General features: G+C 41.1%; 7 protein-coding genes and 2 long non-coding RNA genes across 16 annotated transcripts in view; 5 read left to right on the forward strand and 4 right to left on the reverse strand.

The window, feature by feature from the left end:
• Positions 1-235: 235 nt before the first annotated feature.
• Positions 236-12,655, forward strand: serpine2 (serpin peptidase inhibitor, clade E (nexin, plasminogen activator inhibitor type 1), member 2). 3 transcript variants are annotated; one of them, XM_034701170.1, is made up of 10 exons: positions 236-343; positions 430-487; positions 2,229-2,508; positions 3,265-3,492; positions 3,845-4,042; positions 8,209-8,407; positions 8,781-8,878; positions 10,722-10,808; positions 10,910-10,993; positions 12,071-12,655. In XM_034701170.1, the coding sequence occupies exons 1-10, from the start codon at positions 279-281 to the stop codon at positions 12,106-12,108; spliced, it is 1,335 nt and encodes a 444-aa protein (XP_034557061.1). In that variant the 5' UTR covers positions 236-278; the 3' UTR covers positions 12,109-12,655. The 3 variants fall into 3 exon arrangements, with proteins under 3 accessions (XP_034557061.1, XP_034557062.1, XP_034557063.1); XM_034701172.1 differs by having other exon boundaries at positions 300-343; positions 430-491; XM_034701171.1 differs by having other exon boundaries at positions 275-491.
• Positions 12,656-13,524: 869 nt separating this feature from the next.
• On the forward strand, positions 13,525-37,182 carry wdfy1 (WD repeat and FYVE domain containing 1). Its single transcript, XM_034701154.1, has 12 exons — positions 13,525-13,745; positions 17,410-17,477; positions 19,744-19,817; positions 20,036-20,090; positions 22,407-22,557; positions 23,819-23,931; positions 28,444-28,570; positions 29,437-29,542; positions 29,659-29,760; positions 29,839-29,969; positions 30,080-30,188; positions 32,220-37,182. The coding sequence occupies exons 1-12, from the start codon at positions 13,609-13,611 to the stop codon at positions 32,277-32,279; spliced, it is 1,233 nt and encodes a 410-aa protein (XP_034557045.1). The 5' UTR covers positions 13,525-13,608; the 3' UTR covers positions 32,280-37,182.
• Positions 37,183-38,137: 955 nt separating this feature from the next.
• Positions 38,138-48,369, reverse strand: LOC117825329 (DHRS-12_like_SDR_c-like domain-containing protein). 2 transcript variants are annotated; one of them, XM_034701128.1, is made up of 11 exons: positions 48,238-48,369; positions 47,331-47,439; positions 45,536-45,669; positions 45,341-45,423; positions 45,122-45,217; positions 43,957-44,038; positions 43,818-43,879; positions 43,409-43,513; positions 42,883-42,973; positions 42,608-42,745; positions 38,138-39,784 (listed from the first exon to the last, which is right to left on the reverse strand). In XM_034701128.1, the coding sequence occupies exons 2-11, from the start codon at positions 47,384-47,386 to the stop codon at positions 39,669-39,671; spliced, it is 963 nt and encodes a 320-aa protein (XP_034557019.1). In that variant the 5' UTR covers positions 47,387-47,439; positions 48,238-48,369; the 3' UTR covers positions 38,138-39,668. The 2 variants fall into 2 exon arrangements, with proteins under 2 accessions (XP_034557019.1, XP_034557018.1); XM_034701127.1 differs by lacking the exon at positions 48,238-48,369 and having other exon boundaries at positions 47,331-47,505.
• An 83-nt stretch (positions 48,370-48,452) lies between these two features.
• On the forward strand, positions 48,453-53,479 carry ap1s3a (adaptor related protein complex 1 subunit sigma 3a). Of its 3 annotated transcripts, none has more exons than XM_034700466.1 (5): positions 48,453-48,624; positions 49,516-49,694; positions 50,245-50,353; positions 52,482-52,649; positions 52,841-53,479. In XM_034700466.1, the coding sequence occupies exons 1-4, from the start codon at positions 48,622-48,624 to the stop codon at positions 52,641-52,643; spliced, it is 453 nt and encodes a 150-aa protein (XP_034556357.1). In that variant the 5' UTR covers positions 48,453-48,621; the 3' UTR covers positions 52,644-52,649; positions 52,841-53,479. The 3 variants fall into 3 exon arrangements, with proteins under 3 accessions (XP_034556357.1, XP_034556355.1, XP_034556356.1); XM_034700464.1 differs by having other exon boundaries at positions 48,459-48,624; positions 52,482-52,619; XM_034700465.1 differs by lacking the exon at positions 48,453-48,624 and adding an exon at positions 48,886-48,924 and having other exon boundaries at positions 52,482-52,619.
• A 33-nt stretch (positions 53,480-53,512) lies between these two features.
• On the reverse strand, positions 53,513-57,643 carry scg2a (secretogranin II (chromogranin C) a). Of its 2 annotated transcripts, none has more exons than XM_034700462.1 (2): positions 57,551-57,643; positions 53,513-55,475 (listed from the first exon to the last, which is right to left on the reverse strand). In XM_034700462.1, exon 2 carries the CDS (start codon positions 55,465-55,467, stop codon positions 53,602-53,604), a length of 1,866 nt encoding a protein of 621 aa, XP_034556353.1. In that variant the 5' UTR covers positions 55,468-55,475; positions 57,551-57,643; the 3' UTR covers positions 53,513-53,601. The 2 variants fall into 2 exon arrangements, with proteins under 2 accessions (XP_034556353.1, XP_034556354.1); XM_034700463.1 differs by lacking the exon at positions 57,551-57,643 and adding an exon at positions 57,262-57,357.
• Positions 57,644-68,915: 11,272 nt separating this feature from the next.
• Positions 68,916-115,783, forward strand: LOC117825220. Of its 2 annotated transcripts, none has more exons than XR_004633805.1 (6): positions 68,916-69,021; positions 85,408-85,561; positions 96,928-97,021; positions 97,145-97,255; positions 99,121-99,347; positions 115,284-115,783. It is a non-coding gene; the product is annotated as an uncharacterized LOC117825220 (long non-coding RNA). The 2 variants fall into 2 exon arrangements; XR_004633806.1 differs by lacking the exon at positions 68,916-69,021 and adding an exon at positions 69,051-69,139.
• Positions 102,982-105,161, reverse strand: kcne4 (potassium voltage-gated channel, Isk-related family, member 4). The gene is made up of 2 exons (XM_034700930.1): positions 105,069-105,161; positions 102,982-104,533 (listed from the first exon to the last, which is right to left on the reverse strand). Exon 2 carries the CDS (start codon positions 104,494-104,496, stop codon positions 103,951-103,953), a length of 546 nt encoding a protein of 181 aa, XP_034556821.1. The 5' UTR covers positions 104,497-104,533; positions 105,069-105,161; the 3' UTR covers positions 102,982-103,950.
• The window catches only part of acsl3a (acyl-CoA synthetase long chain family member 3a), a 40,253-nt gene continuing 6,063 nt past the window's right edge, over positions 108,855-143,044 (reverse strand). Inside the window, exons 2-15 of the mRNA XM_034700927.1 lie at positions 139,815-140,341; positions 136,984-137,161; positions 129,644-129,753; positions 128,488-128,626; positions 125,307-125,457; positions 122,780-122,903; positions 121,085-121,156; positions 115,534-115,673; positions 115,258-115,430; positions 113,730-113,804; positions 111,945-112,136; positions 111,441-111,555; positions 110,069-110,226; positions 108,855-109,989 (exon numbers count right to left, since the gene is read on the reverse strand). Coding sequence (XP_034556818.1) covers positions 109,832-109,989; positions 110,069-110,226; positions 111,441-111,555; positions 111,945-112,136; positions 113,730-113,804; positions 115,258-115,430; positions 115,534-115,673; positions 121,085-121,156; positions 122,780-122,903; positions 125,307-125,457; positions 128,488-128,626; positions 129,644-129,753; positions 136,984-137,161; positions 139,815-140,189 — 2,160 coding nt within the window. The 5' untranslated portion in view covers positions 140,190-140,341 and the 3' untranslated portion in view covers positions 108,855-109,831. The remainder of the gene's footprint in view (positions 109,990-110,068; positions 110,227-111,440; positions 111,556-111,944; positions 112,137-113,729; positions 113,805-115,257; positions 115,431-115,533; positions 115,674-121,084; positions 121,157-122,779; positions 122,904-125,306; positions 125,458-128,487; positions 128,627-129,643; positions 129,754-136,983; positions 137,162-139,814; positions 140,342-143,044) is intronic.
• On the forward strand, positions 110,673-112,457 carry LOC117825221. Its single transcript, XR_004633807.1, has 3 exons — positions 110,673-110,803; positions 111,050-111,146; positions 111,428-112,457. It is a non-coding gene; the product is annotated as an uncharacterized LOC117825221 (long non-coding RNA).

Consider the following 143,044-nt stretch of genomic DNA (forward strand, 5'->3'; position numbering starts at 1 on the left):
AAATTAGCAATTAGATTAATTAGATTTTTTTTAAATAAATAAAAACAAAACAATTCAAAACATTTTGGAATCAATAATTATCTATCAAAAAAGGTAAATAAATAAAAACAAACAATTAAAAATAAGCATTAGATTCAATTAGCAAAAATAAGAAGACCAAATTAAAACAAAAACAAAAACTCTTAATTATTACAATTTTGGTTTATTGACTTTTATTTCTAAAGTCTACCGGAAGTGTTTTTCTGTTAGTGTTAAATTGACATGAGGATTCTCGCTTCATGCTTCGCTGTGTGTCTGGAGGCGGAGTTCAGTGTTATAAAGTCCTCTTTGAAACAACAGTGGAGTCAGTAGTAGTTCTCACCTTCACTGGAATACAGAGTTTTCACATACTTTGTTGATTTAACCTCGTTTTTCATTGATTTCTAACAAAAAGCTGAGAAAGGTTCAACTTTCACCTGCAGGAGAAGTTGAACTAACGTCACGCGTGATAGGTGAGTAGATGTTTTTTAAATAGACTCTTTTACAGCAGGTTTACGGAATTAAACCAGGCAGGTTTAGGTGCAAAACCCTTCTTAATAACGTCACGTATCACTATTTTAATGCGAAGTCACTTCTTGCTACCCATTTGAATAACATTTGCATTCACATTTATTCTCGCCTGCACAACATTTCAGTCAGGTGTGTTTTATGTGACGCTTAAATCAGCAGTGAATAAGTACCTTCAATGATGGCTTCAAAGACAGCTTGTTATTTCATCTGAGGTGTTAAAAGTTGCAGCTGCATGAGTGTGCTGCAAACCCCAGTGGTGAGATTGTTTCTTGGAGCCATGCAGGAGACTCAAAATGTGCAGTTTCCATGCATGGAGCATGGTTGTTGTGGTGACTCATCCTGGAGATTTGACATGCATTGCTAAGGGTGGGATAAAATATCGTCAAGGGGATATATTGATGCCCTGATTTAAAATTGATATGGCTCAATAGATTTCCTTTCCATGGTAAAAATGGAATCAAGTTAGTTTTAAGGGGCATTTTGTTTTCCTCAGAAATCAAATGTTGTGTTTTAGCAAATATCGTGCAATTTATAAATTATCGCTGAATCGTTGTATCGTGACTTTATTGTTGTGGCCAATTAACATGGTATCCATCATGATGTGTCACCCCACTATTCCCACTCCTACAAACCATAATAACATCTCTTCCCAGCACACATGACCTGTGTTCTCACACAGTTTCAGAGCTTGTAAATTTCTTCCAAAATCACTTATAGCCAACTTAAAGACACTGTGAGGAGTTTTTAAATAGCTGAGAAACAGAGTGAAACCGATGCCGACGCCTCTTAATGACCTACAAAAGCAAACAAGACCATCAACCTACTACCAATACCTTCTCTGTTGTCCTTTTTAATGCCTGAAACCGCTGTGAGGGGGTAGGTGTCACAACAGATGATTGACATCTCGCTTTAGAAGCAGCCTGTTTTCATGCAAAGTAATCACATTGCTTGATACATTTGACTTATAAAAGACAGCAGGGTGAGGTTTTTGTTTGAACAACAACTTTTGCATGTACAGGACAAGAGATACGAGGTATCAGTTTGTCCACATGAGGCGCTGTGATACAAACCAAAAGATCCTCATAGCAGCTTTAAGAAGGCTTAAAGTTAATGTGTTTTAACCTTCTTTTGAAGTTGCTCCAAGTCACTAAGTCCCCTTTAATAATCAGAGTGAGAGTTTGCCAGGGTTTACGTGTTGTGAGGGATTTAAGTATACATTAGATTTTTGCAACGATAATAACATCTCCTCTCCAAGCCTGCAGGCATTTTGGCTCTCTCCTGGTTTCATGCTCCCTTTCTTCAGTTTCATCAGTGTGGCGTATTTTCTGAATCACTCTCCTGAAACGGTCTGAAAGTTTGACTTTAGTCTTTAAATGACAGAAGAGCCCAGTTTCACTTGACTGCTTGCTTATGGTTAGACTGTAGAATTTAGACAGTGAGTAAGAGTTAGTCAGAGCCTGCAGAGCTGGACGCCTCAGGGTAAAGAGCAAATCTTAATTGTCGTCCACCATACAGTCGTATAAAAACAACTTTCTCTGTTAGAAGTGCTTTCAAGGAATACCTGATGTTTTCCTGTATTTTAATGGTTCAGGTGATCTGTCTCAAATTTCTAAAACAAATCAACCCTTTGCCTATCCTTCCAAAATGCCTCTAACACTCTGTCCTTTGTTTCTCACCAGGTGCTCCTGAGGTTAAAAATGAAGCACCTCTCCTTGTCGCTCCTTTCCACACTGGTGATCTTGTACAGCCATACAGGTGTGCAGTCCCAAGCACCCACCTATGGGGAACGGGGCTCAGATCTTGGCATACAGGTGTTTCAGCAAGTAGTCCGCTCCAAGCCTCTGGAGAACGTGGTTCTGTCACCTCATGGAGTAGCTTCTGTCCTTGGGATGTTACTGCCGGGAGCACATGGGGAGACCCGGAAACAGGTCCTCAACGCTCTGCGCTACAAGAAGAACGGTAAGGAGGCTGGATCCCTACGTTAATGTAACCTTCAAAGATGTAGTTTTACATTTAAACTATAAATTATAACTTAGATGTAATCATAGATGTATAAGAAGTGGACCTCATGGCCTCTTCATTTTAAAAGTGAAGCCAATACAGAACTGCAATTATTTTAATTGAATTATTTTAATGGCCAGCAGGGGGAGACTCAGCTAATTTGATTGTAAGAAAACCAAAAATTCCTAATATCGCCAAGGTGAGCTGGTTACGTCATGCAGGTTACATGAGAAGGGGCAAAGTGCTGTCCCATTCCCAGTTCTACCGTTTGAGCCCTTACAGCCTCCTGCCTTCAATCACTTTCCAGGTGACGTCAGTTAAGTCAAGAAGGGCTCAGGGCTTAGGGAGGACATTGATATTGGCCCAGAGAGGGCAGGTGTGGTCAAGTAATAAAAGGGAAGTAAAGAGAGGGAGTAAGGCTAAAACAGAGTGGTGTAACAAAGAAGTGGCATGTCATTTTTGGCTCACGCCACCTGATTGCAACATTTTCTTTCAGTCCCATTTTGAGCTCTACATCTCTGCACGATGACTGACACACAGAAATGTCACAAACACAACAACATCATCCAATAGATGATGTAGTGTTGCGATGAAGCATATTACGTATCATATTGTGATCCATTGTGATGCTATTCGTACCATGAAGTCCTTGCCAGTACCCAGCTGTATTAATGTTATCAATAGATAATAGCTTTGATCCTTCTTTTATCTCAGGTCCGTACAGGATGCTGAAGAAACTGCACAAAGCCTTGACAGCAAAGTCCAACCAGGACGCCGTGCTGATCGCCAACGCCATGTTCAGCCAGCAGGACTTCCCCATGGAGGCACCATTTGTAGCCACCAACAAAGACAACTTCCAGTGTGAGAGCCGTAGCCTGGACTTCAGCAACCCTGAAGCAGCCGCAGAGGAAATCAATGCATGGGTCAACAACAAGACCAAAGGTAGGAGTCAGGCATGTGGTGTAGAAACAATTTAATATATACTAAACTCTGAGTGTTTTATGGAGATATACTTTAGAATTTGTTACAAAAACAGTCAAATGTCACTGCTGCAGTTAGTTTCAAATCAAAGCATACACATTTTTAAGTTTTGAAAGAAGAAAATAGAAACTACATTTATTCATACACCACACAGCTTTGACTTTTTGATATTGCAAATGTTCTGGCACATAGATCTGTTTACCCTCAGGAGATGTATAATTTTCCCATCCACATCAGTGCTGAAGTGAATATTAAAAGAAGTGGTAATATTCTCCCTGACTGAATAATGTTCCCGTGTTGCATATTTATCCAGGTCACATCCCCAACCTGATCAAAGCCGACATGCTGGACCCAGCTATGACCCGTCTGGTTGCTGTCAACTCGATCTTCTTCAAAGGGTTATGGAAATCCCGCTTCCAGCCCGAGAACACCAAGATGAGGCCCTTCACCGGGGGCGACGGAAACGCATACAAAGTTCCGATGATGTCCCAGCTGTCTGTCTTCAACATCGGTGAGGTGATCGGCCGTCATACTTCAAACAGGAAGAGATAGTTGGATGCTGATCAGGTTGTTTTAGAGGTTGTGGAACAGAGCTTGCAGACAGCTCGGGTTGGAGAGGAAAGTGAAAGAGATGAAGAGGGTCACTTTAAAGAACAGGTCCTCTAATCACAGGGAACATATTTAATTTATTTGCATTAGAACTAAACAAACACTGAAGTAACTAACAACCCTTAGAGGATGACACCAAGCCTGATGATGATCAGGGATGCAACGATACCTTGTGAGACAGTTAGCGCTCATCAGTTAAATAAAGGAGGAGAAAAATGATAATTGATTTATAGAAGGTGCTTTCTACCATTCACTTTTCTTGTCGGATGTCGTCAGGCCTCTTCTATCTGTAGCTGAATCAAGCGGCAACCTCAGCTCTCAAAATATGAAGCCCATGCGGAAGTGTTATACACTGCAATTCATCGACAACCGCTTGAGTCTGGCTGCAGAAACACCGGAAACCACATACACACTGTAGTGGCAACTTTTAGAAAAAACCTTCTTTGCCACTTCTGCAGGACGTGATCTTTCTGACTCGTGCGTTGTAAAATAGGTTTACTAAAAAAGGAAATGAATGCCGTATAAAATTAAACAAACCGAGAATTTATTAAAATTATAGACAAACAAAATCACTTCTCTCGTTGCTATTAACTTATATATTTACAAAAGCGACAAAACTATACAAACCAAACAAAGCTACGGTTAGAAAAATATGGTGCTCCTTGTCCTGCTCAAATGAAAGCACACATTGCCTCGCACATGCTCAGTAGCTCCCACTTGGCAGCACCACTTACATGCAGCATGACAATTAAAGGCACGCACACACTCAAATAACTCTATGGCTCTAACACACACCAATTCAAAAAAGGCTATCTTTGCACACACTGTACATGGGGGTGAATTATTTTGTAACGTAATGGTTCAGAAGATTTTTCAGACAACGAATTTTTGCCAAAATAAGGATGTGACTGACTTGATTGACAGGCGGGAACACATAGCTGTTGGCTAGGAGGCTCAAACCCCGCCTCTTTACGTCCCACTGTTTTGGATGAGTTCAGCATTTCCAATATGGCTCCCGTCAATGATTGGATTCAAAACATCGCTCAGGAACAGATGGGTGACATCACTGATATTACATCCATTATATATACAGTCTATGAGCTGAATAGAGGTGTGCAGACATGGCTGCAGCAGATTTTGCAGTTGTTGCTGGTGTTTCCCAGCAGAGACGATATCAGGGTGACCTGATGAAGGATATTTGTGCTCCATTTTAACATTTTTTTATCCTTATATGATTGCTGTCTGCTGTTGATAACTAGGGGACCATCTCTCTCTCTCTCTCTCTCTCTCTCTCTCTCTCTCTCTCTCTCTCTCTCTCTCTCTCTCTCTCTCTCTCTCTCTCTCTCTCTCTCTCTCTCTCTCTCTCTCTCTCTCTCTCTCTCAGGAGATGTAACTGATGTCATGACAACTGAAAAGCTCATGTCTCTTTCATGGGGGCTAATGAGTCAAACAATGAGGCTGTTTTTATTTACTGCTGATCTAGTTGAAGAACCTTTTTCATACCAGGCTACAAACATTTTGTATATTGCTTTAAATTCAGCCATTAGAGCCGGTCTGAAGTGGCTTCTCCAGGCTTCTCAGTTTAAAACCCGAAAGAAGTGGGGCGCTGTTGGTCGGGAGGTGGAAGTGCGCCCACTGTGGATATAGTTCTCGTCACTTGCTGCATGTCTTCACCCACCTTCTGCACCCCACATTTCCTGTCTCACTTCTGCTGTCCTGTCCACTTAGAATAAAAAAAGGATGTAATCTTGATGTGAGAGATAGTGGATTAATGGGTTGTCCCTTTTAGTCTTATAGAATGAGAACATTAATTATGCTCAGTGAAGTTTTCATCACAAGCCGCCTTTCACTAGATGAAGTAGAGATACTTTATTTCCCTACATGTCGCCTCTTCTTTACCTCTCATATTTGCCAACTTGATTTATGGCGGTTTGATGATTTACAACGTTTCAGATTGTTTTGATGACATAATTACAGCAGCTGCCAGTTTTGTGATTCACGGGTCAACTTGTGAGGAGTTGTACGGAAACGCAGGCTGAGACATGCCACATCCGCATCACATTATTTAGCCCCGTGTGAAATGAAATGGCACACCAGTCAGCCGTCTATATTTAGACGAGCTGTCAGAGATGTGTTGGTGCACCGAGTGCTGCAGATAGATTCTCACACTGTGCTTGAGTTAATCTGAGGTCATGTCGAGCTGTGACGCACTGAGGTTTGTGTCTCTCCTTGGTTTCCTGCTGGGTGTTGACATTAGTCGACATTTTCTCATTTGTTTATTGAATTATGGTCTTCAAATTATCACACACAGGTCATAAAGAGAACATGAGTCTGGAACAGCCCTCACTGGTTCAGTTTTTATACATGTTTTGGTGTCATGACTTGAGAACTCAGTGTGTTGTGATTTCATTTAATGCTCATATAAAGTCAGAGGAGCTGTGTGGTCCCAGTGAAGCGGATGTTTGTGGTATGAGGCTCCTGTTGGGACTTGTGGTGCTTTCTTTGGCCAAAAGTGATTTCAACATCAAAGTTAAACCAATCTTTTTGAAGTGCAAAATCCCATTGGAGAGTGTTGTTTTAGAAAAGTCATAAACAGAGATAGTCCTGGTCATCCAAACACATGTTGAGCATCAAGGAACGTTCGCAATATATTTGAATGGAGAGAAAATCTGCAAAAAACTGCATATTTTAAGAAAACTGCACAAAACCATGGACGACACACCTCCTAATGATGCCAAAAAAACTGCAACATTGGCTGACACCGGGGCGCTGGTGGCCTAGTGGTTTAAGCGCCCCACATTAAGAGGCCACAGTCCTCCATTGCAAAGGTTGCCGGTTCGACTCCCGGCTGCGACCCTACACTCTGCTCCCAGTGTTTCCTGTCTCTCTTCAACTGTACTATCAAATAAAGGCAAAAGCCAAAAAATATAACTTTGACATTGGCTGACATCTTGAACATTTGAAACCAGAGTTTGTACATCAGGGATCAGCTGATAGAGCTGCTGTATTGACATCCAGTTGTTGCCACCATGCAAACATCTACTCCACATCTTCTCTCATCATTCCTCCTTTATTCTGTGAATCCAGTGCACGCAGCTCTGCAGGTAACACATTTGGCAACAGAGCTGTCAATCATGATGTTACACCCTCCTTCAAAGCTGCAGAGAAGAAGGATGTTTTGAACCGTGATCTTAATGAGCTGAAAGTTTAACTTCAATCAATCAATCTTTATTTGTATCGCGCCAAATCACAACAAACGTTATCTCAAGACCCTTTTACAAACATAGAAGGTCTAGACCACTCTATGTCAACTTATGAACAGAGACCCAACACCAAGACAGGATAAGACTCAGTCTTACTCCACCTTAATCCACCATGAGCATTGCACCTTGTAGTATTTAGCTAGTTACAGTGGCGAGGAAAAACTTCCTTTAACAGGCAGAAACCTCGAGCAGAACCAGACTCATGTTAGACAGACATCTGCCTCGACCAAGTTGGGTCTGGAAAGAGAGATAGAGGAGAATAAGAGAGAGAGGGAGCGGTGATAGTGATGAGACAAGTAACTTCAGGTGTTCAGGAAGCTTGTGAGGAAGCATTGAAGCAACGGCTACTTCATTTTGCCGTGTCTTGATGAAAATTGATAAGCATTCAAATTGTACATCAGTTATAGAAAGATATTTTGCTTGTCAGTTTTTTTCATTTTAGTGAGTTTATTCTCAATTAAAAAATGGCGAACATTTGCAGGTTCGAGTTTTGTAAATGTGAGGATGTGCAGCAGTGTTTTCATTTTGTAAACTGGTTGAGAATTTGAAGCTGTACCTTTTGTCTTTTGGAAATAGTTGCAAGCCTTTTTTATATCATTGACATTTTGAAGTTCAAAAGATTCATCATGAAAATAGTTGTCCGGTCAATCCATCACAAAACAATCCTACAGCTGCAGCTCTTTTGTTACGAATTAACATTATTATTCATACCGATGAGAGGAGGTTGAAGCGTCTTGGTTCAGTCAAAAGGTTTAATTGATGATCGTTGTCCCTCTAACCTCTCTTACCTTTACTCCTCTTCCAGGTGTAGCCACCACACCTCAGGGCCTGAAGTACAAGGTGATCGAGCTGCCCTATCACGGCGGCTCCATCAGCATGCTGATCGTTCTGCCGACTGAAGATGAAACCCCTCTGTCCCGTGTCATCCCGCACATCAGCACGGCCACGGTGCACAGCTGGACCTCGCTGATGCACACGAGGAAAATCCGCCTGCTCATCCCCAAGTAAGACGCTCAACCACACACACCAGCATAATAATATGTTGTGAAACGGGATTATTTATAATGAGCACGTTGTTACGGTTAGAACAGCCTGATGATGATTCAGAATGGCTTGCTCTTCATTATGTGTTCCCTTATTTTATTGTTGTATTTTCCCCTTTTTAACCTTTTGAAGCATGGAGGGTGAAATACTCTCCATGTTCAGCTGCAAATGATTAAAATGAATGTTGTTAAAGAAGACCTTTGGAAAAAACAGGCCGCACCCAGGATATCAGCACATTTTATATGCCATGTAAACTTATAAAAAGGTTGTTATGTTAATGAAAAAAACGAATTTGATCATTACATTGTGTTCTCATGTGTTCTCTGTGTGCAGGTTTACTGCTGATGCCGAGGTGGATCTGGAAGCCCCCCTCTCAGCACTGGGAATAACAGACATGTTCAGTGAGGCGAAAGCTGACTTCAGACACATCAGTGAGTAAAAGCGTACCGTCAGTCCGAACACATCAGTGACAAACTAGCCCGAGTATTTACGACAGGTTTCTGTTGGTATGAGGAAGGCGTATATGATAAAATGACTGTTTGCTGTTTACTGACAGAGCCAGAGAGAAGCATGTAAAGCGTGTCTGACTCCTCAGTGTGAAAAACTGAATCACTTGGTTCACACTATTCTCTCTTATCACTGAGTGAAAGCAGCTGGACAAAGCGCTCTGCTGCCATCGTGTGGTGAAATGTACAATTTACATTTTTACATGACGTACTGAGCTCTATAAGACAAATGTCTCCAAAAGAGCACACAAAGGGCACTAAGACTTTGTGTGATCATCTTGTATTTAGGGTCTAGACTTTTTGAATACTAATATTCATTACAAGAGTGGACACTGAACTATTAAGTGAATGCACCGCTCATGACCGGGGCCAGCTGTCACTCACATCTATAGCGCCAGGGGGATGAAAGATGGAGAGACACAGCGATCATTAGGAACAAAGGCTTGCTACATACTACCTACGAATGTAGTATCTAGTATGCACTACATACTGTGTTTGAAGGTAGTGTGTAGTATGAATGTTCTGTTGGATGTGTCATGGCAACACAACCTCGGCACAAGTGTGGTCTAGGGCATCCAAGCTTTAGCTGCCTGTTCCATAATAAAGGAAAGAAACAGGTGGCTGTCGAGCAAAAGGCAATGGAAAGGGCAGACCATACCTGGAGCGACTTCACTTTCCAGGCCACCATGCATGGTTTTGGGATCAGCTCACGCTGCTTACTTCTTACGACCCCTCAGGGTTTCAGATGACCGTTCATAGTGTCACATAGTGTCACAAGACGCTGTGTGTCCTTTGAAGTTTCACTCTACAGCGACTGTGAATCAAAGGAAACCCGGAAGTAAAACCCCGTTTTTTAAACTCTAATAACTAACGAAAAAGAAACTTTTCAGGAAAAAGAGGCCTTGGACACAAAACAGTCAAATATTAACTACATATCACCACAGCATACAGATGTGAGAAACATTTGTACGACCTGTATTTATTTTTTAAAGTTTGACTGCTCTCCCATTCAAATGAATGGGGGAGACAGATTTTTTGACTTATACTGCAGCCAGCCACCAGGGAGCAGACACACTGTTGAAAGCCTCACCACCAGCCGAGGGAACTTCTCCCTTGAGCAAGACCATAGCTTACCCGTCTCATTGGCCAATTGGTTACATACCCAGGAACACGCTCAGGACAGTGTTGCTGTAACGGATGTGTTTGCAGTATGCTCGGTCGGTCAGGCGTTGCTGGAGGCGGTTTCGGAAAGCAGAAGTAAACAAAGGCCAAGCTGATAACGAAACTGCTTCTTTAGCATCACTTGTGATTTAAAAAGTTAAGAAGTGGCTTATATGGAGGGTAATAATTTTCACAGCACCTAAAAACTGAGTGCCCCAAAAATGAAGTGGAATGTTAGCGCTGTGCATTGTGGGAAACAAACTGCACAGAAGACTGGTCCGATGCATACGGAGACATTTCTCCACATCAATACGACATCCTGATAGTTTTGGCATACTACAGATTTTGCTCTTGTTCATACATTATATACTGAATTTTGACCAAATCTTTATGTACTGCTTGTATAGTAGGTGGTTAGAAAGTAGGCCAAGTTGTTCAACATTCGAGGCAGAGTTCTGATGCTGATTACAGATAGTGGTTATCATACAGCTGAGTCATTCAACAACCGTCCAGCAGCAGAGAGATATGGTGACAGAGAGAGTGACGTCCCAAGATGGGGAACTCAAAAAGAGCATCTTAAAATGTTGAAATGTTGCTGTTTCCTCAGGTGCTGAGCCTCTCCATGTATCCAGGGCTCTGCAGAAAGCCAAAATCATTGTGAATGAAGATGGAACAAAAGCAGCAGCTGCCACAGGTGAGTGTTTGTGCAGTTGGAGACATTTTGCAGTTCCATACAGTCACAACAGTAATCCATAATGCTGGAGCTTCTGACATGTTCTGTCTGTTTGTGTTCAGCTGCCATTTTGCAGACTCGGTCCTCCCCACCCTGGGTCACAGTGGACAGACCATTCCTCTTCCTCATCAGACATAACCCCACAGGTACAGTCCTCCATGGGACCCGGTTTACTCACATTAAAGTGTATTTATAAAGCTGAATTTCCGCCAGAAGTTTCAGGAACTTTTAGTCCCAGAGAGAGTTTGAAATAAACACAAGATACTTGTGCTCTAATTCAAAGAAACCACCCACGTCCCTATATTTATGCTCCACTAATAAATTACAAAGCCTTCCACACAGCCCCCAAACATAAAATCCAAACATAAAGATAGATGGGCAGTTAGAGCCATCTCAGGGAGGCTCAACAGAAAAGGGAAAATAAAAGAGAAGAGCAGAGAGAGGATTCTGTAAAGGTCTGTTTTACTAGAGCTCACCCTGCCAGGTTTGGCTGTGTGCTCCGACTTTACCTTCTCTCACCTTTTCATGATGGAAGAAAGTAAAAGAGAGGTATGTTTTTATCAGCTTGGTCCGACATCACCTTTACCACCTGGGGAAATAAGACTCCGTTCATTGTTATGTGGATATTAGCTTGCACATTATGTGTCTAGGCTTACAGTCTTGGTGGTCAGAGACTATTATTGCTGAACATGAGACCTTTTTTGAAGACATCTTAAAAAGCCACACTACATTTTTGTATCCCCTGTGGGTAATACACAAAGCACCTCATACAACCCCACTTCCAAAAACAACTAACTATCCCTTTAAGAATAAACGGTGTTCCTGATTATTTATGTGTTTACTGAAAATAAGTGTCTTTGGTGCAGCGTGTGACTCAGCCACACATCCAGATGGTTCACTGTCTGCTCAGCTGATCTTTTAAATGCTTTGAGTTCTCAACAAATAAGACATTTATGGCCCACTCAAAAACACCCCGTGCTTTCACTGAGAAGTCCCCCATATCATGGACTTTCTGAGGGGCAACACAGAATCCTTGTGAATCCTTCATTTAGACCCCAATCCCTGCAGTGGAAAAACACCAAGGACCTCCAAAGGTCTCTTGCCCTCAGGAAAGTTCCTGTGGTGGAAATGCAGCTTGATGTAGCTTTATATAAATAAACGCATACATTCATAATCTGTTCAATTAAATGTAAATAATTAATTCTCCCTGTGTCCGTCCTCAGGAACCATCCTCTTTATGGGCCAGATCAACCAGCCTTAAGTCCAGATCTCACTGGCCCGCCTCCTGGAGCATCATAGGCCAGTACAGGAAATGCTTCTACACTGCCACGCATGAACACAGACGTCCATATAAACACACACATACACAAACTTTGCTGTAGACTCATGTACAGTGTGGACATACGATGTTATTTGTTTTAAATATTGCTTTTTATGTTACCTGTTTTGTGTAACAAATAACATGCTTTATACAAATGTTCTGCAGACTAAATTTTCCAGCTGTTTTAATTTGTTTTATACTTTTTTGAATTTATTACTTTTTTTAAAAGACTTTGAATGTCGAGTTGTGTATTTCTTCAACTCTGGAGTAGTGTATTAAGTTTGTTTATCATGTCATTGTTTCAGTGTTAATGTTCCTTATTTTAAGTCATGTCACTCCAGTCTGTTAATTTTCACTTCTGAGCTGTGGCAGCATGTTTGTATTGCATCAAGCTTCTTTGCCTTGAGTGTTTCCCTCACCGGGGAAGTCTTCTGTTCTCGTTCTGCCATCATATTTGCTCAAATAAATACACATATTTATAACATCAGTGATTTTGCATTCATTATTTACCGATATAAACCAATGACACCTACCACTGTCAAGTGATGATCCTGGGAGCGCCATCAGGAGAAACTCTGCTATTGTTGGCTTGGATTGTTTATATTTGTTAATAGAATGCAGAAAGTTATTTTCTAATATCAAATTGTGGTCTTAAGAAAAACTACAGTTATTGATTTGTAGCCCAGAGCAAATAAGACAGAAACTTATACTGGGTAATAAAACTATCATCATAGTAAGTCATAATTATTAGCCCAAACCTACTTTTTTAATATCATAATGATAGCTTAACTCAAGTTTTGGCTTTTTGATCACATGATTTCAACTTAACGTTAAAATTGTGATTTTAATCATTATCATTTTGACTTTTTTTTTATCATAATTATGACCCTAAAATTTTTATCACAATTTCATAGTTTTATCTTGTTAATTGTATCCTTTCTTTTTAACTCATGATTGTTAATTTATTGTGCAATTTTATGTTTTGGCCACCTAAATGATCATTATTTTGAATTATTGATTTAAAAAAATATATGATAATTTCTATAATTTTATTTTTAATTTTGAATTGTTTTTAGTATCTCTTTAGCTAATTTTATTACTATTTTTTTGTCCCATTACAAATTTTGACTTGTTATTGTGACTTTTTATCCCATAATACTGCTAATACAAATATTTATTCATTTTGGCTTATTTTTTATTTTATTTTATGATTTAATTTTACTTTATTTTGACCTACTTACTTTGATGTTGATGCTCCCCTATCAGTCATTACGGTGCTCTTACAACAATCATTACGGTAATCCTACAGCAATCATTACGGTGCTCCTACAACAGTCATTACGGTAATCCTGACAGCGGATCCTGGTGTCAGCTGATCCTCCTTTACTGGCGAGTGAGGAGGAAAATCAGCTGAAGGAAACACTGCTGGGTACTTAAACCATGGCTGCGGAGATACACTCGAGGCCCCAAACCGCCAGACCGATCCTCTTGAACAAGATCGAGGGCCACACAGACGCTGTGAACGAGGCCGTGTTGATACCTAAAGAAGATGGAGTGATCACGGTCAGCGAGGACAGGTGAGTCCGCCGAACAGGCTATGGAAGGAGCTAGCGGGATCCGTCTATGTGCTGGTTATTATTCTCATGGTTCCTGCTGTGCTGTGTTTGAGTGGGACAGAACTAAACAGATAAAGGTTTTTAAAGTTTTAATGTGAAACTGCACGGTTTAAATGCTGTTTGTGGAACATTTAATAGCGGAGGAGACAGACAACAGAGTTGTAGCTCTCTCAGTATCCAGACATTATCCATCCACCGTCAGCCTGGTTATAGTTAGCTGTTAGTCGTTAGTTTAAATCACTACCGCAGGGTTTCACCTTCTCTGGTTCTGTAACTATTATCATCCGGGTATGTTATGCTGTTGGTTAAGCTAACCAGCCAGTGTTAATAGTAAACATGAGTTTGTCAAACAGTGACTGCAGCCAAACTGCCCCCCGTCTAGTACCTGATGTTTAACTGATGCAGGTGCTTTGAATGTAGGGGAGACTGGGGACGGTTGCAACACTCTTTGGATCAATCAATTAATCAAGCTTTATTTAAACATCACTTTTCATACAAATCAAATGCAACTGGAAGTGCTTTACATCGATCGAAAACAAGAAAGAAGCAGAAATATAATAATGGCAAGACATTAAAAAACAAAAATGACATTCAAATATAAATAGTTAAAATAAATAAATAAAAAAGGGTAAGGATGAGAGTTTAAGATACAATAAAGTCTGAAAATAGTAATACAATGGAGTAGATAAATACAAAATAGATAGATAGATCTTTATTGTCATTAGCAAGGACATTTGCTGCCAAACCAAGCAACAACCTCAGGTCTAAACTGCAGTTCATGGAAGATCCACTTGAGGCTGGCTCCAAAAGTGCCCGAAACCACATACACACCAATTTAAAAAAAAAGCTGATCTTTACAGCAGAAATAAACATGTTTACAGCCTGGTACAACAGACGAGTGTAGTCTGGATAGCTCATATGTCGATCGGCACACACTGTAGGGGGGGGGGGGGGTGAATTTTTTTCTAATGCGGAAATTTTGAAGATATTGAGATTATGAGTCTTCCAATTAGAGGCACAGCTGACTTGATTGACAGGCAGGAACACTGCAGCTGTTGGCTAGGAGGATCAAAGCCCGCCTCTTTACGTCACAATCGCTTGACAGCAGCAATATGGCTGCCGCTGCCGATTGGCCTAAAAACAGCGCTTCAGAAACAGATGGGTGACGTCACGGATACTATGTCTATATTTTATACAGTCTATGGTACAAACATACATACATGGAGAAACATAAATAATAAACACCCACCCAACCTCAAAACGATGCATCCCAAATCCCATCATCCAAAACATATCACATGAACCCACACAGGACACATATGCACACAGGACACATATGCACACAGGACACATTGGGGTACAGTTACACTTAATAAAACAACATTAAAATAAATATTTAATAATTTAATATTTTCCTCCTCTAGTTTCCCCATGATAACGAGTTAATGAGTCGTTTCTGGATTTGTTGTAAAAGCACAAAACAAACAGTAATAGGCTTAACTCACCTTATTAATGTGGGCAGCATGGCTTGTTATGGTCTTGCCTAACACAGTGAGCAGCCTGTTTGTTTGTTTTCTAGATAAACAACCTGTTATTACAAGAAAACCAGCTTTATTATCTCAAGAGAATGAAATATATTAACACAGTGTTACAGAAATGAAGCTAAAAGCATCCGGATATTACTTTTTAACACGGTAACCTGGGTAAATATAATATATGGATGCTTCTGTTGCATCCTACTTTAAGATATTATATATGACTTGTAGTCCACAATATTAATATGAATGGATGGTGCAAGAGACCTCAACCTTAGGGAGAGTTATTAACCAGATCATAGACTGTTACTACTCAGTGCCTCCATGATTCATTGAAAGACATGTAGAGAAATAACTCTTTGCACCATCACAACAACTGTGTGAATTTAGTACAGATATAAGATTTGTTGCAAGTGTCTCCAGTCTCTTGTATTAAAAATGCTGTCTGCATCCATTTGATTACCCAGAGTGCATTAATAATAATAATAATTATAATAATAATAATAATAATAATAATAATAATTGATAGGACTTATATTGGTACTCAAAGTCGCTTTACAGAAAGTGCAAAAAACAAAACAGAACAAAGACAGAGGGGGGGTGGGAGTAGAGGTCATGTGTTGTATGCTCTTTTGAACAGGAAGGTCTTGAGGTGTTTTTAAAGGAGTGAAGAGAGTCAGAGTTGCGGATGTGTTGAGGGAGAGAGTTCCAGAGATTGGGGGCAGCAATGGCCAAGGCTCTGTCCCCCAAGGTGCAGTGCTTGGTCTCAGTGATAGGGGACAGGAGATTGGCATCTGATGATCTGAGTCGGCGAGATGGGTAGTGGCGTTTGAGGAGGTCGGTCAGGTATGAGGGGGCTAGAAAGTGAGCAGGATCTTGAAGTGGATTTGGTGCTGTATGGGGGGGGGGGGGGGGCAGTGGAGGTGCTGGAGGATGGGTGTGATGTGAGCTCTGGAGCGGGAGAGTAAACGGGCAGCTGAGTTCTGGACATATTGGAGTTTTCGGAGGTCAGTGGAGGGAAGGCCGTAAAGGAAGCTGTTGCAGTAGTCGAGTCTGAAGGTTATAAAGGCTGTTTGACGTATTTATAAGTTGTTAAATCACACGTTGCATCTAAGCTAACACTCAATAAAAATTCACCTTGAAAACTTTGGGATTAAGGGGATTTAAGAGTGTACAATAAAGGTCGGAGTGAAGCCAGGAAAAAGTTCAATTTGACAGATCCCTTCCTCGGATGAATAAAAGAATAATCTGAGCTGTGAAGGTGGAAACGTGGTCTAAAGAGTCCGTCTCACTCACTGGGTTTCTTCTGTAGTGAAGTGAAACTTCAGCTAACATGCTCGGTTACACTTTTCAAGAAGCAGCATTCCTGTTTAAAGACAAAGGACCTTCGTGTCTGTGAAGGTTTCTACAGTTTCAATCATGTATTTAACCCCACCTGATGCTCATCAGGAAGTAAGGAACTGCGAGTTCACTTAGTAGACATTTACAGAAATAGAAGCAAACCTTAAACTTGAGTCTTAGAAGAAGGTTGAGGGAAGCAACTGAAATTAAACTGTGGTTTTCAATGAAAGAAACAAGCGGTCCGTGCAAAGGCGACGAGTCAGAGGAGGAGAAAATCAGTCATTTAAAGTGTTTAGATTCATTAAAGCAAACAGTGATTGACATGAAACTGATCACACTGATATTTAAAGTGTTTTACAGTATGAACAACAAAGTGGTCACAGATGTGAGGTCCAAAAGTACAGGTGAGGAGTGGTTCAGTAGATAAACAGAGTTATCAAACGCTGTTATTAAGATGTCATTGTCTTACTTTAAGCTCCGTCCTGTGAACTGAATCCAGCATTGTGTGTAAACAGAATCAAGGCGGGTTTCCAAGAGGAGGACGAAGCCAAGTCCTAAATGAGGGCTCTCTCTCTCTCTTCAGCGCTTATTTCCACTGAAGAAAGCCAAGTTTCATTTTATCATCAAACACACATTAAAGTGTCTGACTGAAGATGATTCATGTTTCAGAATTCAGCTTAATCAGCAGAAAGAGACCACGAGGAACATTAAAGAGAGATTTGAACGATGTGTTTCTTGTTGTCTTTCAGGACGATCCGGGTTTGGCTGAAGAGGGACAGCGGTCAGTACTGGCCGAGTATCTACCACACGGTGTCCTGTGAGTAACCCCTGTGTGTGTGTGTGTGTGTGTGTGTGTGTGTGTGTGTGTGTGTGTGTGTGTGTGTGTGTGTGTGTGTGTGTGTGTGTGTGTGTGTGTGTGTGTGTGTGTGTGTGTGTGTGTGTGTGTGTGTGTGGTACTGTCATTGTGTTGCTCTTATCGTCTGTTTCAGACCACTGAGAATAACTCTCACCTTTAAACAAGCTGAGATCCTGGAAACAAGCCGGCCTCGCCTGGTGCAGGAATTCAGATGTATAACATAACATTAAAAAATATATTTTTTTCTTATCTTATCATATTAATTATCTTTGTCTCATTTCAATTTAACATACATTTCAATTTTAACATAAGATCTGCCTTTAATGACTGATAATAAAACACAGATTGGCAGTAGTTGATGAAGTACCCAAATGAAAAGCACAGATATCATACCATGAAGTGACTTTGTAGAAGCAAAAGTCAGCTGTTTCATAATATGATATAATATAATATAATATAATATAATATAATATAATATGATATAATATAATATAATATAATATTATATTATATAATATAATATAATATAATAATTTTATTTATAGAGTACTTTTCAAAAACCAAGTTACAATGTGGGCAGGCAAATAATAATAATACATTTTATTTAAGATGAGATAAGATAAGATATTCCTTTATTCGTCCCACAATGGAGAAATTTAAAGTGTTACAGCAGCAAAGTAGACAGTGCAAAACAGTCTAAAGTAAACAAGAGCATATAAAATAGCTATTATTAAAATGTTATTAGCAATTCAGTTTAAAGAAAGTTAAATAAGTATATCTTAAGAACATATATACACAACTAAATAAGTAAATTTACATATGTTTACAAAACCAGTGATGCAGTGAAAAATGTGCACAGACAGGTTAAAAACAATGTACAGAACTGAGAAGATTAGTAGAAAATGTATTGCACATGTTAGGAGAGGGATGAAGTAATTATTGCACTTTAATAAATAGACGGGGGAAATATTGCACTTCAGTCCGTTTTGGTGAGGTTATTGTTGTCTATTTATATAGTTATTTTGAAAAAACTCAGACGCTTGACAAATAACACACAATAAAAGACATAATAAAAGAAAGAAAATAGAAACGCAATTGATAAAAAATAAAACAAGCAGTTCGTAAAATCACACAAGGCAAGAAAGGAATAAAACATTTTAAAAGACATAAAATTCACCTACAAGAACACTAAAGGAAATGTAAGAATATTTATTAAAATGGTTTAACTCAAATTAAATTAAATTAAATTCAGATAAAATCAGGGAAGGCTCTACAATAAAAGTATGTTTTAAGAAGAGATTTAAAAGAGATCACTGACTCAGCAGACCTGATTTTATTATTACTGAAGTAACAGTCTTTAAGTGTTTGATATCTACTGTTCTTACACTGTATTAAAAGTATTTTTCTGAAATTATGACCTTAATTGGAAATAAATTAGTCAGAATTTCAAATTTGATTAACTTTATTTTTAACTGTAAATCACATTAAACAATGAAGTCACTTAAAGAAAAACAATATCTCACAATTTCAAACCTCCTTTAAGGAAATTCATGTTGTTAACCTTCTTGATACGTCCATATGGTGTTTTTAATTTGATACAGGAAGCTGTCGTGTTGGTAACATTCAGCCTCAGTATTTATCTGTTATTGAAAGCCGTATTTTCGCTTATTCAGAAATTCAAAATCAACATACTTCCAGATTTCTCTCAGTTTATTATAGAGTAACAAAGACTCTCAGGGGGAAACGTGTCAGAGTAAAATCACATGTTTTATTTTGGAAATTTAGTGAAGTAAAAGTGAAAGTTGACGGGAATCAGCTAAAGTACAGATAACCAGACATTACTGTAATGAGGTTCTGTTACTTCCTCCTAACATTACATCATGACTGAGTTCTAACGTTTCAGCAGCTTTGACTGACTTACACTCTGTTGTTTCCTGTGAACACATAAGAATAAGATGAGCTCCTCTTTGCTCTAAAAGCAGCAGCCAAAGTGTATAATTGCTGTGTAGACCACAAGTGGATATTTTAGAGTACTAGACTATGACCTCATGTTGTTGTATTGACTGTAATGTTCCCGAGGTTCATATTTCAGGCAGCGTCAGCCATTATCTGTACAGGTCTCAATCAGAACATCTCTACATGTTTGTACCGGTACAGTTTGAAGCCCACCTTCCACATCAACACACGGTTATAGTGATTGTGTGCCGTCTGCTCCTTCCTCCTGCAGCTCCATGCTCTTGCATGTCGTACCACCATGACAGCAGACGTATCTTCATAGGCCAGGACAATGGAGCGGTTGTGGTGAGTGATGCTAACTCAGACGGATGGTTCTGTATTCCTGTTCAAATATATTTTAGTCAAAAGGAAAAAAAACCTGCATGTCTGGTTTTTGTGGGCTACAGTTTGAATATGTAGACACCTTCAAAACCCTCCAAGGGAAGGATTGTTATTTGACCAGGACTCTTTCTCTCTCTGTCTGTTTGTTTGTTTGTTTGTTTGTTTGTTTACTCGCCCTCCAGGAGTTTCTCATCTCTGAAGACTTCAACAAGATGAGCCACGTGAAAACATACCCAGGTAACAGACTGAATCTGAAAACATACATATGACTGTCAGGCCAATGTTACTGATAGTTGAGCTCTTGAAGCTGTATGAGGTTTTGTGGATTTACAAAATAAACCTAGGCTCCTTGGCTTCTAACTGGTTTTAACAGACGGCATCACATCACTCCTGTCCTTGCTTCTCTTCTCTGGCTTCCTCTGCGTTTTAGAATAGATTTTAAGATTTTACTGACCACTTTTAAAGCTTGCCTGCCTCTCGCCTCAAACTACATTGCAAAAATGCTAATGAATTAGGAGCCATCTCATGGAGATGGATCATTAGATCCTCAGGTGGGGCGTTTTTGGACGTTCAAAAGTGGAGGCTCAAATCCAAGGGGGATCGAGCTTTCTCCATTAGAGCCCCTCGACTTTGGAACAACCTCCCTGAGGATATGATGCTCAATGACATCTTTTAAATCTCTTCTTAAAACCCATTTTTACAGACTTGCTTTTATGTGACTTCATCCTTCTAACTGTTTTTACTTCTATTTTTTTAGTTTTTAGTTTTTAATAAGCAGAACAAGATGGTATAGTATGGTATAGTTTTTATCCAACTAATTAATTGTTTTCAATTTTATTTGATTATTTTATTTATGTATTATTTTAATGTTCCTAATTTATCCTTTTCACTTTTTCTAATTTTCTGGATGTGATATCGTCCTCTTATTCTGAAAATCTCTTTTATTGTCTATTATCTATTTTTATTTATTTGTATGTGTTTATTTTATTTATCTTTGAAGTTATTATTATTATTATTATTGTTATTATTATTATTATTATTATTATTATTATTATTATTATTATTATTATTATTATTATTATCCTGGACCATGCATTCATTGTTTTATTATTAAAGTCTCATCATGGCCTACATGCATAAAAAGTTGCTAATTAGTTTAAGGAGTTAGTAGTTCTGATGCCAGCTAGCGAGAGAGACGACATTCTCTCGCCCAGATCCCTGTGAAAAAAGTAAACATTGGTTGTTTTCCTTCATGCCTTGGTTGGCATATCACTTTGTGTGTGTTAATGCGTAGGATCAAATGAGGTTTTTCTGCCTAACTTTGTCATGAATCAGTGAAGTGAAGGAAATATCTTTGGTTATTTGGCTTTTGTTCTGACAAAACTCAAAATCAGAATTTGCCCCCTGGACTCTGAGAAGTTGTAACAAACCCTTCTTTGTCAGCCTCCCAGGAAAACCACCGTTATTGGCAGCCTCGGTCACAGCATCTTAATTTAATCTCCTTTTATATCCTTGTTATTGGTAGATTATGAGCTGAACACTTCCTGGGACTGTGATCAGCATCTATTTAGCCTCGTCAGAGGAAAAAAATAAAGCTGTAAGGGGGAAACAGCCAGCCTGGTGCTTTGGAGAGCAAAACACCACATGTTGCCCCCGGAATGCTCCATCTGCTCCTTCACCTCCTGTATCAGAGCTGGGCCGCACAAACATGACTCAGGATCATATCAGACATTAGGATGTGTGTGTGCACTTCAGACACAGGCGGGGTTTAACATCTCCTCATGCTTCTTGGCTGTCTGAATGACTTCCTCAGAGGTGCAGAAAAAGAAATCCAGACTTTACTCTGATCAACTCTTTAAGCTTTAAAAACGGCTTCTTTTAAAGGTTTCACTCCAGTCTGATGCTTTGCTCTGGGATGAGCCTTTATAACTTGATATATCGTTTACTGCTCTCTTACAGTGCAGATGTGAAATGCAGCTTTACTCTGACTAGAAGTTAAATTGATTTAATAAACACTCAGTTATTAGTTTTAGTGTTATCAGTGTATGTGTTGGCCTAAGCTCTAAGCCTATCCCACAAAGTGTTAAAGCCTGCTCTCTGTTGAACTACAATCCTTAAACACATAGAACGTATGGACCTTGGAGCTGATCCCCAGATGGACTATAAAGACCAGTGGGAGTCCAGATCATCTGAAGGGATTCATTTATGTGAGATTGAGTTACAGTGCCACAGAGCAGAGGCTCTGATGGGATCAGCACACAGAAGGGGAAATTATCCTCTGATGGTTTTTGCTCCATAACGACTCAGATATAAAAGCTCAGTGGAATAGATCAAATCCTGTTTGATGTTTACCCGACATGACTTATGCCTGATCAACCCTTTCTCTCTCTCTTTTCTGTGTGTGTGTGCGTGCGTGTGTGTGTGTGTGTGTGTGTGTGTGTGTGTGTGTGTGTGTGTGTGTGTGTGTGTGTGTGTGTGTGTGTGTGTGTGTGTGTGTGTGTGTGTGTGTGTGTGTGTGTGTGTGTGTGTGTGTGTGTGTGTGTGTGTGTGTAGCTCACCAGAATCGTGTGTCAGATATGGTGTTCTCCCTGGAGAGTGAGTGGGTGGTGAGCACCGGCCATGACAAGAGTGTGAGCTGGATGTGCACCCAGAGCGGCAGCATGCTGGGGAGACACTACTTCACCGCCTGGGCCTCCTGCCTACAGTATCCTTCATTCACTCACTGTATGATGTATTATATACTATATTTACACTATGTACACACTCTTACAAGTCAAAACACATGATTTTTTTTATGGATTAATATCTCTAAAACACATATCAGGGTGTTTCTGGAGTCAACACTTTATGAGGAAACACAATTCAGACAGCTAGGATGAGCACTAACAAGTCTAAAGCATTAAAACTCAGCTCAGCTGTGAGTGTTATCTTCAGACTTTTGCGATTACACACCCACCTCTTCCAGAAAACATGAAGAAACTTTTCAGGAATGCAGATCCTGGCCCGATCCCAGTCTCCACCCCAAAGCCCTAACCACTGAACCCTCATCGACTTTAAAGCTGTCGAATTCAGGGCGCAAGTCTGTGAAGGATTCAGATGGTTTAAAAAGAGGAAGGAGACGCACTGTTGTGATATCAGACATCGTCACCTGGAAAGAAACGGCAGTACTCAATGATAAGATTTAAAATAGATGATCTTCAGGGTGTGTTTTCATTTCTTACATGTACACACTAGTACAGTAAATACAAAAGTGGCTAGTCACGTCTAAGCTACCTTTGTTTGCATTTTGTCTTTTGTTCAAACTGCATTGAACACTATTTTAATATGTAAACAAACATTTACATTCAGTGGGAGCCGGAAGTCTAGTTCTTAACTTCACCACACTTACTCTGGATTCTGAGTCCACAGGAAAGTCTGCAGAAATCTGGACTCACAGAGAGCTTAATTTGGTGTTGACACACTTTATGATTTACAGTTGGACTTTGCACTCATGCACTTAACCCAGAGCATGCCTCAGAGTGTGTGAGTCACTGAGAGTGGGATTGGGCGAGTGTAAAAGTGGCTTTGGAGTGATGTTTTGCCACCTGTCCATTTGATATCAAGGTAAATTTAGGTTTGAAACCTTTGGAGAGTTCATGCTGCAGCAGAGGTCCAAAGATTGATTTAAGGTTGCTCTGTTTCTTTGTAAAGCCCTGAATGACCTGGCCTCCTCCTACTTAACAGACCCCATGAGCCCTTACACAACATCCAGGCCCCTCGGGTCATCTGACATGGGCCTCCTTGCTTAAATCTCGAACTCAGGGGTGACAATGTCCCTCTGTCAACCCTTCAAGTCCTGCCTCAAACATACTTTCATGTCTTTATAAATGTGCTTCATGTATGAGTGTTATTGATAGAAATGTCATTGATTTATATAGTTTCTATGTTTCATGTAAAGTGTGTTCAAGCCTTGACTTCCTGCTCAGGTACGACCACGAAACGCAGCACGCCTTTGTGGGCGATTACTCAGGACAGATCACGCTGCTAAAACTGGAGAAGCAGACATACTCGACCATCACCACGCTGAAGGGTCATGAAGGTAAACACTCACACACACACAAACACTGCAAACACACAAACAGAATCACATTCATCATCCACACACTCGGCTATCTTTTTCTATGAAGCAGGATTTGGGAAGCGCGGTATCTTTGTTTTCTCAGTGCTATGACATCGGTTCACTTTTTCCTGGAACACATAAACACACACACACACACACACACACACACACACACACACACACACACACACACACGCACACGCACTGAGCAATTAATTATCTCGACCCCTGAGCTCAGTAAACAGATCATAAAGAGAAGAAGAGCGTAGGAGTGTGCACAGATGGGCACAGGCGGCTTCCACAGATAGTTTCTCATATGAGAGTGATTCATTCTACTTCTTACTGATATATCCTACTAAAAAAGGCCTGATTAAACTCTTTGTGCTTGTTATAAATATATGATATGAAAGAAAGCCACTTCACACCTTTGAATTAAGCTTCTTTATCTTTCTATATTTGCTCCAAAGTTAAAATCACACCGCCAGGGTTGCACAAGATAGAACAGGATGGCAAAATGACTGAAGAAGCTATCACATAAACACGTTATTTAATGGTGTACGAAGATGAAAGTTAGTTCTACACGTGCCTTAAACATCAAGAGAATCATATTATAATCTGAACATGACTCTTTCAAACACTGTGTGACATTTTCCAGCAGTGACTTTGCTGATTTGTTGCCTGAATTCCATATTTAACCTTTTTATATCTGACATAGACTCAAGCAGTTTGTGTGTTACGCTTCTGCACACAAACACACAGAGGGGCTGTAAGTAAAATTATCTTACTGACATTTTTAAAGCCAAGTATAAGAAAGAAATCAATCCCAGGAAGATTTTATCCATTGCAAATCAGGAGTTTAGACTTTATTTTACAAGAATAAAAGAAAGGTTCCTCCTCTCATCTGTTTTTTTTAATGGATAACACTGAATATTAAATATTTAACTTTCTCGAAATTCAATAAAATAAAACAGCAATGCTAGTCTCTGATGTTCCTCTGCACAGTTGCTCTGCTTGTGCTCAGGTCACGTATGCAGATGTGTCCGTGTTAAAAATAAGACGACCCAGATTCTTCCACATGACTGCAAAACAATTGAAAGACCATTTGAATCACATTTTGTACCCAACATTGTGACACATGAATTTAAATTAAAATGTAATTTCCAATAAAAAGTCTAACTCCTTTAGAAGAAGAAGAGAGTTTCAACTTCTAGAAACTGTTTTAAAGAACACTGAACCATCGAAATTTCCACATGAGTCAAGCTTTGTCGGCAGTAAGGGAGACTTCCTCCCCACAAGAGATCCCAACATTTGGTTTAGATGATGATGATGACAGAAAATACCAAAACTCATACTGCTCTGGAAATTCCCAACTCAGCCAACTGTACTCCAACTGTGGCAGTTTGGTTGTTTTAGTCTCTGATAAAGACGATCAGTTATCAGGAAAGTTTGTATCTTATGAAAACTCCCTTCAGAAACAATGTTTTTTCAAGATATAAGTGTTTCTTAAATGTCTATTCCACAACAAGATTAGCCACTAGAGAGGGCGCCTGTGGTGGAAGCATTCGCCCCATCAATTCCCAACCTCGACCACTCGCTGCACGTCATCCCCCATTCTCTACTCCCCACAGTTCATGTCTCTCTTCAGCTGTCTCATCTAATAAAGGCCAAAATGTCAGGCCCAAAATAGCTTTGAAACAGATCAACTAGATCACGTCATTGTGCCTAACAGACATGTGAAGTTTGAGGAGCAGAAATCCGTCTTACCAAGGCAACTTTTACTTTCTTGCTCCCTCTCATTGATGTGACATTTATTGGACTGATAGTGATGCATATCATAAGGTGAGTTTCTAGGCTCAAGCATCATCGTTGAAACTATGACACATCAAATATGTAAAACTTAAAGGAAATGTCACAACACAACTTAAAGCTACAGAAGGGTTTTCATTTTCAGGATTTATTAGATTTCTTCAGCAGTTGTGTAATCCCTGTTTGATGCTCTACACTGTTGAGAATTTAATATTAAGTCTACCTTGAAGATCAATAAAAATAGCTAATTTAAGCAATTATAAATGACTTTGCAGAAGCAATAACTCAGCAACAACAATAGCTCAGACCTTTTTATTGTTTGCATCTTTAAAGGTAAGCAAGGCGGTGGATGGAAAACACAAGCCAAGCAAAGAAACTGAAATAAATTACTTCTCCTTTCCCAAATTTAAATGCAATACATGAGCAGAGCCCCATGTAAGTTCCTCCAGTGATTTATCACATAGTGCTGTGTGATAGTACTCTGCATATAAGGCACCAAAGAAAGCTTTAAAGCCAGTTTCCATGGCAGTGTGTTGCCCTGTGTCTCATCTAGATACAGTTGCTGCTAGTCAGCCTACCCCCACCTCCCCGCAGGCTATTACTCATCACATGACTCGTCTATCTGTCCCCCTCATGGACTGTATGGTCCCACTATTCTCTTTTTGAAAGCTGGAAAAAATTAAGTCTTTGTTCGCTGAGTCATCTGGAAAATCTGTGATTCAACAAAATCAGAAAAACAGCTGAAAATGTTTAAAACGAGATCTGACTGGACGTTCTTACATCATGTCCTGTCATGTGCTGTTGTAACCAGAGTGCGTTATTAGTGTAAGTTTAAAGCAAGCATTAGTGTTGATCTTGTATAATATACTCTGCCTTCTTGATAAGAATGAGCAGACGATTTTCTAAGAATAGGAACTATAAACTAAGCTGGATCAAAGCCATCAAAACTTATGCTAATGCTGTTTTGGTTTAAACAGCGACCCTGTTAACTGGAGACTCATGCATCCCTCATAAACGTCTTTAGACGATCATTAAATATCTGATGAGGATATTTTGAAATCTTAATAAAAGCTAAACTAGTTTGCATTCCCAGGAACTCCCTCTGTGTTTCAACAGCTGTGTAAACTCCACAAACACTGACACGTTCAGCTGAAGGTCTCCAGTTTACAGGGTCACTTTTAAAACCGTAACACCGGGAGAGACGCATTCACGGTGGGCTGAGAGAAGACTACTGTTACAAGCTGCTAAATCAAGAGAATCACAGCTTCCTCTTTTGAAAAGTACACACACATACAAAAAAGATAGAATGAATAAAAACTAATGAAAGAAAGAGAAATCAAGTGAATCACAGATGTGTGTGATGTTATTGTGGACGACGGGCGGAATAAAAACACTGCGGTTAATCTACCAATCAGACACGCTCAGCACTGCAGGCCCTTCCCCCTGAAATTCCAGGGACCTTTGAAAAGTACTACCCCCCTAGCAGGGGCTTTTTAGGGGGGAGATTATCTACCCATGAACTAAATTTAGACCCTGGGTCCACCGGTTGAAACGCATGTTGTTCAGGAGTAAAGTCCCTCTGGTCAAAAAATGCCTTTGTATGCTAATGGTGTTTTCAGTAAACTCTCACACTGTGCCCCCCTTTGATGACTTGCACCTGTCCCTGGTCTGTTTCATGCATTGGAACTATATGTATGTTTTGCAAACAAATGCCTCATTTTTCCTTTTTAGGTTAATGTTGCTGATACATTTTTTAACCTCTAATCTCTGTCTGAGCTTTGATTTAAGGAGGCTAAATAGCAAGAAGCCTTGCAGCAGGTTTTCATTTTCTATGTTCCTCTAGCTCGGTTCTCGCATCAGTAGTTCAAGTCCTTTGACCTGTATCTAACACAGGTGTCTTATTTGGGTACATTATTGGTTCATCCTTCTTACATCATGTCCATTGTAAACTTTCTCAGTTGGTTAGCTTAAATTTAGCATGAAAGCTGCCTATCAAGAAAGCAAACATGTTATTCTACATCTAATTTTTCTTAAACCAGCTTTTAGCATAAAGGTAGACCTTGATATCTAAAATTAGTTTGATTTTAGGGATATTAAATTAAGCTTTGACCTTTTTAAAGTGTTTTCTGGTTCTTTAGCTTTAATTTAGTGAGTAAAATAAACTAAACATCACTTATTGTTTTGCTTACTTTGGCTGTAAAAGCTTATACTCAAAGATATACCTTCTTTCAAGGTAGTTCAATACATAGTTTCTGTAATATTCATGTGGTTGCATAATCATAATTTTGCAGCAGTGAGTTTTTAGGATTTTTCCACGACCATAATAGCAAACCATAATCTTTCCATGCTGTTTAGAGGGCTGCTCATCTTGTTGGCAAGCAAGGCAGTAATCAGCCTTTTACTGAGGGAATAATGGACTCCAGATCAGTTTACATCAGCAATGACTCAAAAATGAAAACCTGCAGCCTTTTAAATATGATCCTAATTGTAATCTCTTAAACAGATGAGTTCCTTCAGCTCCAGCTGCTGGAAAGTACAGATTTCAAGTGTTTGGTTTGGTTTCCTGTTGTTCTCCCAGTAAACACCAGGTGGAGCCAAAGATCAGATCATGACTCTCTCCTTAAACAGCCTCTTTCAGAACATCATTTTTAAAGGTGTGTTTTTTCCTCCATCTCTCCTCCTCAGGTAGTATAGCAACGCTGTGGTGGGATCCCATCCACAGGCTGCTGTTCTCAGGAGCCGCCGACCACAGCGTCATCATGTGGGACATCGGGGGCCGCAAGGGACGGACACTACTGCTGCAGGGACACCAGTGAGTCCTTGCAGAGATGCTGGTTGTGCATGACCTCCTGTGTTTGTGTCGGGGATGTTTTAGCTTCATAAAGAAATCAAGGAAAAAGGGAGGTGGTGTCAGAAACAGCCGCCCCCAGGCAATCTCCACTTCATAAATTTTTCACCACTTCCTCGCCCCCCCACCCCCGCTTACAGGATTCATCAACAAAGCCGTGTACAGCGATGCGTGTCAGAGCAACCCTCCGTAGATCCTGCTGAACTCCAGCAGGATTTACAGAGGGTTGTCTCTCTCGGAAAACCACAGACATGTTTCTCTGACAGGCTTTACATCCTGTTCAGACTCAGTCTTCATTCGTTTTCAGACCTTTTGTGCATCTTTTAACCGCTTTTTACCCTCTTACTCTTGCCTTCTATTGTATTGTTTAACCTACTATTTGATCTTTAAGTGTGCGCTGCAATGAAATTAACAAACAAAACTTAGACAATGAACAAAGTGGACACTACTAAGAGGTTACACGCAAAAACATGATGGAAATCAACTCTTATTTTGTCGTTTATTAAGACATTTGGTGTTGAGTTTCCACCCCCCCTGACTCATTTGCTGAAACATTGTTTGTAATATTTTGTTTTCAAGCTGTTCCAGTGCAAACCTTTGGTGTTGAGTTGCTCATTTACTATCGGAAGCTCATTGCTGGGCATGTTGAGTATCAGAAGAGCTTTTAAGTCCATGCTATTAATTTGCAGCCTCGATGCCTAAAAAGCTTTAAACCTTTTTGTAGAGCTGCAGAGTTTGATGTTAACTCTCTCTGACAGATGCTGTAAGTTAGAATGAGTTGGTTTGATTTGATTGAACTATTCCCCTGTTTCCTCCTCTTCCTCCTTCAGCGAGCGTGTCCAGGCCTTACGTTACCTACAGCTGACCAGGCAGTTGTTGTCGTGCTCAGCCGACGGAGGCATCGCAGTGTGGAACATGGACGCACAAAGAGAAGAGGTGTGTATCCTAACTGTTAAACCATCTCTTTGTTACTCCTCTCCTGATCCTTGTTTTACAGCACAAGGAGAATTTAGTCTTCTAACAGTCCCCTTTACCTGCATGTCTCTCTTCAGGCGCCGCAGTGGTTAGACAGCGACTCTTGTCAGACATGTGAGCAGCCTTTCTTCTGGAACATCAAGCAGATGTGGGACACGAAGACCCTGGGGCTCAGACAGGTAGGGGAATCTGCCCTCTTTCTGGATTCAGTCCATCCATGCATCAGCTAATATATCGATGTGTTTTTCTTCATCCAGCACCACTGCAGAAAGTGTGGAAAGGCTGTGTGTGGGAAATGTAGTTCTAAACGCTCCTCGTTCCCGATCATGGGCTTTGAGTTCCCGGTGCGAGTGTGTGATTCCTGCTTCGACACCATCAAAGAAGAAGAGTGAGTGAACAGCTTATCTTGGACTCCTCACGTCCTGTTTTTAAACACACACTCGGTCTTTGATCAAACCCTCTCTTTGTGTTTGTGTGTTCTGTTGTGTGTGTGTGCAGTCGAACAGCATTGGCCACGTTCCACGAGGGGAAGCACAACATCGCCCACATGGACATGGACCCGTCCAGAGGCCTGATGGTCACCTGTGGAAGCGACCGCATTGTTAAGGTGAACAAAAGAAATCTTTGAGGGCAGATGATTCATGCATGATGTGAAACTGCGTCTCTCACAGAAGATACAGCAGATCATTTTACAGGCTCAGGAATTTAACCTGCCTTCAAATCAGAGTCTTGAGGAGGTCACCAGAACTTCTGTGTGGAAGTTTCAGTTTTTTATTATCATCTGCTTGTAGCCATAACCAAAACAACAACAGTGACACATTTTTAAAAAATCTCATTTTGGGAGGAAAACAAAGTGGACGAGCTCACATAGAAACTCAAAAAAATCACGACTGTAAAATCTTCAATTCAAAGAAACTCAAATCTAACCGAGTATATTTGTCTAATTCTACCCAGAATATGTCATTACGCTTAATTTAAGCCGCGCTGATCTGGGAAGTCTGAATATAACTCTGCTTTTAAACCCAAAATAAGGACTGAGTAAAAATCCTGCCGAAGCAGCAATCAACATTTTCTAGACATCTTTCTTGAAATAAGTATTACCTTTTGTTTCAAGAAACTGTAAGTGTAATGAGATATTTTGATTAGAAGTTACACCAATACACTCAGTAAGACTTGCATTTTATTACAGTGTACTTTCTCTGTCCATCCATGTGCTCTGTTATGGCCCTTTTCCACCGGCCCATCTTAGCCCTACTCTACTCGGTTTGTTCCGTTTCCACGGGCGCGGTACCCCGTGTCAGATACCAGTTTTTTGTACCTGCTCGTCTCTGGTTCCAAGCGAGCTGAGCCGATACTAAAAGATGACGTCGATGGACTGCCGGCCACTGATTGGTCAGAGAATGTCGTCACCGAAGAGTCATGAGCGCGACACCCACTGGTGTATTTGTGTCACGTTCAAAATGACAGGAACGCAGTTTCGCGCAGCTGTGTTATAACGACCCCGCCCACCGTGAGTCGGTACTCGGGCTGGTGGAAAAGGTACACAAACCGAGCAGAGCTGAGTTGAGTAGGGCTGGAGGTGTGTAGTGGAAAAGGGCCATAAGACCAAGAGAAGGGTTTGGCAGTAGCTTGCTGCTCTGAACTTAAATGGACACCAGAGAAAAAAAGATGTTTTTGAAACCTTTCTTAAGGATATGTTTGTCTTTCTACATTCAAGACTTTTCATAATTAATTCATAAAGACCACAGAATCTATTTAAAAGACAAACTTTTTTTTTTTTTTTACTTTTAACAGCAACTATCTTTAGTTTACAGGGGTGAGAATTTAGTCTTTTCTAATATGAATATAATTTGATTGAATTTTCATGGACATACACTCATAATAATAATCAGAGACACAATGGTGTATATAGACACAGATGTCCATTGTATAGTCAAAGTTAGACTAGAAAGGAACACTTAAGGTGTTGGTGGAACTTACCAAAACACCAAAACACCCTTTAGATCATCAACAGAAACCTCTCAAAAAACATAGAAGAGAATTTAGTCTTTTAAATAGAAAAAATCCACTTCACTGGCTTTCTACTATGCCTTACTTTTTCAACAAACATGCCTTTTTAAAATATTGATTAGAGAACATCTGTATTGATTTAAAATGGTTTTCTTTCTCTGCTTTTAAAAAAAGTAAGACACTACAGTCGTAACTGTGTCCATGCAGCAGTTACACGTTAAACTAGAACAAACTCAGCTCTTATAATTGACATCAAACTGAGTCTTAAACACAGTTAATTCATTGATAATGTACTCAGAAGTTAGTGTAACCTTCAGCTGAGTCAGTTTAAAGGTTGAGTTTAAATCCCGAGTCTCTTGAGGAAATATTTTCATATGATTAATAAAAGATATCACGATGCATACAGATACTTTTTGGGATTGAAGACACTCCTGATTTTGTCTAACAGCGTTCATTCTGAACTCTTGAGACTTACACACGGTCAGCCTGTGTCAGTCTTTACTCAAACTGGCAGCAGATTAATAACCTGAACAATTTGAACCACTTACAGAAACAGTTTGAGTCTGTCTGAGCTCTGTTGCACCTGTGACTCTTGTCCCTGTCACTCATTGGTTGTTTGTCTCCACAGATCTGGGATATGACGCAGGTGATTGGCTGTAGCTTAGCAACAGGCTTCTCTCCGCGCTGATTGGCCCGGGCTCACTACATGGTCCTCCTCCTCCTCCTTCACCTCCTCTGTGCTCCTCCCACTCTTCCAGTGTCATGGAAACCCCTCTGTACAGTATATCTCCCCACTACGCCGGGGACCTTCAGCTACTACCAGGCCTGCTCTCTGTGAATGTGTGAGCGTGTATGTGTGTGTGTGTGTGTGTGTGTTGACGGTGCCGCCCTCCGCATTCATTTCGCTTGTCATGATACATTTGTCTTTAATTTCTCCGTCAGTCTCACCTGAAAGCGTGTGACTGATTTTCGCTTCGATCTAAACTGAACCCTAAGCACAAAGGTGTGTGTGTACGTGTGTGCATGTATTGTGATGACGTCTCCCGTGGGGGGGCTGCTATTGATATTAGTGTTTATATTATACAAATATTTCCAATGCTTTTCTGACAAAGGTCATTTTTTTATTACCCTTGCACTGTAAAGTACACTAAATCGCCGACCTGCCATCCCTGTACAAACACTCGCCTGCTTCTTCCTGTGGCCCATCACCTGCATATTACTCAGTCACTGTATCATGTACAAACCCTCATCACGTGTATATAAACCCCTGCATCATGTGGATTGTAGATAGTTGCTTGAATTAACTCTCACTGATCAGAGTGATCAGCTTTTCTCCTCTTTTTCAGTTTTCTTTTCTTTCACTAGTTGGCCTTAAATCACTCTCAGGAGGTTTGACATCACAGGGCAGGGGCTCTCCATGTCAGTCACGACCATCGTTTATGTGTTATCTCTCACTTAGAAGAACGGCTTCTTTGGAAATCTCTGCACACACATTGAAAAACGATGCTGCTGCAGACATTTGATGGATTTGTTCTCTGTTTGCACGCCAGCTCCCACCCAGGAAATTGGAATTTATCACCAAAGTAAACATGACTCATGAGGCGTCGTCAAACATCCTTCTACAGAAACTGACCACATTTACTCTGCGGCCAATTTCTACTGACGTCATGACCGAGGTGGGAAGCTCAAATTCTGTTAAGGAGTCGTGCTCCTGTGCTTTAGGTTGTTTTTTAATTGATTCTGGGTTTCTAGAAAAGACCCCATAATCACTCCCCAAAGTGAAGCCAAAATGTTTGGAGCTCTCCCTCCTGATTGGCTGCAGTATAGATCTCTTTTGACACATGCAGCTCCTGTTGTGTACTTCAGCAGATTTGCAGAGTAGAGGAGGAACGGGCGAGAAATGTTACAGAGACCAACAGAAGAGTCATTGAACTTTACAAAACTGTGTCTGCTTCAGATCTACACACAAATCTGCTCTAGTTTGGGGAGCACTGACCTGAGCAAAGTGAAATAACTGTGTTCCAGTTAACGGAAGCAGCGTGAAGTCAGTTCCTTGGCTGCACCAGCCAGATCACTTCTGTGCATGCATTGGTTCCTTAACACCTCCAAGGCAATATGTCAGTGATCTTTGCGAGGGTCTTTTGGCTTCATGGAGATGTGTCATCAATATTACAGTCAGCAATTTAGAGCAATTAAGCTGTGGGACAGTGAAAAATGTCCTAATATTAGCACCCAGTAGGAATCTTAGTAAAGATAAAGACTGTAAAGAACGATACATTAAAAATGTACAAGTTGGAACAGAGCACAACAAGGTTATTTAATTATTAAAGCTGCCCACCCTCAGCATGTTGTCAGAGGAAAATGGCCGCTGCGTGAATATGATGAACTGAGGTGAACCAAAATGATAATTCAAGTTTTGATAAGTCACCAAACTACGGAAGCTCTGAAAGACAAGAAGAAAAAATGTGAGACTAAATTTTCTTTTGCATTGATAATATAGAAAGAAACATGGACTACACTGACGTGATACCAAAAAGAATTAACAGTGGTCCCAGCATTATCCTTTAGTTTTACAGGTGGAAAAAAAAAGTCCCTCTATTTTTAATATTCCTAGGTTAAAAAAAAGGAAATGATTTCTCAGAGTTACCTTTTTCAGATGATAAAAATAAAACTTGTCAGGATAATTTTGGTACAAACTTTAAGTCATTTTAAGTTCTTGCAAAAACAGGTTGAAAAAAAATCTGTAAGCCAAAAATACATTCTTCCTGTTCAATCTCGTCATTCTTGAGACAATTCTCTCATCAAATATACAAATAACTTAAAGTACATTCTTTGTGTTAAGAGTACATGATGCGTTCTATCAAGACCATAGGATAGTGACGCCTCTAGTGGATGAACTGAGTAATGCAAAAACAAAAACCTGCCAATATTTATTTTTTTCCTTGAAGTTGAAAATTAAAAGTTTTTTTGATCTTTTCAGACATTTTTCCAAATATGTTTTCTTTTTGCCTCTCAGGGCGACCGTTCACATTTTAAACAGACAGAAGAACACATCTGGAAACAGTCCACCTCCTCCTAAACATTCATCACTGTTATTAAAAACATAAATCATGTAGAGATACCACAGGACATGATTGTAAAAATCTTCTGATGCCTCCTGCATGACTTCTCTTCTGTATTTATTGAATATGAATCTTGAACATTTTTGTGGTATGAAATCAGACTCTGTCCCGGTAGAAAGGCACTTATCAGAAAGGTACTCTAAAGTAAATGTAGCACTAAAAGCCGAATCGCGCTGCCTGTGTTCCTTCGAACGCCTTAAAGAGAGGAGGACACACTCACAGAGCCTTTTTAGTGTTTTTTTCTTCAGTGCTTATGACTGTTCACGCTCGCTCTTTCACTCTAAAGCACCCACCTCTTCATGAAGCTCTCCTTCCCTTTCATCCTGTCTTTTTATTTCAAATCCAGCTCTCCTGCTCCCCCCACACATCTGTGCATCAAGGATGTCTCTCATCAACTCTGCACTGAATTGCACAACTCTTTGTCTTTGACTCTGAATTACAGAACATTTTTGTAAGTTCATATTCGGGAGGGATAATTCCTTGATTTGATGTAGCGTCCTTGTAAATAGCAGCTACTATCTTCTAATGTTAGACTAACGCTTGCCTTACTGTAAGTGGGAAAAAGAGCATTATAATGTCCAGTTTCCAAAATGTAGTCACATTCCAGGTTTTTGATCATGTAGTGTATATTTATATTTGTAGTAAAGTATTTATCTGTTATCATTGTATGTGGTTGTTTACGTTTCTTTGTTCCATCTAGTAGTCCTTCCTTAGTATATCCTAGTGTCAACAAACTAGCCTCCTTAATGAAGCACACGCAGATCATTCAGTATTTACATCCTAACATGGACACTTGCATACTCTCTCCCATCACGCTCACAGCTACACCGTGATTGGCGGTCGATCGCACAATAATACGTCGGGTTTGAGACTAATTCAGTTTGTTTGATGCCAATATTCTGCAGAAATGTTCATTATTTTGTAACTTTATAACTCATGTCTGCTTGTGTTTCCCTTTAAAAATCCTTTATACTCAGACACACCTGCAGTAATTCTCTTTTAGTTGCTTAAGTGCTGCAAAACAACCTGATAACATCACATAGAAATATCACTCTATGCAGCCTGTAAGGTAGGGAGTCGACTTTTTACACTATCGATGTTCACTACCAGTCAAAAGTTTGGACACACCTTCACATTCAATGTTTTTTATTTATTTTAATTATTTTCAACATTGTAGATAAATACTGAGGACATCAGGACTATGAAATAATCTGGTTTTACCATAATCTGGATTACAACAGTAGTCAAATAGGGCTATCCATTGTGTACTAACCCTACCTCTGAACAACACAACTGATGGTCTCAAACACATTAAGAAGGCAAGTCATTCTACAAATGAACTCTAGTCAAGGCTCATGTTCATTAGAAACCATTCCAGGAGACCACTTCATGAAGCAGACTGAGAGAATACCAAGAGTGTGTAAAGCTGTCATGAAGGAAAAAAGGGGGCTACTTTACAGAATCTAAAATATAAAACATATTCTGCTTTGTTTAACACTTTTTTATTCATTAAATAATTCCATATATGTTCTTTCATAGTTTTGATGTCTTCAGTATCAATCTACAGTGTTTACAATAATTACAATAAATACAAACCCTTGAATGAGAAGGTGTTTCCAAACTTTGACTGGTAGTGTACAAGACGAGCTAGATGCAGCATCTTAATAAATGAGGCCAGATTTATTTGCATGAAAGTCGAACAAGCTCCCAGATCTTCTGATGAGTTACCCCCTTCAAACCCTCTGTGGCTGTGATGCATGACATGCAGGTAAATATCTGTGTTGGATTCAACTACTTGTTTGTTCTGTAAAGTTGATGTACGTTAGGAAACAGTGACTATGGATGTTTCTTTCAAAATACAAACACATGGGAAAGTATTCTGGCCAGTTTGCATCACATGACTGCGACATTTAAATCCATCCATGTAAACCTAGTGATTCAAGCTTCATTCATATTTTAGAGTACAGCTGATTCTTATGTCCCTACGTCAAACATCATGACAAACTTTAAGTACCGTGAAAACTCGTGCCACAGAGCCTCACCTGGGATCAACAGGGTAACTGACGAAGCTGCAGTAAAGTCAGGAGTCAAATCTTTTCCAAACATCTCCGCAGACAAACCCAATACTGATTTCCTCACATTATGAATGGTTTATTTACATTTCTCGCCCCAGATGAAGCAGTTTAACGACCCATTCTTTTCATCATCATCATCAACACTTTGTAAAGATTTTCCCCAAAACGCCATGATTTCAACCTCGACAGCTACATGTTTCTGTGGTTTGACTTTGTCTTTTTCCAGATGCTTGTTAAAGACACTTGCTGTTCGAACATGATGTTGTTAATGTATCTGAAAGTAATTGTATTTTTAAACTCTTTTGTTGACAATACAGAACTGAATTTAGTCTCTCTGTGCACTCAGACCGGAGAGGAAATACTCCATGCTTAATAAAGAGAAACTGACATGTTTGTTTGAGGAGTCTTTGTGCATCCATCTTCCTCCGATTATCCGGGTCCGGGTCACGGGGGCAGCAGTCTCAGCAGGTCATCTGGGAGGGTGCCGAGGCATTTCCAGGCCAGCTGAGAGATATAATCTCGCCAGTGTGTCATGGGTCTTCCCCGTGGCCTCCTCCCAGACGGACATGCCCGAAAAACCTCCCCGTCTGTGAGGCATCCTGACCAGATGCCCAAACCATCTCATCTGGCTCCTCTTGATGTGGAGGAGCAGCGGCTCTACTCTGAGCCTCTCCCGGATGTCTGAGCTCTTGACCCTCTCTCTAAGGCCGAGCCCAGACACCCTGCGGAGGAAGCTCATTTCAGCTGCTTGTATCTGCAATCTTGTTCTTTCGGTCACTACCCACAGCTCGTGACCATAGGTGAGGGTTGGAACGTAGATTGACTGGTAAATCGAGAGCTTTGCCTTCTGGCTCAGCTCTCTCTTCACCACCACAGACCGGTACAGCGTCCAGATCCCTGCAGGCGCCCCCATCCATCTGACAATCTCACGCTCCCTCTGCCCCTTACTCGTGAATAAGACCCTGAGATACTTAAACTCCTGGGGTAAAGACTCTCCTCTGACCCAGAGTGGGCAGGCCACCCTTTTACGACTGAGCACCATGGCCTCAGACTAGGAGGTGCTGATCCTCGGCCTCCCCGGTGCTGCAGCAGAGTCTTTGTGCAGTTTTTCACAGACAAGGTTTAAGTTAAGTCAAGGTTTAAGACTCAGGTTTAAGTGTGAAAAAATAGGGAGCACAGTTTGTAGGAGTGCATTAAAAAATTCAATATAATTAACCAAATGTTTGACAGATTTTCACCCCACAGATTCTGCAGAGCGCGGCATCTGGACAGAGCGTCCCAGAGTTTGGGAGCAATGATCTGGAAAGAAGTCTTGAGGTGAAAAATGAGACACAAAGCATTCATTTTTTTCTTTATTAAAACAGACATTTACAAGACAGACTTCAGCCAAAGTCACAGTCAGTACAGAGCTTTTTTTTTTTAAAGGTGCAGTGCAGATATTATTCAGGCATAAACACATGTCAAGTGATGCTGCTGAACACACTAACACAGAGAGCATTCATCTCCAGCCTGAGCTCAATCTGCTGCAGAACATCTCTCACATTTAAGTTTCAGGCAAACATGAATGAATGAATGAATGAATGAATGCTTTCGCACACCACTTCAAAGTTTCTCAATGTAACAGATATTAAACATTAAACAGGATGTTTTTGTGCTTGAATCAGCCGGGTAACTGTTTGATGACTTCAACTAAAAGATTGAATGATTTGACTAAACATCCAAACGCAGTTAAAGAAATTGATGGATGTAAGTTGTAAAAATACTAATCGGATTATATTTAAATGACATCTGACGGACGACAAAGCACATGCAAACAAAGTCCTCGTTAAAGATGTACAACAAGCAAAAAATGAACCACTATCAGGCTCCTTACAGCCCAGCTCTGACATACTGACATGTGAAAGCTGACAAAGAACAGTTACATGCTAACAATGTGTGGATTTAAGCTCCACAAACATAACTTAGTATTGGCTCTAGACCATAACTTCTATGTATGTGTGTTGCACTGATTTAGCAAACAGTTTAACTTGCAGGCGAATACATTCATCATCCACATTTTGGCACTCCACCTCCATCAGGCTGGGTTTGCCGGATGAAGGCGTAGTACAGCTGCCAATAAATGTTTTCTCTTTTGCAAGTTAGCGTGTGTGCGGGAGTTTGATGGCAATTTTTATGGACTCATTCCTCTCCCACTCGCCTGACTTATGACATAGATGTGAGAGGTGTTCTTCTTCTTTACTAAACTTATTTCACCAACACTGTTTCCTCCAGTGTGCATGCATTTACTTGATGTTTTTCAGGTGTTTAGTACTAGATATGGATGTAATGAAGTCATAATAGCATGGAAGTAGAAAGAGAAAATGTGCTTTACACTTGTTAGTCTTAAATTTGACTCTCCTTCTAAAAAACAAGGTATCCTTCGATTGAGCCTGCAGCTGGTGTTAATAATGCAGTGTGTAGTGGTGACTTTGGTCCCATCAGATTCCCATCTGATTGACAACTTCCTTAAAGTCACTATAACAGACTGATGTGTGTGAAGGTGCTCTCTCTACTAGCATCCTGTGAGAGCTCACTGAAAGGCAGCATCACTATCAAACACTCATACAGCGACATGTTTAGTCCTCATAAAGCTGAGCTCTTCTGTTATCAAGCACACAGTTACGCAGCGTTACAAATCTTCCTAATCAGGCATCTTAACTCACAGTGTGTCTCTGTATCAGTCTCATTTTAAGCCTCAGGTTGTGTTAAACTCCAAATACCCAGGATAAAACGGACCCACATCTTTTCATCATCAAGGGGATGATACATTGAGCCCAGCCTCCGTCGGTACCCGGATGTTGTTAGTGTTGTTGGTGTTCTGTTAGAAGTCTTCCTGGAGTCTCAGTGAGGCTGAAATGTCTTGGCGAGGTCTTCCAGCAGAGACATTAACTTCTGCTCCTCCAGAGGGGAGCTGCGGGTCCAGGCTAGCGGCAGGTGAGAGGACACGATCTTCCTGTCTGTTGCAAAAAAAGACAAATGAACTTAAAGGTGTGTGCGAAGAAGACTCTCGTCTTTTACTTTAACTCTAAGCCTGTGTGTTCAAAAGTAGTCTGGTTGGATTGAAGATATTTCCATCCATCGCTGATCCATTATCTTGACCGCTTATCCTGTTTGGGGTCACGGGGGGCTGGAGCCTATCCCAGCTGACTTTGGGCGGAAGGCAGGGTACACCCTGGAAAGGTTGCCAACCTATCACAGGGCTAACACAGAAAGACAGACAACCATTCATGCACACACTCACGGGCAATTCAGAGTGACCAGTTAACCTGGTGAGCATGTTTTTGGACTGTGGAAGGAAGCCGGAGTACCCGGAGAGAACCCACGCATGCATGGGTAGATCTAATTTTGAAATCAAGATGCTCTAAAACTAACATCAGTTTTTTATGTGTCAGATTGCCTCCAGCCTGCTTTTGCTCTCCATACCAACTGTTTTCCCTCCAGTCCAAAGTTTGCTGATTTGTCAGTGGTACTCAGACTACAAACTCCAGACCCCTGAGTACAGATTTAACATTTTCCTGTCAAGTTCAGGCCGTATACAACTACCAGATGTGTAGGATGCAAACAATAGACTTTGCAACCCTTAGGGAGGTTACTCTTGTGTTAATGCTGAGACCAAATCAAACCTGACAGAACAATGGCGAGGATGTGTCGCTCATGCTGCCAGTGCAAGAGAATCTGTAACATCCGTTCTGCCTCTACATCGCCCTTGCTGTTAATATACATACTGAATCTTGCGTCCATGTTTCATAGGCTACATTTTTAGGGTGCACAGCCGACATACCAAACCTAGCTATCTTTCGTAGCTGTAGTTAACAGCAAATATATGTACTGCCTTAAACTGCCAGGCAAACAGCTGCCCCAACAATATTTTATTTATCCATCTTCAATAACAAATAATGTGACATAATACCTGAATCAAAGTATAATAATGTGTTCTTGTTGACAAATTTCAGTTAAAAAAGCCTGACAACCCTGAAATCATTCAGCAAAACTTCAAGTGTCCTCTGACGTCTCCTCCTCGCACTATTCAATCACGTCGTCTCCATGTCTTCACTCCGGTGTTACATAACTACAGTGAAGCAGCAAGGTCGTACAACCTGCTCCAATACACAACAAGGTCGTCAGACATCACATTACATCACAACAACAGCACAGCATGTTGGTGTGTCTGTCGAAGTGAGCTTTTCATATCAACTTCAAGGCCACTCAGCTCTTTGTGTGTGTGTGTGTGTGTGTGTGTGTGTGTGTGTGTGAGTGAATGTGTGTGTGTGTGTGTGTGTGTGTGTGTGTGTGTGTGTGTGTGTGTGTGTGTGTGTGTGTGTGTGTGTGTGTGTGTGTGTGTGTGTTTACACTGGGGTGCGTTAGTGTGTGCACTCACAGAGGCACTGTACTCTCTGGCAGTATCTGGCACCAAAGCAGCCCACTCCAGCTGCAATGGACACAGGCCAAACCCTTCAACACACACACACACACACACACACACACACACACACACACACACACACACACACACACACACACACACACACACACACACACACACACACACACACACAGCACTGTCCCACAAACAGAATTCAGCCCACAGCGTTCACTGCTCTCCTCTTCTTACTTCTTCTGCATTTTTTTAGAATCAAACAGTTTTTCAGTCTTTTGTCAAAGCTTCTTTAACCCTCCAGACCTCTGCGTCAGAGTCTATTATCTGTCTCAAGTTCATATTTGCATTATTGAGCATCTTCTTCTTATAAATCCAAAACCAGTTCCAAAAACAAAACAAAAGTTACGTGACGATGTGTTTTAATTTTATAATATTGAGCACTTCAAACTTTTTTGATTTGAGTTCAAAAACCTTTTAAAAAAAGGATCAAATAGTCGCTCAAACACAAAAGTTATTGAACACATTCTCTGTGTTTTATTTCCAGAGTCTGACACCAAAAAGATCCTTCACTAGATGATGTTACCATGAGGGAGCTGAAGAGAGTCATTTAAGAGAAGAATCTCATAAATTATGAATGAGGGCTTGTTGCTACCTAGTCAGTCATACTAACCCCTGAAATACAGGGTAAGTAAATCCTATAAAACATGGATACAGCCGATCACCGATGTGTTTCTGAAGAAAGGTAATAAAGTCCAAAGATGGCGGTTGCCATGTTGTGAATACTGACTCCAACCAACTTCTCACTAAACTAGAAAACCATTAAAGCCGTGGAGTTGAGGCCACATCCTAGTCGCCTGACAAACATCTGCAGCTCACTTTTCCTTCAAATCAGCCATGCCCTTAATTTTATATAACTATTAGCATCAATTTAAGAAAATCAGGTGCGATATAAAATATGTTCCCTGTACGCAGTTTTCCAATAAAGAAACTAGCTAAAGACACAAAAATTGACATTTTGAAATGGGTTTCCTGGCTTTGGAGCCTGCCTCAAGTGGACACTCAAGGAACCGTAGCTTTTTCAACTGCAGAGGCTGCTAAAATCTTGCAATGTCATCTTTGCTTTTTTTTTTTTAACAGTGAATCAGGATCAATAAGTGCACAAAGAGCTATCTCTAGATTTTCTGGTGAAATCTGAATACAAAAACGTGAAAAATCTCAGATCTTAAAGTTATTGTTCAGTTCAACTCAAATTCATTCATCACTTCTGAAATCAGATCACTCCAAGCCAAATGACCCCAGAGAGGGTGATCATAAAGTCATTGAATTAAGTTGAATTGTACCTAAATCCACGTGTTTAACCATTCAGGTGAGATGTTATGGATTATAGGGGTTTGCATCATACCCTGGAAGAACTGTCCACTGGGGTTTTTGGTTGCAGCCTCAGAAACAGCCAGCCACACCACGGTGTCAGCGCCCTGCTCCGGGGCCCGCAGGCTCTCCTTCATAGAGCTGTGGAAGTCAGGCATGGCGTTGGCCACGGCTGGAACACACAGACAGAGACAAAGAGGGAGAGAAAGAAGATTTAGTGTCATGATGCGTTACATTCTATTTAAAAAGATAATTATTTTATTCAGTTATTTATTTCTCTTTGTAGTGATGCACGTCAGCAGGACATACCTGGAGTGTCGACCCAGCCAGGATGCATGACGGAGAAGTGGATGGTAGAGTGAGTCTTAGCCAGCTGCTCTGTCAACACCACCTGCTGCCTCTGGAAACACAAACACACACACACACAGTCATTAAACTCATGGAATATTCAAGATTCATGGAAAAGATGAAAAGATGAAAAGATGAAAAGGCAAAAATGAGCAAGAATCTGGAAACTAAGATGAGAATACTATCGACTTGTAAATGGCAACAAAGAGGGGTCACAACATGACTTTACAAAATCTGGATGAAGGCCTTCTTTTACTTTTAGTTCCACCTAAAATAAAAATAGCTTTACAACTCCCAATTTAACCTGCCTCAAATAATCCTGTATTTTATGAATTATTTGTGTTAAAAATAGTAAGATAAAGGACATTTCATGGAACAATTGTGCATAAAAATACACCTAAAGTATTTCTACATGTCCTCTAAAAGGGTTGGCTAGTCAGACAGTCCTTCAGTCCTGATCCTTTTCGTGTCTCTGGGAGGTTCCTACCTTGTGCTGGGCGTAGACCATGGTGCCATCAAAGCGACCTCTGTCAGACTGCAGATTTCCCGTCCGCAGTTTCTGCACCAGCATCCCTCCTGATGAAACCGTGATCTGAGCGAGGACGGGTGGAAACACAAGTTAAGAGCAAAACAAGGGAGCAAGAGTTAACACAGGCATCATATAAAAACACATTTCAGATGTACTCCTGACTTATCCATCTCTTTCTCTTATTTAGTAATTTCAGGATGTTTCTCGATGCATGTCTCATTAGTGTGGGCAGCAATCAGCCACAACCCAGAGTCTCACACCCAATCACCGCTCGTTAGAGTGATGGATACTGTTAATAAGTGCTGCAAAATGTGTCTGTTCACAAACATTTAAAAACTTCAACGTGTGTCAGATAGAAGAGACTCACCACTCTGGGATCTGCACTCTTCTCCAGCAGAGGGATGAGACTCTTGGTGAGGATGTAAACACCTGGTGGATGTAAAAAAAATCTCATCATATCGTCCTCAGACATTTCCCTCTTACGCCACCTTTCACCTTTGACTCACCGAGGACGTTCGTGGCGAAACTCTTCTCCAGTCCCTCAGTGTTCACCTCCCTCTGACTCATGATGGCGCCGGCGTTATTGATCTGCACAGATCACAAACATGAGACAATCATTCTTTTAGCTTAAGCTGATCCAAAAGGATCATGAATAAGAGAAATAAAACTCTCAACATGAAGGTTTATTTGTTTTTTAAAGTTACTTTTTGGGTTGTTTTGCAGGAAAGGTCAAGAGAGACAGGAAATAAGTGGAGGAGACATACAGCACAGAGCCAACCAGAACTAAAGCCTCCACATAAGGGATGCACGCTCTAACCGTTGAGCTACACCAGCGCCCTGAAGGTAAATTCTAACTTTAAATATCTCATCCAAGAAAGTGTTGCCCACAACTCAGAACTCTGTTTCTGAAACAAACTTGGCCTTACTGCTGGATTTAGGAAGCAATTTCTTTCCATAATTCTTTAAATTCTTCAGACAATAAGTTCATCGTGGTGCTGAAGTTCCCACCATTTACATGAGGATGTCTCAACCTCTTCTTGTTTTATAAAAGTGAAGCCAAAGTACCCCCTGGTCACGGGAGCTGACTTGTTGCAATGCTGACGTACTTTGGTGCCTTAGTCTGTGAAGTAGAAACTGACCAAAGTAGTGATGTTCCACATCTGAGCTAACCAAAACATACATTTAACTCACTGATAGAATAGTGAAGATCCCTCAGGTCGCCCCTGTTCACCGACTAATAGATTCTTGTGTCCGTTTGAAGCAGACACTCACGGTTACAGAAAGTTCAGTGACTCTTGATAATGTTATCCCTCCCTATATAGCATCAAATAATTAATCAAGATTAAAGTTCTTAGAATAATTTTAATCTGAAATACATCAGAATCATGAAACATAACTATAATGACTGAAACCGTGTTTGTGAGAGATTTCTTTGACATGTGTTTTGATTTCAAAGTTGGTCCCATGTCTCGTCTTAGAATCTATGCTTCAGCCAGTCAATAGAGGGAGCTTAGATGTTTTGGCTTCACTTTTAAGAGCTGCCATGTCATCCATTGTTTAATATAGTTTATGGGGCTAGTACAAACTCAGAGTGATAACACAGAGATACATCATTCTGTATTTGTACACTGTGTCTATCTTTGATATAAAATCACACGTCAGGTCACTCACCAGGACATTGAGGGCCTTGAACTTTCTCTTGAAGCCCTCAGCAAACTCCCAGACCTTCTTAGTCTCCGACAGGTCCAGGATGTGGACGTAGACCTCCTGTAAAGACACCAGACAGGAAGAATAAAAAGAAATGTCAGGTCTGGATTACCAGTCTGACTTTAAATGCCACATGTCTCTGTGTTATTTCAAATGTCTGTTGAGATGGGAGTCATCCTTTACTTTGTTTCCTGACTCCTTGACGATGTCAGCCCTCGCCTCCTCGGCCTTATCCTTGTTCCTGCACACCATGTGGACAGTTCCACCTGAGACAGAGACAGAGTGGATGTCACTTTTAACCAAACAGTATCTGAAACACACCTGAAGAGCAGGATGCTCTGTTGCATTGATGCAACATAACAGAGGTATATTGACTACCTTTCTTTGCGATAGCCATGGCAGTGGCTTTCCCAATGCCACTGTTGGCTCCTGTTATCATGAAGGCACGACCGGCCACGGTCACCTCCAGGTCCTTCTCAACGAACCTCTTGGAGGCCGACAGGAAGGCATTCCTGCAGAATATGAAGACACGCTGCGTTACAAACATGTGGAGAATCTGTTCACCTGCACAGCTTTGGTACATTTATCATGCATGTCAGCCTCGGGGCTCAGGAGAAGCTTTTTATTGAAATTAAAGATGTATTGGATAAAACAGAAGTAGACTTGTCCATGCACGTGTGCATTGGTGAGAGTTAAGGTCAGAGAGGGTGTTTGCGGTCAGTCTAGTCACTGTCTCTTCACAGCGTTACTGTACAGACACAATGACGGCGAGAGTGTGCCTGGCATCATCTGAGGAGAATTGCTTTGGGGTGAGACTATGTGAGGTGACAACAGCATCGGTGTGTGTGTGTTTGTGTGTTTGTGTGTGACCTCGGTGGCACAGAGGTCTTCAATCGCCCCCTTTGTCATAGACGCCATTGTTGAGGGCGGCTGAAGGGGGGGTCAAAGCGATGGCGAGGGGGGTAAAAGCGAGGCTAAATGCCCGCTCTGTTCCATGGTGTCATGCAGAGAGCCATTAGTGCAGGGTCAGAGCGGGCTGCCGGGCAGCTCGACCACAGTAAAGATAACACAGAACAAAGGGATGAAGGGAAACAATCACAAAAGCACCTCTTCACACAACTTGGCGAGCTGCGTTGCGATGAGGAAAGGCGCCTTTGGGCTGCAAGGGATCAGATAGGACTGATGGAGCATGTAAGAGCCGTTGTGTTTGAACAAATGAGTGATGGTGCTGCAGGTCTCGTGCTGAGACATTGAACACTAATATCAATTTATACTTTTATAAATCAGTGACTCTGAGAGATGTGCTGCAGTTCTGTTGTGTTCAATATTGAAAACATCTATGAGCTGGATTATTACTACAGTTCCATTCATGGATTCAACCCTTACATGACCTTTGACCTAATCCAACCTTATAAAGTCCAAGTATTGGCTATCTATCGGTTGAATTTTGGAATTTTCTCTCTAGATTCTTTCATATTAGATCAGAGAGTAAAGAAAACAATGAAAAACGCAAAAGATATTCAGTTTAAAATGGTATTAAATGGAAAAAAGCAGCAAATCATCACATTTTGACTCATTTTAGGTCAGTAAATATTTGTATTTCTGCAAAAAATGTCTGAAATAATTCCTCACATCTTAAAAGTTGCAGATGCATTAAGTGCATTCAACTAGGCTACTTATTTCACTCCCACCTCTCATGACACTTTATTTAAAAACTTTGTAATTAAAGTACCTGAAAGTTGTTTATTTGGGCTCCTTTGTCAATACAATCGCATGCAACTTTATTCAAACTAATTCCGTGCTCATATACATTTTATTTCTGCTTTAAATTTAAGAAAAATTCCATTTATATAATTAGAAATCAAATATACAATATAAGGGTTTAAAAACATGAATAAAAACAGAAGCTGTAACACAAGTTTCAGCCCTGAGGCGTTAATCTTGCAAACATTGAAAGGTATGAATCTGTAATGTTACATTATTTGGGGTTAGATGAGAAAAATATGATAAGACTAGAATAAAATAATCAGACCAAGTAGGTGGATTATATGGGATTAATTAGTAGGGCATGGTAGCAGTTTAACACTGGTGCTGTATAATCATGTATTTTACGTTATAAAATAGGAGTTATCTGAACAGCACACAGGGGCTCATAAAGGTATCATCCTCTTACCTGGTGAACTCGGTCAGTCCCTTCACGAACCAGGCGGAGTTGCGGTACAGAGACATGCTGGCGCTCTGGAAGCCTCTCGGTGAGCTCAGCTCTCTCCTGCGCTTTTAGCCTGAACCAAAAAACCACGTGGAGCTCCGAGGAATTAACATCAGCGGGCCGGTGACAGACAAAACCAGCCACCCAGCGGCAGCGAGGAAGCAGACAGAGTTCAGCTGGGTTAACATGCAAAGGAACACTTTCAGATGAATGCCATTTAAAGCCTTTATGTGGACTGTGGTTAAAGATATGGATTCAAATAACATTAAAATATGACATGATATATGTATATGTATATGTATATGTATAGAAAAAGTGTTTGAAAGAATGACTTAAATAGTTTACTAATTTACATTAATAAAAATAAAAATATTTACAATAATCAAAACAAAATAATAATGATTTACAATATGTAATTATAGGCCTACAAATAATTTGAAGAATCATCTCTTAAATAAGATAATTAAATCGAATTAACTAAGGATAAAATAAATATAAAAAAGCTCTACAGCTATTTGCTGTAAATGCCTCTTATTATCTCATATCTGACTTAATAACTCATAAAAATCATTTTTTTTATTTATATATATTGCTTTATTAGCAGGTTCAAGAAACATGATTTCAAACATGTCAAAGAACAAAATTAAACCAGGAAAATGGACAAAATAGAAATAACAATGCCAAAAAATTATAGTGGCCTATTTAAAAAAATACTTTACAAACTCATAATCAAAACGTCTAAATGTAGGTTATGTGTTATAAAATGTTATAAAAATGATCCATGTCTTATTGGATTTAGCAAAATAAGCTTGAAAGTTTTTAATATCATGCAAATCATATGTCAACCCTTCTATAATAGATTCTATCTCACCATTCTTTTCTCACCATAAAGAAAAAAAAAGATCTGGTTGGGCATTTGCATCTGTTATTATTTTTCAAGGGTGCTGGGATGAAATTTAGGGTCTACAACCACCCTATAAGTCTTGGGAGCATTGCACGACTGACTTGATTCACCTGTCCGTCTGTGTATGTGCCGCTCGCCATGACGCTCCCCATCAGCCAATCAGCAGCCTGAGCGCAGCGGGGCGCGGCTCAGGCTGCAGAAGGTGTGAGCGCACAGATTTCTGGGAAGATCAACAATGTCGGCGCATTTGAAAACGCACGAGAAAGAGTGAGGAAGAACTGAGGCAAAGAAGGATCAGTGAAATTGGAAGAATTTAAATTTGTGTGACTTTTCTTCAACATCCGTGACAAAATGGTGAGTATCTGAGCATGCTGTTGTAGTTTTATCCATGCACAAGGTGGTTATAATATGTGCTTTATTATAAATATGGTTCGGGCAACAGTTACAGTATATGTCCTGTGATTAATCCTGATTAAGAAAAGTGTGAAAACCTTGAAAAAATACATTATTATCTCACTTCTTTACTTCACAAATCTGGTAGCTGATTTTTTGATCAAAGGTCATGCAAACATATTTCAGTTTCATTATCCCATCTTTTCTTCCATGTAGTCTAACACATTTGGAATAACTTATACGGTTTGTCAAACTGTAAAGGTAAATCTATCATTGTTTTCAGAGATGTTGGTGTACTTTTGGTATCAAACTGTTGTGTTACAGGCTAAGGATATAAAATTTGTCACAGTAATATTTCTTTGTTGTATTTGAATCCACATCCTCCTTCAGCTGTGTTACAGGTTCTCTCTTTTCCTTCTTTACTCCACATGTCTGTCTCTATCTTGCTTGCAGAAGTAGTTCTGCTTGCAGCTGCACCTGAGGGCAAAGAGCTCCCATTAATTGCCCTTGCACAACACACACAGACACACACACGTTGTATTTAGCGTGTAATTGCACTCAGAGGTGTCATAAGCGTGTTATGCTTCCTGGGTGATCTTTGTTCTCGGCTGTTAGTTGTGAAATCTGGTGTTAGTTTTGGAATATGAGATATTGTTTCTGTTGCAGGTTTTATTTGCACATCGCTTTATTGCATGCTTGTGTTTGTCTTTTTCTGTTGACAAGCTACAGTACACATGTGACACAAGTAGTTCCTCTTGTCTGAGGTTTTTACACCTGTCCCTGCACTTATCCTTTAAAGCATTCTCATATTTCATGTTTTCTACACTTGTCTCTGTTTTCTGCTCCCTCCAGATGCGCTTCCTGCTGCTGTTCAGTCGTCAGGGGAAGCTGCGGCTGCAGAAATGGTTCACAACATACACAGACAGAGAAAAGAAGAAGGTGATCCGGGACATGATGATGTTAGTACTGGCCCGTGCTCCACGTTCCTGCAACTTTGTCCAGTGGAGGGATCTGAAGATTGTTTACAAAAGGTGCCTGCAGAGATAAACCTGCTGTTTGAATTTATGTTGTGCTTACATTCCCACTTTTTATCTTAGTGTTTCATCATCAATGGTTCTTTTCTGGCAACTGCAGAGACCACCTTTAACTCTTGTGCTTCAAATTACACACAGAAACAGACACACCCATTGTCAACAAAGGGTTAACAAGACCTGGAAACGGTAAAGGGGGGGTTAAACACACAAGGCCCACCTGAATGGCCTATAGCTCTGATGAGACCCTGATAGTGATGGTGCAACACCACTCTTATCATCCTCTGGGGTTTTTTCACCGTCTGCAGCCAGACAAACTAACTTGTAATAAAAGTAGAGAAACAGGGAGTGGACGAATAAGGCCAGGGATGCTTTACATGCAAACAAATCTGTGCAAATACATCTTAAACTCAGAGAAGAAGTGCAACATGTAGACTCTTTATTGAGCTTTAACAGTGGAACATGCAGGAGTATGAGTCTGCTTGTTCCTGGGCGAGGACTTCTTTCTTTTCTCTTGTGTTTAACCCTTCTCTCTCCTCTTTCATTGCAGGTATGCCAGCCTGTATTTCTGTGCAGGTCTGGAGACCCAGGATAATGAGCTCCTGAGTATCGAAGTGCTGCACAGATATGTGGAGCTGCTGGATCGATACTTTGGCAATGTAAGCAAAGTTTAATGTCACAGCTCGTGATTGTTATGGGACGGTTTAAATTTGCTCTGTGTTGTTATCGATCGGAGCGCAGGCTTTCATTACTCTGTCTAACTCGAGATCTGCTCAGAGCAATTCTATTAAAGGTCACAAAACTTTTTGGAAGACTTTACCTGCAAGCTTTTCTTTATTTTCATGAGCGTAGTCGTGCTGCGTTCAGGGTCTTTTAACCGCTGTGACTGGAAATAAAGAGGAAGCTTTTATTCTTTCAATAATAGACACAGGCAGGTTCATCCAGTGTGTGATGCAGCCTTAATGACTGGTTCATAGATAATGGACTGATGGCTAATGTTAATGCCGAGATAGAGGAAACCTTTGTGCGTTTGGATTCTGTTCTTCTTCCTTGGATTTAAGTATTTATTTTGCATCCAGGGATCTCACTAAAGCTGCTTAGAAGTTCTGAAAGAGAAGGAATAGAGGGATATAAACTTTAAATACAAGATGACATCGTCTGCAAAACGTGAAACTCTACTGCCTATAGTTCCTGTGGGCCTTGAGGGGACACCTCTGCTGATAGTTCTTCATGGAATGTTTCAAAACTTTTGTCCAAATCCAAAGAATCAAGAATCAATAAAGCTTTATAGCCAAGTGAGCTCGCACACACAAGGAATGTGACGTGGTGATTAGAACACTGGTACTTAAAGCTCCTGTGAGGAACTTTCCTTTTTGTGTTGACTTTGGCGCCCCCTTTGGACAAAGTCATACCTCTTATCTCTTTTGACGGTCTTCTCTTGTACAAGCGTGAGTAAATGTTTCACTTATTGTGATGATTTGTAGTGGAAAAAGTAAAAAGTCTGTTTCCTCATTGCCCTGTAAATCATCAGGTCTGACACCTCCCCCATCACAGTGACTACAGGCTTTAAAATTAAGGATATAGAAATCATCAGACTTGTCGTTGATGGTCTCTTTTGCTTCTGTAGGTCATAAAAAGACATCACTGTTTATTTCAGTCTGTTTTATAACCGGCTAAAAACTCCTCACAGGAGCTTTAACAACAAGACAAGAAGGACAATAAATATAGAAACCTAAAATCTAATCTCAAATTTCTGAATAAAAATAAAAATACTATCTGTACAAAGAACGTATAGAAGTACTTTTAAAGACTTTTAAAGCGTTCAATAACCCTTAAAAGGTATTTCCATTCAACTCTATCAAAGTATTTTCTGCATCAGTTGATAGGAGTCCTGGATCTGCTGCTCCTCGATTAATGTGTAAGACATTAAGTGCTCTCCTGACGCTGTGGAAGCATCCGTCCCCACTATGCATGGGCGTACAGTCTCTCACCTTCTTGCTATAACTTTTCAAAACATCTTTGTGTCAGGATTAAGTGAGCTTACAGGGCGCCAGTTTCCACATTCAGTCTTGATTAACCTGGCTTAGGTAGCAGAGTTGTTAAAGCTTCTCTCATTGATGATGGGGGACTCTATTGGCATTGGATTCGATGAAGATTTAATGAAAAGGTTTATTAAGTCATCTTTAAATGCTTTATTTATGTCAATCAGAAGCTAGAGACAACAAACAGGTCTCCGTTGGGCTCGTCAGACTCTGTGGATTACATCTCTCTGGCTATAAAACAGCTCTTACTCTGATTGCCTAATTTATGCCCACAGGATTTATGTTGCACTTGTAACAGCCTGCCTCAGAGCTGCAGCTTAAGGGTATCAGAACTGGAGATATTTCAAAATAGTTTTTCCTTAAAATAAACTCTTTATTATAAAGCTGTAAGCACATATATAAAGAGAGACACTTGTATTTTTATTTCTGTCAACCATCATTACTTCTTCTCACACAAAACTTGTCTAAACTTCTCAAGATGTGTTCTCTCTCTCTCTGCTCTTTACCCGTGTGGCGCCCCCTGGTGTTCTTACGGTGTAATTCCCTCATTTTCATAAATTAGATTTTTGAAAAAATATGAAAACTGAGTTTTTACAGCTTATTGCACCTTAAATAGACTGCTTTATTTTCATCTTTAGACTTTGACCTGACTGCTCTTATGTTATTTTTAATAAGTAATGTCCTCTCTCTCATGCTCATTGATCAAAGATGTACATCTAGTCTAATGGATCTTTTTCTGGTGCAGGTTTGTGAGCTGGACATCATTTTTAACTTTGAGAAGGCGTACTTCATCCTGGACGAATTCCTGATGGGAGGAGAAGTTCTAGAAACATCCAAAGCAGCTGTGCTTCGGTCCATGGAGGACGCTGACACACTCCAAGAGGTACTTCAGACCACTGACTTTTAACAAACGGTGAGATGGGAGAGTGCAAAGGATGATGGTCCCTGTCGTTCCCCCTTCACTCTGCTCCACTGCAGCTAAAATGAAACTACACTTTTCCCCCTAGGATCTATCGTTTCATTATCTTGAAATTGATGATATGACATCCCTTCTCGTGAATCATATGCAACCTGTTGTTTTTTGTATCTCTGCTTTTCTCACAGACGATGGAGGAGTACATGAGCAAACCTGCCTACTGAGCCAGAAGTGAAGACGTCCCACGTTTCAAGACTTTTAGGTTTATCTCTGCAACATTTTTATTAAGTGACTAAGGATGAGTCATTCGCATTAAGTCACATTTTAACAAAATGTTTGCATCTCTAAGTGCCTTCAAAGCCTCATCTGTATAATATCAGAGTTTTATGACTGAAAAAGCCTTATTTACTGAAATTTTTAGCTGTTTTTATGCTTGAACTGATGCACTATGTGATGTGAGTAAATGAAGAAACACTACACAGTAAGGAAAAAATAAAGTCAATGCTTTATTAACCTCAGGTATGTCACATATGACCACATTTAAGAAAGAATTACCAAAAAGACACAAGTGAATCAGGGGGTCCAACACTGGTTTTGGTTGTGTGTGTGTGTGTGTGTGTGTGTGTGTGTGTGTGTGTGTGTGTGTGTGTGTGTGTGTGTGTGTGTGCGTGCGAGCGTGCATGTAAATGTGTGTGTTGTTGAAAGGTAAGGCTGGTGAGTCACATGTATTGTTTTTTTTTAGTGTTGTTGAGCAACAAACTCATTAAAAAAAGCATCCACTGAATGTCTGAACACTCATATTTCTGCTAATAAACAAGATCTTTTTGTAAAACTACAGAATAACTAAAGTTGACAGCATGTTTTATTCTTCAAAATACTTTATTTCACCCTCTCCCTCCACCAAACAATATATATATTTATATCTTTATATGTGTATCTACAGCCGTGTTTATATTCCTCGGGCAGTTTTGGCGTCACTTTCTTCTGTTTCTGGGTTCAGGTAGCTCAATAATTTCATCAGCGCGTCATTTTCAAAGCCTTGCATTTGTGTGTCATCTCCCCTCTCATCATCCTCAGTCTGTCTCTTTTCATTCGAGCTCTTCTCTGAGTCCATCTGATCAAAATAATCCTGTATCGCCTGCTCAAAGGAGCCCGTCGTGCTCTGGGCGACCTCGTCCCGCTTTTGGCTCTGCTTGTTGTTGTTGCTCTTACTGTACACAGGGTTCGGATACTGTGCCAGCATCTGAGCTGCCAAATACGCTGCCAGTTCATCCTCGTCCACACTGTCGTCATAGTCGTTCTTCAAAGCGCTGGGGAGAAGGCGTCGCTGCTGCTGCTGCTGCAGCTGCTGCTGCTGCTGCGTAGGAGAGGATTCCCGTGAACGCCCTGCAGGCTGAGTGTGAAGTCGTGACGGAGAGCTTTTGTACTGCTTCCTGACAGGAGTCTGATCCTCCACGCCTCCTAACCCGAGGATGCTTAATATCTCCTCCGTCCTCAGCTCCTCTGGGGTCTTTTGTCTCTCAGGAAAGTGTCTGCTGTAGAATTTAGCTTCAGGGATCTTGTGCGTCTTCTTTAAGGACGTCTGAGGGAACTTGTTTTCTGCTCTGAATAATTCCTCCTTTTGTGCCTTTTCTTTGTTTTCCCCGGTTTTGAGCATGTCCACCAGGTCCTCAGGTGGGATCTGGTATTTCTGTGAGATCTGGATGAGTTGATAAATGGCTCGTGGGTCGATGTTCTCACTAAACTGCATCTCAGCCGCTCTCCTCTTCTCCTCCTCCTCTTCTATCTCCCGTTTCTGCTCCTCCTCCTCTGTTTTCTCCAGCACCTTTAAAAGGTAATAGTCCACCAGGTTTGCTACATCATCGGGATCTTTTGACCTCTTGACTGGGTATCTTTCATCCTCCTCCTCTTCGCCATCATCCACATCTTCGTCGTCCATGTAATCGAGCCCTCTGTTGGCCTCGTGTTTGTTTTCCTCCTCCTCCTCCTCCTCTGCTTCCTCCTCCTGCTCTTGCAGCGGACTCCAGTCTGCAAGATCAACACTCCTCACCTTAAACATATCATCTTCATCATCCTCCTCCTCCTCCTCATCATCTTGACGCTTGTGCATGGGCTTCACGCTTGTGAGCTTGTCCAGTTCGTCGAACACTGACTGCAGGGTTGCCAGATTCTGAGGCGTGTACTTCTCCTCCACATTCTCGTTGGTGCGCTTAAAGGGGCTCTCGTGCTCCAGATCTGACCCCTCTTCATCCTCATCCCCCTCACCCTCCTCGTCATCCTCAAACAGGAGCGGCAACTTCCGGTGAGGCCTGATGACACGTTGATTCTGCTGCACGCTGGGGCGAAGCGAAGCAGGTCTGGAGGCCTTTTCTGTTTGTTGGAGGGTGCTGAGCACAGCCTGGAGCAGCTCTTCACTATTATCCTCCCGCCCTTCCTCCTCCTCCTCTTCCTCCTGCTCTTCATTGTTCCTTGCAGTGTTAGAGGCCAGCCTTAACATGACGCGCAGCTTCTCAGCATCATCCATGCGGCTGGCATCGTAGCCTGCACTGAGAGGTGAGCGCTGCTGGGAGTCGGCGCCTGTTCTTTGACGGAGGTTTTCGATGTACTCCAGAGCTCTGAGCATGTCAGCATTCGGAACCTGGGGGACGTTTCCTCTCTGGGAGTCCGGATCACTTCCTCTTAGTCTGTGCTCTCTGAGGGAGGCTCCCTGAACACCCACGGAGGGGGAACTGAGGTAGAGGTGGATTAAGAGGAGGTTGGCTAGGCAGAGGAGCGAAGGTTTGCCCGTGGTGGAGGTCTTGTGAAGTGATGGCATGGTTACGCCTGCACAGGAAAACAAAGATGCGCTCGTCAACACTGACCTTTAAACATTGAGCTAACAGGTTCGCAACAGTTTCCGCTGTGACATTTCTTAAATGTCTTTAGCTCTTATCACTTTGAATGTCTGATCTGATGATAACATCACAGAGAAGCGAGACATGTAGATTGATCTGAAGGCAGGGTATCGGGATGTGCATGACATTTGCACCTCTATTTATCTCCTTATTTTGACTTTAAAGCTCCTGTGATGAGTTTTAAACTGGTGGGGAAACATATTGAAATTGATTCTGATACTTTAGATGATCTACAAAAACAAACAAGAACATGAGAATCAAGACTGACAACCACTAAATTGTCATTTTTAATGCCTGGAACCGCTGTGAAGGGGTAGGTGTCACATCTGATGATTGACAGCATACAGAAGAGGCGACTTTAGGTACCCATTTAACAGAAAATATTCACATTATGTTGCACATTTGACTACAAAGAGAAAGCATAATGCATGTAAGGGACAAGATCTGCAGAGCAATAACGCCAAAATCAATACAAACTAAGAGTTCCTCCTAGCATCTTTAATTCAATCATTCAATCCCAGCATTAATTAATTAATCATGAGCAACCTAATGAGCATGAAAAACTTCAGATTTGCAGGCTGCAGGATTTTCTGCTTTATAATACAGACTCTAATTGACCACCTTTATCATTCTATATCATGCTGTTACACTTCTATGAAAGCAAACATTATGTATGCATGATCAAATAGATGTAAATTAAAGCTTCAGAGGATTTCAAACAGCCCTATTAGTCAATGCGTTTGTATTAAAAGGCTGATGCGCTTCCTGCTGCTGCTGTTTGAAGATCACTCTGGACTCCTGCTGCCTGTTCGCCAGCAGCAGCAGCAGTAATAGCAGCGGCATGCAGCTCTCGTGCAAATCTCATTAGTCGTCAAATTGCTGCTCTCCGTGAGTCACGGCCCCGTTGTTGTCAAGGTAACTCGGTAAGGCTGATGTTCCCATGGAGCCTGTTTAACTACACCAACCAACACATCTCAAACTAATTAATACTGTTTCATCCACCTTAAACTCACATAACATGTTTACTCTGAGGAGGATTGCAATAATAGTCTTGAGGGATGCTTGCAGGACCTTCACGCAAAATGCGTAAAATGATTATTTAACCCTCCTGTTATGTTTGTTTCTCTGGAACATGGGCATATTCAATTATCCAAAATTGTCAGAACCCCAAAAAATCCAAATATACATTTTTTAAAATCTAATTTTTAACTCCATTACTAACCATTTAAACCAAGATGTGGTCCATTGGTGTTCTTTAACTCTCAAAGATCATGGTTCAATGAGGATAACTCATAAAAATCATGTTAAAACTTGTTTTAATGTACATTGGAAAGCCCTAAATATAAATACAATAGTTTTACATGACATAGATTTTGTTTATTGTATTTTACATTTTAATTTTTTTTATTTTTATGAGGTGATGTTGATAAATTAACACAAGACATCTCTTCTGTCACATGCTGCCCAGACTTTTATGCTGCATTTAGCTGGTTTGGAAGGCATATATCGCCTAAAATAGACTTTACAAAGGGTCAGTTTGACCCGCAACATAACAGGAGGGTTAAAGAAATAGAATTACTCCCAAAGTGATATTCTTAAATGATGAATTCCTTAAAAACATTCATCATGAAAAGAAAAATGCACGACAAAGATTTCAAGCGACGGTTTTATATCGATTTTATGAACACTACTTGTTCCTTATTTTTTAGAATTACTTTTAATTGCCGAACTTCTCTCAGTCGTTCTTTTTTTTAATGAACTCTTAGAAGTAAAGTTGCACTCGAGATCAACACCAAAAGAGCAAATCTGTGTTAATTGAGGCGGAATGAGAACAAAGAAACGGCGCGCAACACAACCTCTTCCCCTCTGCATCTGTGTCGGTGCATCAGGTTGGCAAACGACAAAAGCCTGAGCCAAAGTGTCCAGAAAGAAACCCCAATTGAAAGGAAACCTGTTCAGAGTAGCGCTAAGTGGGTCATTCAATCAATAACAACCAAGTCTTACCTTTGTAATTAGTTTCTATCGAGGCTCGTGAGTGAACTGAGCATCTCTCTCTGTCTGTCTCGCGGTGGGAGTCTGGTTTCAGCACCGCGGACAGCCCCTCGTTCTATTAGAGGAACCACCTGACTCGTGCGTCAGAGAGAGAGAGGGGAGATACGCAACACGGGAGCGCGCAAATACGCACACACCGACACGTTGAGACTCACGCGCTTGTGTTAATTTTGAGTCAGCCAAACAAAAAGTGCTTCGCTCTTTAAAATAATATGGGACTGGAACTAGTTTAGACGCAGCAGCAGTTCTCAGTGTCTGGTTTCTGGTGGAATAAATACATCCATAATGAAGATATTTATGATGAGGGTATTTATAGCAACATAAGCTTACTGAAGGGGAGTACAACATTAGATTAGATTAAAAAATCTTGATTGTCCCCAAGGGGCAATTTGGTTCGCAACAGCAGTCCTACACACATACAATACACACAAGCAATACACACAATAACAAACACAAGTTCACACATTAATTTGAATACATATCCATTCAACATCATCTTTCCTGCACATTAGACCAAAGGTACCACAATCCGATGTAGAATTGCATGGTCCTACAGTTTGTTTAAAAACCCAACAGCTGAGGGCACAAATGATCTTAGATATTGGTTTGATCTGACCCTCCTAGTATATGTGAACCTCCTCCCTGTTGGCAAGAGTCTAAACTCTGAATAAAAGGAGTGGTGAGGGTCTTCAAGGCTGGCCTTTACCTTCTGAGTGGCTCTCACATGTGTTATCTGGGGGATGTGTGCAAAAAAGTGACATGTGACGGAAATCAAAAGTCTATTTATGAAAAGAGACATGCTTAGGTGTGTCAGAAATCCTCCAGACTCCTTTCACTAAATTATTTCACCTGTAAGTGTCTCTCTAAATGCTTCAAACTGAATTAAATGAGTAATAAACACCACACTTTATTTACTTCAGATTCATCCCTGCCCTGACTGTAGGTTATCAGAAGCTGAAGGTGATCTTTAATTGACACCTCGTTCCTGTTAATAGTTAAATGTGTGTTGTCATTGCTATTGTGTGTCTGCTGCAGCAGCACTGAGGGACAGACACAGTTAAAGTCCACCGATGACTCACATACGGATCCGCCAAAGACCCAGACGGGCGGGGTGATAGCGGGACTGCAGAGGGGAGTGTGTGCATGTGATTCTGTGTGTGTAGATGTGTGTGAGAAAGAAAGAGCACTGTCTTCGTCAGCCAGCTCTCACTGTGGTCTCTATTTTTGGCTGCTTGTCAAATCTAGTCTAGTATGGATCTCATTCTGTGTGTGTGCGTGTGTGTATGTGTGCGTGCTCGCCTTTTCATTCATAAATCCCCCTTGTTGCTTTGTTTGATGTGAGCTCAGGCTATCCTGCACTGACCTGCTTGTCTCAGCTATCCTGTTTTCAGCTTTGTCACAGCTGCTGTAGAATAATCCTCTGTATGCAAAATAATTAAAACAACAAAATTAGGTTTTTTAACTCTTCTCGCTCTGATCAGAAAGAGGCTAGCTGTTCAAATATGAATGCAAAACACTAAAACTCACCCCATTAATCCATGTAAAGGGGTTTGGAGCATTGCAGATGATATAAAACATGTCCAGCTTGAAAACCAAACCCAAAGATGTATGAATGTCAATCAAAACACACAAAATCTACAGATTAGAGTTCAGAAACGAAACAATAGAGAATGCAGAGTTTGATTCAAAGACTAAGGGAACAAATAAGGTACAATAGTAAAATCATACGCTGAGCAGGCATAACATTACTCACTGAAAGGTGAAGTTAATCCCATTGATAATAGTTACAGTGGCCCGTGTGAGTTGATGGTTATATTGTGCAGCAAATGAACATTCAGTCCTCAAAGTCGATGTGGGAAGATTAAGGATGTGAGCAACTTTGACAAGGACCAAATTGGGATGATTTGACGAAAAGGTCAGAGCAGACTTCGATCTATGAAGTGTGAAATACCCACTTAGAGTCACAGTGACTCAATAGTTTGTTAGCTGTGAGCACCCAGACGTCTTAATACAATCTGCCTTGATTCATGCTTTGAGTGTTCATGAGTCATGCATTAGGTTAAACTCCACTTAAGTTGTTATTTATACCTTTGATGGGAAGTGTGACTAAAGTTTTAAGGAGCAAGAAAAGGTTTTGTGATATGACTAATCCTTTGTTTTTAGTGTGGAGGAAAACTTTAGAACTTAAAAACATGGACGTAGTATCCATGACTTCACCCATCTGTTTCTAAAGCGCTATTTTGAGGCCAATCATCGGTGGCAGCCATATTGGAAATGCTGAACTCAACAAAACTGCTGTTGAGCTAGTGTGACGTAAAGAGGCGGGCTTTGAGCCTCCTGGCCAACAGCTACAGTGTTCCCGCCTGTCAGTCAAGTCAGTTGTGCCTCTCTTACTGGAAAACTTGTAATCTTAATATCTTGAAATTGTTGTGTTGGAAAAAAATCCCCCCCCCCCCCCCCCCCCTCCCCCGTACAATGTGTGCCGATTGAGAAATGAGCTATCCAGACTACACTCGTTTTTTGAACCAGTCAGTAAACATGTTTATTTCTGCTGTAAAGATCGGCTTCTTTGAATTGGTGTGTATGTGGTTTCCGGTACTTCCAGAGCCAGCCTCAAGCAAATCCTCGATGAACTGCAGTTTTTAACTCTTCCGCATTGGTCTCATATTTTTAGACTGGAGTGTTCATCAAACTACCTTTTGAACAACTAGAAACAGGCAAAAATGTGACAAACAGCTACAACACACCAGACTGTAAATATATTTAACAGTACAGTGCGTAGAAATGGGACTATTTAGTGATATGAAGCAATCAGATGCTAAATTGAAACACTCCCTTGCTCACCCCTCCTTTTGGTTAAGCAACGGTGGCCTTCAAGGACAAGAAGCTGCTGTGATGCATGGTAAGTATAATCCTCTGTTTGTCAAAAATATCTATATTATAACACATTTTTGTGTGCAACCACTCTCCTCTTCTTTGTCCTCCAACTGGTAGATTTTCTGCAGCCAATCACTGACTACAAAGATGCGTATGGTACTAGTTTTTACGTTTAGCGCTACTGCAGAAACATGGCGGCCTCCATAGAAATGGACCTTCTCCTTATGTAGATATCAAAGGCTCATTCTAAGTATAACAGTTTTTATATGAAGGGGATCAAACACTAACTTAAACATACTTATTATAGTCCATTTCTACCAAGTCTTATCTGCTAAATATTACACACTGTGCCTTTAATTCTGCTGTAAAAACAGGAATCTATGGAGCTTCAGTGACTTTTGGAGTCAGCCTCAAGTGGAAACTTGCGGAACTGCAGTCAATTGCACTTTTGCACTGGCTTCACTTTTCAACAAAAGAGGTTGATGCTTTTGAATAACAGAGCAATTACTCATACACCTACAACTCTTTTGGCTAATTAAGAAGCTTAAGACATTTTGTACTGTCACATTCCTAACTTTTGTTCAAGGCTTCGAATGGATCATGAATGATTTTGTCGTATTCCTTCAGTGGAACAAAGTCTCCTTTTCTAATCATGAGAGACCAAAAGAAACCAGGACAAAAGAGCTGATTTTAATCTCATGTCTCCATCAGCCTAATTACATCTCCCTCATGACTAACACACACACACACACACACACACACACACACACACACACACACACACACACACACACAATGTCAGTTTAGTACTGATAAAGCCGGAGCTGTCAGGCTAATTGCTTGTGGTTGTATGTGTGGCAGGATTACTGGTAAACAGAAACCAATTACAGCTCAGCTCCACCTCCATTTCCACTAAAAAAACACAAGGTTCTTCTCAGGTTAAATCACAAGTTTCTCACAGGCAATTAGTCGTTTTATCCATTTCAAACAGCTCTGTGGTGTGACTGTACGGGGTCAAATCTTTCTAAAGATGGCGACTCTAAAAGTTTCCCAGAAAGAGGTACTTTAACTTTCCATGCAGTGGACAGCCTCATTATACAGACTGTGGGCAGCTTACTGAGGGAGTTTGATACACATTTCAAATGAATAATGAAAAAATATTTGAAGGTGTCAACAATTGGAGGGCCAGTTTGGCTTAATGGTTAAGTCTTGCGCCCCGTGTACAGGCTGTAGCACTCAGGCAGGCGGCTCAGACTTGATCCCAACCTGCTGCCTTTTTCTTTTCCCTCCATGGTTCTCTCTATCCTCTCAAAATAAATGCCTTTTAATAAGATTATTTTAATGAATCAGTAGTTTCTAGATATTAAGGTTACTCATTTTGCATAATTGGGGGCGTGGCTAACTTGATTGACAGGTGGGCACACCTGAGACCCACTTCTTTGCCCTTGCTTGGTTGATTGAAAGTTAGGTTGAGTCAGAATTTCCAATATTGCGTCCGCCATTGATACGCTTCAAACTCTTCTTCAGAGACCAATGTATGATGACACAGAGACTACTTTCAAGTCTAGGATTGCCACCTTCAACAAGCCCAGGCTCTGCTTGGATTGGTCACGAAGTCAGTGCATCACTGGAATCATCAAGTGGGCCCCCAGTATGGCCCACAACACCACGGGTAGGCTCAGCAGTTCAGCTCAGATATCTCAGACAGGGATGTGTCCAGAACCTTTTGACCAGGGGGGCCCAACTGAGGCTCTCACATAGGCAGGGGTGGCCAGTGCATTTACAAATAAATAACACTTACCCTTTCTGTCTTCACAACCTACTTTCATTAAAGTATTAGACAGTTATGTTCATTTTGACTTAAAAAAAAAACATGACATGGCATGGTGGCATAAATCTTCTAAGCTTAATTCTTTAAGGTCTTACAAAAGATGTTTTTTCAAAGTCACATTTGAGGGCACTAATAAATAAATCTACTGTCAGCCTTTTAACTCATCCCAAATTATAGATTTTAATAGAAACCCCACCTCTGACAAGGCAAACAGCCAATAATAGTTTGGGATTTTGGGGTGGCCCCTGGGGTGGCCAATTGGATTTCAAGGGGTGCCAGTGCCACCCTTGGCCACCCCTCTGGACACGCCACTGATCTCAGAACCATCCTCACCATGCCAGCACTCATCGCCCATCATACCTACATGCAAAGAGACAAAAGAAATGAGAATAACAGAGAGAAGGCAGATGTGAGAAAGCCTAGGCCACAGCTCACTCTGCTGTACACTCTGCCTCCCCCTACTCCCCCATTTTCATAAGGGAGGAGAGAAGAGAAGAGAGAAACAAAGAGAAGACTCTGTAGTAAGATGTTGTGATCACTCATTCACATTATAAACTCCTTTTGATACAATTGAAAGTTTCAGAAAAGTCAAATAACTAAACTTTCAGTGCTTGAAATGAAAGCCAACAAAGAAAAGCAGCTCAAAAAGTCAGTGAAAGTTTCCAAGCTTGCTTTCCACAACTCACCTCCTCTGATGAAGACCTTGATACAGCTGAAAGCTGGGTAAAACATCTATAAATAGACCTTCAGTTAAGAATGTTAAGTTGGAAGGTTTTCAGTGGTTCTGATTATTTCTAAGGATGTGGTGTTGTGTAGACTTTGACATAGCATGGAGCCATTACACTCAGTTAATTGGAACATAATGCCATCATGGACTGTCTCTGTCTTTTGGCTCTGAAGCAACTTACTCAGCATTTGATTTACAAGTCAGGAGAAAGGCATAATTTACTGACTCTGTCTTTCTCTTGTCATTACGTCATTATTTATCATTTACATAAATGAATATCTCAGCCTGCTTTACATATCTATGCTGATGATACCGTCATTTACTGCTGTGTACTTGCTCCTGCTCCTGCTTTTCCACATGTTCCCCTAGTGTTAGATTGAGTGCAAAATAAGCTTGTCTACTCGTGTTAATCACAGCTTCAAAGCCCGTGAAAACAGCCGTGTTTGCAAGAACTGTCATGATTTTATCCTGGGTTGGGAAATTGTGCAGCAGAACATGTACAAAACATTGACGCCTCAGTGACGTCACCCCTAGGTTTCTGAGGCGGCGTTATGAAACCGAACAATGGAGGTCACCAATGATGACTCAACCTAACTTCCGATCGACCTAGAAAAGGCGTTGAAGAGTTGAAGCGAGCCTCTAACCACTTGGTAAACAGCTACAATGGACCCACCTGTCAGTACAGGTGTACTGTACCCGTACTGTGTTTTGGAATAAATAAATTAGCTGAAACATATTTTGAACCAGGCTGTAAACATGTTTAATTCTGCTGTAAAAATGGGCACTTTAACATGGGACCTGATGAGGATTCATTGACTTTTGGAGCCACACTCTAGTGGACATTCGTAGAACTGCAGTTTTTGCAATTGGTTTCATTTTTCAACTACAGAGGTTGATGCTTGGGTGTAAAGCCTGATTTATACTTTTGCGTTGAATCAGCAGCTACGCCGGAGGTCCTCGTAGCTCCTGTACCTACTCAGAGGCCTACGCACGTAGCTGACGTGCACTTCCTCCAAAATGTAACTACGTGTAGAATCGACGTGGACCGCAAGTCCTGTGATTGGCCGGCTCGGCTGCATTGTATTTCCCGCATTTACAACACTTCCAGGATCCCTGCTCATCGGCCGCACGGTGTATTTCATTTCCTCCTCTCTATTCTTCATGTAATCATGTCTGTATGATAAACAGCAACATGTATCAGCTGTAGATTAACATAACACGCTCTGAATCTTTGTGGAAAAGTAAACAGAGATTGTAACGGAGCCGGGAGCAGGCCACCGGCTATCAGAGAGACCGCACTGCCCTCAAGCATTTCAGCTGAGAATTGCTGCTCGTCACGGACACATCGACGCACAACTATATGGTGCTCATATCCGCGTCAGCCCCTGCTGCGTAGGGGCTGACGCACAAGTATAAATCAGCCTTAACGGATGCATTATGTTTTACTGAGACATTTTCCCCTTTCAACATGAGTCGACAGCCATCCCATTTCAATACAGGTATTGCTAACATGCGATTCGAGCTGGGGCGAAAGTGGTGTCACGTATTTGTAAACTGATCCCAACCACTTCAAGCGATTGAGGAACAGCAGAGGAAACCAAAATCTACAAAAAATTCTTGAATCGAATCTCCTGTAAGTGGTTTTTAGCTGGTTATGAAACAGACCCAAATTAGTATGAATGCCTCTTAAAGACCTCCAGAACCAAACAAGACCATCAGCATAAAGAAGAATGATTTCTATGCAGTTATTCGTCGTGCATTAAAGGTGACATATCATGCAAAATCGACTTTTTAATGGTACTCTACCTGAAATATGTTTCCCTGGCATGTCTACAAACCCCCTGAGAATGAAAAAAATCCATTCTGCCCCTGTTCTGATTTCTCCACCTTTCTGTAAATGTGTGCTAAAACGAGCCGTTTCAGACTTCCGTGTTTTTGTTACGTCACAACAATATCAGGTCTGTCACGGAGTCAGAGCTCGGAGCTTGTTCAGCCCATAGACTGTATAAAATACAACTCAACCCCTCCTCCGTTTTTCATTACCTGCACAAATGTGTGCTAACAAGGAGCTTAGGAGGGAGGCATGCTAGTTGTAGACTGTCTTAATAAACACAAAGGTCAGTTTTACTCCCCACGTCTGCAGATTTGAAGATCTAGTGGATGATTTTTATTTGTCATGGAAAAGTGCTAGCGCTAGTTAGCATAGCTACACAGCTACATGTCGTAGCTGTAGCTGTAGCTGTAGCTGTAGCTGTAGCTGTAGCTGTAGCTGTAGCTGTAGCTGTAGCTGTAGCTGTAGCTGTAGCTGTAGCTGTATTTAGCTGTGTACCAAGAAACACATCTACATACTAACAAATAAAACAACAAGTAACACAGAATCTGTGACCAATCCTTCAGAAAGGTCCTGCTGCCTTTCTGGTAGAGGTCGGTTTTACTCCCCACGTCTGCAGATTTGAAGATCTAGTGGATGATTTTTACTTATCATGGATAAGTGCTAGCGCTAGTTAGCATAGCCACATAAAACGACAAGAAACACTAAATATGTGACCAATGGTTCAGAAAGGTCCTGCTGCAGGCGCCTCTCCGTCAGGATCAGATTCTGGATCAGATTCAGAGGGTTGAAGTAATGCAGGTCTGTGAGCAGCCGTGTATATTCAGCCAACATATAAACATTAGATCAACGTGCTGGAGAGCCGAGGCCACATCCACTTCCTGAGGGGGCGTGGTCAGAGAGAAAACAGAGTGTTCTGAGGAGGGCTGAAGAAGAGGGATTTTCAGGCATGCCAAAATCTGATTTCAAAGTGTTTTTTTGAGCATAAACTTTAAAGACATGTTTTGGGGACCTCTTAGACCAATATATATTGATGAAAAAAGTGTGATATGTCACCTTTAAAATGCTTGAGCAGGGTCGGTGTCACAGAGTGATCAACAGCACCTTGCAAAAACAGTCTGTTTTTTCATTTGCATCTGCAAAGATTCTTCATGACTAGTACATTTGAGATATTAATAGGAAACACTACTTCCACATGTACAGGACGACATCAAAGAAGAGTAAAAGGTCACTGTTTTTGTCCACAGGGGGCGCCAGAATCAACACAGATTGAGAGCTCCCCACAGGAGCTTTAAGAAACCAAAAAAGTTAGGCAATTTGTGACTGTTCATGTTCCCTAATTTGGAAGTAAATATTTATTCAGAGGATTATAAAACACTAGAGGTGCAGTGTGTGTGTGCTCGTGACGGGCTGGGGCTCAAATGTGTGACTATCAGAGCTCCTTTGTTCACTCTGACTCACCTCCTCTGTTTGAGGGTATCGTCTCCCCTCCCCTCTACCTCCTCAGTCTGTGTGTGAGTGTGTGTGTGAGTGTGAGTGTGTGTCCTCTGGTGACTGACCGGCTGCTCCCCATTCATTAAGGCAAGGCCTGACTGCCAATAACTCTCCACCTTAACTCTAGTTGTCAGAAGCCTGGCAGGCTCGACGGTGAAAGAGAGAGAGGAAGGGAGGGAGAGCAAATTGTGAATGGGTCTACAGGGTTTGACGTCAGCCTCTTTTCCCTGGTCGATTATGTGTGTGTGTGTGAGAGTGTGTGTGTGTGTACGTGTGTCTGGAAAAAGGTGTGATGCATCAATTTTTGCTCTTTTGTGAAATGTGAGATGCGGAACCAGATTGTGTCTGAGTCCTTGCAAGGCGTTTATAGCACACCAGGGCCGAAACACAGAATGTGTCATCGCCAATTTATCGCATTTCCCTGAAATGATGAAAACAATAAAATCATTCTGTTCCCAAAACTGTCTTTCTTACAGCTTTTAAATCTGTCTCTGAGGTTTACACACAGATACAGGAGAATAAATGTGTGCTGCTGAGAGAGAGAGAAAGATATGAAGAGGAAAGGAGGGAGAGAAACAGGGGGAGAGATGGATCAAAGGACAAACACAAAGAGCATGACATTTATAAAACGTTGGCTCAGTGTGCAAACCATTAAAACACCCCGGGTGCTAATTTTGAAGTGCAAAAATAATTTATGTAATCATGCTCCAATCCACTTTCATGTCGTGTTTGTCATTTTGATGAAAAGAAAAGGTCTGCTGCAGGTAACAGTGAACAGTGTGTGTCTACAGGAGCATGAGTCACTGGGTGTGCTGACGCTCTGTGAGGAGAATGCAGCAGAAATAATCAGGCCACTTTGGCTGTTTATGAAATCAAAATTAAATGGCAGGACCTTAAGCACGTATAGAAAATTAAAAACAGGAATTAATAGATGTTGAAAGCTTTTTATAAACAGCCAGTTTGTGTTAAACATGAGATTTGTGTTATTACACAGATTATCAAATGCTCAAAGCTCCTTCATGCAAATCACATCACAGCCAGTTTGAAATTAATGATTATACGGCTTTAATGTGCACTAATGATTTACGAAATCTGCAAAACTCAAGCTTAATATCTTAAAATGATGTTCATGTACTTCATTCATGACTTTCTTATGTTGACTGTAAGCTATCAGCAACACATTGGAAAATGAAGCCAGTTTCAGCCTGTTTCAGCAAATGTTTTGGGGTATTTAACTTATTGATTTATTGGTTCACACAATCCAGGGGGTTTATTATCTTATAATGCATCAATTAGAATAATATAACAGCTGGGAGATGCATCAATTTACACAACATAGGGCAAGGTTAAGTTGATGGATAGGTTGGATTTTGTGCCAGGAGCTTAAAACCCCGCCCCGGCTCCACCTCTTTGCCTGTGTCTAGACCATAGACTGTAAAAAATATGGACGTAGTATCCGTGACGTCACCCATCTGTTTCTGAAGAGCTGTTTTGAGACCAATCGGCTGCGGCAGCCATATTGCTTCTGTCAAGCCAGTGTGACGTAAAGAGGCGGGCTTTGAGCCTCCTAGCCAACAGCTGCAGTGTTCCCACAGGCAGCTGTGCCACTCATTGGAAGAATAGTAATCTCAATATCTTCGAAATTGCCGAATTAGAAAAAAATTCACCCCCCTCACAGTGAGAGGACATCGAGAAATTAGCTATTCAGACTACACTCGTCTTTTGTACCAGGCTGTAAACATGTTTATTAATGCTGCAAAGATCGTCTTTTCCCCATTCATGTGTATGTGACTTCCGGTACTTCCGGAGCCAGCCTCAAGCGGATCCTCGATGAACTGCAGCTTTTAACACTTCCGCATTGACTCATATTTTTAGACCGGAGGTTGCCGCTTGGTCTAGACTGACTGACAGCTGGGTGAAGTCAGCATTTCCAATATGGCACCCGCCATATTTGGGCTTCATAAACCAATGGGTAACATCACATAAACTAGGTCCATGTTTTATGAGCCCATGGTATGTGTTTCTTCAGTCTTGTTTTTTTTCATAAGGGCATTTTCCAAAAATAAACTTTTATTTTGGGATGTTGAGTTTTGATAATGTCAAATTTTGTCCTTTAGCATTACTTTTTTTCATAATGTCAACTGTTGTTTCCATCCTCTCTGCACACATTTTCCAGCCAATCCCATGTTCTTAAACCTCAGGGAATCCTTGTTGCTGGAACAGTTACTTAAAAATAGAGCTGCTGCTGCTAAGATTTGCTGTAAAAGTTACCTAGTTGTCAGCAGCATGTCCAGACTTTTTTTGACCGGGGCACTGACTCATGAAGTATGTTTGTATACACACAACTGAATATCTTATAATCACTCTGTGTCCACTATCACATCTACTTCAGCTACAAACATTAATATTTATGAGTATAATGTTTTTACTTTACGTAGTAACACATCAGAATGGCAACATTTACCTCTTCTAACCTTATTTCTTTAAGGACTCAAACAGATGTTTGTCAAAATTTTGGACTTTTATTTTGAAGGCGGGTTTTACCGTCCTTCAACGGAAACGGGCATCAATATGAAACGCATGGTGGCACTTCACGTGACCAAGGTAATGAAGACCAAGTCTCCAGAACTCAACTCAGCATCCAGCTTGAAAAAGGGAGCAAGGTACAGATTTGATGTTCTTTTGGTTTGGTGTTTTCCTGTGATTTATGGTGCTTTCTTCTTTTGTGTGTCAAAAGAGTTGCTTTGCTAATGTGCCATGTCTTGTCTATAATTCTGTTAGGTGAGTCCTGTTGTTTTGCACCATGCTTAATGCCTTTGCTTTGTTATTTGATTATTTACTTTGTTTGTATGCACTGTTTTTTCTTCTTCTATTGATTGCAGCTTTTAACAGCTTCTGAGCTTGACTAACTCACTGAATGGTTTCCTGTATTTATATACTTTTAACTTGCCTCAGGAATTTATGTTGTAAATATTGTAGTTTGTTTTTCAAAGCATTTGCTGCAAAGAAATGCAAGGTTTCTAGTTCTTTTTGTTCACAAAAGAGCTCTTATTTATCTGTTACTGGTGATTCTCAGTTTCATGGTTAAAACAAAGTTAAAAGGAGGCTTCACTCTGGTTTTCTACAGAGGTCTGAAGCTGCAAAACCAAAAGTCTTGCGTTTTCCTTGCAATGAATTGTTAATCTTTTAATTTGTTAAATAATTAGCGGGCTTTTTGCCTTTTATTTTGATTGGACAGCTTGAGAACAGGACAGGATGACGTGCACCAAGTACTGTTAGCAATGGGAATCAACCCTATGACCAGTGCAATGAGTACTAATGTCTCTACATGTGGATGGCATTTGGGTTGTTGTTACAGTAGATCGCATTCCACCTGCTTTTGCTCTCCATTCACCTGCATACACAAAGCCTGCAGATATCTGATTGGTCAATCCTGCTTGGACTACAAACAGGAACCAAAACACTTCTCATGCCTTAGTCCATTTCTGCCTGTACCGATCTATGAAGATAGATTATAAACATAAATCCTCCTCCCTCATCTACTACTTACTTACAATTCCAACCTCCAAACAGCAGCTATCTGTGAAGGAAACTTCTTATAGGCTCGTTGTCTCATTATTTCTCAAAGGCAATGTTCTCTTTTTATCGCCACCTACTCACTTGTGTACTCTCAGTTTCTCTTGTGCAGTGTTGTCACATCAGATCATACCGCAACATGGCTGCACAGCAGTATTGTTACCATGGTGCACCATCTTGAATCCACATTTTGTCATTTGTCACCGTCTTTCTTGCCTCGGGCTGCCGATGATACACGGCAGAGATCAAAATCACAGATCCAGAGAAGCTGTCTGAGGAGATTATAGAGAGGAACACGGTTTCAGTCCTGGGTTAGTTGTCTGCGTGTTAAATTATTAGTTACACTGTTTGGTTCAATGAATTCTGTTTTCAGAAAGAAAGACATCCACACTCTGTTGCCTCAGAAATACAGCCCAGTGTCATATTGCTTTTCATGCTTCTGACTTTGATGTGGCTGCTTTTGAAAAAGGCCACCGCGCCATTCCTGCATCTTAAAGTCACAGAGCAGATGTTGTGCTGTTGTCACATAGGGGAATATTTGTTGTTTACTTCCTCCTGAAAGACAAAAATAAACCCCTCCCTGCTGGCGTCTCTGACAAACAGCATGTTTCTGCTGCGACACATCACAGCGAGGATACTTGTAAAGGAACAGGGGGCTAAATGGGACAGTTTTCGGAAACGAAGCATACTGCGTTACTATTTATAGAGAAGAAAAGGAGGAGATACAGAGGAGAGGCCGAGCCTTGGTTTTAAAGAGGATTTGATATTTTGCTGTTCAGTGAATCTGCACAAAGACCCATCTTGAGGGGGATTATTCACAGGAAACTCACCCTCAATGCTACTGAAAAAAAATCCAAGAAACTGACACGAATCAGTCAAAACTGTGCCATAAATGGACACTTTGGGCTGCAAAGCATGTTCAGAATGAATCACTGTGATGTAGGGCTAACAATGAACATCATACAGGCAGAGGACTGGCAAAGATAACCATATCACCTGTAGAGAATTTGCCTGTCTTACTTGAAAGATGCAGTCAAACATGGATGTCAGATCAATGCGCAATTTCTTTTGCATGGTTGTCCAGGCTGTATTTGCCTGCTCACATCTATGAAAATTGAAGTCCCTGATCTGCTGTAATGTTTTGGGCCTTGGACACTGAATATAAAAGTCATGGTGTCTCTGTTTCAGCTGAAGAGAATACCAATTTTTAAATTAAGTTTTGGCTGGTCTTGATATTCAACAGTAAAAGACCATAATTAACTAAATAGTCAATTTTCAGCTGTGAAACTAGAGCTGTTTTTGCTCCTCACATAGGAATCTGAATAACACCACCCTTCTCTGCTCATTATCATTACCTGATGCACTACTAGCCATCACATTTCTTCACTAATCCACACGTCAGTTTGTACCAGGGGATTATTCTGTATACAGATGATGCAGGATTGTTCTGATCAAAATAGAGGTTTATGTACTTCCTGCTTGGTACTGGATATCTCGTGAAAGAATCCCATCCATCGCCAGCTTTTGCACCATCTACCATCCACCTGTTAGCCTGCACAAGGATGAATTAAAGCTTGTATTTAGTATGAAGTAGAAGTTGGGGCCAAAATACTATTCGATAATCATTGGCACCTATTCAACGATTATTTGAATAATGCTGAACCTGTGGGAATAGATGGTGGGAAAATACTTGAAAGCATGTTGATAATGTATAATACTTTCTGCTCCAGTTATCCAGAGTGTCGATGGCTGGATCAAAAGAAACTGTAATCGTGACCTCAATCTAACCCAACACTTCTATTCAACCTTCAGTTTTGTTGCACTTTTTGCCGTCCAGCTTCAACAACTTTCCCATTTCATGAATTTTCTTAACCTTTGGTATTATCTGTTGCTGCAAGTTATTGATTCTTCTCTGAATACCCGAGATCCCTCTGCCGCCACAGATCTCTTGAATCATTTATTACCAGTCATTTCCTCTGTCAGGTCAGAATACAGACAATCAGCTGCTACTATCTGGATTCTGCTTCTTTTTGCTGATAACCTTGATGTAATGTAATAAATTCACTGACATGAAGGCAGAGTAAGTGTGATAAATGCAAAGGTACGGCGTCTGGTGCTTTATATTGATCTTTTTCTTTAATGCAGTGGATTTTTACTGTAGAAATGATATCTCCCAAAGGCAATGAATACGAGTTTCTGTTGGTATAATGTGTCGGAGAAGTAGGGTATTATTATGTACTGTTAAAAATATGAGGAATAGACTCTCAGGGCTAGGTTTCGAGACATCAGATTACTTATCCTCTCATTGCAGACGATGTGACGCTGTTCCTCAGATCATGACGGGATTTGCTTTCCCAAAAGGTTGATATTTTCCAGTGCAGACAGTGTGCGATTAAAGAGCACTTATAGCGGTTCTTTCAAGGTATGGGATGTGTGCAGAAGCAGTAGGAGGTATTTCTAGGTGACCTTTTCCGATTTCACACAGGGTTTCCAGATCAATGCCTGTGGGTCCAACATAAAGGATACTTCTGCTCGGTGCTGACTCTGTTTGATCATCAAAAGGCCAGATGTAAACGCATATTAACCCAGCCTTAGGTTACATAATATTCAGAAAAGACTACTACATGTGCAGGTATCTGATATGGGGTATTTAGATCACGTAGCCCAAGACATAACTATGGTGCATTATGGGCTGTATGATTAGTATATGCTCCAATAGCCCCAAAGTGCCCAAAACTCCAAGCATGACAGAGTTTAAGTTACGAGTGAATTTGAATTTGCTTTATTGAATTTGTGGATGTTACATAAGAACTCAGATATCCCCCACTCTTGATCTCACCTCTGTCAGGTGCCCTCGCAACAACCCCCCCCCCCCCCATGAAGGTCAAATGTCACTTCCAGTAAGAACAGTTCTTTTCTTTGTACCTCCTGGGCTGACAGTTCTACAAGACCCACAATCTGTCAATATTTCCACCTCCGGCTTCCTGCTTTTCTTCAGCTCTCAACCCCCCAAAGGTGCAAACACTTGCTGTGTTTTACTCTGCTGCAACAACAAAACTGTAACATATCTTCAGCGGGAGATCTCGGAGAATCAAAGCAGACAAAGCGTCCGTGGTGTGAGGGTGGTGTGAGGATGCTGACAGGGCTGGAAGCTTTCTATCTGATCTCTGAGGAGAGGCTGATGGATGTCAGGAGGAACTTTAGGGTAGTGTTGCTACGCCTGTCAGTCTTTTTGTTCTTGCAGAGATCATGGTGGTATAAAAGGAGTGCTAAATATGAGCATGATTTTTGAAATGTATTTTTGGGGCTTCTTGTTTGCCTTTATTTGAAATGACAGCTTGACAGATACAGGAAATGTGGTGGATCGCGTTTACATATGATTTCCTTTTAACATGGTACAGTTTTAACCTGCATTTGTGGAGCAGTTACGAACTCTGTTTGCAGACTATGGTTTGTGGAAGGAATTTTTAGCCCATGCAGTGAGTTCCACTACAGAGTCATGCCTGTTACCACAGTGCTGCCTAAGGACCAAAGGATCACAACCATCCAGCACTGGTATCAGCCTCGACTCATTGGTACAGAGATTTCTCCGGATTCTTTGAATCTTCTCATGATATCATTTAATCCCCAGATTCTTTCCTTATTGAAGCTGAGGAATATTTTGAAATTGTTGAACTATTTGCTCACGCAGTCTCTCACAGAAAAGTTAATATTTTGCCATCTTTGCTTCTGATAAACTCAGCTTCTCTGGAGTGTCCTTCTTATCCTCATTAGCTGGGAGATGTTCCTCCAGGTGATTTGTTTTTAGCACTACACAACTTTTTCAGTGTTTTGATGTCCTGGCCTCAACTTTTTAAAAACATGCATCAAATTCAAAATGAGCAGCATATATATATTTCATATAATGCATATGTTTTGAGTTTCAACATTAGATATGTTGTCTTTCCATGATTTTCAATTAAATACAGAGATATTGTACTTGATAGTACTCACCGAATGACAACTTAAAGCAGATGTAGCTTAGTTTAACACAAACCTGCTAATAAATGAAAGGAATTTCTGCATTTGCTGGTGAAATTGTTCTTTTCTCAGTTTCCAGAGGTAAGTCTTTTTAAGTACAGAAAGTGGCCAAACAGTCTCACCCTTAGGTTAATGCAGGTGCTTTTTTGCGCTTTTTGTCATAAAACTCCTTTACAGACAGGATTGGATTCATGCATAGGATTAAGTCTCAGCAGATTTGCTTGATTTCAATAATAGAAGTCTTAATCCAGGCTGGAAACTTTTTGTAAAGAATGCTTGACATTGTAAAACCTCCAGTGTCCTCCCAGTTCTTCCACTCCATCTCAACAGTCAACTTTACTCTAAAACTGCCCTTAAATAATATTTGTTTCAGGAGTCTAAATATCTGCAGCACTTGTCTGTAACACCTCCTCAAAAAGCCACCCTCAGTTTGTCGGTTTTACAGTCTTCCCTCTGGACTCAGTTAGGACTGTAAACCTGCCAGATCGCATCTCACTCACAGCTGTGACTCTTTCTGTTTAGATCTCAGTGCGTTCAACTCCAAACTGCTGCCATATGGTTGAACGTCAACTTGGCAGCTGTGACACTTTTAAAATGTTCACAGGTTCAGGCTCATTAGCAGCTGATAAGATACAGTCAGACTCAATTGACGTAAAAGACTATGTGTTTGTTCAATCTTACAAGAAACCGCACAACTGGGACAGGATGAGATGAAATCAATGAGAGCTGTTGGGTAACGAGGACACCGACGAGGCCTACAGACTAAACAGGCTCAAAAAATATGAGCATGAGAGGGGACGGGAGTGTTATTTTTTGGCCTCTTGATGTTTTGTATCCAACGATACATTTACCTCTTGGGTTTGTTGTCTCAATTTCATGTTTCAAGTTGTCTTCTGCATAAAAACGTTAAATCTGTACGCCCAAATCTACATGCAATTGAGTCCAAACAAGTACATATGCACTTTCATCAGCTTTTGCTATTTTTGACCGGTTAAAAGAGGCTGCTGTTAATGCACTATTATACTGTTGCACTCATCATTGCTCTGATTTAATTCCTGCACAGAGAGACATGCTCACCTTGCAGCCTATAGGCCGTTTTGTCACACTGTTATTAGCACAACTACTTAGCTAGCCATGCTGGGTATGTGTTGACTAAACCTGGTCAAACATCTCATTCATTCTCTCTCTCTCTCTCTCTGCTCCACCTTTCCTTTTCTTCCTCCCCATTTCACCTAGCAATAATGCTCTCTTATGTCAATTGAGAAGGATTGAGTAGACGGCTGTTTGATGCATTGCGAGGGATGCTTTTGCTGACGACAGCTGGGACGGTACTAGGGGTGTGAATTGATAAGATTTTATCAATGTCAATGCCATTGTCGATTCTGCTTATCAATCCAATTCCTTTTCAACTCTCCTAATGATTCCTGAGTATTTTTTGAGGGGAAAAAAAGTAGTTCTACACAGTCTTCCACACCAAAAGGAACCATTTTATTTTTTCCCAAATTATGTCTGCACAAGACTGAACATGAACATATTGAACTTGAACATACTGAACAATAGGTTGACTTCATTCTCGGCCACGTGAGTCCGGACATGGCCCCTGGAGCCTGAGGGAAAGTGTCCCGACTCTGAAAGGGGAGAGGTAGGCAGGGGTTCGCCTGTGTGACGTAATGCGACGTTCCCATAGACTATATATGGACTAGGGATGTACATTTTAAGTATTTTCCTTGATCGATTTTTGGAAATGTTAACGATCAATTATCGATTAATTGATTAAAAAAAAACATTATTATTCTTACGTCAAAAACAATGCCAAATAGGTTGTTTTCCCCCTGAATTTTATTTTCTACAGCAACAAAATGCATATCACTGACGGGATTGAATACGGGCACACGTTTGACATGCAGGATATCAACGATCAGGCTCATTAAAATATTCTCCGCGGACATAATCTTATAAAGTGAAGGCTCATAATACTAACAGAAAAAGTAGTACAGTTTTCTGTCTACTCGTTCTTATTGAGAAAAATAAACGTGTATTCGTTTAGGTGTCAGCCGGGAGCGCAACCGGGTCATAATCAGTCCCGCTGGAGAAAAGCTCAGACGGCTCTGATGTTGCTGGTCTGTAAACGAAGCGTACCAGAATTTCCCACCTGTCTGTTGCCTTTGTATCCAAAGGTGGGAAATATCCTGTTTAAAGCTGTCAACCTTTGTGTCCGTGTCGTTGTTGGCAGCAGTTTTGTATTGATCCTCTTTTAAAAAGCGCACGTGGAGACCTGACGCACAGCCGCAGCCGCCAGCTGAGCGTATCCGCTGTGCGCAACACCTTTAACAGCTGATTCACATCGAAACATGCTTTAAACTTTAAACACCTCCCTGATAGATGAGTGTAATATGAGACCACATGATGTTTGTTCCACGTGACGGAAAATGTATAACAAAAATGTGTGTTTCGAGTAATTTCTTAACAATCAATTAATCGATAATCAATTAATTGTGGTCATCCCTAATATGGACGTAGTATTCATGACGTCACCCATCTCTTCCTGAGAGCTGTTTTGAAGCCAATCGATGGCAGCAGCCATACTGGAAATGCGGAACTCAACCAGGCAGAGTGTGACGTAGTGTGAGCCTCCTAGCCAACAGCTATGTGTTCCCAACCGGGAGTCACGTCAGTCATGTCCTTATATGGGCAAAAACTCAAAATCTAAATATCTTCTGAACCGTCACGTTAGACAAAAATCCCCCCCCCCGTACAGTGTGTGCCGATAGAGAGATTAGCTTCGTAGGGCCAAGCCGTTTTTTGAACCAGTCTGTAAACATGTTTATTAATGCTGCAAAGATCGTCTTTTCCCCATTCATGTCTATGTGGTTTCTGGTGTTTCTGCGGCCAGCCTCAAGTGGATTCTCAATGAATTGCATTTTATAACACTTCCGCATGGGCTTCATCGTTTGAGACCGGTGGTTGCCGCTTGGACGTACCGCAACGTGATGTGAACAATAAACGAGCCGTGAGAGTCACATTTGCATATGATGATGCATGCATTCAGACAGGTCACACTGACGGCTCACAACAGACCAAGTGACCCTCAGGCAACCAGGAAGTGTCTCAGTGCTCCCGATGCACAACCCATGCCTGCTGCAGACAGTGTCCCAATTAGTCCTGGAGGCATATATCGTCGTCAGATGATAGCTGATGGTTTCTGACATTGACATGATGCACAGCTGTAAATAGAGTTCTGCCATTCTTGAAAAAGGAAGTAGACTAAGCTTTGTCGTCATTTCCCCTTCCACAGGCACTCGTGGTGCAGGATGTGGGGGTGTGTTCGGGTAGGAAAGTGACAGCACTGCATACCCCCAGTAGGACCAGCAGAGCTCACACCAAGCTGATTCATTTGAAGGTGACTCAGAGCTCCAAGTGTTTTTCTCTTCCAACTTGCAGAGAGCAATAACCAGACAGAAAAGATCAATTCAGGAAACAAATTGACCAATTTCAGATTCCCATAAAGCCGTGAGTCACTGGAACAAAGAGTGCTGATTTCACACATTAGTTTCTCCTTTCAGACTCGATATGTGATCAACTCAAATCCACTTTCACATCCAATGTTGGTGGGTGATTTATTCCCAAGCTCTTGATTTGGTCTATCCAGTCCTGCACTTTGCCTGTGATGGTCAGTGATGACGAATTGCCCCGTTAATTGCTGGTTAAACTCGGCCTGGGCTAGCGGTTGCTAAGTGCCCAGAGAGAGACAGGAAGCAGCATTAGGACTGCGGCTGTCTGCAGCATCCATCTGTGACATCCAGTGGGTTAGAGAGGGAGGGGTCTGGAAGTACAGCCAGAATGACTCATAGGTCACATTTGCGTGAGTGAAAGAGAGAGTGTTTGTGTTTGAGTGTGCGTGTGTGTGTGTACCTGGGTGTGCATGTGGAATCACACCTCTGCATTTGAACATTATGCAAAGCTGCGGCTCCTCGGTGTTGATTTGTATCTGAAGGAGAAAAAGGGGGCATTCAGGTTTCTCCTCTCCGTCCTCCTTTCGGTGTTGTCAGTCTGTGAATCATTCTGCAATTTAACAGCACTCAGTTTAAAAAGCACCAAAGTGACATTTCTTTTTGATGGAACATGGACTCTTTCCACCACATTTACTCTTCAAGTGTGAGAGCGGTCCTGTCTTTCACACTCTTGTCAAGACATTAACACACAGAGCAGTTAGCATGCTTCACTTTAATGCTCTTACAATTTATATTCAGTCCATGCTAATGCTCAACACACAACTATTTAAAAAAGACCTTACGAAACAGCCTCTGCTAATATAAGCCGACCTAATTATTCTGAATTACTGCGTGTGCTCTGTATTTTACATGAGTCTAATAGAAAAGGAGCAAAGATCAAATTAGATCCTTGGTTCTGGTGCAAAATGTACGACAAGCTCCAGATTTATTCCTTTGAGCTACAATGTTCTCCCTCCTCCTTTTATTCATGTAAACCTATTTCCTGCTGAAGTGATGGATGCAAAATCAAAAAGAATATTTTGCATGGAGCTCAGTGCCACATGGATTTGGGTATGACGTGTGGCTGAGTATAAGCGAAAAATGTAACTGAGCGACTGCAGCAGGAAATGCATTTTTCGCTTATTGAAGCGTGTTCGGGACTTTTTCATGTTTTTGAATTTGCATCATTTCTAAACTTGCAACTGGATTCTTCTTATGCAAATGTTTGGACGGCTGCAGTGATGGCCCCTGGGCTATATCCATAGACTGTATAATTAATGGACGTAGCATCCGTGACGTCATCCATCTGTTTCTGAAGCGCTGTTTTGAGGCCAATTGTCAGCGGGAGCCATATTAGAAATGCTGAACGTAACCTAACTTCTGTCCAGCGAGTGTGAGTTAAAGAGTAGGGATGGGCATGTCAAGCCAAAATACTGTTTGATAATCATTGGCATCTATTTGACGATTATTCGAATAATCCACCCCCCATACACACACACACATACACACACACCTGTCCGATTAACAGCCTGTTTGTGTGGCATCTGTCTCGATCTTTATGTCGGTGTTTCTGTGGCGTGGCGTGTGTGTTTACATTTTACAGCCATGCTCAGTCTCTGGAAATACGTGTATAGTAGTGTGAGATTCAGAAACTGAGAAAATCGCTGTGCCTGTTGCTAATGTTTTCTTCTTTTGCTATTTAATGCAGTTAGCATTCTTCTTCTGTTACTTCAGCAAACAGCTTTAAGACATTCTATAGCCACCGTCTGGCCAGAATACCGTATTACAACCAGGCACTGGTATAAACGATGAAAAATGGTTCATTCAAAATGAGAAATATTCAAAGTAACTCTTCAATTTTTACGAAGTGAACGAATATTCAAATGTTCGAAAATCAGTGCCTATCCCTATTAAAGAGGCTGGCCTTTAGCCTCCTAGCCAACAGCTACAATGTTCCCGCCTCTCAGTCAAGTCAGTCATGTTATTAAATGGGCCAAACTTGTAATCTTACTACTTCTGAGCTGTCACGTTAAAAAAAAAAAATCACCCACGTACAGTGTGTGCCGAAAGAGAAATTAGCTATGTAGACCCAATCCATTTTGTGAACCAGGCTGTAAACATGTTTATTAATGCTGTAAGGATCGTCTTCCTTGAATCGGTGTGTGTGTGGTTTCTGGTGTTTCTGCAGCCAGCCTCAAGTGGACACCCGAGGAACTGCAGTTTATAACACATCCACATGGGCTTCATATTTTGAGACAGGAAGTTGCCGCTTTGCTATTTCAGATACTGGTGAGGTAATTTGGAAGCACTGCAAGTATTTAGCCACTTGAGACTGTCTTCATTTTGAGAGATCAATAAACCCAGATCTCTTAGGTCTATATTAAACATGTCCACATGGGATGTTTTATTGACTATCAAGAATTGACTTAGGTTTGAAATCGATAATACAAAGCTGATACTGCAGGCTGTGTTACCACCTTAACTAAACTGTCTCTTCTCTGTCTCTCTGAGCGTTGTCCTCACAAACCCTTCCGGAAAGACCAACAAATTAGTTCTTTCTTCACTGTCAGAGTTTGTGCACACATCCCTTTCTCTCTCCCCACACGTAACACGCCTGCAGGGCCTGAATGGTAGAACAACTCTGTTGATATCTCTTTTCATTAGCCGCCTCATCCTGACATTTATTTCTCTTGTTCCTGAAAAAACTACTGCTTCAACATGCAGGCGGTACATTTTAAAGGAAGGATTTTATTTTACAGAAAGTATCAAAACAGCTGCATGTTCAAGGTGTGATGACAGGTTCATTTTTAAACTCCCTCGGCACCAGAGATGAACTGTGAGCTTGGACTCCTGTCATGTCTGTGCCCACACAGGAGTTCAATTAGTGGGAGAGAAAAATGGCTGCAATTAGACCGAGTTTCCAGAGTAAAAGAGAGGGGAAGAGTGCAACAGCAGGGTGTGTGCATGTGCTTTATCTGTAGGAGATTTCTTTGATGCTAATTAAAAGCACTTTGTCAACTGCGTCTAAAATAACACCATCATGTGAAACTCAAGCACACACACCTGTTGATTTCTTTTATCATCTCATCCCTCTCTCTTTCCCTCCCCCCGTGAACATTGTATTCCACTTTCCTCAGGTGCACTGCTGGTATCCATGGAGACAAAAGATGGTGCTTCTCTGGATGACGGCCCTCCCGAGGAGAGGCTAACATGTAGTGTCATTGGACCGGCTGTGAGGCTCATGGGAGGCACAAGACAAACACTGACACACAAAGCAGCAACTACTCACACAGGGGGCTGGATGTCTGCACACTCTTATAGTGGTTCTGTCTCAGTGGTTATTAGAGACGACACAACAAATATTTGTTTTTAGCGCAGACAATGAGAATACTAGAATACAGAGCTAAATCAGTAAAGATAAAAACATACTGCTTTGTCTACAGGAAGCACAAGAATCTACACAAACCAAACGTTCTTCACAGGAGCTTTAAAGAGGTCGAATTATGCTTTTTCATTTTAAGTTAAAATGTTGGATGTCAGTACTAGGGATGGGCAATGTTTTTCGAATATTCGTTCTCTTTGTAAAAAAGTTACTTGGAATATTTTCTCAATTTAAAATAAAAATTTTCATCGTTTTTTACCGGTGCCTGGTTGTAGTACACTATTCCCGCCAGACGGTGGCTATAGAGCGTCTTAAAGCTGTTTGCTGACCCTCATTAAATAGCAAAAGAAGAAGAAAACATTCGCAAAAGGTGCAGCGATTTTCTCAGTTTCTGAATCTTACACTACTTTACATGTATTTCCAGAGACTGAGCATGGCTGTAAAATGTAAACACACAGCATGTCGCGTCACAAAAACACCGACATAAAGATCGAGACAGACACTGTCAGTGCCCGCTTCTAGTTGCAACTCATCCTGCTGCTGGTTAACAGGACTGTCACACAAACGGGCCGTTAACGGGACAGGAGGTGTGTGTGTGTCTCTGTGTGTGTGTGTGTGTGTGTGTGTGTGTGTGTGTGTGTGGGGGGGGGGGGGTATTATTTGAATAATCCTTGAATAGATGCCAATGATTATCAAATAGTATTTTGGCTTGAAATGCCCATCCCTAGCTTGTTGAGCAAGTTACATGAGAATTATGTAACAGCAGCACAGGACTTCATCAATTTGTGATGTCACAGATTGGCGAACCTCCTTAAGAGAGCAAAATGTACGAAACGCTTCTCTGTTTCCGGAGTGTCTCTTGTTGTTCTCTTTCCAAACTTTCTGGGTGAGATTCAGGCTTCAAAACATGTGGCCATACTTCATAATTTGTCATTTTAAACAGACTTATACCTGTTTACTCGATGATGATGACTTTGTAGCATGGCAACAGTGGAGGAGGCTTCCAGAGAGCTGGTTCATCAGAAGAAAGTGGGCTCTTAGGGAGGGTTGGGGTCTTACAGAGACTTGCTGACATGAAATATTTATGACAGAAGCTGAAAAAACAACTGATCATTGTATTTGTTTGTTTTGTGATCAGCCTCTGTACATGGGGCGCACTCTTAAACCGCTCGGCCAACGGTGCCACATTATGTTTGATTTTAATTGTCTGTCTTGCATGCCAAAAAACAGTTAGATCTTGGTGCACTCTTAAAAGTGCAGGTTTATATGAATGTCAACTAAATTATGAATATTATATATCGTGTCTTTGAGAAAAAAAGTCCCAGAGCTTCATTGATCTCCGGCAGCACTTCATGTATGGCGTTTATCAGATAAAGGGCAGATGAAAATAGTGACATATTATAAGAAACTGCATTTTTCCCAGAAGTCTAGGATATCTTACTCCCCCATATGATTCACAATATGTCAAGCGTAGTAACTCCCTGCCAACAGAAAGGCTCATCAAGCTGCTTTGTGTTAACTTCCTCAGTATATCGTATAATGTTGAAAATTCACTTGAAGCAGGATTACATAACTGTCACCTTGATGCTCCGCTTTACGCAAAGGAAGCTTTTTCTGTAAATGCCACGAAGAAATTAAAGGGAAGATCAAGCAGAGAAATATTCAGGGCAGATGTGAGAAAAGACATTTTACAAAAGGTTGATATTGATCTGGATTGCAGAGAGCCACACTCTTAAAACTTAAGCCTAGTTTGCATTGAATCAAACTGTAAAACTTCTGATTGGTGGAGAAACGCTGAATTCACATGGGTATCCTGTTTACCGGTTAAAGGAGAACTTTTAGTTACTTTTAAACTTTTAAGAGGAATAAGATTTAAAAGGTCAAAGCCCCTCTTGATGGCAAGGTCTCTCTGTAATCATCAGACTCCTCTGAGGCTTGATGGTGGAGGTGGATTTGACCGGTCATCAAATTCTCTAAAGTGCCGGGCTCCAGCGAGCATCACATCTGCTTTGTTTTTATTCCTTCAACTATGGCATTTGGGGATTTTGTCCATTGTGACTAAAAATACTTGTCTGCCATCACCTGCATGCTCACAGTTTTAAAGCCATCCTCCGTCCCAAATCTTTTCAAACCCCCTCTCTATTCATAGAAGACTTCAAAGACGTTTTAAAGGACCATTGCACCCAAAAATTATTATTTTGCAACACAGCTGGTAGCATAACCATGCAGAGCCCCTTTACTGAACCCTCTTTGAACATCTCAGTACAATGAGGTGAAAAGTATCAGATTCATGGGGTTTAGCATTTTCCTTTTCTCTGGAAAATCCCCCATCCTCTTCAAGATCTACAGAGTGAGTCTGTAGACCTGACTGAGGAAGAACACAGAAAGATTTGATATCTGATCTAAACAGAAATCTGCATGCGCCATTGTTATTATGGAGGTATGAATTGTTCCATCTTGTCCATACATAATAATGACCAACTTATGCTCAATTATGGTTCTTTAGGTATTAAAATAGATCCGAACGACCACTAGATGGCGCCACTCAGAGTTAATATTTACACCAGAGAAGAAGAGTCAGAAGTTTCAGACAACAAATAAAACTGTTGATGCCAATGAGAGAAACTGAGGAGTAGCTTCACTTGCAGTACCTTTGTTTGTCCACCGGGGCATTTGTCTTAACTCGCATTCTTTCCTCAAAAGACCTTTCAAAGTATTCTTCTTCGTGCTCTTTTTTGGTCTGGTTTGAACTGTTGGTCACACCGCTCAACACTGCCCCCATGGTTACCAGTGGTACTGCAACGTTCAGTTCACATCCACTTCCAGAGAACACGAAGGAATAGACGAATGCAGAGTAAAAGTAGAAGGCTCTGTCTGTATCATAGACTGTATAAATAATGGACATAGTATCCGTGACGTCAACCATCTGTTTCTGAAGCGCTGTTATTGGGTCAATCGGCAGCGGCAGCCATATTGGAAATGTTGAACTCAACATAACTGCTGTTGAGTGACTGTGAAATGTGAAGAGGCGGACTTTGAGCCTCCTCACCAACAGCTACAGTGTACCCGCCATAGACTGTATAAAATATGGACATAGTATCCGTGATGTCACCCATCTGTTCCTAAGAGCTGTTTTGAAGCCAATCGACGGCGGCAGCCATATTGGAAATGTGGAACTCAACCAGGCAGAGTGTGACATAAAGGGGCGGAGTTTGAGCCTCCTAGCCAACAGCTATGTGTTCCCGACCGGGAGTAACGTCAGTCATGTCCTTATTTGGGCAAAAACTTGAAATCTTAATATCTTCTGAACCATCACGTTAGAAAAAAATTTACCCCCCGTACAGTGTGTGCCGATAGAGAGATTAGCTTCGTAAGGCCAAGCCGTTTTTTGAACCAGACTGTAAACATGTTTATTAATGCTGCAAAGATAGTCTTTTTCCCATTCATGTCTATGTAGTTTCCGGTGTTCCTGCAGCCAGCCTCAAGCAGATCCTCGATGAATTGCAGTTTATAACACTTCCGCATGGGCTTCATCGTTTGAGACCGGAGGTTGCCGCTTGGTTCCCGCCTGTCAATCAAGTCAGCTGTGCCTCTTATAATGGAAAACTTGTAGTGTTAATATCTTTGAAATTGCTGGGTTATGAAAAAATGTGCCCCCCTTACAGTGTGTGCCGATCGGGAAAAGAGCTATCCAGACTACACTCGTCTTTTGTACCAGGCTGTAAACATATTTATTTCTGCTGTAAAGGTCTGCTATTTTGAACTTGTGTGTATGATGTTTCCGGTACTTGAGCCAGCCTCAAGCGGACACTTGATCAACTGCAGTTTTTAACACTTTCGCATTGGCCTCAATTCTCACGGCCTGAGGTTGTGGTTTGGTCTGTCTGCAAAATCGGACGTAGAACATAAATACGCTGAAGAGGAGAACTGAAGCCCATTATGGGATTCGGCTCAGACTCAACCATGAGTGGAGACTTGAACACTGGGGACTCAACATCAAGGTTTTGTGACTCAACAACAATGCATGTGCTCTGGAGCCCTGAGTCGAGACTGAAAGGATGATAACAAACACCATATCACATCCTGTCTCCTATCAGCCATCTTTTTGAGCCTCTTTAAGTGAGCCCTTAAACAAGAAAACATTAACATATTTTGGAAGTAACCTGTTTTGTTGTGGCAGATTGGGAGTCTTAGTTCTCTTTGTTTGGCTCTCTTTTGCCTTTTCTTTTTGGTTTAATGAGTTCACACTCTGAAGCAGGGAGATGTGAAGTAAATCTATGTTTCCATGCCAATTATCATATTGTGACATTGGCCTCTAATGACTACGGCTCTGTTTTGTCCCTTTGTCTAAAAATACCCTGAGTGGATGAGTCATAATTCACGTCTTTCATCATAGACTGCATCCATCTCTCTCTCTCTCTTGCTGCAGCATAGACTTAACAGATGAAATCCAGCTGTAAACAAAATCTTTCATGAATCAAACACAAGTGGAAGAAACAAAAATACACTCATAATAATAATTTGTTAGTAATAATTCAGGCTGCTTCTTTGATATTTACACCCTCTCTCCTCTTGTTTAGGTCATTTTACACACAAAGTGAAGCCACTACAGAGATGGAGGGTGCTTTCCTGATCAATTCCCTGATCAGAAAAATTAAATCAGCCGGTTTGTGATCCGCTGAAGATCCATCCAGCTGCAAAGGATGGAGCCTTAACTACTAAACCACATTAAAGGTAAGGATGCTTGGACATTTATGGAAAATAAAACACAAACTCAGTGCGTTTAAAAGGTGATTTGACGTAGATGTACATACAAATACTTTAAAGCTGCTGATACTCTCAACATTGAACACAGTATAGTCACGTGTTTACAGTGAGTTAAGGTAACAAAGATCTAAAAGAGGCAACAACAGCTCCAGAGGAACCACAGAGGAGGGGATGATTACTCTCTGGTGGCTTCTTCACAAGGGGCATTGTTTGTTTCACATGTTTGTTTGGCTCCATGTAAATACTCTTAGATGTTTCTAAGCTGTAAAATAATGTGCATGAATCAGAATGTGTTGGGACCAAGCGGCAACATACGGTCTCAAAATATGAAGCCCATTCAGATGTGGTATAAACTGCAATTCAGCGAGAATCTGCTTGAGGCTGGCTGCAGAAACACTGGAAACCACATACACACCCATTCAAAGAAGACGATTTTTGCAACATTAGTAAACATGTTTGCAGCCTAGTTCACGTAGCTAATTTTTCTATCGGCACACTCTATGTGGGGTGATTTTTTTTCTAACGTGACAGTTCAGAAGATATTAAGATTACCAGTTTTTGCACAAATAAGGACATGACTGACTCGACTCACATGCGGGAAAACAGCTGTTGGCTAGGAGGCTCAAACCCCGCCTCTTTACCTCACACTATGCCTTGTTGAGTCTTTGCCCCACGTGAGGGAGTTTAGATCCAGGTTTGTGAGATTGACAGGTGGATTGGTGAAGCGTCGGCGTCGATGCACGCGTTGTGCAGGACTGTCGTGGGGAAGACAGAGCTGAGTTGGAAGGAGGAGCTTTCTATTTACTGGTCGATCTATGTTACAACCCTCATTTATGGTCACAAGCTTTGGGTAGTGACTGAGAGATTTGGATCTGAGATTGCAGATACAAGCGGACCAAATGAGTGTCCTCTGGCTGGGCTCAGTCTAAGAAGTGGGGTCAGGAGCTTGAATATCTGTAAGGAGCTGGGAGTAGAGTAGTTCAGGCATTTCGTAAGGATGCCTCCCTTTGGAGGTTTTCCCACCGCCTCCACCTGAGCGGAGGCCTCGGTGTAGACCCAGAGCTTGCTGGAGGGATTATATATCCAATCTATATATCCCCCAGGAGGAAGTGGAGAACATTGATGGATAGAAGGATGCCTGGGTCAACTTGTTTGGATAAGCTGATGAAAATGGATGGATTATGTTTTCTATAACCAGAAGGGAGTTATCAAACAATTACCATCCTGGGAGGTATCAGCTACATCGTATCTGATAATCTGCTCATAAACTCGTTTTAAGACACCCTGCACACACATCTCAGTCACACGGAGTGCAGACGACAGGAAGGATTGACGGGATGTTCTTCTCACCGCTTGTGTTTATTGACAACAGTAACTCGGTTCAGCTTTCACACGGGTAATTATGCAGACTCCTGCATTGGTGTATGGTTGTTATGGTAACAAGCCTATAGGGGACAGGTCTTTGAGTGTGTAATTAACCAGTGTAGCTCAATTTGTTATTCATTAGACAGTTGTGTAAAACAGGCAGCAGGAAGCATCGTCCTCTGTTGTTTTTCACCGTCAGCCGCTAAAGAGAGGGATTATATTTTGTGAAGTTCCAGGGAGAAATAAATACATGGACTTTGACTGTGAGCTGCTCATTAGATGTGATGCAGGCAAAACTGTCAGGAAGCAACACCACCCACTGTATGAAAGCTTCACATACATGCCGTATTAACAAAGCTGCAACAGGTTATTGTCACCTAAGACTTGAGACGTTGAGGTTCATGTCGCAGGTGTTTCTCCACCAGACACCCTCAAGTGTCACCCTGCTGTGAGCTGAGGAGACAGAGAGGTAATGTTGAACAGTCTGACAAGAAGCGAAGAGATGTGTTAACTATTTTCAAAACCATAAAAAAGGAGGGTGGAGGATGCACTCAAGTTGGTACCAAGCGGCAACCTCCAGTCTAAAAATATGAGTCCAATGTGGAAGTGTTAAAAGCTGCAGTTCATCGAGGATCCGCTTGAGGTTGGCTCCAGAAGTACCTGAAGTCACATACACATGAATGGAAAAAAGCCGATCTTTACAGCAAGTGTAGTCTGGGTAGCTCATTTCTCGATGTGCTCTCACTGTGAGGGGTGTGAATTTTTTCTCATGCAGCAATTTCGAAGATATTGAGATTACGAGTCTTCCAATGAGAGGCACAGCTGCCTGCGGGAACGCTGTAGCTGAGGCTCAGACTCCCTTTTTCTCAACAAGAACGAGTAGACAGAAAACTGGTCACTGTGAGTCTGAAATATGTTTCTGCTCAGTTCCCTTGTTTAAATCTGAGCCTTCACTTTTATGGCTGTATGTCCGCAGAGATTATTTTTATGAGCCTGCTCCACACGTTGATATTCAGCATGTTTAACGTTTGATCCGTAGATATTCTCACCAGTACTCTCAGCTGAACTGACCCTCACTCCACTCTCGCAGGCAAACACACTGGTTTCTATTCATTTACAAATCCCTCATCGGTAAAACCCTGTTATATCTACAGTCACTAATCAAAATTCACAGCACAAACTGTAGCCTGCGCTCAAGTAGCTTCATTAAACTCATCACACCCAAAGCCCGGACCTCCTTTAATCGCACCTCCTTCCAGTTTTCCACTGCAAATGACTGGAATCACCTGCAAAAATCCCTAAAGCTGACCGCTTTCATTCCACTCGCCACTTTCGAAAACTTATTACATCCCATAACTCAGCGTCACTGTACTTGCTTTTAAGTTGTTCACTGCTGTCATATTCTTGTATTGTATTGTTCTGTCTCTAGGTTTCTCTGTATGTCATCTCAGTTGTTTTTTTGAATTTATATCATGCTACATGTGTTGCCTCTTCCCCCAGGTTGATATTGTAAATGCAGTGGCGGTTTTAGACCAATTTTACTAGGGGGGGCCAGGCTGGGGCCAAGGGTGTTGTCAGAGGGACGCATTCAACCATGAAAAAAAGAGACTGAGGGCAGGTGACTTTACCTTTGTAATGACTTAAGCCTGATTTAGGCTTCCGCGTCGAATCGACGGCGTAGCCTACACTGGGGGTCAGTGTAGCTCCCGTACCTACACAGAGGCCTGCGCACGTAGCTGTGCACCTCCTCCAAAATGTAACTACGCGTAGAGTCAACGCGGACCGCAAGCCCTGTGATTGGTCTGCTCGGCGGCATTGTGTTCCCCACATTTATATCACTTCCGGGTCGTGTGTTTCGTCTCCTCCTCTCTATTCTTCATGTAATCATGTCTGTATGATAAACAGCAACATGTATCAGCTGTAGATTAACTTAACATGCTCTGAATCTCTGTGGGAAAGTAAACAGAGATCGTAGCCGGGCCAGAAGCAGGCGACCGGCTGTCAGAGAGACCACACTGCCCTCAAGCGTTTCGGCAGAGAATTGCTGCTCGTCACGGACACAACGACACACAAGTATGTGGTGCTCATGTTCGCGTCAGCCCCTGCTGCGTAGGGGAAAGGCAGAAGTATAAATCAGCCTTTAGAACTAGGTAACGCTACACAGACATAATGTAGCGTTGTTTTATTAGCTATTGAAAATACATAGTATTTTCTCAGTTAACAGTGCATATTCAATCTGTTCATTACTACATGGATAGAGCTGTCACAATAACAACATTTCAGAAAAAAATCTAACAATAATAACTCCTGCTTTGATATCACTTCATCAGAGATGTATCTCTTGCACACTCAAAATGAGTGCTTGTACAGAAAAAGTCATTGAAAGTCTCAAAATGAGCATTCCACATCCAGGTGAGGTGTGAGAGTCGGTGCTCTCTGTCTGTCTATTTTCATTTTCATACTTATTTCGGACTTATCATTGTGCGCTGTTGTTAAGCTCCCTGTCAGCAGTCTGCAGGCCAGGACTAATAAAAATCATACGTGGACCAGGTTACATTGCGGTCTGTCTCCTCTGCTCTCTGTCTGTATGAAGCAGACATAAATGTAACATGTGCAACTTATGAGAGACTAAAGACTTAACAAAAAAGCAATATTTGCTGACCTGGGTTTGGGGAGAGATAGTAGTGTAATAAAATGTTAGCACCTTTCTACACATTCCTGCACATTTACACAAAAGCGATACCAAAGCTTTTTTTATTGTATAATATTTGTTTGGTGTGGAGGGGGGCCACAGGGGGGGTCCAGGTTCAGTTTTACAGGGGCACTGGCCCCTGTTGGCCCCTCTCCAGAACCGCCACAGTGTAAATGAGAATTGGTTCTAAATTGACTTACCTGGTTAAATAAAGGTAAAATAAATAAAAACTATTATCTATACTGTCAGTTATATACATTGTATCGTGAAGGAAAATTTGATTCAGGGGAAAAACGCATTTGGCACCATTTTTCATATGGAAAATGTTTACGTTATTTTAAATGATTAATTGATAATTGATCGTTAACATTTCCAAAGATCAAATCCATCCATCCATTTTCTTCCGCTTATCCGGGGTCGGGTCGCGGAGGTAGCAGTCCAAGCAAATTGACCCAGACATCCCTCTCCCCAGCAACACTTTCCAGCTCCTCCTGGGGAATCCTGAGGCGATCCCAGACCAGGCGGGAGATATAATCCCTTCACCGAGTTCTGGGTCTACCCCGGGGCCTTCTCCCAGTTGGACGTGCCCGGAACACCTCTAATGGGAGGCGTCTGGGAGGCATCCTTATCAGATGCCCGAACCACCTCAGCTGACTCCTTTTGACGCGGAGGAGCAGTGGCTCTACTCTGAGCTCCCTCCGGATGTCTGAGCTCCTGACCCTATCTCTAAGGCTGAGCTCAGACACCCTTCAAAACTCATTTCAGCCGCTTGTATCCACGATCTTATCCTTTCAGTCATGACCCACAGCTCATGACCACAGGTGAGGGTTGAACGTAGACCAAAAATACTTGAAATTTGCATCGCTACAGGATTCTGACATATTATGACATCACAGTACAGACCCCCAACTGTGATGTCATAGTGATTTTTTGGGTGTGGCCTTGTGATGTCATATGTCAAAGGCCACACCCAAAAAATCACTATGACATCACAGTTGGAGGTATATACAGACCCCGAGGACTCTTGAAAACACTTCTAAGTTTCCAGCTTACAGAAAGGTGCCCATCAGAGCAGCCCTGCGATCCAAAGACAAAGACTTTTAAAAACACACACAAGATTTTAACAATATCGAGATGGAAAACAACGCGATAATGATCACGTCAGAATCTCTCTGTCCCCTTGTGGACAAACACTTCGAGAGGATTACTTCAGCACAATGGAGTATGTTAGCAGCAGGAGCATGGGATTCAGCCACAGAAGACACCCTGACTGACCTGCTGACAGAAATAGTGCAGACTCTTTCCGCAGAGGTCCTGAACATAGTGATACCAATGTTTCAGGAGCGTCTGTTCGGGAATGAGTCTGAGAAGAACATTGTTCAAGCCATGAAGGAGGTGAACTTGACACCATGCCTGGATGACTCCATCCAAGAAAGCTTTGCAGAAGCTCTTCAGGTACCAGTAGAGAAATGTGAGAGTGCAGAAAAGCTGACAGATTTGGTAGAGGATGAAGTTTCACAGAACGTAGCTTCTGTTCTTTCAGTGGCCATCAACAACAAGAGTTGGCCCGAAGATCCTGCAGTTTTTGTTCCAGGATCCTTATCAAAGATTTCAAAACTGCGTCAAATGTTAACTTACACCACAGAGTATTTAGAGAAGCTTGTTAGCAAGCTCTTTTTTGGAAAGTGTGCAAGTGGTGGGATTTCTTCCTACAACAGTAGCAGATCCCCATCACTGAATGAGGAAGAAGAAAAGAGATGTGTATCAGCTTACAGCAGAACATCAAGGATCTCTGTCCTCTCAGCGACCAAAGCTGTGAGTGAGATCTTAGAAAAATGGTCCGATGAGAAGCAGGAAGTCACTGAAGACGTAGAAAAGGCTACCACGCCCCCAGACACCTCTCGTGATGCTGAGATAGCAGCAAATGAAATAGTCTATCAACTTATGGAGGACAACGGAGACATGGACTTTGAAGCTGCATGCAGTGAAGTCGGTAGCCCTGTTAAAAGACAATTGAACATGATGTCGATCCATGACATCGTGAAGGACTTCTTTTCATCAAGAGATAAACATCCACAAGAGGAGAAGAAAGAGGATGTTAAAGAACAATTTCATAGAGTTGTCACAAAGAAGTTGAGAAGATGAGAACAGAGCTGTGGAGCACACTCGGGAAAAAGGACAGCAGCTATGTGGTGAGTCTTAAACAGGTTTCAAAGTCCCCAGAGGAGGCTGTTGGAATCATTCTTCCCGGAGAAATACCAGACCCAAAGACCCCCAAGCCCAAACGTAAGGTTAGATTTCAGATGGACAATATCGAAATGATCAGTGTGAGAAAGCAGAACTTTTCTCCAATAGATTATGAAAGCATTAAAAGTGATGTTGACCGCTTATTTCACCAAGTCAACTCCCAAAACAAAGTAGCCAGTGAAACTGTGCAACTAATCATGAAAGGCAACGAGATCAAGAAGTTTTCAAAGGAACTGACTGACAAGATGTACGATCATGTGGTTTGGTCTCAAACTTATCGGCTTCCCATGGCTACACCAGGAAAATGTCTGTCTGACTCGGTCATCTCTCAGTCCCGTGGGAAATTCGATTTCCAAACTTCTCCTGAGGTCCTATACGCCATTACAGAGGATGCAGTCAGAAAGTTTATGCAGAAGGTCGCACTGTGGATGGAGATGGATCCAGCAGAGAAAACAAAATTAAACGAGGATGTGTCCGGTGCATTTACTGACATTGAAAATGCAATCACAATATTGCAGCATGCACCAGAAGAAAGCAGCTACAGGCAGTCTGTCGTACTCTCAGATGCTAGCCAGCGATCAGCATACAGTGTTGCCTCATCAAAATCATCCATGTGCCATAACTACTCACATGTCAGGCATCACCTTGACAGTAATATATTGACCACACGCTGTGAATGGGTTTCCTCAGAGACAACATCCCCTCAGATACCCTCTGAGCCTTCAACTGATTCTTGCATATGTCCCTCAACACCGGCCAACACTCCACTCCCCCCTACTCCATCAACTGGACACGTCACCCCAGCACAGATCAACATCCAATCTTCTGTTGCTGCAAGAATGACCGAAAGGCTGGTCTGTGCTATGATCACTGAGCTCCACTCAAAAGCCTTGTTGGCTTACAGACTGCACGTGAAAACAGAGGATGTCAACGACCTCATGGAGCGACTGTCAAACAAAGTCCTGAATGACAGTGACGTCCCTCCCGTCAGCCGAATTAAAAGCAGAGAGAAATTCATCAAGGGCATGTTGAAGGACCTGAACAAGGAGTTTGGCTCTCCAGGAGAGACACTGTTGGCAGCGATACACCAAACAACATCTTTTGACGAGGCTGTCCTGAAGTATATGAAGATCCGACTGAGTGCCCTCCAAGATGTCCCAAAGCAGAGTATAGTTGTTCGGTTCTTTAGAGCACTGGGGAGAGCTCTGACCAGGCCCTTTGCAGAATGCTTGACTGAGAGCAACTATGAGGACTCACTGCCCCCCCACCCCATACACAAAGACACACACACACAACTCAGACAGCACCCACGATCTTGATCGCTACTAAATGTCATCCCCCATGTTGGGTTTCCTCTGGGAGTCTCCAGTTTCCCCAACTAAAACTAAAAAAACCCAACTCTTCTCTCTTCAACTGTCCTGCATATATAAAGCTTTAAAAATAAATAAATAAATTTAAAAAATTAGTTTACTGCTGTTTTTTCTCTGCTGTAAGAAGTTAACAAATGTTTCCCAAATTGATTTTGTCTTTAAAATATTACAGTGAGTATAAAAATTGGATCCTGAAAAAAACTTTATATTTTGTCTGTTGTAAAAAGTTAGTTAAGTTAAAATCAAATCAAGCTACTTTTCTCTGGTTTAAGCAGTTAGGTTAAAGAGCAAATACAAATATAAATAAGGTTTGAATACCCCCCATCCCCCCATCACTATCCTAACCTCAGCCTGACCCCGAACCCACCCCATAATCCATATGTAAGGTTCAGAACATGACATGCAAAAAAATTTGCTTTAATCGGAAAATATGCATTGGTGATAGCTGTAGTGATATGTTTATATTAACAGTATTTCGAGAGAAGTTTGCGCTTTAATTATAATACAAATCCTTTATTCAGAGGCTGTTTTAAAGTTGAAATCCAAGGAGAAGGGAACGTCCTGTGAAGCCTATAAAGTCCAGACATGAAACATCCTAAATTTTAGGCCTCTCCTTAATTTCTTTGTCCCTTGTGGCAATTCAAATTTTTTGGAAACCTTTTCCCGCTGTGAAACCAATCTCAGCGTTGATCATTTTTACCGTAACCAAAGTAACTTCTTTAAGTTTATCTTTTATTCGACTAAAGACTATTTTTCGTTTTAAGAACGTTTTTCTATTTTCAATCTTATACACTAAAGCCATGCAAAGCAAAGCAAAGCAAAGCTTGTTGTTGTCATCACTCCCACATCTGGAGCAGCAGTCTGTGGACGAGACAATGTGACCACGCAACAGAACCAAGACGTCTACGCCAGCTGATTCAAATCTCCACTTCACGGCGCAACCTCTCGGTTCTTTGGATGAAAATCCGGCGGACACAAAGACAACACGCCTAAATTGGAGAACTCCTCTGGAACCATCAGAGACTCGCTGACGGTTCTGAATGACAGTAATACTGTTCCTGAATTTCTGTGGTCGTAGTTGATTTAGGCTTCGTTCTGAAAGTCCCATAGTTTTACTATATTTCCAAATCAGAGATTTAAATTAGTGTCTAAACTGCGTGTGTCTTTGTGTCAGTCAGCACTGATGAGGTCATCTGAATCACCTGTGTCTCCAACTGTCATCAACTGTTGCCATGGTGATGGGACCAGCTGTGTAACTGCTGTGTGACAGTTGATTTAGAATGGGATTCATGAGGAAAAGTTGGGTCTACATATGCCGACACTGCGATAACCGTAATAGCTATCAGAAAAAGGATCAAACCGTGAGCATCACAAGACTCTGAGTTTGTTTTTCATGTCTGTACAGTCAGAAATGTAGTCAGGGCAGCGAGTTAAGAAAAGTGAAACGTGTGCTGCCCTCCAGAAATATTTAACATTACGGCAGATGGTCGAGCAGAGAGACTTTCTCTGACAGTTGGTGACCTGGTGGCTCAACAGTACAATCTTTAGCTTTGGTTACCTCTTTGACAGAAGCAGGAGAAGACAGGGGACGTTTTGATGTCTTATTTGTGTATGTGGAGTGAATTGTTTGGATTTTCTGGCAGTTTGTTTGGAGAATTTCAAAGATCTCATCAGTAGGCCTCACCCTCTGTCTGATGACATCACGTGCTCTGCTGCCATGAACAGTCCGCCATACACACCAATGTTAAAGTTAGAAAAGCAGCAAAAAACTTTGTGTCATTTAAGCTGTAAAATATCAAAAACTGTAAAAGATACAGAAAAATGTTGAATACAACATTAACAGCTGAAAGACCTGTGAACATTTTAATGCAAAAATGAAGGCTGTAAGTTGAAGTATACTGAAGCTGTAGAATCTCAAATTTGAATGAGTGAAAGGCAAATTTGCTGAATTCTCCCATCTGTTTCAATGTTAAAAAAAAGTTAAATAAAGTTGAATAATTCAAAAAGTATAAGGGTTGAATATGTGAAAAGTAATAGCCTGAAAGAGGTTAAGAAGCTGAATAGTTGAAAAGTTGAATGGTCAAAATCGGACAAAATTTGAAGGCTGTGAAAGCCGGCACGGAAGTGGAAAAAAACTAGAAAGGTTGCATTTCCTGAAAGCAAATGCGTTGAAATGTTGAAGCTGAAGGCTGAAAGCTGTGAAACACAGCTGAACATGTGGAAGAGTAGTAGAAGTAGTTGAATTAGTGGAAGGAGAAGAAGTGGAAGAAATGGAAAAAGTGGAAAAAGGAGAAGAAGTTGAAGGAGTGGAAAAAGAAGTAAAAGAAGTGGAAAAAGGAGTAGAAGTGGAAAAAGTTGAAGAGGTGGAAGAAGTGGAAAAAGGAGAAGAAGTTGAAGGAGTGGAAAAAGGAGAAGAAGTGGAAAAACTGGAAAAACTGGAAAAATAATAAGTTTAAAGTAGAAGAACAATATGTTGAAATGCTGACTCAGCATTTCAACATAATAATGAAATAAATTAAAAATTAAAAATAAGTTTCTGAGAAGTAGATATATAGGGGGGAACGGGGTTGGTTGTCACACTTTGTACTGTTTTGATGATTGCACATCATCAAAACATCTATCAATAGTCATTCCTACATTAAATTGAAGCTTAAGGTGTTGGCTTGAAATGTGTATCCCTCTCATTTTCCAACTATTTGTTACAAAGAGGCAATTAACTATCAAAGACCCTCTGACACATTGTGAAAACCAACCCCATCACAGGGATCGTTGTCACACACTATGGGGTTGGTTGTCACACACTATGGGGTTGGTTGTCACACACTATGGGGTTGGTTGTCACACACTATGGGGTTGGTTGTCACAATGGTATCTCAATGGGAAAAATCTTTTAAAAAAGGCAAGAAGGCAGAACTAAATTTGAAAGTTTAATTGCACTGACAAGTGATAGGCCTACATAACTTAATGCATTTTAACATAAAATGAGCAAGGAGCATGTACAGGAAACACATCTTTTGGCCAGCCTATATAAAACAACATAAAGAACAAAACAAATAGGCCTAACAATAATGGCCGACTCAACTAGGCTACATGCAGTCACTGTCTGAGTTAAAGTGATGGCAAAGTTTGGGCCTGCGCACTCCAACTCATTTCACCATGCATGATTTTGCGAACATAGGGGTTGGTTGTTACATGTGACGACCAACCCCAACTGGAATTTTTGCTAGCATCAAGGCTAACAACCATCTAACAACTGTTTACCTAGCTAATAAAAGGGTAAGGGTAACACTTGTTTTGTTATAAACCCATCGTTTAAAAGCCTAGAAGTAAAATACTGAGGAGCTGAATATTTACAATTTGACATGAAAACACAAAAAGTCCTCTCACCTCAAGTTCAGCTGTCTTACTTCAGAGAAGACTATGTAGGTGAGCTCTGATCCTAATTCTGGAAATGTCCAAACCCCGATTTGAGAGACAGTGCCTTCCGGTGGCGAGATATGAGTGTGCCAACCAACCCGTGTGACAACCACCCCCGTTCTCCCCTACCCTGCAGCTCAGATTGATTGTACAGTCAACATAAGATAAAATATGCTGCATCTCCCTCTGTACATTCATTTGCATTATCTTTAGGTTATTTATTCTCTGTTTCATTTATTCAGTATTTTGGAGCATCTCCTGTATCAGGGTGTGAAGCAGTGATCCCTGCGGACCGGCAACACAGATGCAAATGAGTCTTTGGCTGACGTTTCCATGGTAACTCTCATTGGGGTAGAAGGTTGACGGCTGTTTGTGTTCAGGAAAAGCAAGGCCGGCCACATGCTACCAGCATCACAGGCAAACATTAGAGCCCATTTGTTTTCTCTTTTGTGTTCACAGGCGTCTGATCCTATGGAAATGACGTGCTCCTGCTGCTGCTGCTGATGGAAAAGTGGCAGATTGAAAGTTTACCTCACACACCAAGAAGAAATGAAACATCTCTCGCTCTGGGTAGAAATCTCATTAATTCAGCGGAGGTTAAGAGTCTCCGGCAGACGCCTGTGATCGTCTGAGACAGTTATTAAGATCTGCCGAGGGGGACGCCACATAAGAAACAAACAGAATAATAAGGAGAAGCTTTCTAAGATTAGACTCTAGTGTTCACTGAGATACAGATGAAAAGGTCAGAGACGAAATGAGAAATCCAGAGAAAGTAGTGGTTGTTATGAGAAGCTCGTCAGCGGTGTCTGTATGTATCCGAGTGTATCAAAATGCTGCAGGACTTCTGCTTCTAAAGGCCACAGTATTGTTTGCATCGAGGGGTAGAGTCGGTTTATACACACGCATCATAAAGTTCGACAACAGTGCCCAGCAGCCTGTTGCACCAGCTGTGCGTAAGTTCAAACGTAGCCTAGTTTGAACGTAAGTTCTCATTTAGGATGGAGTTTACACTCTACTAACGTTTTGGGCGTTGCACCAGCTGAGATAGTTCCTAAGTTGCAACTTAATTCTTACACTTGGGTCCTAGTAGGTGTAAAGTCCCCCATACAGTATATCAGCTGCCATGGCACGTCGTTTTGAAAAGTGGGATGATGAGGAGATACAGAGGGTCCTCCCAGCTATATGATGCCTTCAACGTGATATCCACGAGAGATTAAATCCTTTAGAAAAATATGATGACCAGATTTGCCCTCCTGAGCATTAACATATGTTGTAGTTGATAATTGTACCACTCGATGTCACTTTTATTATAGACACCGTAGATTAAGCATTTAGACTGTAGTTATCATTACTTAAGTTTGTTTCAGCTGTTGGTCAGTTCTGAGACGATTAGGCACGAGAGATTACAATGCATCAGAATTGGTGCTTTCCTCTGATTGGCTGCTGGAAGTGTATACGTCATATCTGCGACAATGTTTTGGTTAGTTTGGACATTACGGTCTACTAGTTAAGATGAACCTTATGTCTCCGTGTTGCAACCAAACAATGACACAACTTAAGTTACAAACTAACTAGTTTCAACGTATGGTTTAGTGAGGACTTTACACCCTAACTTAAGACACAACTTATGCACAGCTGGTGCAACAGGCTGCAGATGTTTAACGTAATCTGATCAGACTTCAGCTAAAGTTTTAAAACATGTTGTTAAAAAGCAACAAGTGTGTGTTGTTCCTCTGATACAATATATCCAGATTACCTGATCCTATGGGAAGGCTTTAAGATACATTTTGAGCACAAAATACCATAAAACTTTAAATTAGGCAAGTCATTCTACAATGAACTCTTGACAAGGCTCATGTTAATTAGAAACCATTCCAGGAGACCACTTCATGAAGCAGACTGAGAGAATACCAAGAGCATGCAAAGCTGTCATGAAGGAAAAAGGAGGCTACTTTACAGAATCTGAAATATAAAACATATTCTGCTTTGTTTAACACTTTTTTTTTCATTTAATAATTCCATATATGTTCTTTCATAGTTTTGATGTCTTCAGTATTAATCTACAATGTTTACAATAATTAAAATAAATACAAACCCTTCAATGAGAAGGTGTTTCCAAACTTTTTACTGGTAGTGTAGTCAAGCAATACCTTGAATTGAATTTCTAAACTAGTGGTCAATTTTAATCAAAAATAATTATGTTTAACTTTATTCATTAATATGATAATGAGGATGAAGTTGTTTTTGACAAATGCGAACCCTCAAGGTGAAGCTCTCGCTACCCAGAGATCCAAAATGGTGTTTGTTAAGCTCAGTAAGGTCTCGGTCAAGTCCTCTTCTATAAGAGGGCACCCTGGGTCTAATCATCATTTTATATCATGTTTTATTTTTATTCATAAGACTCAGTGGACTGCTCTATCTCGTTTTCGTTGCAGCTAGCAGCCTACAAACATTACAACAGTGGAAACATGAACATCCTGAGGTACCTGTGAATCTACGCCTTCAGCCACCTGACGTGGACATCTAACATCTTGCACCTTAAGTCAAAAAAGCCGAACAGAGACTCTTCAATCCTGAGGACGCAGAAACAGGCTCAGCACCTGCAGCAACACTCCAGAAAATACTCATCAGAGGAGGACACAAACAACTAAACTTCTTAAAGGTAATTAATGTTACATGATTAATTACAGACAGTACTGCTTGGAGATCTGGGCGTCGGGCGGAAAATTATCCTCGAGTTGTTGATAAACTTGAGTCTATGAGGAAGGCTGACTGTGGTCCAAAATACCTAACTTCTTACACAGATGTTCACATTGTTCCTCATTAATAACCAGTCTTTGTAAGAGCCTGAGTCACACGGACCTGTAATTACTTTGATGTCATATTAAGATTTATCCACTGTCTCCATGACCCAGAAAAGATGAAGGAATCTATCACAGCCAAGAGCCAGAGCAGGCCTGCGTATCAGCTGACGACCTGTTCGGTTTTTATCAGGTGGAGTCATTTAGACATCCAGGTCAACACTGGCTCAAGTTGGAGGAGGAATATCGGGTAGATCAGGGGTGACAATTTCCTTCAGTAGAGGCGATGAAAAAAACAAAATCTAGTTGACATTTTATATTTTTATTACTCAGCTGCGTTGAAAACGTCATTATGATTGGTCTGAACGCCTTGGCGGCAATGTTTATATCTTTGCAGCAAAGTGTTGAAGCAAAGATCGTCTTCTTTTGAATAGGTGTGTATGTGGTTTCCGGTGTTCCTGCAGCCAGCCTCAAGCGGAGGCTTGATGAACTGCAGTTTATAACACTTCCGCATGGCATTCATATTTTGAGACCGGAAGTTGCTGCTTGGTCGAATCAAATCAATCCAGGGAAAGTATTCCGGCATGTTTCACCTCTGCCTGTTGCTCTGCTATCTGTCTCATCACTATCATCTCTCTCTCTCTCCTCTATCCCTCTTTCTAACCCTAACTTAATCGAGGCAGATGTGTGTCTAACATGAGTCTGGTCCTGCTGGAGGTTTCTGCCTGTTAAAGGAAGTTTGTCCTCGCTGCTGTAACTTGCTAAATGCTGCAAAGTGCTCTGCTCATGGTTGATTAAGATGAGACCAGACTGAGTCCTGTCTGTAAGATGGGACTGGATCGTATCCTGTCTTGATGTTGGGTCTTTGTCAGTTATAGAACATAGAGTACGGCCTAGACCTGCTGTTTGGAAAGAGTCTGAGGATAATGTCTATTGTGATTTAGCGCTATATTAATAAAGATTGATTGATTGATTAGCTCTTGCTCTAAACTGAATGAATGATCAGAGCTGATGAAGAGCAATAAAACAGTCTTCATCAAAGAGTCAGAGTCCTATTGCAGTCAAAGTTCAAGTCACAGCCCCAAAGAACAGGACTCCAGTTGGACATCAGCCCGAGCACTACAACACAACTAACTGCAAACCTTCTTTGTCATGATTTCTCCACTTAATGAAAAGAAGTTTAATAAGGAGGAGGAAAGAAGGGAGGGATGGAGGGAGGGAGGGAGGGAGGGAGGGAGGAGAGGGAGTAAGACTCGGAAACAGGGGGAGGGAGGATTGGTTTGACATGACTCATTCCCAAACTCATTTGTCCTGAGGCCGGACTCGGGGCCCCACAGGGAGACACTAATGACAAACATCCGGTTTGACAGTGAAGGAGACACTAAATGCATCACATCTGCTTCCTTTTCTCACCCTGCTAATACTCTCACTCCTTCTTTCGCCTGAGAAAAAATGTCCTTTCTCCCCGTCTGCTCTTTATCTCTCTCACACACTCACACAGCTGCCAGCGCACCAATAAAACAGGACAAAGCAGCGTGTGCTCTTTCTGTGCTCTTCTCCAGATGCCATAGTGCTTTCCCTTCAACTTCCTCGTTGATAATGAATGAATTCTTCACTGTGCGGCTCGGTTTGTGTATGAATTATTTAGTGGGATGTTTATGTTCTGTGGGAAATACCATTTTAAATGCTGTTCAACAAGTCTGTATGTGTGTCATGCTGCAGGGAGAAGACACAGAAATGCTTTTGTCTCTCTCTTCTTCTTTCTTATTTACAGCAATAAAGAGAGACGATTCAGACTCTATGCTATAATGGTTTTTGGTTTTCAAGAGACCCAAGATTTTACCCACAATGCTTATAAAGCACGATATTTACTTGTTGGATATTTACCGGGGGACTCTCAGGGAAAAGTCAGGATGAAAAAAGTAATCACATGTGCAAAATTTCAGTTAATTTTCCAGGGTTTTGTGTACATGTCAACACGGCATATGTGTTTGTTTTGTCTGTGGCTGTTATTTTTGGTTGGTCTTGCTGTTGCAGTAAGCTGCAGGATAGGAGCCTGCAGCACTGCTGATAGCCCTGTTTGTGTGTGTGAGTGTGCGTGTGTGAATGTGATTGAGTGATGACGCAGAGAAAACAAGGAACAGCATTGCCTTGAAAGAAAACAAAAACCTGAAGCCTCCTTTCTTGTCCTTCTCCATCTTTGTATCTTCACACAGAGATAGACGTCTGTCCTGTTTGACCTTTAACCTCTGTGCAAATACAATACAACTGAGAGATTACACAAAGAAATATAGTGTGTTTCAGGCTTCTCATTGCCACCTTAAGTCTCCACTTTGACAGTTTGTACCTTAAGTTATAAACGGATGATTGATTTGATTTGAGTCCGTCATGTGTCTGTGTATCAAACAGAGGAGTGGACTGGCTTTATTTAGTGCTTCTGATTCATTTATTATCTCTGCTACTCTTCAGTACTCTCAAATTTGAATTCTCTAAAAATAACCTGATGTTATAGTCTGTTTCTCTTTTCATCTCTCTCCCATCTTTATTTTTTTGTAATTTAAAGTAGGGAGTTAGAAAGAGTTACAAGAGCGCCCTCAGGTGGTGAAATATCATGACAGCAAAAATGGTTGCATCAATCCTCTCTGACTACAAAGTCTCCTCACAGCTTCAAACATGCACACTGCTTTGCTATATTCAAATTTAATCAGTTAATTTGAACCATTTTGTGCAGTTATACCTCAAAGTTACTTTATACTGTGCTTTTTATTTTATGTTAAAAAAATACACAGGAGGGGTGTATATTTATAGGAAAAATAAACCAACCTTACAAAGTCATAACTAAGAAGTGTTTGTAGCATACGGATTGTTTTTTATGTATTTATATGAGTTCATTAAAGCAACTGTAGTACCATTATTTCATTAACGTGTTTAGTTTTAATTAAGTAAATATTATTTTCTTTGCAATTGTTTTTTCCTTCAAAATGTTAAACAAATGATGAAAAGTATTTTAATCGAAGAATCTGAAAGAAAACACATAAGGACTTTGCTCTAAACAGAAACAAGGTGTATTTCCTCGGTTTCTATCCAAACAGAAAAAAAGTGCCGTCTGTGCGACCTTCATTCGAGTGAAATAACACCCTAAATTGAGCAAAAATTAAATGAGATTTGTGTTGCAGGCCTTCATTGTCCCCAAAACTCAATGAGTTGATTGCTTTGAACCACAGGAACGATATTGAGATGGTTTGGACTAAGTTAGGTTGAACTGAGGACATAAACCTCAGTAAAAATATGAGTTATGGAGCTTTGATGATTTTGATTCTGTTTTAAATCTCCTCTTCTTCTAATGACTGTGCAGAAATAACATGATTATAATAGAGTCACCATTTTCCTTCATGCATCCTTCTTATGTCATTTATTTTCAAAAGGTAAGAACAGTCAGAAGTTCTTTAACATCGCCCTCTACTGGTGAAACATCAGAAAACAAAACAGAAGAAATTCTTTCATCAACTCATTTATTATTTCAGACAAACTACAAAGACTCCCTCTTAAATTAAACCTAACAAAGTGAAAATACAAACAGTATTTACAGTGCATGGCTTTCTTCAAGTAAACCTACATCACTGAAGAAGTGTCGATCGTGAAGCCACGACAAACACATCCGAGTTCAGACAATCATTCAAGTGGGTTCCAGGTACGTTTCAGTGCTCCACACCGTGTGACGGAGAGAGCGAGTCAAGTTCAAACAAATGGCCTCTCAGGCTTTATCAGCACACACCGTGGGTCAGTTCTCAGAGCAGAGAGAGGAGGGGGCTCAGGCAGGGAGGGGTCACTGTCAAATGAGGTGAGGTCACAACAATGAAGTAACATTTCATTATACTTTAAGGCTCGGAAAGTTGTTTGTTTGGAATAGATTTGGATATTCGTACTTGCTTTATCTCAGTGATTAGCAGCGTTTTTTGTTTCCTCACATATTCATTATCATCATTATTAACCTGCCTGCATTGATCGGGGCCTGAGCTGTTGCAATACTACTTTTATACAGGTAAATAAAGATGTCGGCCATGGAAGTGGCTTTTCTGGATTGCACTGAGTCAAAAATGTGTTCTTATTGGTGCAAGTATGACGAGATAAGTTAAAGAAATGTGTTTGCAAACAGTTTAAAATGCAAAAAAAGAAAGAAATTTGTGCCAATCTCCCCTCCAAACTGTGAATCATAAGTGTCATGTTGGCTCTTGAGCTTTTGAGGGGTGATCACACCATGGCTGAGAGTGTTCTGAGAAGTTTTTTGATGGCAAACAGATGTTTGAGGTTGATGTTTGGACAGTCTGGTCATCTGTGTAAGGAGGACTCCCCCTGAGCCTCCCTCCAGGTGCTCCTCCTCCCCTCCTCTTCCATTACTTTGAACCTTTTTCAGGATAAATTCAGTTTGTCTGGCCGGTGTTCAGCCTGAATCATCCCCGCTGTTCAGCCTGAATCATCCCCGCTGTTCTCCGAGCCTCCCTTCATGCCCTCCTCCGGCTCCTCCGCCGTCCCGCTGTCCGATTCTTCCTCTATGGCGAAGCGCGTGTCTGCGGACGAGCACAAGGAGCTGATGCTGCTCTGCTCCGTGCACAGCGCGCACGCGAGCGGAGAGGGCAGCACCCCCTGGTAGTAGAGGTTTCCTAAGTGGTTGCTGTGGTTCCCGCAGAAAGGCAGGGACACCTGCACCGAGTGTAGTCCCGTGCCCGCAGCGGGAAAGGTGAGGCTGTGTTTCTTGGGCAGCGCGCCCCACTCCCTCTGCTCCTCCTCGTGCACAAGGCGCGTGAAGATGTTGGTCCTCCTCTTCTCCCTTCTTTTGGAGCGAAAGTAACCCAGCATTATGCCACAGAGGAAGACTCCGTAGAAAGACATGACTGTTAATATGTACAGGTATGCGTTCCCGCCGGTTTTGTCTGCCTGGGAGCTCGCGCTGCTCTGTGTGATTTGGGAGAGGCGTTTAGGTGAAGCTGTGGAGATTTCATGGTGATCCATTTTCGGTGTAGTCTACAGGGAGGACCGAAAAAGTGTGCTGTAACAAAAACACAGGTACATCCGTTAACGTCTGACTTTTTTTTTTAACTTTTAAGCGCACTTTACGCACAAGGATAACTTCCCAAAGAGAGGAGTTTTCCCCTACATGTGATCACAAAGAGTTGTTAAACTATGAAAAAGCACTTGCAGAGTCTTTGTGAGACATTTTACAACTTATTCACTGTAGTACAAATGCATTCAACCACTTGTAAATGATGATAAATCTTCGTTTAGATGCAAAGCTTGACTTAAAACTCAAGAAAACATGGACATTGCAATAGAAAACAATCCTAAACGCGAAATAGTTTAAATAAATAAATATTCTTGGCATGTTTATTCCAGCATGCATTTACTGCACATACAGTGAACAGACTCTGAAGTTAATTTGTTTGTTATAAAAATAGTCTTTGGTAAAAACAAAACAAACCAAAAAAAAAGACCTCTAAAAAAAGTTACAGAAAGTTTTCAGAAACTATTTTTCAAATAAAAGTGAAGACTATTCCTCACAATAAAGTCATTAATTGAACACTCACCAAATTGGAGACAGAAGTCTCGTGAACCTTTCCCCTTGTGTCTCTTCTCTGCTTTTCACGACTTCAGCAGCTCTGTCGAGGAAGAAGTTTCTTATATAGAGATGCAGGGAGTGTCATCACGTGTCATGTGAAGGAGGCTGATTGTAAGATGAATCCTGTGGGTATGGAAGCCCTGGAGGGACGAAGAGTTAAAAAATGTGGGGAGTATGTTTTAACACTACTCAGGCCTCTTTGGGAGGAAAACTAATGAAATTATGAAATGCCCAAAAGTGCACTTAAATGACTCGACTGCTTCATGATCTCTAGAGTCCAACAGAAAGACTCCCAAAGGTGCTGTGATGGAAAAATACTGTAAAGAGAGAACTATAGCTGTTTACAAAGTGGTGATACAAGTAAATGTTCTAGAGTTCTTTGGTCTTTTTATCTTTTTTGAAATGCATAAAGATGGAGGACCAGTTCCACAAAGATACTAAAATTGTATTTTCTATTATGCCTCTGCACAAACAATATCTACCGGTTTAGCATTCCTATTTCAGCATGCAAGGTTTTCAATTCCCATGCAAATGCTTCCAAAACCAATTAATACAATTATGCAAAACCTTCAAACTAAGTTTCACCAAAGCACCACCAGCATGTGAGTTATTCAGAGAGAGGAAGAATAACAAATAAAGGTATTTTAGTCCAACATCTTTGAATACAGGACTTATAAAACTTTTCTATGTAAGTGAAAGTGACTGAAATGTACTCACACAGTTTAGAAATCAAGCCGCAACCTTGGCTTTAGAAAAACAAAGCCAATGAAGAAGCACAAAAACCTGCATCACCTTGACTGTTATTTGAGGCTGATTCTCAAAGCTAGGACTCCACAAACACTTATGTTCCAATGCACATTTTAACAGCAGTATCATGTTCTGTGTAACCTATTTCACATTGGATTAATCAAGTTAAGGATGTTGTCCTTAATATGTAATAACTAAAACACCACAGAAGACTGTTTACCGTTTCAACAAGTAACTTCCTTTCACCGATTGGAAACTAACAGCACTCACTAATGTATTCATAAATCTGACATATTAAGCATAAAAGCGTCTTATCTAAACTTATGTAAAGTTCAGTGATTCTTGTGTTAGTGTCCATGATGTTTTCTATTGCTGTTCTTCTTCTACTCTGCTAATTCGGTGCACACAGCAGAGCAGGAGCCACACTCGTCAATAGATTTGTCAATCATGGCACTAAACTTTGTATTTAGCATAAAATAAGTAAGTAAAACTAAACTTCTCTGAAAAATAAATAACACGTTGATGAGCAAAATAATGACAGAAACCATGTTTCATAAAGACGTATTTTATTAAGCTTTATAGTGTGACTAATGCCCGTTCTTTTAACATGCAGGGGGTGGAGTTAGTGACCTATACTGCCGCAGCCACTAGAGGGAGCCCTAAATCTTTCAGCTTCACCTCTGTGGAGCTGTCATGTAGTCCATCTTGTTGAATCGTTGCTGTCTATTTCAGTTCAACTGTTCCAGAAGTTCACAGGGTTTTTTGGGGTCACTCCTCGGGAGGCCAACATTTCTTTCAAGCATGCGCTCTCTACGTGACTGACTTAATTTGATAGTCTGACTGATCTCCTCTTCTTTCACCAAACACACAGCTCACCATCAGTCCGTCAATGATGGGAAATTACACCCTGATACTGTAATGAGTGATGGTGAGCACTAAATGCAGAATTGGATTATGCTCCTCTTAATGATGACAATTATTAAATCAGTGAAGGCTGATTTCATTCGGTTCCTTTGTTGGAGCTGTAGAGACATAAATAAATGTCATCATCTATCTGTCTTTTGGTCTCATACATGTCTTCATCACACCCAAGAAAAAGGGCTTCATACTTAATTTGATTAATTCAAGAGAGTAGTTTGTGGTGTAGTGACCTCTGCTTTTTGCAGATGATGTGGTTCTGTCTGCATCTGGGGCAGGAACTGAGGCATTCTGCAACTGAGTGAAAGGATGTCAGCACCTCTAAGTCTGAGCATGGAGGTCAAGTATCTCTGGTTCTTGTTGACGTGTGAGGCGGACATGCAGGTTGTGAAGGTGTTAGTGTAGCAACCATAAATTATAAATAATGGACATAATATCTGTGATGTCAGCAATCAGCACTGTTTTGAAGCCAATCGTCAGTGGGAGCCATATTGGAAATGCTGAACTCATACAAAAGAGTGTGAGGTAAAGAGGCGGGGTTTCAGCCTCCTAGCCAAGAGGTATGTGTTCCCGCCAAGCGGCAACCTCCGGTCTAAAAATATGAGTCCAATGCGGAAGTGTTAAAAGCTGCAGTTTATCAAGGATCCGCTTGAGGCTGGCTCCGGAAGTACCGGAAGTCACATACACATGAATGGAAAAAAGATGATCTTTACAGCAGAAATAAACATGTTTACAGCCTGGTACAAAAGACGAGGGTAGTCTGGATAACTCATTTCTCGATCGGCACACACTGTACGGGGGATGATTTTTTTTCTAACGCGGCAGTTTCGAAGATATTGAGATTATGAGTCTTCCAATGAGAGGCACAGCTGACTGAAGGAACACTGTAGCTGTTGGTTAGGAGGCTCAAACTCCACCTCTGTACGTCACAATCGCTCGACAGCAGCAATATGGCTGCCGCCGACGATTGGCCTCAAAACAGCTCTTCAGAAACAGATGGGTGACGGATACTACGTCCATATTTTATACAGTCTATGGTTCCTGCCTGTCAGTCATGTCCTTATTTGGGCAAAAACTTGTAATCTTAATATCTTCTGAACCATCGTGTGGAAAAAAATTCACCCCCCCCCCCCCCCCCCGTACAGTGTGGGCCGATAGAGAAATTACCTGCGAAGAGCCAAGCCGTTTTTTGAACTTCTGTAAACCAGTGAACCAGGCTGTAAACATGTTTATTTCTGCTGTAAAGATCGTATCTTTTGAATGGGTGTCTATGTGGTTCCCGGTGTTTCTGCAGCCAGCCTCAAGCAGATTCTCAATGAGTTGCAGTTTATAACACTTCTGCATGGGCTTCATATTTTGAGACTGGAGGTTGCCGCTTGGTAGCAACGTAACCATTGAAGTGAGGTAGAGAGGAAGTGAATCTCATAATCTCCAGGAACCGAGAGATTCAGATAGCAGATGCATGTACAGTGCAGGGTGGATTGGCGGAGCATTGTAGTGCATATTTCTTGCAGGAGCTAGGCCACCGGCGCCCCGTCCTCAATGCTTTCTGATTGCATCTGTACTTTTTGTTAAGGCTCTCCACCTGTGATCTGATTACTAAAACCACATATAGGAGGTGTAAATGAGTCAGATTTGGCTTTCTAGATTTGTGGTGTTTCGACCTGAACGAGTAAATTCAATTTGGTGGATCGATGGATGATTGGCCTTCATGACTTTGGCTCAAAAAATGATAGAGCACACCTGTTTGTAGACCAAGCACAATCTTTATTTACTTATTTTAACCATTTTCCAAAGGTAAATTACAAATAAATAGCTGGAGACTTTTATGTTACAAGGCAGACGGTGGGCACAGAGAGGGAGTGGAGCTCCTAAAACATGTCTCATTTCAACAAGTTAAAACAGAGACCACACATGTACTTCCTCTGCTGATCACAGCTCCACATACAGTACACTCAGGATTCAGAAGCGTGCCACTCAGAATCACACGAGAAGGCAGCAGGTGAGGGATGCTGGGGTCATGTTTGTGCCGTTTCAGGACTTGTTCATTCACACGTGCAAAATAAAAAGTGACAAGGCTTTAAGCTGGTAAATCAGTCCTGCTGAATCAATAAGTCACCAAAACACAAAGAAGTTGCACTTGTAGCACTCTTATTTTTCAACCAGCGCACCAAAGCACGTTGAGAAAGTTTTATTTTTGTCCTCTCTGTAATCAACAACCTTATTTGGACATAAATGATAGATATTGCACTATGATTTACAAAAGAAGACACGTTTACACAGTCTGTAATACAAGCAGTGTTTGTACAGCACATAAAAAAGTACAACACTTTAGGAAAATACAGCAGACTAAACAGTGCATACTCATTTCTTTTCAATACAACAATTGGTGCAATTTTTTAAATTTCTTTAAAAAATGGGTACAAATTTTCTCTCGTTTGCCCTCAAATAACTGTGTGCTTTTGGTCTCAAAGTGCTGACGGAGGAGAGACGTCCAAGAAACCACAGGAGTCAAAGTCAGACTGCAGGTGGGAAACAAAATAAATCACTGACAGAACTAAAAACACGCAAACAAAAACCCTCTCCTGACCGGCAGGAGGAGGAGGAAATAAGGAAGCTTAAAGTTAAAAAAAAGTTAATTCTGGGACAAACATGAGCTTTTTCATTTTTTCCTTTTGAGGCAACAAACCTGTCCACACAACCTGAGCTTCTGCTAAGACGGAGCTCAACAGAAGACGTCAGACAATCTGTTTCATAACTCACATCTGTGAAAACAAAGATCCCTCGTAAGAGGTCATACACCTGGGCACAGGGACAGGACAAGGCATCAGTGGACGGAGAGTTTTTGTGTTTTCTTCGAGCGTTTTTCAGCTTCTCTTGAGTTAAAAATTAAACCTGGAACCACTACCGCCCTCCTTTCCTTCATTCTGAGAGATCTTATGTGTTAAGATTCACGTCATGGTGGCTCCTGTGTTCACGGGGAGGGATTTAGAGGTGCTGAGAGAGTTCAGGGTCAGGCGTTGGTCTGTTTTTTGAGAGTGAACCATGCCGTGCTGGTACTCGCTTTTACTTCCCGCCGTACATTCTCTCAATGTCGTCCAGGTATCGCCTTTTCAGCTCCTTGCGTTTGAGCTTGAATGCATCAGTCACCAATCCTGTCTCTGGAGTCCACGGTTCGGGGCTCAGACGGATCTTGCGGGGGATCTCAAAGCGCTCTAGCTGGTCTATAAAGAGAAATGTTAGTTAGAAGCTTCTACTTTGGAAAAACCCTGTACCTGAATCTGTAAGTGACTGACCCCTCACCTGTCAGAGCAGCTTCAGTGAGGACTTTGAGGACCAGCTCCTCCATGGCCTTACTATTGCACATATCCTCCAACGAGCCCCTGATACTGTACTGCTCAGCCAGAGCTTGTAGCTGCTTCTGATTGGGCACCACAAAGCCGATCACGTACGTCTCATCACTGCAGAGAAAGAGTGGAAAAAAGTGAAGTCCAAACCGGCTGTAAAATCCTCTGGAAATTTGGCTTGGAGAAGTAAACATGCACTAATAATTCAAAAGTTAAGAGTCCTCAGAGTCCAAAAGAAAACATTTGCTGGCTTTGAATTGATAACTTCCTGATTTTGAATATCAGCCTGATTGCACGTCTCAGGAGGGCACGAGGGCGAGATCACAGACTATCTCACGACTGGTTGGACGAATTTCTAGCACGTACGAAATGTCTACCAGAAATTCTACTTTTACAAACTTCTACATTTCCAGTTTTTGGAAAGGTAGGGGGTCTGGGGGGTATGTGGGGACAACGCTAGTTAACGGGGAAAGGCCTTGAGGAAAAGGTGCGTTTTGACTTCTTTTTTAAAACTGTCCAGGATAGGGGCGCTGCGGATGTCAGGAGGGAGAGAGTTCCACAGAGTAGGGGCTGCCACACTGAAGGCCCTGTCTCCAAAACTCTGCAGCTTGGTCCGGGGGATGGAGAGGAGACCAAGGTCCCAAGACCGTGGGTTCTGGGATGGAGTGTGTTGGTGGAGGAGGTCAGCCAGGTATTGGGGGGCAAGGGCATGCAGGGATTTGTAAGTGAGTCTCCAATTCGCTGACTTCAGCTTCTTAGTCTGGAAGTTTTCAACTTAATTGATAATTGTCGAAGCTCCATCCTGATTTGAGACGCACAGTGTGGGTGTTGACGGTCGTAAACGAGTCACTCCTACAGGTTGAATTCAATTTCCACAATAACTTAATTACTAAACAAAGAACATGCTATATTTTAAATGTTATTCATCTTTTTACAGAACTAATATTCGAAAAATAAGAAGATTAAGTTACTGGAAGTCACGTCAACAGACATTTAGTCGCACAAGTGCAGTCGTCCCCTGCTGGCCATCAGAGGTAAGACAGGTTAGAGGCACTTCTTTCATATTACTTGTAGTCATTTACATAATTTAATATGCAAACTGCAGACAAGTTCAGATTATATATGATGTAAGTGAGGTTAAACTAGGCTAAGACAATTTTAATGTTTCCTCTGACAGCTCTAAGTATGTGAGCAAGTTTGGACTGAATAGATTCAAAATATTAAATCATTTCTGACTGTATTTCTGTATGTAGTTTCACATTTCTATGCACCATTGATTCACATTAAAGCCTTTTCTATTCATGAACCTACACAGAGCGAACACACACCTGTTAGCGTAGGCACAGATGTTATCAACCAGAGAGCAGTTCTTCAACACGGCCTCCACCTTCCCCAGGGACACGTACTCTCCGGCCTGCAGCTTCACCAAGTCTTTCTTACGATCTGGAAACACAGCAGAGACAAAAACATTTCCACGTGCACATCTCCAAGTGTGGGTTTGTAATCTTTCGAAAGGAGGGAAGAGGGGAGGAGGACAGAACCTACTTTCCACTGAACTGTGCTTATCTGAGCGGCCTCATCTAGATAAGAGAGGAGATTCAGGGGCTCTGGCTGACAGACGTAAACACCACTGTGGGGTCATTCTGGGAAGTGATGTGAAATCTTATTTGTTAAAAGGTTTCCTGTCAGGTTGATGGATGGAACTGGAGCGGGGAGGCTTGTCTGGTAAGAATCCAGGAATCTGGGGCACAGTGTTGATAACCTGTGCTTTTGATCCAGCAGCACCAGACCCACGTGATAATCTGAGCCACCGTTACTCTAATCCTCCTCACCAATTATTTTAAGGCAGCCGTCTTTGTGGAACTCTCCGATGTCTCCCGTGCAGAACCACCGCTGACCATTTTCATCCACAAAGAAGTCCTCCTGGGCCTTGGCCTCGCTCTTGTAGTATCCTTGCGTTACATTGGGTCCGCCGACCAGGATCTCTCCTCTCGGATGTGGCTTGTCAGTGCTGCGATAACCACCTGGAGGCAGAGTTTAAATTGAAAACGGTTTCAATCCTCTTGATACTGCTTCATAATCATTTCACAGAGCTAAAAAAACTTGTTTACTTTCTCCTGTCTTTCTGCTTTGGGAGCCAAAGCAATAAACTTAGCCTGATAAATATCAAGATTTAACAGATTGCAATAAAAATGAGCTACGATCCCTTACATAAAGAGGATGGAGGCTTCACAGGAGTGAAAGAGAAGAAGTATGTTTTCCTTACAAGGTCACGGCTCAGCAAAATAATCAGCCTGACCTGAGAAAAATTTTCATGCAGGATTTAATACAGACACAGGGAGAGAGTGACGCTTAACTAAACTATCATACTTTATATGTGATGATGATGATACAAATAAAATGTAAAATAAATAAATAATAATAATAATAATAATAATAATAATAATGATAATGATGATATTAATAATAATAATAATCATCATAATAATGATAATAAAAATAAATAAATAAATAATGATAATAATAATAGTTATAATAATTATTGTTATTAATAACAATAATAAATATATATATAAATAAAGAATAATAATAATAAATGATGATAATAATAAATATATAAATAAATAAATAAGTTAAATAAATAAATAAAAAATATAATAATATTAAACTACAAAGCACTTTAAAAACCTTTTTAAAAAGCAGTAAGCATGAATTAAGAACATGTCAAAATCCAGCAGTAGTATTAAAACAAGCCTCAAAGCAATAAACCATAAAATCAATAAAAAGAATGTCTAAAATAGTGAGTTTTTAAAAGTGACGTTAAAGACAACAGTGTGTTAGCTTCCCTGATTTCCTCCGGCACTCCACAGCTTACACGCCCGGACAGAAAACGCTCCATCGCCTTTGTGTTTGTGTTTGAGCGTGGAATAGTTAGTAATGACCTACCGGAGGATCTGAGGTTACAGGAAGGTTCGTTGGGAGTCAAGAGCAATGTAGTCTGGAGCTGACCCCTATACAAGCTTTAAAAGTCAACGCCATCATTCTAAAATCAATTCTAAAATGGACTGGGGGCCAGTGAAGCGATTTTAAAATGGGTGTGATGTGATCTCTCCTGCTGGACCTGGTTATGAGTCTGGCTGCTGCATGTGTTCTGGATCAGTTGAAGTTTATTGATGTTATTTTGTGAGAGACGGGAGTAAAGTGAGTTGCAGTAATCTAACCAGGATGAAATTAAAGCATAAATTACTGTTTCTAGGTTTTTGATTAATAAAAACAACTTAATTTAAAAAAGCATGATTGGACAACGGAATCTAATTGTTTATCAAAACTGATAATGCTCCAGTAACCTCAGTGAGGGTGACTTTGCAGCTTGTTGTGTTATTTGAGCCTTAATTCGCACTATGAGACAAAAAGCATCATCACCCGCTGTAAACAAACCACTCCTCTGTGGCTCCCCCAATCACAATCACCAGGCACCACTGCTGCACCAGAGAGTGTAGACCAACTGATGCGTGTCCTTGTGAGTCCATGTTACACGCTGGATCATGAAGCTGTGTGTTGGTGTGTGTGTGTGTGTTTGTGGGTGTGTGTGTGCATCCTCTCTCGGTCTCACTCACCCTCCACCCAGTCTTTGAGCTTGATCTCAGAGCACACCAGTGGCCCTCCCACTCTCCCAGTGCTGTAATCCCACACTGGAACAGACAACACACACACGCGATTAGAAAGCACATACACTTCAAGACAAGACATTTATTACCATAGCAACACGACCTCATTTGTTCCCTCGCCATGGAAACTCCATCCCAAAGGAATGTCCACAGAACTGTTTTCCTGGCTCGAATGACCACAGAGGAGAATGACGGGAGTTTTATCGGCCTGGGAAAGGCTGCGAGTATTTCCATTATTTCAAAAGTGAGCCAATAGATGAGCTTTAAAGTTAAAATGTCAGGATCACTGCCACGGATAGGACGGTCACATCTGCAGAAATAACAACCTACACAGTCATCTATCATATCCTTCTATATTGTATTGAATCCTATTGGATCGTTTCCTACCCTAACAAAGCAAACTCAAGACGTACCTCTTTAGTCTCGCTTTAAATGAGTCTAATTCTATCTTAATTTAATCAAATATTATCTAGTTCAAATTTGAGTCTATCTTAAAAGTCATATACCATCTTATTTTTAATTTTTTAATTTTATTTATTTATTTATGTATTCATTTATTTAATTATTCTAGAGTATTTCATTATTTATTTAGTTATTAGATCTCACCATTTTAATCCAGGGATTTTTTTGGGTTTACCTCTCAGCATTTAATATTTCATTGTGTTTTAATTTGCCGTATTTAATTGTAGTGTAGCATCTTATTTTTTTTTTCTACTGGTTTAATATTTTTTTGTTTTATTCTCTTAGTAATGTATTTTATTTTGGTGAGATTAATTTTCCTATCTTGAGTTTTAACATCTTATTTTTCCTCCAGTGTTTCCTCATTAAGATGTCATGATGGCGTTTTTGGTATCATATTCCTAATCTTGTATATGGATTGTGGGATGGGTTTGGTGTGGGGGGAGGAGGTCCTCTTTTTTTGTATATTCAATTTATTCTATTTCATTAATACTATTTCCTTTTTTTTTTTTACAGCACTTTTTATTATAGTATTGTTGTCATATCATACCCTATTGTATTGTTGGTATCATATTATATCATCTTGTTTATTCTAAGAGTTCAGACATAGAAAGCACCCAAAATAAAGTTCCCATGTTTTGATTTCAGTCACTTTGAACTCTCCGGTCTCAGTCTGGCTCTGTAGCTGCCTTTTTCCAGATGTTGCCTTACATCCTGGTCAGCTACAACTAGTGTTATGATGCCTTAGCTATCATCACAGATCAAAAGAGTACACATCAAACTTATATCATTCATTCTGACGTCATGAAATGTTGAAAAACAGACACTTTAGACTTATTATTCATAATTCACAGGAGTACAGTTACACAAACTGTAGTTTGAAGCTGTCTCTTTTGCAGTGCACATTGAAGGTTTTAAGACCAGGTTCATTCAGTCTTCATATTTCCAAATGTTTCAGTAATTACTCTAATCAATTAGCTCTTCTCAGTGTCCTTGTATGACTTTCATCAGTTCTTACATTCACTAATAGTTCCGGCCCCGCAGGTCTCCGTCAGGCCGTATCCCTGACCCACCGGGCAGCAGAAACACACGTTCATGAAGCGTTGCGTGGCGGCGGAGAGCGGCGCTCCACCTGAAAGTAAGACTCTTATATGACCTCCCAGGAGAGCGCGGATTTTCCTGAACACCAGCCTGGACAGAGGGCAGAGGGTTTACAGAGGATACAGGATGGACATGAGAATACAACTTTGGAGGGAATTCTTTAGAACTCTGGTGTAAAAAGTCATGCACACACTTGTCACACAGAGGTGTGCTGTATCCTTTGCAAAGCTGCTCCAGTTTGTAGTTATATGCAAGAATGAAGAGCGTTCGCTGGACACAGTTCATCTCCTCCACCTTCATCATCACGTTTTTATAGATTCGATCCATGATCTCCTGCAGCCAGGAAGAAAAAAGGGAAAAGGTCATGAGATCTAAAGTACGAATAGAAAATCATCAAAGGAAAACTTAGACAATATACTGCAATGAAAGCTTTGGACACAATAAAATGCATCTAAATTAAACTTTGTTATATTTTACACTGAAACTGATTTTACAGTTTTGCATTTAAATGTGCAAATACTGAATCTAGGCCTCTTTCCCAGAACCAGCGGCCAAACCCTTTGTTCCCAGAGGATTCTGGAAATTATACTAACCCTTTTCTGAGTCTGCATATGAAAGAAAGACTACTGATAGCCATTAGTCCTCAAAAAACAAACAAACAGGACTCCACGAGAAAACTGGGCTGCAGTCGAAAGTAGAGGATGATTCAAAGAAGAGCGAAGATGAGGGATAAATCAGAGCTAGATTCTTTACATGCAGAGAAAGAAAAGGCCAGTACCATGGGAAGATAACACAGATATCAATCAGTGCGTCCTTCTTGTACTCTTATCTGCGTGCTGATAAAAATAGTTGGAGAGATTTGTGGTGCAGCACAGTTGCATTGACACGACAGCTCCAAAAAAGGGGGTCCAGTGAGAGCTCTGAGTTTCTTTCACCAGAGGCTGAAATGACTGAATATTAAATTTAGGAGGGAAAAAGCTTGTAAAAATCAAAGGACAGAACAACTTCCTGTGAATACAACAAGGCCAGAGGTAAAGAAAAGAAAAAGTTAAATGTGGAACAAATGTGTTGTTAAACTTTGTTGCATAACGGCGAAGCTCCCCGGTGGATTACTGTCAACAAGTGACCCACAAAGCTGAGAAAAAACCAGAGGAATCCACGAGAGCCGATCTGTGAGTATCAAATCAGAGACAGACGTGAACTGCAGTAAACTTCAACATCTGGATCTCTAAAAGGCAACTGTTACACGGAAAATACAAACTTAACTGTGTTCAATATTACATAATAGTTTGACTGCTGTATTACAAATGGTAGAAAAGAGAGGGATGACTGTCAGCTGGTAACATTTCAAACTAATTTCTCCAAGGTCCATAAATCAACAAAGTTCTGTTTACATACACGAAGCAATCACCAGAGTCAGACTGTAAACAGACAGGCCTGAGTTTTTACTTCTGCATCCTCTGCTGATGGCCCCCCTCAATGCCAGAATCAAAATTACTGCAGCAGCAACAGATGGTAACCTTTTTTTAAAATTGGCGTATGCTGTAAAAAGTCAGCAAAACCAGAAGTTTAGCAACTAACCAGATTCATATTATTTATTTCCTCTGTGGTCATGTTTGCTCCTTCTCTTACCCGTCCTCTCTACCCCGTCTCTTTTTATTCATTTGATCACTTCCAAGTCAATCTCACAGACAATATCAAAGTGAAACCCCCTCCTCCAAATATATCTAAGATAAACAGTCTGTCTTTGCTTTATTATATTACCCCCCTTGTTTTGGTGAGTCTCAGTTTCACTGTGAATAGTAATTTATAAAGGCTTCAGTCTGGTTTCTTTAGAGGTACTAACCCTGGATAGAAGCCAATTTTTGTAATTTTCTTGCAATAAAAAAGGTCTGAAACTTGCAAAAATAACAACATGATGCACCAGAAGTTAGAACCAAAACTGTGTCTGGTCTGTCCTCAAGAGGAAGTGAAAACTTGTTGAATGATGGTCAGATTGATCATTTCTGATGTCTCTTTAAATCTCAACGCGGATTGATTTCAGGACTTAGTGTGGAGCTCAAGTTGCTCATATTTGATCTCAAACGGCTCATTGGATGCACTTGGATGCAGATATTTCTTTAGATGGAAATAAATCATCTTGGGGTGCTGTTGGCCTAGTGGTCTAAGCGCGCGCCACGTATACAGAGGCTATAGCGCTTGTCGCAGAGGTTGCAGGTTCGATTCCAGCCTTGACCATTTACTGCATATATATATAACTTAATAAATAAATAAATAAATCATCCTCAAATGTTCGCAGATTAGAGCTGAGATGTCATTCAACGTTCTGCCTACTTTTGCTCTCTCACTCATACTTACACTAAAACCTGCTGATACATGATTGCTCAATACAGCTAGGACTTTAAACAGACTACAAACTGAACCGAGAATAACCTGGGAATTATCTTTATCAAATCTGTCAACAGAAATGAACCCTTCCTTGACCTCTCCCATTACAAGGACTGGTCCACTTGAAGGGGTGAGGGTGTGCAGATGGTGAGCACCGCTGTATCTATCTGCCTTGGAGTTTGGAGAGCCTACTGACATTTTTGGCTGAGTGTCCTCCAATAGGAAAAGTAGTTTCAACTTCAAGCCGGTTGCAGCCAGCACACCAGTTTCCCATAGAGAATGGGAGAACTGTTTTAAGGTCAGGAGTGGTTTGGCACATGTTGCATTGCCAGAATTGCCATATTGATAGTTTGAGCCCGTTAGCCACATATTGCCTCCTTGTGCATCAAAACTAGCAAGAATTCTTCCTCGAGCTTTGGTTATGCTAATCAATTCAAATGTTCATGGTCCATGCAGTTACTCTGACTTGTTGGTGGATTAGAGGAAGAATAAATTGGCTTTGTGAGAATAAATTAATGACTTCTGTTTGGATTTCTCAGGGACACACTAGTGGGAATTCAGGTCTGGACTTATAAGAAATGGACTATGGTGGGAACAGGGTTTTCAAAGGAAGAGGTTTGATCACATTGCTTGTCTAAAACACTGCTGTATGACTAACTCGTGCCTGGATTTGTTCCCTAACGTTGAAGAGACAGAGTTAACGACCACGACATCATCGAGTGTCTTCAAAAGTTGGACTTAAAGATATATGGGTAAAAGGGCACAGACATTAAGAAAACAATGAAAAACAGCTGGACCCCCTGTGTGTGTATGCATTGTGTGTGTGTTCATGTGTGCGTGTGTGTGTATGTAAAGCTAAAGCAGTGAGAGAGGAAGTGGACACAGGATTCAAGCGGCAGCCCGATGTCATATCACAGCAAACAAATTGTATGTGTGTGTGAGTGTGTGTGTGAGTGTGTGTGAGTGAGTGTGTGTTGTGGGGATAGTCACATGGGGCTTTCTCACGTTCTGTTTACAGCTGTGAATGGTTCCAGACACTGGGGCCCTCTGCCCTTTACACTACGACCACTGGGATATGGGGGGGCGAGCAAATGATGTGAGAGAGTACAGTGACGGGCATATCGTCTCCGTCCAACACGAGTGACACATGTAACGTCAGGGGTTAAGTCTCTACAAATTCGAGCATGAAAACAACAAATGTTTCTTTATCAATACTGGCAAATGTTAAATCTGTGTTCAAAGGTGTAGAGTTGAAGAAAGGGAGTGATCTGACCTTCATTTAGTGTATGTTTTCAGTTTGAAGAGGAGTGACCAGCCAAGTATCAGCAGGCCACTATAATGGCAAACGCATCTCCCATTGACAATGATCAGGGATGTGCGTGCAAGTGCAGCTAGAAATCTGATCTAGATTGATCTTGTGCAGAAAAACTGCTCAACTCTTTAGATTCCCTGACTTACTGGAGTGCATCCAAAATAATGATTCTAGCATCCATTCACTAAACAGGCTTGTTATTAAAAGTTGTTTTCTTCTCCTCTTGAGGATGCGCATGACAAAGCTTGCTATTTTAAAAATAACTATACTATAGTCAGGGACAAAGCTGAAATAAAAATGTAGATTAAAAATGTTATAGGTGTCTAAAGTTACAGATCTGTCATATATCATGTACTTGAATTTTATTTTTATCAGCGTTTTTTTTTAAGTTTCCTATGTGGTTTATTCTGAGTCTTTTATTGTATTATTATTATTATTTTTACAGTGTTTTAACTTATTTACCTCACTGTGCAGCACTTTAGTAAACTTAATTGATTTTTAAATCTGCTACAGAAATAAAGTGGATTGGATTGGATTTGATAAGTTTCAGATGCACATTTGGTCCTCTTCAATAAAAGAGATAAGAGGTGCAATTAATTGCGCCCAAAACCCATTAACAAACCTCCAGCCTGCAGGTGGCAGCAGAAGGGCTACGTGAAAACTAATAGCAAAAAAAATAATTGTACACCTCTAGAGTTATTTTAGGGAAATTTTATGTCTTTTAAAATATGTCCTTATCTTGACTTGTGTGTTTTTATGAACTGCCTGTTTTATTTTGCTGTCCATGTGAAGCACTTTGTAACTTTGTAAAGTGCTCTACAAATAAAATTATTATTATTATTAAGTCCTTTTATTGAGACCAAGCGGCAACCTCCGGTCTAAAAATATGAGTCAATGCAGAAGTGTTAAAAGCTGCAGTTCATCGAGGATCCGCTTGAGGCTGGCTCCGGAAGTACCGGAAGTCACATACACATGAATGGGAAAAAGCCGATCTTTACAGCATTAATAAACATGTTTACAGCCTGGTACAAAAGATGAGTGTAGTCTGGATAGCTCATTTCTCGATGTGCTCTCACTGTGAGGGGGTGAATTTTTTTCTAACACGGCAATTTCTAAGATATTGAGATTACTAGTCTTCCAATGAGAGGCACAGCTGCCTGCGGCAACACTGCAGCTGTTGGCTAGGAGGCTCAAACTTCGCCTCTTTACGTTACACGGGCTCGACAGAGGCAATATGGCTGCTGCTGCCGATTGGCTTCAAAACAGCTCTTCAGAAACAGATGGGTGACGTCACGGATACTACGTCCATATATTATACAGTCTATGATTGAGACACGAAGCTGTATACTAAATTGGATGCCCTAAAGGTTCACTGAACATGAAGGTAGAAGATTTAGAGCTCCGCCTGCTGACTGGCTGCAGTATAGGTCATAAACCCTGCCTCCTTAATGTTAACAGATCGGACATCCGTAGGTCAAGCTATAAAATTAAAATACACATAAAATACATTTTTCTCAATCAAGATTTCTGTCATTATATCTAGTTCTTATTATCCTGTTTTAAGTTTTTCAGAATTGGTTTTTCAGTTTTAAAGGTTGGAAAACCAACACTCTCCTCATATTAACAAAGTAAAAAAGCCATGCTCGGTTCTGATTGAAGCTCATTCTGACACACATTTTCCTGAAGAATCAATCAGATTAAACTCAAAAACAAACTGGACTAGCTAACCTCAAACATGCCACTCTCCCCTGTGTGTCTGACATTGTTTGGGGATGTAGAGCAGCTTTGGTCAGCAGTAGGAGGCAGAGAGTATTTACGTCATAGCCAATCATGAGACAGATACTGCAGATCCAGGCCTGCTGGACTCCGCAGCTGGACTCTGCACTACAACAGAGTGAGATCTGACCAGCTGCCAGATGGGGTCAAACAGCACTGTTTGATACACAGGCTTCAGAGAGAGTGAGTCAATGAGAGAAAGCGTAAAGCCACAGACTTCTCCAGCTTCTATCGGTTCAGTGCGGTTCAATGAGTGTATTGTACGTACCGGAACAGCTGCCATCAGGGTGGGCTGCAGGACGCTGGTGTCTCCCTTACTTCCTTTCTTGATTTTTGTTGACTTGATGGGAAAAAGAAGCAACATCATAATAATGTGGTTACATGAGGTTGAGTTTTAAAGTGGTGTTCCCAGAAATCCCTATTAAATCTAACAAGCCAATGTCAGTGCTCATTACCGAGGTCACAATCATGTTAGAAGACTTAGCGGGAAACTTCGACTTTCACAGACATCAAGCAGAGTAATTCAGCACGCTAAGGGCAAATATGACAGACTTAAAACTTGGTAAATAAATCTAATAATAATGAAGATTATGCTGAAATTCCTTCACTGTCTGTTAAAAGTCGATGGTAACTGCACAACAGCATCAATAACTCACCAATGTCACCTCTGGATGACCCAAAAATAATATATCTTTACTAAGGCTTTCATGGAAGCTTTGTTATTAGCAGTGAAAACCTTTTCACACAAAGTATGTCATGAATTGTTTCACGACACACTTCCCCATTCAGCTCAATATCCAACTGTAGACAGATTTGAGCTCCGTCAGGACGAGAGCGCACAGTACAGCAATGTGCAGCAGAGAATGGAGATGATGACAGCTCATCTTCATAGATGCAAAACAAGAGCAAACTGGAACAGCAAAACTTTAATCAGCATTTCTGTGCTTGAGTTTTATAATGAATTGGACCTTGAGATGGAGCAGGTAGTGTGTCTGTGAAGGTTGTCAGTCATCAAGGTCATGGTAATTCAAAGCTTTATCCGTAAGGCAACTGGGCTGGTAGAAATTCTTAAAAAGTTTCACCTCACCCCCGAAAGGCTTCTTCAGTTCTTATGAGACCGGGGAAGAGCTAGAAAAAATAAGCCTCCAACAGTCGTCTAACTTTACCCTGGAAGTAGGGACTTAACCCCTGAACTACATGTGTTTCGACCGGAGGAACCAGGGTCTAAATTTAGTTCAAGGGTAGCTAATCTCCCCCTGAAAAGCCCCTGCTCGGGGGTAGTACTTTTCAAAGGTCCGGGACTTTCGGTTGAACGTTATGGTGTTTGTGGAGTTTACACAGTTGTTGAAACACAGAAGGAGTTCCTGGGAATGCATACTAGTATAGTTTTTTATTAAGATTTCAAAATATTATTTAATATACATTTTTTTCTCCATATGTCACTGGCCTGAATTGCACAATCTACATGGGACTTCAGCCCGTGGTCAAAATGCAGACAACTCTGGGTTAGAGGATCCTTTTAGTTCTGGGGAAAGTAGTTTAGGGGCTAAAAGACCCTGGAACTCTTGGTCGAAATGCACCTAAAGGTTCCTAAGTAGGGTCATTAGCCTAGTTCCTAGTAGGTAGACTAACTGACAGGCTTATATTTTCTAGCTCTTCCCAAGTCTGAAACGTCTTCAAAAATTTCTACCAACCCAGTTGCCTTACAGATCAAGCTTTGAAGCAGGTAGTGTGGACAAAGTAAGCAACATTTTTGGTGCTATTGGTGAATGCAATCCCGTCTTGGTGATTGCCTCTTTTGGCTGCTTCTTAATACTGTTGTTCAATGACCAGCTCTGTCTGTCCAGAGCAATTCCACTTGATAAGAAACCTGAAGTGGAATCTATATTCCCTTATTGGATAGCAAAGTCTACATTAAGGTTATAATGCAATACAGAAGAGTCATGTTTCAGTTGGACTGTACCTGGTCAGCTAGAGTCTGAGGTGACGAGTAGCCGATCCTGCAGCCGTAAGAAACACACACGAGCTCTGCACTGAGCTCCAACACGTGTGCGAGTGGCAGGTAGCCAATGTAGGTGTCCTCCTCACTGTAAACACAAGGACATGTAAAAACAGTTATCAGGGCCCGGTCGTTTAAACACTCTGGTTAAGTTCTTCAAGTAATAACAAAAGCAGCAATTAAAACGTACATCTGTTGTGTAATCGGTTGAGTTCTCTGGAATCATGACTCAAATGATAGTTATCTCCAGAAGATGGATGTGTGCATTAGAAGGATTATGTGTGTATAAAAAAGAAGCCAACTTCTCCTTTGTTTGGACTTTTAATGATCTAATGCTCTCAGACTAAGAGTGCCAGAACATGTGAAGCTCTGAATCTGCTGATTCCTCTGAAATCACGTTTCAGGGCACACAGGAAGAGAAGGAGTTTTACACGGCCATGTTACTTAACACGACAAGGAAAACCATCAATTTCATAAGAGGTCTGATTGATATCGCAACATCCGTGACCTCTCTAACCTCCATCCCTCTCACCCTGACTCCCTTCCTCCCTGTTCCTTTTCCCTCTGCTCGTACTGAACTCCCTCCCTCCTGCATTTCCTCTCACCCCGTCTCGTTCCCCAGAGAGCAGTGCTGGTTCCTGGTTTAATGTAAACTTATGCAAAGTATGATTGTATGAGCTGGTTGACTCTTACTCGTGCACGTGCTCAGCTAGCGTGGGCAAAGAGGTCAGACTAAACAGAGCAGAGTTTTACTAATTTAACATGTTTAAAGACGGCGGCAGAGGTTCATCTGCTCATGTGGAGAGTTTGAAACAGCAGATGAGAGGAAGTTCATGTCCTTACTGAGCTGATAGAATACAATTTAAACTGTTTACCCCTGATTTGGATACACTTGGCTGAAGGATGGAGTACATTGCAAATAGCTTCCTGCTAGCTGTGGACTAAAAGTGTGCAAAGCATTGTTTGAAAATGTTGCTCTGTAACCTCTTCTATTCAAACTTGCCAACAGTTTCATATCAATCTCTACATTTGAAGCTGTAGCTAGCAGGTTACCCTAGCTAGTAGTAATTAAAATATCCCTCTATAGAAACAATCTGTACGTGTAGGGGTGTAATAATACATCTACTACATTGATGTATCAAGTTATATTCCTATGATCTGACTACATCGATCTGTGCTCGGCAAGTTGGCCTTCCAGATGACATGTATTGATTTAACATTGTTTTAAAAGGTAATAAATGGATTGTATCGTTCCTTCAAAATAACACATTAGATTTAAGCACGGCAGACTTTATATTGATGTGGTTTTTTTGCACTTTTAATGATTAAGACGTTAAACGTTACTCAATTCAGGCTGCCTGTCTGTGACATCATCGCCACGCACCAGCAGACAACAAAACATAGCATGGCGGATGGCAGAGGAGAAGCCAGCAAGTGAGAAATGATCAAGCCACCATTGCGGTCCAGCGTGTGGAAACACTTAAGGTGTTTTTCGACCGCAATGGTGGCTTTGCCCTTGAACTACGTGCATTTCGGCCGGAGGAACCAGGGTCTAAATTTAGTTCAGGGGTAGATAATCTCCCCTCTGAAAAGCCCCTGCTTGGGGGTAGTACTTTTCAAAGGTCCGGGGACTTTCTGTTGAACGTTATGGTGTTTGTGGAGTTTACACAGTTGTTGAAACACAGAAGGAGTTCCTGGGAATGCATACTAGTATAGTTTTTTATTAAGATTTCAAAATATTATTTGATATACATTTTTTTCTCCATTCGTCACTGGCCTGATTTGCACAATCTACCTGGGACTTCAGCCTGCGGTTGAAACGCAGACAACAATGGGGACAGAGGAACCTTTTGTTCCGGGGAAAGTAAAAGACCCTGGAACTCTTGGTCGAAATGCACCTTTTGGCTTTTGCAAAGACGGAGATGTTCCAAATAAGTCGCTCGCTGTTTGTAGGAAATGTAAAGGTCAAGTACAGTACCACGACAACACCACAAATCTATACAACCACCTACTAAGGGGCCATGGGATTTCACACAACGCCGGCCATCCAGCACCTCTTGCAGTGTTCCCGCTGCAGCAGCAGCGCAAGGTAACATCAGCTCTGCAGAAGCCTCATTCCTCGCCAGCATGTTTAGTCAGAGACAAGGCCAAAACTCGTCTCGAGCCAAAAACATCACGGCAACAACAAGAATCTAGGACTGTCCAGTATCATGGGATTTATTTCACAGTCACACAGGTTGAATTTTTGGCAAAAAAGTTACTGAATTGATTTCAAGTCACTGAATCATTTCGGATTGTATCGTTCTAAATGAACCAATATCTGTCTTTAATCGTATTGACAACCCCGAATCACGATACAAATCAATCAAAGAATCGTTACACCCCTATGTATGTGGATGGTCTGGTTTGCTTTCATAGCTCAAACAGAAGTAAGTATCCCTCGTGTGTATTTCACAGTTCTTAAGATTCCCACATTTGCTGTGCAGCCTACCACAGGTTGGGTATCCGCTCGGCCATGCCTGTGATGCCAGCGATGATGTTGCTGTGTGAGATCACGACCCCCTTTGGTATGCCGGTGGATCCGCTGGTGTACATGATGACGGCGATGTCTGAGGGCAGCGGCTGCTTTCGCTCACGACCTGCTGTAATGTGAACACAGAGAAGACGATAAAGTGAATAAATGAGAGAGATGAATGAAACTGCACTGGTTTGTTACATTACGTAGTGCTTAGCTCTTACAGCGATGCCTTATGATGTTTCCATGTTTATACAAAGTCCTCATTACTTAGTAACAAGTAACAGCCTCTGTCTGCTCCATTTGTTGTATGTATGCAGGAAATATTTCAAAGTGTGTGTAAGCTGATTTAAAGTTTGAACTCACAAATGGAAAACTGTGATATTAAACAGTCAGACTTTTCCTGGCACCACTTAGAGCTACTGGCCGACTGCGCTCACCCAAAATACTCTCCCCCCATCCTCAAACTTTCTAATTTATCAGTTTTCTCTCTCTCCCAGTGTTTCCAAAACTGTTCCAGTCTTATTCTGAACTACACTCTACTTCAAGTACTGAAACCCAAAGATCTGGGTCATGTGTGATACAGACTAGTTCCCACTGAATGTTATCAAACCACACTTCAGTGTTTGAAGCTGTTTGAAATGGTCACTGTAGAAGTGGAACAGAAAACTGTGCCTGAAGAAAGACGAGTGGGATGAAGTTCATCTTTTAAATGTGATTTATACAACATATTTATCTCCTTTAAAAGGAATTTCTGGCATTGCTCTACTATTTATTTTTTTGCTGGGCTATCTTGTTTTGTTTGGAAGGATCCCAAATAGTCTTGACTGGCTCCATGGAAATGTAAGACAGGGCCTTGAGCCAGTCTTGCTGTGGTAGCACATTTATGAAGCCTCCTCTATTTTTTGCCATATTTCTCTTTGCTGTTGTTGAATGAAATTGATCAATTGATGGACTTGACCAGTGTCAAAAAATGAAGCCAATGCAGAAATGCAAAAAACTGCAGTTCATCAAGTGTCCAATAGAGGCTGGCTCCAAAAGTGAGTCAATCCCAATTCACACCCTTGTAAAAGTACCCATTTTCATAGGAGAAATAAACTTACAGATTGGTACAAAAAAAGTAATACTCAAGGGATTTTTCTTTAATACAAGTCTATACTATTTTAGTTATACTAAGGTTAAGAGTGCTGCATAATTTGGCACAATTATGGGCATGTCTCTGAGAATACATCCATGTTTTCTACACTGTGCGGTGATGTGTCATCAAACTGCACAAGAAGGCGTAGTGTTGAAGCTGTTTAAAGTGGCACCAACCAAAGATGGGAGAATAATCTGTGCCATAGAAAATATGTTTGTAATTAATCCTGAAGATGTGAACTACACTACAAAAGTTTGGAAACACCTTCTCTTTCAAGGGTTTGTATTTATCTTAATTATTGTAAACACTGTAGATTAATACCAAATACATCCAAACTATGAAAGAACATATATGGAATTATTTAATGAACAAAAAAGTGATCAACAAAGCAGAATATGTTTTAGATTTTAGATTCTGTAAAGTAGCCCCCTTTTTCCTTCATGACAGCTTTGCACACTCTTGGTATTCTCTCAGTCTGCTTCATGAAGTGGTCTCCTGGAATGGTTTCTAATGAACATGAATGAGCCTTGTCAAGAGTTCATTTGTAGAATGACTTGTCTTAATGTGTTTGAGACCATAAGTTGTGTTGTTCAGAGGTAGGGTTGGTACACAATGGATAGCCCTATTTGACTACTGTTGTAATCCAGATTATGGCAAAACCAGATTATTTCATAGTTTTGATGTCTTCAGTATTAATCTACAATGTTGAAAACAATTAGAATAAATAAAATCCATTGAATGAGAAGGTGTGTCCAAACTTTTGACTGGTAGTGTATATAACACATTAAACTTAAAAGACATTTTATGGCGCTGCTTTCTTTCTCTCTGTGTCGATATATGAACTTAAATATTCCAAACGACCTGACTTTGGCATCCCTGCTTTGATTGGCTCCATGAAAATGTATGAGAGGGCTTCATTTTTTACACAGAGCTGAAGTCAGTCTTATTTTGACCTTTGTGATAAGGCTTCACCTTTTACCACCACATTTCTTTTTACTGAGGTTGAGTAAAAAGAAGAAGTTGATGCATTACTGTCTGCCAGTAGGCAAGGTTTAACGCAATGCCATGACTACAGACTACAGGGAGGTGTGTTTTGTGGATCTTTGTCTGTCGGTCCACAGGTGGAGCAACCTAAGTGGCTTGAGATGTGGGTACTTCGAGGGGATGTGCTTCTGCAGGAAAAGTCTTCATCCAGATGTCCAAAAAAGCAAAGCTCTCCCAAAGAAGTTAAGCCATCAACTGACAGCAGCAGCATCCTCTCACAGTCAGTGGTTAGCCAGACTATCATCAATGCTATCTTCATGTAGGAAACAATAGATCTGTCTCATTTTTCCTCTCTGTTCATCAAAAAGAGAAAAAGACGTGTGGATGCAGCCTTTAAAGAAACAAACAGAGAATAAAGGGAGGCAGAAACCAGGGGAAAAGACACTTAAGTGCTCTATAGTCACAACGGGACATCCTCCCTTCCTCCTGTTTCCTCCTTCACGACTCACAGTTGATGTCATGTGAAGTTATCCATGCAGTATGTAAACATAAGCCTCTCCTATATCCCAGTGCTCCATCCTCCCTTCCTAAATCTACTTTTCTTCTTCTTTATCTGCATGTGACACAGTCAGCGTCTCTTGTTTTGGGTCACTCGGTTCAATCGGACGCAGAGAGAGGAGTCAGAGATCTTTCCTCATCCATCTAATCCCCCCGACTGAACAAGCACCATATCACCATTAATCTGACACAGATGTGAGCACTTCCTTATTCACATGACCCAATGGGACCGAAACCAACCCGCCTACAGGAAGAAACCTACCGTGACCATCTGAGTCAGAGTGGGACTGTTTCTGCTGGGAGTTTCATACAATGAGCAAACGACAGCAAGGCGAGAAGGATGCACAAAGTTTTAAGACAGGGGGAAGCATTAGATCTGAAACCCCGCTAAATTATGCATCTCTACATTTTTCTTTAGAGCAAATTGGAAAAGAGGAATTAATGCTCTAAAATCTGTAAACACACACTCAAGCTCACCGTTCTCAGGTTTGGCCCCCAGCTTTTGAACAGCAGCCATGTTGTGGACACTGATGCCACGTGCGTAGCTGGGCCATGAGGTCGGCGTGCTGTCCACCACGATGATATGCTGCAGCCTCGGGACCTCAAGCAGGATGGCCTAAATCACATCGGCACAAAAATGTAAGCATGAGCACAAATATGACATGAATTCACGTGCAGTGTACACACCTTCACATGACAGGAACCAGCTTTCTGCTTAACTAATAAAACCAAAGGACTTCATCTTCATCAGTATTTGGTCTGAGACGACATGTGTGAGACAGAGCAGAGGAGCTGTGTTTATGACGCTGTGATAAAAACGAGATGAACTGCCAGAGAAACTGAAATAGTCTTTGACATCCAGCACGTGCACTTTTCCACATTTTTACGACTCTTTGATGATGTATCAGGATCTCTGATGGATAACAGCGGCCCTCACGTTCATGGTCATGTGCACCAGAGGGATTTCAGACCTCAGACCAGTTCCCTCCTCTAATAGAGGAATAAGTTTGTATATTAAGGTAAAAAAAGAAATGCATCTTGAGTGCAAAATATGAGTAGATGTCCTCCAGGCATGAAACTGCACCAACAAGACAGGATGAAAGAGACAAGGCAAAGCCTCCTTTTTAAAGAAACTTAAAGCAGAATTAAAGAAAAGAGCCACAGCAACTAATCCAAGACTCCCTGGAGAGTGGATCTGTCAATTGTGCTCACCATGACTTTTTCTTTATGTCTCAAGCTAGCTGAAACCCGAAACTGCTGCTGGTGTTCATCTAAAGAGCTCGATTAGATAAGTGATATTACAAAAATGGTGATTAACATTCATCACAGCTAAATACTGTCACTGCTGTGGGAGGATTTGGGAATCCAGAAAGCGTATATCCTAATTTGGCAGTGTAGCTCATTCTTTCTATCAGACTCAAGCCTTAAGTGGATTATTTCTTATAATTAAAATATAGGTATTTATATTTACCCTCAGTTACTATCAGCATTTAGCTGAACACCTACATGTCTCTTTTTAAGAAGCACACAGTCACTGCTGCTTGCCCACAGCTCTGTAACTACTTATCTTGAAATCCCTCGTAATGTGTCAGTCAGATTAAGATGATGTTTGTGTGTCCGTGTGTATCTCTACCTTCAGTCTTGTCTCCAGGAGCTCTCTGCTGGTGATGATGTGGGTGACCTGAGTCTCATTCAGTCCGTGAGCGATAGCCGGACCTCCCAGTGTGGAGTAAAGGGTGACCACTGCAAGAAAACCCCCAAAAAACACTGTAATCCAAACACTATCCAGCATTGTTTCTTTAGTGTTTATACAGCTGACATGTTACAGTTTATCATTTGCAGACTTCATTTACGCAGCCTCTGGTGACTTTACAAAGACTGCATAGGTTCTGCATCAGTTGCCTGAGATAAACATCATCACTTGATTGCAGTTGAATTTCTTGAAGTGCTGCATTCACACGTCAGCTTGCCTCAACTTGTTGCAGAAATTGTACTAAGAAGCTGGCAGGAAATATACAGGGTAGAGTTGGGGTGAAAAAATTGTCAGTTTGCGTTCACACATGAACCTCTCCTCAAATGTTTAATGAGTTTGGTGCACAGGTGTGAAAACAGACAACAGCCTGTCTCTTGTTAAAGGTACAGTGTGTAGAAATGAGAATACTTAGCGATATATAGAGGTTGCTTTCTAAACTGAAATGCTTCCTTTCTTGGTGAAACGTTAGTGGCCTACGAGGACAAGAAGCTGCTGTGATGCATGATAAGTATGATCCACTTCTCCAAAGTCTGTTCTGCTAAAAGTTGTTATATACGACACACAGAGATCATTAGCTGTTATTTTTTCTGCCTGTGAAACTAACCGGCATCCTGAATCATTCATCCTTCAGTTTCTTTAGGTTACTTTATATTGATTTCTTATCTTTTTACCAGACTGACCCTTTAATTGATTTTATTGTCTATCTATTTACTCATCAGTCTGTTTGACACCAGTATTCATTTTGAAGTTTACTTTATATTTTAGCTCTTGCGTTTGAGTTATTGTTGTCTTTATGTCACCTGTCAGTTAAAGGGACACTGCACCTTTAATGCTTGGTTAAAAGGGAACTCTTCCTGGTAGTCTCAGTCTTTCACTGATTCATTTATTAATACAAACAAAGGAGGTGACATCGTATTCTCTTGTGTAATTTACAGTGTAGTAAATTACCCTGACTCACTCATTACTTGATATCTAAGGAGTCTCAGTTCTTGGAATTTACAGGCAGATTGATGTTTTTTCCATGATCTACCTCATGTCTGTGTGCCTTTCCAAAAAAAATGTCATCATGATGATTCAAGCAAATTCAAAGGAATAAGGTTTAAACTTCACTTAACTCAGAGCTGTGATTTAAAGGCTTGAAGGGAATAGTTGGGCTGTGAGTTAGGAGACACAGAGATAACAGAACTTTTACTTTTTGTTGAGACCAAAGCTATTTCTGTTTTTGTTTGTGGTTGTATTTATGGTTTGTTTGAAAGTTGTACTTTGTGGTGATGTGATTGTGTCAGACTCTTTGGGCTTCTTTTATCACATGTAGCAACAGAAAGTGAGACGTGTATATTTCCAACACAGAAGGTGAAATGCATAAATATACAATGAGTGATAAGTCAGTGAGTGTGTGTATGTAGAGTCAACATACAGACAGTGAAGCATGTGCAGTAATGGAAATGGTACGTGCACTCCGTCTACACCGCTCAGGCTTCTAAATTGGCTCCTCCCATATTAATGACATCACCAGCCTCCACAAGAGGCTTCAGCAAAACCCTCAAGCCACTGGGTTTCGAGCTCTCGCTGCCTGATATGTTCTGTGTGTGTGTGTGTGTGTCTGTGTGTGTGTGTGTGTGTGTGTGTGTGTGTGTGTGTGTGTGTGTGTGTGTGTGTGTGTGTGTGTTTGTGTGTTTGTGTGTGTGTGTGTGTGTTGTCAGATGGTCACTGGTATGTATGACTCAAAACATGCGCACACATGGGAGCAGGAGTTTTTGGATCGCATTGCTTAGTGCGAGTGTTTTTCTGGGGAATACTTTCGCCAACTTGATTCTGGAAAACTGTGATGACATTTCAGAGACAGACTGTAAACCCTGTCATGATTGCACATATATACAGTTATTGAATTGGCCCTATACAACATCATAGACTTCAACATTGTGCTAAAGATGGTCTCTGATTTACAGCTTTCAACTAGACCTGACCTGAATATACAGATAACAGAAGAAGGCAGATATAAGCCTATGATTCACAGATAGTTTGGCTAGCTCCAAAATTGACCAATCCAAAGGCTTCAATTCTCCTCTAAAATCCCTGTTGTAAATATCTGACATTGCAGTTAATTTACTGCAGAATCTCTTCCCTTAGCTGCATTTTTTTGCACGTCTGTGCGTCCCTTTAATGCGTAGTAATCACTGCAATGGACAGCTTTACAAATGCCATTTACCGTTTCGCTCATCTTGTCTTTATTGGACACTTACCAGGATACTTTACACTGATACCACATCAAATAGGAGCGCTCCGTTCTGTGTTTCTGTTCCAAAAGGATGCGATAAAGAGCTCCTCAAACTGCGGCTACAGAATGAAAAGTCAGGGTAGTTTATTCCCTCAGAACTGCTTGGGTAAAGTGTAACCATCCTGATTGAGAAAGCATCAAAAGGCCTGATTCACATGAGGAATATGCAGCTTTAACACCCGCTTAACCTGTGCAAAGGAGCCAAAAGACATCGTCTTATTCACAAAGCTTGAGCAAAGGGTTAAATGCACCAAAAAGTGCACTGCAGAGCAAAAAGTTTGCGCTATGTTTTTAGAAAAATATGCATCTTTTTATGCAAATGAGCCTCATTGCAAAAAGACCTAATTCACTAACACAGTTGCGAATTTCGTGTTAAATTTTTGAGCGTTGTCACCCTCAAACTAAAACAATTTCAGTTCGAGATGACCTTAAAGTTATTTATCTGAACATATAGTCTATTTTTGAATCACAGCTATCCACGATAACATTGTAAGGACTTTCTTTCTCCATCTAGCTCATCATATACTGTGTGTGGACAGGATTTAGCGCCATCAGGATAAGAGTGCACAGTGCAGCAACCTGCACAGAGCTGCAGAACTGTTCTTGGGAGGGAGCAGATAAAGGGGGTAAAAGATGTGCAATTCTTTGTGCTGATGCAAACCAATCTTAGTGAATTCCCAGTAAGTGTTTTTTGCCGATACATAGTAATTAATTTGGACTTTTAAAATTGTTTTTTTTCCATGCCTGTATTGCAGTAATGAAGTAATTGTGGTTTATTGTGCAGCCCTGTTGTTTCTTTGGTGTACCGGAGCTCTTGAAGCAAACTGGTGTCAGGTCTTTTGCAGGATGTACAGAGAAAAAGAAAAGAGAAGGTACTAAAAGTGACCTGAGGAAACCACAGAGAGAGAAATAAAGACTGAGGGAGGCAGAAAAACATACAGTAACACTGTATATAACCTCCTGTCCCTACACTGACACAGACGCACGGGTTTATGGGACAGGGCTTAGTGACATCACAATCTTGCGTCATGGAGCCGCTTTACTTCCTGCTCTGCTGATGTGTGTGTTTGTGTGTGTAAGTGAGCGTGTGTGTGTGTGTGGATGAGGGCCATGACACCTCCAGCCGTGAGATCTAAACACACGATTGGGCCCCAGCTTGACTCGAACATGCACATGCACGCTCAGAGCAGTCGCTATGATACACTCAGCCTTCGTCCCTCTGTGTGTTCTGAAGCTAAATGTCTCAAGAGAGAAATTTCTACAACTCCAAAGAGGAACATGTAATCCCTCTTCTGTCATCATAAGACCTGATAATGAAGCATAAACAAGAGTCCTAATGGAGGGAATCTGCTGTTAGCTCTCATTGTTTCACTCACACACCATGTTACGTGCAAATCTCCAATAACGACTACATCTACACAATAACCAGCTAATATATAATCCACACACAGACTCGCACACACGCACGCACGCACACCCAGTGTTTGAGTTCACTGGGGGCCTTTGGCTGACTCCTTGATGCCTCTGTCAACATCAGATGCTCACGTAGACCCTCTCCCGCCTCTTCTGACGCCATCGCCCCTCACTTCTCTCCCTCTCTTTCCTCCCCTCCAACCTTTAACTCCTCTTCTACATCCCCCCTCCATGCGTTACCCCCTGCCCCTGGGGTTTTCACTGTCTGGAGTGTTTGCGTTCCCGATCCTGAAACATGCTTTATGAAGATGCTTTATTAGCTTGTACTTTCAGAGTGTGACACTTTAATGGAGCACAAACTAAAGCTCGCAGAGGAACGAAGGGTCCTACAAGGACAACGAGATAGATTTAAAGAACTTGGAGAACTGATGCGGATGCTCAGAGAAAGACAGACAGAACACTTTTGGAGGAGAACATATGGGATTAAATCAGGAGGACATTCCTCTGGACAGAAAGCTTAACTGCTCTCTGTGAGAGTTCAAGATGCAGTGAGTGGAAAATTAAACAGTCTCTGTGGTTTATTGTGTCCTTCATTGTTACCTGGCTGTGTTGAATACCTGATTCTGATTGGTCAAAATCTCATTACAGCAGTGATTGATTCGCAAATTCAAGAGATCAGGAATCCTGTCAAATAAAAATGCGTGACTGAGTGTGGCACATCTTACTTCTGCCTGTTTACACTGTGGCAAAAAGCATGTGCAGAAGGAGGAGAGTCTTCCGTAAAGGCGACTGTTTCTGTGTTATTATCACTACAACATGTTTAAGTGTATAAGGAGTCTATAAGAACATCATCACCCTGACTATTACTTGATGTGAATTGATGTTTACTCAGCTGCACATTGAAATTTTACTGGGGTGCTGCATAAAAAAGGTCTGGCTAAAGCTTGGATCAGCAGATTTAGTTGCTCTTGTTAGGACACTGTCCACCTAGACAATTTCTGTTTTCAAAACGGCCTGCTACAATTCTACTTACTGTGTTTGAATTTAGTCTGTAGTATGACTGTTCTGTTCGATCTGTTCTGTGGTATGGTGAGCCAGATGTCACTGGATTTCCGTTTTTTCGGAAAGCGGAAGTAAACAACGAACAAGCTGATAGAGAAACTGCTCCTTTAACATCACTTGTGATTTAAAGGGTTAAGAAGTGATTTATGTAATTTAATATTTTTCACAGATGATAAAAACTGAGTTCACCATGTTAAAAAAGAAGAACAAGAGAAAAAGTGGAACGAGCGCTGTGCATTGTGGGAAACAGTACGCAAGGCAGACTGCTCCGATGCATACTGAGAAATTTTCCTGAATCAGTAGACATCTGGGTAGTTTTGGCATACTGCAGATTTTGCTCTTGTTCACATACTACATACTGAATTTTGGCCAAATCAGTACGTACTGCTAGTAGAGTATGCAGTTTTGAAAACAGCCAATGTCTGGGAACTTAAATAATTGCACTGCATGATTGAAAGGGGCTATTAAAACTTATTGGGTGTATGTATCAGGTGAGTGCTGCTTATTGAACTTGATGAGTTTAATCTTTAGTCTGGTGTCCAGGTTTTAGTAAAGTCTGTGTTGCGTGGAACCATCAAATTCAAAGCTGCTCTAGTTGAACCACTAGAGCTGGGACTCAACAAAGCAAGTCCTCTTTGAAATTAGTCTGCTTTTCTACGATTGGGTCAGAATTTAACTAATGTTTCCTGTAACATTCAACCATGTGCTGATATGAAATGATCCAGAATTGTGATAGTTCTCTACATGTGGAAATGAAGGCTTCACTTTAACAAGCTGAAAGCAACATTTCCGGAGCTTCTTGTAAAGAATACAAGCTAAAAGTGGATCAGCTGTATAGAATAAAAATGCACGGTCAGAACTGAAGTGTTCCCATCACAACAAACCGAAACAGATGGAGGGAAAGAAAAGAATGAAGGAGGAGGAACGGGATGCTTATATAACAGCAGAAGGGACAAGTTGACCTTTCTCTGTCTCAGCTGGTTACAAGTTACAAGTTGTCCACTGCAACCACTAACATTTGCATGTGTGTGTGTGTGTGTGTGTGTGTGTGTGTGTGTGTGTGTGTGTGAGAGAGAGAGAATTGAGAGAGAGAGAGAGAGAGAGAGTGCGTGCACATATAAACAGAAAAAATGGCTGCACAGAGGATCAGTGGGAAAGATCACTGTGATGAAAACAGAGCGTGCAGAGCAGCGGAACAGGACGACCCAACCTGATAGAGGACTACAGAGTAACATACAGGTATGTGTCTTCTGCTGGTGACATTTAAGTCTATAAAATACGATCTCTCTTTCCCTGGTCTGATGTCGTTTGCAGAAACACTCCTTTAAATTGATGAAATTTCAGGTATACTTTTATTTATCAACTAAAACGTCAAATGTTTGCAAGTATTCACAAACCAAACCGGATGCAGTTCACATCCATGTGCATGCATAATACTCATAAACCTCCCTTACACTGACTTTTCCCTGCTGGCCTTTCAGTAAAATATTCATGTGAAGTCGGGGGAAGCTGACGTAACATCCATGAGCAAAGAAGGAGAATAATTTTCAAAACAAGAACAGCAAAGGTACATCCGTCTGTTTACATGGAACATCGTTAGAAATGCAAATGCTCCGTAGCTTCGTCCGCCATCATTTGCATTGAAACATCACACTGGAGCTTTCGCAGCATGCTTTTGATGTGACATCCTGTGGGATTAACCTGAACGATTTCAGATTTTCTTGTGCACACAATTCTTGCAGATTTACAAAAGTAAAAGTCAAGCTTTGTCAGGTCTGTCCTCCAGGAGAAGAAAAACAACTATTTAAATGTTTGTTTGTTGAAAGGAGGTCGGACTGATCTTTGCTGGCGTAATCCAGGAAGTCAGGAAATCTTAACACTGACTTCCGTGACGGAGCCTGAGGCTCATTTGTTGCTGAAGTTAAAAATGTTGGATCCAGAGAAGATTGTGAGCTGCATTTGCATGCAGATACAGTATGTGTTTATAGAGATTATCAATCATCGTCTGACTACATGGAAGTCAGGGTGACACTACGGTGGGTTGCATTGCCACTACATTTGATCGTTCTTCCTGCATACACCAGAGCCTGCTGATTAGTGATTGGTCAATACTTTTTGAACATCCTTCTAATGGAAACCAGAATACTTCCCACATAAAAATCCAGACTCCAAGAGCAGATTCTAATTTTTCTGTCGAGTCTGTAACTAGAGATTAGTTTCACAATAATGTGAAAAATGTCAAGACAAATATTTTTCCAGGATACTGTTACGTCACAGTGGATTTGACCTTTGCCCTCCCAAAGAATGTCATTACTTAAACCACCAAAGCAAATCTGTGAAATCATGACGGATCAGTGAATGAACTTTTGGTTTCAGCCTGAAGGCATGAAAAGTAAAATACGTGATGAAGTTTCATTTGTTGTTCTACAAGAGAGATCGGGTTGTTGAGGGGATCTCTCACACTCACATGGGAAGTTGTACATGAAGCAGGCCTGGGCGGCTATGATCCACTCTGCTCGTGTCTCGCAGAAGATGGCGATGTTGTTTTTGGGCCGCTGACCCAGTGAAGCCAAACCACTGCCCAGCTGTGACGCTGCTGTGAGGACCTCTTCATAGGTGATCCAGCGGTACTCACCAAGAACCACCTGTAGAGGGGAGAGAAGTACAGGGAGAATGTATTAAAAGTAAAGCATTATGTGTAATTCTGAATAAATCTTCGACCTCATATCATTAAAACAGAGGAGTTATAAAGAAACGTGTCCCCAGAGACCAAAAGTTTGTTTAAAAATAGTCTTTTAACATGGGGCCTAATGGGGATCCCTTGGTTTTTGTAGGCAGCCTCTGGTGGACACTAAAGGAACTGCAGCAGCTGGTACTTCAGAATTAGCTTTGTTCTCAGCCTCAGATATCGAGCGTGCCAAGCCCCCGTACGTCACTCGAGTGCTGTACCACAAGTGAAATCCCACAGTCACATGTTCGGTCTGTTTCATATTAAAGTCACAGGAAAGGGAGCAACAGAACAACTTCCTCTCCTTCTGTCATTCTCAAACTGCTGCACCTCCTGGTCATCATCAGCACGAGAAGCAGCAGATAAACACAGGCCTCTGGCTCTGCTCTGCAACACTCCTACCCTGATGACACAAAGCTTTAAGGACACAAACACAGAGGAGCTTCCTGCATGCATCAGCTGAGTTATACTACCGCCTAGTGGTTAAACAACAGCACTGCAAACAAGTACAGTAATGAGCCGTAAAGTACTGTGAAGAAAGCAAGGATCTAAAATGCTAATTCAGTTCATTCAACAATAAATGTGGGTATTTATCAGATTAGTAGGATCAGGCTGTTGGGATTAGAGGTTAATTCAGAGGTGATGTTGTGGCTCGTCAAAACTGGCAGAACTCCTGACTGTGCAGGAACAATGCATGCCCCCAAAAGGACAAAACATACTGTTTTAAAGTCTTATTCTTGGGTAACATTTGTTCTGAATCATTACGTAACTTTTAAAGTAGTCCAAGATTTATTTTCATTAATACATTTTCCAAAAAAAGACAAGTGACATAACAATAAAGCGTACAAGTGGACTTAATGCCAGGGCTTTACTTTCTCCTCATTCTTCTGATCCTCTGCGGACAAATTCTGTATACACTCTTTGTCAAAGACAAATTGCTCAATTCTGTTAGTCATACTTCTCTCCCCTTCGCTCTTTCCACGTGTAAGAACGCAGGAATCTAGGCCATCGAGAGGAATAACAAGCTGTCAGCTGGAGAGAGGAACAATCACTGGAAGCATTTTACTAAACTTATGAAATAAAGGTCGAGCCCCACATGCACACCATTGTTCCCCATGCACAGAAGATGTGGGCCATGATCACTCATCACTCTTTTTAAAGAGCCTTATAACAGAGTTAAAAGAAATGACATAATAAAACACAGAAGCATTATTCTGCGGGTGCAGTCTTGATTACATGATCATGATTTTGACATAACGAGGGAAAAGTTGATTTAAAGTGTTGCTGCAGCCAGGTAACCTATCATGCTTTGTGCAGGGAGTGTTGCTTTGGTATGAAGCACCACTTTTTATCAACTTTATGATGTCAAAATGATGCATTTAAAGCAAATTCACATTAAGGCAACAAGTGAAGCAGCCCAAGTAGGCAAGGGTCTTGGCTGCCTCTGGTGTGTCTGCAGGAAACACAGAAGCATCATTATGTGGGTGCAGACATGATTTCATGATCAGGATTTTGACATAGTGAGTGGAAAAGTTGATTAAAAGTGGCCAGATCTCTGCAGCCAGGTATCCCATCATGCTTTGTGCAAGGAGAGCAGCACAGTTTTGGCTGGCAGCGCCACTTTTTATCAACTTTATTATGTCAAATAAAGTATCAAAGCATCATAAAGTAATATCTTATTTTATCTGATCTAAAAATCCTGCATTTAAAGCAAATTCACATTAAGGCAACAAGTGAAGCAGCCCAAGTAGGCAGGGGTCTTGGCTGCCTCTGGTGAGTCTGCAGGACACAGACGCATTATTCTGTGGGTGCAGACATGATTTCATGATCAGGATTTTGACATAGTGAGCGGAAAAGTTGATTAAAAGTGGCCAGATCTCTGCAGCCAGGTATCCCATCATGCTTTGTGCAGGGAAAGCAGTGCGGCTATGGCTTGCAGCACCACTTGCTATCAACTTTATGATGTCAAAATTATGCATTTAAAGCAAACTATTATAAGACAACAGGTGAAGCAGCTTAAGTAGGCAGGTGTCTTGACTACCTCCGGTGTGTCTGCACAAACCTCAACTATGCACGCGTTGCTGTACTGTCCTGCAGGCTCCAACATCCACAGTGATGCTGTTTGGCCCCTATCGCTATTGGACTGATGATCAAACTTAGCACAAACTCAAGCTTCTCATCACACCTATATGGAGCAACATGGGGGCGATGGTCCTTTTTGAAAGGCTGATGTAAAGGAGGCTTTAGAGACAGTGAGTTATAGCTAATACCAACTCTTTGGATTAATTATATTTATTTTATATTATCATATTGTTACGGCAAGGTTGAACATTAGAACCACATAGCTCATATTTCTCTCATATCATGCAGTCTCAATTCTGATTAAATGCGATATTTCTCCCTAAATTCAGCCTTTGTGCAAGGCTGACTGGATTCTGGTTTCAGCTTCATTCAAGATGCATCAACAGCATCAAGTAGCAGCAGATAATGCCCCACTTGACATTTTTCCTTTCTGTATGACATAACTATGTCACCCCTTGTGCAACCACACTCCCTGCGTCACTCTTTACCTTCTTGAACACCTTCCCGTTGCACTGCCGCTCATCCTCCTCACTGATCACCTCCCTCGTCCCCAGACAGTCCCTGTGTGGAAACCTGGTGGCCGCAAACTCAAACATCTTATCCAGGGTGTCCATCCCCAGGTGCAGAGACGTCCCCAGCCTCTTCATGGCGCTCACCGCTCTGTAAGGTCCCTCTGGGCGTCCGAGCACAGACCGGGCTTTTGCCCTCTTGGCTCGGTCAGCCTCGGACCCGTAGATGTCCCCGTCGGGCGAGGAGAACCAGCTGAGGAGGAAGGAAGGCAGGAAGGTGATGAAGGAGTAGATCCAGACCATGAGGTGGAAGAGGAGCAGCAGCATGGGGTTCAGGTCTTCCTTCTGCTTCATCGTGGTGAAGCTGTGAAGATGATGGAGAGCAGCGAGGAGAGTTTGGAGGAGGATGTGATGTGAGAAAAAGTCTCTTCTCCTTCTGGTGTTTCTTTTTTCAGTGTCCTCCGCCTTTATTCCTGGCAAAAGACGCCTTCAGGTCCACAAAACCTCTGGAAAACAAATGTCATTGACTTGGCATCAGAACAACAATAATTAAGATGTCTTAGTTTCCAAATGAAACCATGCTTCTTTGTTTATGTAGACTTAAACACGGGAATCTCAGCTCATTCTGAAACTGAAAGAAAAGAACTCATGAGTCAAATGTACTTTTTAAATATCTGGCAAACCGTGGTGTGGCAAACAGACTGTCTCTCCATTTCAGATGTTATTACCACAAAGAGCACAGCATGGATACAGCACAAGAGACTACCAGTGTCATGCAGCGTTAGCCTCAAAGAGAGTCAACGATTCAAGACAGAAAGAGAGAAAGGGAAACTCAGAAGAAACAAAGACAGGGTTTGTGAATGAATGAGAAAGAAAGAGGGTGCCCAAAACAGGAAAAACAAGAGTGGAAAGGTGTGCAGGCAGTTTCTTAACAATCGTACGACAGTGTGTGTGTGACAAGGTACAAGCCACCAGACCGGAGGAACAACACACCAGCAGAACAAGATGGATCTGAAGTGTGTCGCAGTTCAGTCACAGTGTACCCGTTAAACTCAGTGACGTAACATTTGTGTGAAAGGCTGACACACACCTCTTTTATTAGATTGAAGGTATTTTCATTGTAATAGGCAAACACACACACCTACACACACTTCAGTAAAGGGCAGGGCTGGAGATGGGGACTGCGTTATAGGTGCTATAGGATGCAGAGTTTGGGAGCTATCCAGAGTCCTGAAACAAAATCACAAAATCAGAGCCAACATATATTTGTCTCGTGTTTTTCTACAAAGACGTTTATTTTATTTCCCCCGATTAAAGAATGCAAAATCTTAAATTATCAGATTGTTTTAACCCTACAAACTCTGTAATGATTTGCCTGAGGGGGATTATCTCTGCAGAGTCAGTGATCTCTTTTTTTCCTCTTTTTTTTGAATGAAACGTTTGTTTTGTTTTGCTTTATAATGTAGTGCTTGAAAGGCTGCCTCACAGATTATCTAATTTACAATGGTTAGATATAACAAGTCAAAGCTTCAGCCCACACATTTTCAGGGAATTTAATCCTTGAATTAATTAATTAATCATTTTATGTAACTTTTAAGTGCTTTAATAGATTGTAATCACTGGTGCAACTCTTTTTTTGGACATACGTGTCCAAAATCAAAATTTAAAAAGAATATTACTGCTATCTTTCCAGAAAAGATGAATGAACATGCAGGTGAGACTGTGCATGAGTATGGACGCTGTCTGCAGGAAAAACATCACAGTGTGTATTTTGTATCATAAGTTGCCTACTTTAATGTTGACAGGATTTTAATAAAATGTTTAATGCTTAATTTATTAAATCTGTTCTTACATTTTTATTAATTTGCTTTAATGGATCATTTATTGTTAAAAACACAAATATGTTGGTGGATCTGAAAGTCCTAGAGAAACAGTGAGGCAGCGTGGTTTAAAGGGAGCTCTAGATGCATGCCCCTACTGTAGACTGTATAAAATGATGGATGACATAACAGCTCCATGAAAGTGAAGCCAATAAATAAATTAATCAAAAAAAGAAATTGGAGCTCCCCCTGCTGGCTGGTTTCAGAATAGGTCACAACTCTGTGTTAGCAGACAGTCCGTGGTTCAAGTTCTAAAATCGAAACACAGGTTTTCCGTCGTTGTAGTTACCGGAAAATCCAGAATATGAGTCACATCAGTTTGTAAGACGAAGTCAGAAAAATGTCCTTGTTAGTCTCATTTCAAGAGCAGCTATTTGTACTTAATTTTTACTTATGCTATTTTTATTTATTATTTTAATGTTCCCAATTTATCCTTTTCACTTTTTCTAATTTTCCCGATGTGATGTTGTCCTCTCATTCTGAAAACCTCTTTTATTGTCCTTTTTAAGGATTTTATTTACTTATCCATTTTTATTTATTCTATTTATTTATCCTTGATTTATCTCTTAAACATGATTTATTGTTTATTGTCACACCACTTCATTCTGTTTAATTTACGTTAATTATCTTGTTATTCTAACCCTGCTTTGTTTGTCAAAGCACTTTGTAAATATTTGTTTTTAAAGGTGCTATAATAAAGTTATTATTATTATTAGTAGTAGTAGTATTACTCATTATAATCAATTCAGGCTGTATTCTTTGCTCAAATCTTAATTTAAGGAGTTGATAGCCGTGAGACACAGACCTACAGCCCGTTCCAGCCAAACCAGCCCCTCCACACGTTTATTTACTCAGGGGTATCCTCTGTTTACTCTACGTACGTGGTTATGAGCTAATGAGGGCAAAAAGCTGCTAAAAAGCATCCTCTATCCGTAATGACATTTATTTTGTGGTATGACAACTTTCATTGGATGCTAAAAAAAACATGTCCTGTTTCATAATGTGAGCCTGCGCACACACACTGATGCACACACACACTGATGGCCCCAAACAGTCTATTCTAGCAGCAATAATTCATTATTCATATGAAGCGTCACATCCTTCCTGTCCCAAAACTGACATAAAACATGACCACTCTTGTCTCCTAAATACACTCATCATTCAAGTGTCCCTTTGAGACTCATAAATAAATTAAAGATTTTACCAGCCATGCTCTCTCAGTGTACCATCTGTTCCCTGTGGGATCCTCTACAGCCCTGTTGTTCTGCTCGGTGTCTTGTTACCCAGGCTGGGTGCATTTTTTTCTCATCACAGGACACTGCCGCTTAA

The sequence above is a fragment of the Notolabrus celidotus genome, chromosome 14, assembly GCF_009762535.1.
Source record: "Notolabrus celidotus isolate fNotCel1 chromosome 14, fNotCel1.pri, whole genome shotgun sequence".
NCBI lineage: Eukaryota > Metazoa > Chordata > Actinopteri > Labriformes > Labridae > Notolabrus > Notolabrus celidotus.

What these genes read in the sequence shown, in the direction of transcription:
- serpine2 (XM_034701170.1), top strand. Translation starts at nt 279, where the DNA reads ATGCTTCGCTGTGTGTCTGGAGGCGGAGTTCAGTGTTATAAAGTCCTC. An exon ending in GGTCAACAACAAGACCAAAG is followed by an intron (nt 3,493 to 3,844) that starts GTAGGAGTCAGG and finishes ATATTTATCCAG; the next exon opens with GTCACATCCCCAACCTGATC. An exon ending in ATCCGCCTGCTCATCCCCAA is followed by an intron (nt 8,408 to 8,780) that starts GTAAGACGCTCA and finishes CTCTGTGTGCAG; the next exon opens with GTTTACTGCTGATGCCGAGG.
- wdfy1 (XM_034701154.1), top strand. Translation starts at nt 13,609, where the DNA reads ATGGCTGCGGAGATACACTCGAGGCCCCAAACCGCCAGACCGATCCTC. An exon ending in ATCACGGTCAGCGAGGACAG is followed by an intron (nt 13,746 to 17,409) that starts GTGAGTCCGCCG and finishes GTTGTCTTTCAG; the next exon opens with GACGATCCGGGTTTGGCTGA. An exon ending in GACACCATCAAAGAAGAAGA is followed by an intron (nt 29,970 to 30,079) that starts GTGAGTGAACAG and finishes GTGTGTGTGCAG; the next exon opens with TCGAACAGCATTGGCCACGT.
- LOC117825329 (XM_034701128.1), bottom strand. Translation starts at nt 47,386, where the DNA reads ATGTCTCTGTACCGCAACTCCGCCTGGTTCGTGAAGGGACTGACCGAG. An exon ending in GGACTGACCGAGTTCACCAG is followed by an intron (nt 45,670 to 47,330) that starts GTAAGAGGATGA and finishes CATATTCTGCAG; the next exon opens with GAATGCCTTCCTGTCGGCCT. An exon ending in AGAGTGCAGATCCCAGAGTG is followed by an intron (nt 43,514 to 43,817) that starts GTGAGTCTCTTC and finishes GTCCTCGCTCAG; the next exon opens with ATCACGGTTTCATCAGGAGG.
- ap1s3a (XM_034700464.1), top strand. An exon ending in CTGAAGATTGTTTACAAAAG is followed by an intron (nt 49,695 to 50,244) that starts GTGCCTGCAGAG and finishes CTTTCATTGCAG; the next exon opens with GTATGCCAGCCTGTATTTCT. An exon ending in TGGATCGATACTTTGGCAAT is followed by an intron (nt 50,354 to 52,481) that starts GTAAGCAAAGTT and finishes TTTCTGGTGCAG; the next exon opens with GTTTGTGAGCTGGACATCAT.
- scg2a (XM_034700462.1), bottom strand. Translation starts at nt 55,467, where the DNA reads ATGCCATCACTTCACAAGACCTCCACCACGGGCAAACCTTCGCTCCTC.
- kcne4 (XM_034700930.1), bottom strand. Translation starts at nt 104,496, where the DNA reads ATGGATCACCATGAAATCTCCACAGCTTCACCTAAACGCCTCTCCCAA.